This window comes from Ammodytes marinus, assembly GCF_949987685.1.
Source record: "Ammodytes marinus genome assembly, chromosome: 6".
Taxonomy (NCBI): Eukaryota; Metazoa; Chordata; class Actinopteri; order Uranoscopiformes; family Ammodytidae; genus Ammodytes; species Ammodytes marinus.
Genome location: NC_137235.1, coordinates 7545347 through 7686000, shown reverse-complemented (window position 1 = coordinate 7686000; position 140654 = coordinate 7545347). Strand labels below are relative to the sequence as shown.

The 140654-nt window shown below is 39.4% G+C and overlaps 8 protein-coding genes across 8 annotated transcripts; 4 read left to right on the top strand and 4 right to left on the bottom strand.

Moving 5' to 3' along the window:
• Positions 1 to 4228: 4228 nt before the first annotated feature.
• plrg1 (pleiotropic regulator 1) lies at positions 4229 to 9654 on the bottom strand. Its single transcript, XM_080030058.1, has 15 exons — positions 9512 to 9654; positions 9210 to 9316; positions 8530 to 8660; positions 8255 to 8308; positions 8066 to 8159; positions 7799 to 7889; positions 7614 to 7712; positions 7371 to 7463; positions 7010 to 7159; positions 6787 to 6888; positions 6092 to 6194; positions 5868 to 5976; positions 5337 to 5476; positions 4932 to 5125; positions 4229 to 4832 (listed from the first exon to the last, which is right to left on the bottom strand). The coding sequence occupies exons 1-15, from the start codon at positions 9518 to 9520 to the stop codon at positions 4773 to 4775; spliced, it is 1536 nt and encodes a 511-aa protein (XP_079886184.1). The 5' UTR covers positions 9521 to 9654; the 3' UTR covers positions 4229 to 4772.
• A 1990-nt stretch (positions 9655 to 11644) lies between these two features.
• fgg (fibrinogen gamma chain) lies at positions 11645 to 15122 on the bottom strand (the record flags this gene model as incomplete). Its single annotated transcript, XM_080028707.1, has 9 exons — positions 11645 to 11832; positions 12212 to 12489; positions 12630 to 12814; positions 12980 to 13113; positions 13499 to 13629; positions 14345 to 14429; positions 14605 to 14788; positions 14915 to 14962; positions 15060 to 15122. 9 exons carry the CDS (start codon positions 15120 to 15122, stop codon positions 11645 to 11647), a joined length of 1296 nt encoding a protein of 431 aa, XP_079884833.1.
• A 12787-nt stretch (positions 15123 to 27909) lies between these two features.
• On the top strand, positions 27910 to 29297 carry lrata (lecithin retinol acyltransferase a; the record flags this gene model as incomplete). Its single annotated transcript, XM_080030160.1, has 2 exons — positions 27910 to 28443; positions 29145 to 29297. 2 exons carry the CDS (start codon positions 27910 to 27912, stop codon positions 29295 to 29297), a joined length of 687 nt encoding a protein of 228 aa, XP_079886286.1.
• A 2153-nt stretch (positions 29298 to 31450) lies between these two features.
• On the top strand, positions 31451 to 32963 carry LOC307252328 (lecithin retinol acyltransferase; the record flags this gene model as incomplete). Its single annotated transcript, XM_080029971.1, has 2 exons — positions 31451 to 31948; positions 32808 to 32963. The coding sequence occupies 2 exons, from the start codon at positions 31451 to 31453 to the stop codon at positions 32961 to 32963; spliced, it is 654 nt and encodes a 217-aa protein (XP_079886097.1).
• A 12978-nt stretch (positions 32964 to 45941) lies between these two features.
• Positions 45942 to 47018, top strand: npy2r (neuropeptide Y receptor Y2; the record flags this gene model as incomplete). Its single annotated transcript, XM_080029902.1, has 1 exon — positions 45942 to 47018. The coding sequence occupies one exon, from the start codon at positions 45942 to 45944 to the stop codon at positions 47016 to 47018; it is 1077 nt and encodes a 358-aa protein (XP_079886028.1).
• A 7031-nt stretch (positions 47019 to 54049) lies between these two features.
• LOC307252318 (PDZ and LIM domain protein 3-like) lies at positions 54050 to 66139 on the bottom strand. The gene is made up of 7 exons (XM_080029955.1): positions 65968 to 66139; positions 59798 to 59949; positions 58727 to 58811; positions 58418 to 58605; positions 56925 to 57052; positions 55766 to 55877; positions 54050 to 54863 (listed from the first exon to the last, which is right to left on the bottom strand). Exons 1-7 carry the CDS (start codon positions 66058 to 66060, stop codon positions 54674 to 54676), a joined length of 948 nt encoding a protein of 315 aa, XP_079886081.1. The 5' UTR covers positions 66061 to 66139; the 3' UTR covers positions 54050 to 54673.
• Positions 66140 to 68978: 2839 nt separating this feature from the next.
• Positions 68979 to 119000, bottom strand: sorbs2a (sorbin and SH3 domain containing 2a). Its single transcript, XM_080029365.1, has 25 exons — positions 118896 to 119000; positions 111690 to 111876; positions 101057 to 101112; positions 97747 to 97773; positions 97482 to 97603; positions 95106 to 95513; positions 93266 to 93392; positions 92726 to 92901; positions 90587 to 90653; positions 89771 to 89821; positions 89342 to 89543; positions 88911 to 89025; positions 85563 to 85634; positions 83567 to 83623; positions 82713 to 82762; positions 81642 to 81808; positions 79493 to 81316; positions 78308 to 78387; positions 77921 to 78018; positions 77100 to 77214; positions 76845 to 76976; positions 76444 to 76638; positions 72241 to 72278; positions 71427 to 71533; positions 68979 to 70694 (listed from the first exon to the last, which is right to left on the bottom strand). The coding sequence occupies exons 3-25, from the start codon at positions 101064 to 101066 to the stop codon at positions 70633 to 70635; spliced, it is 4302 nt and encodes a 1433-aa protein (XP_079885491.1). The 5' UTR covers positions 101067 to 101112; positions 111690 to 111876; positions 118896 to 119000; the 3' UTR covers positions 68979 to 70632.
• A 14923-nt stretch (positions 119001 to 133923) lies between these two features.
• Positions 133924 to 139081, top strand: tlr3 (toll-like receptor 3). The gene is made up of 5 exons (XM_080029090.1): positions 133924 to 134184; positions 135078 to 135545; positions 136072 to 136266; positions 136433 to 138288; positions 138433 to 139081. Exons 2-5 carry the CDS (start codon positions 135090 to 135092, stop codon positions 138662 to 138664), a joined length of 2739 nt encoding a protein of 912 aa, XP_079885216.1. The 5' UTR covers positions 133924 to 134184; positions 135078 to 135089; the 3' UTR covers positions 138665 to 139081.
• The last annotated feature ends 1573 nt before the right edge of the window (positions 139082 to 140654 follow it).

The following is a 140654-nucleotide window of genomic DNA, read 5'->3' as shown; positions in this document are numbered from 1 at the left end:
TGAGTGAGTGAGTGTCCCTTTGTCTGGATCACTTTGTTCAGCAACTCCACACACTTTGAAACCAACATTGAAGCAGATTTCAGTGAAGAAGAAGGAAAACCATGCCATCTCACATCATGCTCTCCTACCAGTGGGACGACCAGGCTCTAGTGAAAAAGATCTACGACCGGCTCAAAGACGACGGCCTGCCAGTGTGGATGGATATCGAAGGAGGAGTGACGGGGAACATAAACGATGCGTGAGTACAGAGGAATGTGGTTACACCTCTGTGATGTGGCAAATAAATGATTCTGCTGAACGTCCAGGTTTTGAGGTTAGCAGTAGAATCAACAACTGAAACATTTAGGCACTTCTTGAGCTCCTTCGCCAGAGTCGGGGGGCGACACACCAGTTTGTTAACGCCTCCATACTGAGACAGACAGAGAGAGTTTTGTGGAACTGATAGGCTACATCAACTTTGTGGCAACTCATTTGGCAGTGGCTTAAATGTACCCGACATTCATTCACATTAAAAAGTTACGCACTATAGCTTTAAGGCTGTGTGTGTTTTCAGAATGGCTGCAGGTGTAGAGGAGGCTGTGGTGATTTGTCCGTTCATGACTCCGGCTTACCAGGCGTCTCGCAGCTGTAAGAAAGAGCTAAACTACGCAGACACCAGGGAGGTTGTCATGGTGCCCGTCATGGTGGCCAACAACTGGGAGGCCAGCGAGTGGCTGGGACTGATCACTGCAGGTCTGCTGTGGGTCGACTTCAGGTGAGGAGCAGGAGGCCTTTCAGAGAGGAAAAATAAAAGGTGACACTTTTTTGGTACCAATAGTGTGTTCCATCAGATAAAGGTGCACTCTGTACTTTTCAGTGTAAGATATATTCTCATAATTGAATAAACAGTTCCCCACAAGTGTATTGGGTCCCTGGAACACTGTTTGAAGTTAGAAAGCTACCTGAAAAGTTACTATTTCGTCCTGTTTTTTTTTTTTTTTTTTTTGTTTTACAGCAGAGGGGCCCACAATTTTGTTAACAAACATAATGGGCCGGTTTCACAGACAAGGCTTAAGCCTAGTCCGAGACTAAAATATCAGTTTGAGCTGGATTAATTCAAAGCTACTTGCACAGACTCAGTTTAAAATGGTCCTAGATTAAAGCTATTCTGGATTAAACAAAGCCAATTGCAAGACGGACGACTAGAGCTACTCTAGGTCTAAATTTGAGTTTAAATTAATCCTCCAAAGAGGCAGGTTTAAATTCAGCTTAGTGGTATTTGTGAGAGAGCATGGACTATTTGGAATATCTAAATGAAGACCAACTCCCACTGCAGAGGCCAGCCAGAAGAGTACTTGTGGATAGGTCTTATCCAAAACATATATTTGATGAACTTACATTTCGAGACCGCTTTTAGTATGTACAATGCACTGAAAATAACAATTTTGCTTGAGTTTATTAGATGGATGCATTTAAATTGAAGATGTATTTACCATAATAAAATGAGTGTCTAAAACAATTCTGTTTTCAAATGTGGTTGTTGTGATTTAAAATACTGACAAACATGAATAACAAAATGACAAAACACAACATGAACACCTTTTATTTTCTACTTATATCTTCACTGTGATTAGTAATCACAATTGTCTCAGTGTTGTATCTTGTTTGAATCATAGCTCTCTCTCTTCCAACTTCATGTCCAATTCCACCTGTAGAATTTTCATTTTCAAGTCATACTTCCTTCAGATATTGCATTTTCCATTTCCATGGAATTCTCAGGCTAACTTTCATGCACTTTTCATGCAACGTCATCTTTTTTGTCCTTTGTTGAAAGGTTGTGGCAAGCTCTTCTTTAAAGCGAGATTCGGGTTTTTCTACAGCAGGGGTCCCCAAACTTTTTTCACTGAGGGCCACATACAGAAAAATCTACGAAGGGCCGGGCCACTTTGCAAAAATAACACATTTATCAGGACATGTAGCTGCTCTGATGTTTAGTTTCATAGTGTCTTCGTAAATTGTAATCCTTCTTCACGGCAACACTTTCCTTGCACATTAAACAGACATCCCCCCTCTTGTTTATATGCCAATGATACACCCAGTGTTTTCTGCCTTTGCGTCCAATGTCCAGCAGGGTGAAAATAGTATCCAGCCGAGGTCCTGACCCTCCTAGGGGGGTCCGGGGGTGTGCCCCCCCGGGAGATTTTTAAAGTTTTTAAAGCGAAATGCATGAATTTGGTGCACTTTGAGAGGGAAATTAAGAGGCTAAATCTGAAGAATTTTGTATGAAAAAAATGGAGACACTGTGTCAGATGAATTAGAAGCTATTGGAGAAGGACACATAGATTTTCCATAATAATATTAATTTAAAATATAATATTATGCAGGGTCCTATGGGATGGGCTTGTTGCTCATTTTCTTTTATGGGACATATTTGTCTGTAATATAATGAGTGCATTTAAATTATTTAAAAGCGCCATATTACATTATATTTTTAAAATGTGCCACGGGCCAATTAATCAGTGTTTGACACCCCTGAACTAGTGGGTTAACTAAGAAATGCAAAAAAAAAAAAAAAAAAAAAATATTACATTATCTTTTTAAAATCGGCCGCGGGCCAATAAAAAGCGGGCCGCGGGCCGCATTTGTCCCGCGGGCCGTAGTTTAGGGACCCCTGTTCTACAGAGTCTATCAGTGCAGATATCATTAAATATAATGTCAAAATTATAAATGAGAAAGATGTGAAATACCGATAATATTGAAGATAACCTGAAGTTGGTTTATGTTCTCTCAGTAACATTTTCATTAGAATTGAATTTGTTGCAAATTGCGGTCCAACTATTTATTTGCTCAGTCCCAGCAGTATGGCTTTTAGATTCAATAACCGGATGGTTTTAAACAATTTTTTTTAAGAGATTCTTTTCAAATTCATTAAAGTTTCTCACAAGCAATGGTGTTTCTGCTCCACTCCGGGTTTTTATGATCGGCGTTGGAACAGCAGCATGTGCTCATGGGCAGGTGTTAACAATCAGGTTTAATTACCTTACTCCAGGACTTCATAATCTCAGATTATCCATGAAAGTGATTTAAACGTCCCAGTTTAACTAGTCCACATTAAGGCCTACTCCTGGCTTAATCTAGGCCCTGTCTGTGAAACCGGCCCTACATGTTTGGTTCCAGGTACCTCTAAATAATTTTGCTTTGATTTATGATGAGAAAATGAGTTACATTATAATAATTACATGTAGAGTAAATATGTTCTACTAACGGCAGCACTGTGCCGTTTCCTCTGAAACTGCATAGTGCACCTTGAAACAGTTGTGCTTAAACTTCAGTACATTTCAATCCGTGTTTAATTCTCACTGAAACATAATTCCAGAAGACTTGACAATGTCCCCTTTAGTTAAATCTTTTAAGAATATTTCACAACAATACATCTGGTTTGCAATTTATTAATGAAACGTCTTTATTTTTTATTTCTTAAATTCATGTGATTCATGAAATGGCATTTTAAATTTGTAAATTATAATCATTTCCATTGTTGATATTCAGTTTGAGTCTGGAATAGAGTATTCTACATCATGTACCAAACAACTTACATTTCAAAGAATGTCTTGGCCAAAATGACCCGTCATCTACTGTCCTCTGTGTTTTTTAGAAATGCAGACCATGAGGAGGATCACTTTGAGATGTGCCTCAGGTCTCTGGAGGAGGAGATCATGTTTAATGCCGGTCACCTCCTGGCAGTAGAAGAGCCATCAGCAGAGGAGGTGGATCAGCCACAGCCTACCAAACCCTGTCTGAAGAAGAAACCAGGACGAGGGTTTCGCCATGCTCTCTCTAAGCTCTACATCCAAGAGTCAGGTAGTTATCAATAATAAATAACTAACATGTTTTTTCCCCCCCTGGCGACTGAAAATAAAAAAGGCATTTCATTCATAGGGCAAGACAGTACGTATTGCCCTGTGAATAAATACCCTTTTGTTGAATAGCATTCTGAGACTTGTCATAATGGTTTACAAAGCAGACTTCTATTCAAAATATGTATTGCGTATGTCACGCATCCTCTTGTGCCGTGACTTGACTTCACAGGCAGAGGCACAGTGGAGCTCAGTGAGACACCTGGAGATCATTGTTACTGGGAGGAGATGAAAGGAAAAGGCTGCAAGTACTACAGGAACGTGGTCACCAACAGGTACCTCGGTAAGTACACAAATTCATCTCAACCAGCGAGTATGTGAAAAATGTGGTCTTTATTAAACAGAGCAAAATTAACTTCACACGGCAAGCCAGAGAAGAAAAATTACAAGGTTTGTTTTCATGTCTGTTCAACTTGCAAATCTGTCGAGTCAATGCAAAAAACTTTTTTTGTGGAGATTTGTTTTGTTGTCCTTCTACAGGGTTTGACCCAATAAGGAACCTGGTCCACTCTGAAGAAGAAGAATGTCCGTCTGTGTGTGAGCAGTGGCAGCTGCTGGTGGATCAGAGAGACCAGAGCCACCAGAGAGCTGTCTTCATCAGGAACAAAGAGGCCGGGAGCTTCCTGGCTATCCAACACGGCCAGCTTATTGGACTAGCATTGTGCAATGAAGACTGCAAATGGTTTTTAGAATGAAACGTGAAAACTGAATTTAATTTTAGGATTCTGGCGATGACACATTAGTCAACAAGAAGTTTGTCCGATGGGAAATGACGTATAAAGCAAAACTACATGGACGTATCTACAACAGGGTTTGAGTAGAAATCAAATTGTTACTGTGACAAAAGAAATAAGAAATAATAATAAAAAAATAACTTTAGAATCTTTTCCTCTTGAGGATTTCTGGTTTCCAGTTGATTGGATGGGTTTCTTCCGTCTGCGAGAATACAAAAAACAAAAAACTAATTATTGCTTTGCTGCCCTGGAATTTACATTCAAATCTAAAACTGACTTTAAATCTAATAGTGTAACTTACGGCGGTGTCGTCCTCTTTGTACACTTTAATGGTCTTGTCGGCCTCAGCAGTGATCAGTCTGCTCTCCGAGTGGTCGAACTTGCAGGCGAAGATCCCCGACTCGCTGTCCAGAGATCCAGGCTGCACAGCGGCATGAATCCGCTGGAAGTTGTAGCCCGTCCTCCAGTCCCACATGTGCATGGTTCCATTGTCGGCTACAGAGAAAAACAAACATGCGTATGATGAAAAATCACGATTTTAAGATCAATGCTTTTCTAATCCAATCCTCACCTTCATCAGTGAGTCAACATTCAACCAAAAAATAATAATGTATTTTTAAGAATGAAAAGTTGAACATTTTCTTTAGATAAAACCAGCAGTTTGTGGAATCAGTGAGAGAGAGAGAGTGTAGCTAGTTGTGAATACCTCCAGACACCAAAACGCCGTCAGAGTTAACAGCTAGAGTGTTGACGATGGCGTTGTGGCCTGACAGGTTCTGGATGAAGTTTCCATCTGGGAACATCCACTGTTTCATGTTATCAGCAGAACCGGAGGCAAACGTGTATCTGGAAAACACAGGAAATAAAATGTTATGGCATTTTACAAGCTCTTTATCTATTTTCATAATGGTTCATTGATGTATTTTAATCCCATGAGTTAAACATTTTACTGTTCCTAATAACTAAACATAGCTTATTTATTAAATTATTGATTAATTTCCCAAATATACTTTGTCTTAAAAAACTAAAAAAGTCCATCGCAAGTTTACACAGACCCAGAAAAAGAACAATTTGAAACTCTATATGTATCTAATTGAATATGAAACCGTCGAGAAATACAATAAATCTCAGCTACAGCTCAGAAGTTTTACTTAACTAATGTGAATCAAACTTTTGGAAACCATAATCTGACTGATTGAAACAGATAAAGTGGTGTAAGGTAACTGGGGGAACTTACTGTCTGGGGTGCAGCACAACAGATCGGACAGACTTCTTGTGGTTGGTGAGTGTTGCTCTGGTTTTTCCAGCGATCAAATCCCACAGCCTGATGGTTGAGTCGTGGCTGCCTGTGAGAAGGTAAATAGTTGTCAGCTTAGATTAATAGTTTAAGATACCAACCAATCGGCCACAACTTTAACATGTAATGATTATTCAGAAAAGCAATTTTGGAAAAGTATTTACCGGTGATGATTTGTGGTTCTGCAGCCTGACATTTCACTGTGGCCACGGTGTTGGTGTGTCCGGTCAGTGTGTGAACGTTGGCTTTTGACCGGATGTCCCAAACCTGCATGAGCACAGTAGATATCAATTAGTTTAATTCATGAATCCTTCAGAGGCCTCAGAATTTACACATCACATTCAACCATGGGACCCCTATGGATGGACTGTCCCTTTAAAAACACAGCAGTTTATTTTTAGGTGGGAGGCATTTATGTTATTTGGACTTTAAACAACATAAAACTACAACCATAACGAGTGAAAGCAATGCACTCTCTTTGATTCAGGCCAGAATTTATAAATAATCTTCATTATTTAACTACTTAGGCCTGTGTAGGTGTAAGATGACGGATGCAGACATCTGATAGCTAGAGTTATTTATGCTAGGAAACCATAACACAAGACAAAGAGCTGACTGCAAACCACACGGTATGTTTAGTAAGCTGACCGATCTTTTTCTAATCCATGTGACTATAGCTTACCTACTTTAGTTTGCTTTTAATAATGCAGAGGAAATGTAAATGAATAAAACCATAAAAAAGCATGACTGGTGAAAGTGAAGAGGCGAGGTCATTCTTTAAACATGAACTGAACCTGTGAAGTGAAATCAGGTCCTTCCATTGTTATGATAGCAAACATGATGAAGTATATGAGCTTACCCTCGCTGAGGCGTCTCTGCTGCACGTCACTAGCACGTCGATAGTCGGGTGCAGGTCTATATCATACACAGCACTAAGATGTCCGTGGTAGTGCCTGATGACCTAATACACAGATGGACATAGTTAAGAGAATTCATACCACAAACCAAATGAAATGTCTTTTAATGACCCTTTAAGACTTGGGTAAGGTTTTCTAAGCATCTGTCTCTTCAAGATGTCGTACCTTGTTGTACTCCAGATCCCAACACTTGACCTGCTTGTCTTCTCCACAGGAGAAAAGGTAGGGACTGCGCGTGCTGACGGCCACACCACGCACTGTGCTGATGTGACCAGTCAGGGAGAGTTTTAACTTCCCACTGGCCAGGTCCCAGATCTGCCAAAACAAATTCACATGATGAGCATCTATTAGGTGCAGGAGTTTGAGTTCACAAACTGTTTAAAACTCAAGTTCCCCTCCCCTTCAAAATATACATGTTTTGGAGCTGGAAATTGATACAGAAAATCACAAAAATAAATATCACAATATATGTCCATACATTTTTTAGCACCTCCCTAGAAGTTATTGTAACATTCAGCTTACTGACCTTTATGGTTCGATCAGCAGACCCAGTGACAAACCACTGATTCCCCGGCTCCACAGCGATGGACCTCACCCAGCCAAGATGACCACTGATGACCTATCAGATAAAAAAAATCAGTTAAAAATAACACAGGCAAACGCATCCCAGGAGCAGCCATACATTTGGCACCAGTGTTTCAAAGACATGAACATGAAAAGGAACATAGCACTTCAACCGAAAACATGTAAGTAAGTCATTTGTAATTACCCGAAACAGTTTCCATGGTGGATGCCACTGGGGTTTGGGCATGGTTGGTCCTTTCCTCATGAGGGCAGACGTTCTGGTGCCTCCTCCCTCCAAGAGCGACTAAAATAAAGACAGTCATGATCAGCTCTGCAGAAGCTCAAACAGGATATGACATCAAGTTAATGTGGAAGTAGTGTGCTACCTACCACCGCGCTGGATGGAGGGTGAGATCTCTCTGCTCCTCCTGCGTGGCGATGGATGTCCCCGACACTGGCTGAGGTGCGGCTCGCGTCCTGCCTATAATTAAACAAAAATGTCAGTTTTTTTCATATCATAATGACTATTTTTTCTCAATTACAACAATACTTGTTTTTGCCATAGCACTTTAGTCGCATTACATCGATTAATTTACTACTATGTACAAGAACTTACTCAACTTACACACAGTGGACGACAAAATAATAATGGTTTACCTGGCTTGTGAAGGTGGCAAAGCCAGTGCCATTGAGTGGATTCCTCCCTCGCTTGGATTCCTGTGCATCTTTGTGTCAGCAGTCAAAGACACCCCTATTGAATGGAAATGAATATGAACACTAGAATTATTGGGCTTTGAAACAATAACAAGCGTGTGGCTTGCTTAAAATTCAACGCATAGTATTTACCAGGTCCAGAGGGATAAGCATGTGTCCCGGTGATCAGATAATCTGGGTCATCACCTGAAACATTTTGAAATAAAACAAATAAATAAATAATTAAAATTAACGTGTTTAAGAGCAGCAATGTCCCGGGAAACAACAAAATGAGCCCAAAGAAATTGCAAAATATGTTTAAATACTGGGCTTTACGGGAGGCATGAAAATAACATTTCTGCCTGGATATTCCGTTAATAGCCTATTATCATACTGAAGGTAATGTGCAGCTTTGGGCTCATGCTCACCTGGCTGTGTGTAGCTCTGCATGGAGCCAGGGAGCTGTGACACCCTGTGGTCTTTCCCTTCCTTCAGGACAGGCATGTGTAAAACTTGACCATACTCCACTTTCAGTTTTACACCCATCTTCATCTTGTGGCTAAAAAAATAAATAGGAGATAATGATGCAATTATAATATTTTTCTAGATAATGTGACCACTCATCATCATCAGTATGATTTTCGCCATGTTATTATTTTACTGGACAAAATATTCGTCTTGCCTGTATAATGCATAACAATACACAGCAATGGTTGCACATAATTAGGTTATTCAACTAGGAGTGGGCTATATGGATGAAATCGTCACTCATGGTAGATTTAACTTTATATCTGATCAATCAATTTGTTTTTCTGTATTTTGTTTGTTAATCCAGTGAATCAAATGCCAAACAAATTCATCAAACAGCCGACTCTTGATATATTTGTAGAGATAAAGATTTGCAGGAAATAATGTATCATAATCATGGAAACAAAGATACAAACAACTGCTGCACACATGAATAGTCAGCCCAGTCACACCGGTAAACAAATTGTCATTTTGACCCCATTTTAACATTTGAGAATGCTTCAATTTATTTGTACCGGCAAAGGGAGTAAAGTTCAAACAGTTTTGCATCATGTAATAATGTAAATGCCACCAGAATTACCATTCGTCGTCCTGTGTGATAGATTTCGCCTGGTCGGACACAAACATATCGTGCGTCCTTTTGAGAGATCTGAAGACCAGAGTGTGGACTGAGTGCTTCTGGACATCCTGCATGAAAAACATTGGTTGTCTTAAATAATACTATATTTAACCAGTTCAAAGACACAATAACTTATACATTACTCAGAACCATGAAGACAAGGAATCGTATCGAAAACGTGACGCGGTCCAGCAATTAGCCGGGGTCCGACGTGTGGCGGCTCCTGAGCGGGAGGTAAGAAAAAGCTTTAAACTTTGGCTTACCTCAGTCATTGTGATGGTGTACACGTGGCTAGAACACCAAAACTGAAGGGACCTCTTTGATTTTAATGACTTTAGCTCGTTCGCACTTAAAAATATATATCAAAAACCCAACAACATGACCAGCACGACGACGAACCATAGACGACTACACGCCCTGGAAGTAAACAATACAAGCAGCAGCTGCGGGTTTGTCAGCGCCACCTACCGGTCTGGAGGTGTTATGCTGCAATCACATGCTCCTCGGATAGTTCGACTTCCCCAGTTGTCAGGTTGTTCAATTCAAAGTGCTATAAGCAATGGATTGCAGTGAGCACAGGCCGACATTTGTTTTTTCTCATGTCTTGTGTAGGCTACAAGGTTGTTAAGACAAATCTCATTAAACACATAAGATGACACTTTAAGAGATTTAGGAGGTAATTGGGGCAGCTGTTTGTTGGGTTTTGCACAATAATATCCTAAATTGCCATACAAATTCATCTGTCATTTGGCACCAGTGCCATCTACAACAAACCAGATGGATATTGGACTCTTATGTGCTTATTGAGGTGAGTGAGTGTGTGATGATGCATGGGGACAAGCACAGTACACAATGCAAAATAAACATGGCAATGGGAACTGATAAGAACTCAGCCACAGTTACTCACTAATGTTGTTCTGGGGTCAGCCCCTTAAAATAAGTGTGGTTCATAAACACTGCTGCTTGAAAGTATGTGACCCTCTTGAGCCTTTTGGAATTGTATTTAGTTCAACCATTATTATTTCATTTTGATCAATACCAGCGTTTTTTATATGAAATAACAGGTGTGTGTTTATCAATTCAACATTTTTGTTTTTCCGGAAATCAATTGTGTAGTCAAAAGACTAAAATAAAACTAATTATATGCCAACTTTTATATGTGCAAAAGTTAGTGAACCCTGAGCTGCATTGCTTAAATCGAGCAGCTAAACACAAGCAGGTGGGACAAATTGAGTAATGAAATGGACCAATGTAATGAGAGATATTTAGGGAATAAATTTGGCGGCACTAGATAAAACAGAGATCACACCAGCTCACTTTAGGCTCACCAAAGTGAACTACAGGTCAAAGGAAAGAAAATCTCAGAGGACCTCAGGAAGAAAGTTGTGATGTTGCACATTTGTCTGGGGACAGCTATAAATTGTTTTTGAACAAGTTTGAGCTCCATGCATCGGTCCACCATGAGGCCAATCATCTACAGCTTTAAGGGTGACTGAACATCTGCCTATGTGGACTTCCTTCAAAAAATATCCACAAGTACCACAGGAAAAGTTATTTTTCAGTTAAAAGCCAACCCAAACACAACATCTAAAGATTTGCAGACCATTTGCCACCACCATTCTTCACTTGGGAGAAAGTTATTTTGGTGGTCGGCAGTGTTGCATTTTCGCCCAAACATGGCGATTTTGGTTATGACGGAACAGTTAAATTTTGGACTAATCTATCCACAGAATAGACTTCCAGAGGACTTCAGGTATTTCCAGGTGCTTTCTGGTAAAGTTGTGATGGGCTTTTTTTTTTTTTTTTTTTTTAGAGCAGAGGCTTCTTCAGCAACATTCTTTTTTTAAACTTGGGGGTTGATTATATTTTACAGCATGAGAAAATGAAGCAGACAAAGTATTTACTTTTAAGATGTATTTATTTCAAGGCTGTTGTATTGCATTACATGCAAGTGTGCATTTCTGCTCAAGTTGTTTTAAATAAAATAAAACATTTAAATGGTTTTCAGTCAATTCAGATGCATATTTGATATTCTTGTTGCAATGTTCTTTAGTCTCATCTCCACATTGTTATACCATACAGCTGCTTTCCATATGGACTTTGTGTGCCCAGCCATTTAATCCAAACTGTCCAATGAAGTACTGACAAACTATATGTGATTAAGAAAATACATTTTATTCAGTGCTCAAAGCAACACAGATTATCAAGAGGCAAATGTGAACATCAGTGTTGCTGGGTGGTTTCAGCAACAACAACAAAAAGAAAAGAAAAAAGAAGCACACATTGCAAAGTTAGTCATTTTACCACGGAGGCATGTTCATTAACTGGTCTAGGTGCTTTGTGCTGAACGCCTTGACAGCAGCCTCAAGGGACCACAATTACATAAATGTACTTTTTTAAGCATCTCCAAGTCCGCCAAACTGTTTGACCCCGGCCTGCTGTCCACCGCCTGCTGTGATGCGGCTGAGGGGAATGAGCTTCATGGTGGTCTCCTTCAGGGAGTACCAGCGGTTATGCCATGTCACCCAAATAATGCCGTTGTCAAAGCCAAATTCACCTGCATCCTTTTCTGTGTACCTGCCACCTGGAGAAGGAGAGCACAGACAGTTCAGAGTGGCCCCTTAATGATTTAAACAACATGTGTGCTTTGATAAAAGTGTTGTGTTTGTGCTGGCCTTAAATGTGTCAAATAAAGGTGGATTCAGCGATTGTGCAGAATGCTTGTTGTCAAAATCCATTCTTTTATAAATCAGTGAATATCTACGTTAGGCCCCTTTGTTTACTTACCCATTTAGAGAGCCAAGGCTGTGGTTAAACACACAGTACAGACCGATAGTGGATCATGAGAAGATATTCACTTATTTTGACAAAAAGTGATTTGAGAACAAGTATTCTCTAGAATTGCTGACTTCACCTTTAAACACCAATCAATTGCTTTTGCTCTGGGTTGGAACTGGTCTTACCTGTGTAGTATTTGCCGTTCAAATGTGCAGCATGGCATCTGTTCATCCACCAGCCAGAGCCATCCTGCCGTGCACAGTTGCCGTCATACTTGTCGTTGTCCTTGTCGAAGGTGCTGAACTGCATGCCGTTGTGAGACGTGTAGAACTTGTCGCTGGGATCGTCACCAAAGTCATAGCCATCAAAAGCATCTCCAGCATCACCGCCAAAGTAGTAGCCGTACGTCATACGGTAACTGTCGATCTCAGGCCCAACTCTGAACATGGTGTAGTCGGCATACCTGGAGAAAGGAGGCCACAGGGAGGATCAGTGTTAGCTTCTGGAAACCTCATCATAAAGGTCATATTTGCCTGGCCAGTGTGTCCCTTTGCTCCCCTCTTACACAATCTGTTATCAATGCCTGTGTCTGTGTGTACTTACTTTGTGTTGCCTTCCCAGTCAACCAGCTCTATCCTCAGCACAGTTGGGATGGTTGTACCGGTAGACAGCAGATGGATCTTCTCGTTACCGAGCCAGAACTCAGTGGTGTCATCTGGGGAAAGATAACCAAAGCCATTCTTGTACTGGGTCCAGTCCTTGTGGAAGTCCACACTGCCGTCGCGTCTCTGTAGACAAAAAAAGAAGGGATCAGTGTCAAAATGTAGGCCTTTTAATGCAAAGTATAGACAAGCATTTTCTTCTGATAATTAAGTACTACAAAAATAATGAATAGGTATCAATGTGACAGCAGTATGAAGCCATTTTTCATGGATAGTTTGTGTGAGGCGTACCCTCTGTATAACTGTGAAGCCGCGTCCAAAGCTGTCAATCTCACAGTAGACCAGGAACTGTTCGGGGGCTTTGGCAGGCTTCACATAGTAAAGACCACTGACGGTCACACCTTTGTTTGCAATATCCTGGCAGTCTGATGAAAATATGTAAGAATATACATTATTATAAATGTCATAATAAAACTTAAAGACTTATCTGTTTCATTCCCGACTTTGTGAGCTGTTTATTATAAATCTAAACCAAAATTCTAACAGTTTTATATGACACATTTTCCTGTGTTGTTTGGACGTATATTTCGAGTGATTATGTCCATATTTCTTGTAATTGTATAGTTTAGAAATCTATTTTGTATGGTCACAGCTAGAAATAGGTTTACTCTGTAGTGATGTCCCATATTGATTTTAGTAGTTAACTAAACAACACCATACAAGGACACATGTTGTGCAGATGATTCAGGATTGAGAAACCTTGTGAAATGGGAATGACCTGAGGTTGAATCAATCGATTTTTTTTTTTACCTGTTCCTGTGGTGGGCTGGATCTCAACTGAGTCTTTGCAGGGCTCGGTGCACTTCTGCTGCAGCTGAACGGAGAGTGTTTTCAAATCGGTCATTCTCCTCTCGTTGCTTGCAACTATATTCTGAAGCTCACTGGAACAGATGGAAACAAATATGAGTTTAATTACTATTACATGCAAAGTAATTTGATCAAGTTTCTTACACAGTGATTATGAAGTTCAAAACTATTAAGTGAAAAACATCAGAAAAAATTGAGTGGGTGGAATATTGACCCATGACATGTGTTCAGTCCTCACTGCGTGGGAGAGTTACACTGGTGTGCATTGACCTGAAGGTGTGGGCGGTTGGGCGGTTGAGAGAAGTAAAACATAAATATCTAAAGTATCAAAGTTAAAAGTACTCAGTGGCTTTAGTTTGATATACTCTTACATTATAGTATATGCATACTTATTAATACTAATGCCATCATGGGAAAGAAACACTCTCTGGCAAAACTGCTATGGTTTTGATTTGATACATTGAACATGTTTTGATTAATCCAAAAAAACGCATCGCGTTTATAACATATTTATATATTGTGGATAAAACATTCTGAAAATTAGTAAGCACAGCTGTGGAATGAATATATTTTGTATAATGTAAAAGTAGTATTGCTGTTATTGAAAGTTTATGAATGGATAGCCCCTAGAGATGAGCCATCTCTTTAAGACAAAGCATAAAGTAACATGTGAAAGAAATAGTTAGTAAAGAGTAGTTAAGAGCAGTTCTTGAGAAGAATGTAGCTTGGTTACTTTGGTGTGAAGGTTTCATGTCAAATGGCATAATTTCAGTGCTTAGGTTAACTTACAAAATTTGCTGTTCCTGTGCGATAATGGTCTTTTCAAATCGCTGAATATCATCACGCATGTTTGATGACCTTTTGATGTTTGGGTCTGAAATACAAAGTCAAAACATTCACCACATTTTAGTAATACATCAAAAGTATTGGCAACTGTTTGAGTCAAGCAAAGTCAAATGAGGTAGTTCAAAGAACACTTTTAAAAAACGGCACATGCTGCAGAGGAATTTCAAGTAGGTAAATAACAGATTTTATTGAGTGTGTGGTACCTTGTGTGGATTTTTGAGCTGAAATAGTAGAATCTTGCATGTGTTGAATTGTTGCTTCGGCTCCGTTGGTCAAATTTGCAACTGCATCAAGTATGTCTTGCATATTGTCCAAATCATTGGTCACCCTTGACATATACGTACTCATATAATCACTTACTCCACATGTAGTAGGACAGTATTTTCCCTGTATACAGAAGGCAAGTCAAAGAAAAAACATTGATGATAGTGTGTTCAAAAACATATACATATACAGTATAATGCACACAGCAAAAACATATACATTTTTTATTTTTTTTTATTGCAAACTTACGAAGCCGTCATTTCTTTGGCATGTGTCGTAGCCGTCTCCTCTGGTTTGCTACACACACAAAGAAAAAAGACAAAACATTCTTAGATTCTCGAGCTCATAATAAACTGTGTTTGTGAAAAAAACAAGCTTAAATTCAGTGACTTACAGCTGATGAGAAGGAGAAAAGTAATAGGAGTCCTCCTGCGATTGAAAGAAGCGATGGAGCCATGTTGCTGGGTCCACCAGTTGTGGTCTTGTCTTCCTGGAGAATGAGTAGCTGCTGGACTCTGTGGGATATTTATCCGATCAAGGTCCTCAGTTCTGTGTTTGATAAGGGGGTTCATATGCAAACATCCCTTTGCCTGTGCTGGGACAAAGCTATGACTCAAATGTCCAACATTATTGGTCATGTCCCAGATTTGACGGGCCAGAAATGGAATGCTTTGGTCTATTAGAACACAGCTGTGTGTATGCCGGTAAAGATGACAACGCAAATTCAATAGAATGATGACATAGCTTTTTATGTCAAGTGAGCAATGGCATTTTTTATTATGTAACTTGGACTTGGTCGGTCAAACTGAGATTGTCCCAGTTAAGAACTATGATTGGACTACAGTTTATTTATTTATTCTTACTCATCAAATGCTTATAAAAAATAAAAAAACAACGACTGCATGAGACATTGCTTCAATACAACAGAGAAGTGCAATTACAAATGGATGAACAAATTGTTTGTGAAACAAGAACATAACATGTCCTTGGAAAATACTTATTTCAAATTGGGCAGCGGGTTTCAGTCAGTTCACATTAAGTCAATAATGTTAGTTAGACTTAGTTAGTCACATATTATGCTAAATGCACTTTTTAAATGTGTTCTAACATATCCATGGGTCCACGGTGTGCCTAGAGACTGCCAAAATATTTAAAAAAATAACAATCTCTCCTTTTCTCACTCTCCCCCTTTCTGAAAAACCCACCCCTCCCCCCCAATATACTCCAGTCATAATTCTCGCCAACTATTACGTAATAGTCGGCACAGCCACATCCCCATATTTTCTTTATATGTCCATGCTTCCCCCCCACATTAGTAACCAGAAACGTCCACTGTGCAGTAGTCTATGATAATCCCACCCCCCCATTTCTTATTGGTCCACGGCCCCGAAATCCGATGGAAAATTTTCCGAGCGACAGCCATGTTGTTTTCACCGCTAAGCGACAAGATGCCCGTAGTACAGCCTGAATGTTACATACACCAACACAGAATGCTTTTTAACATGACAAAGGATGGGAAGATATTCCTGTAGAAATCAAACTTTGAAGCTACTGTTTTCACTGGTTTTAATCATGTCAGGTCATGTCAAACTGTTCAAAGTATGGCTTAGCTCCGGGTAAACACTGTGTTCGCAGTCATGCAGTGTCTCTCTAGTATCGCGAGAGCACGGCAGAGACGGTGGGAGAGCCCCATGGACATATAAAGAAAGCCCGGCATAGAGGTGGGAGGGGCCAGCCAGATCACAGGCTGCAGACACAAATATAGGTCATCCTGAGACCAAAGGACAATCAGGGTATAGAGGCTTGCTACAATAAATGATCTGAAAGGGTTTTTCAGCAAACATCTAAAAAAATAAGTATTAGGGACTATTTAGACCATATAAAATTGACAGCAAAGTGCATAATATGGGAGCTTTAAATATAAGAAGCTCGTTTCAGCTAGAAAGCAAAACAAAATGGAAAAACCTTGAGAAAAATAAAAACCAAACAATATTTGTGGTAAATTCAAATTATGATGAAGTCACATTGTAAGGCAATATAATGAGATTTTTGGTGGACATTTAGTTTTTGTGTTATTATTTTGATATGGAGAGTCGAAATTTTAAGAATGTAAGCAAACTCAAATTTAAACACACTACCGCAATGTTTTTAATTTAGTAGCAGTAGGCTACTTTCCCCCCACCAAACCAAATGACGGATTTCGACACAGGAGTTTCTGATTTCCCACCAAGAGTCAACGTTTTAAACATGATGACCAAGGTCTCCTTATCATAAATAGTAGGTATTTGAAGCCAAACCATGTTTCACAAACCTTAACCAAGTTGCCAATTTGACTTACACAGTCAGAACTTTCTCTCACTTTTTCAGATGGTCTCATAGTTTCAAATAAAGTTATCTATAACATCCCATAACCATGCTTTTTTCCCCTCTGCAGTGAAAATTGGCTTCCATTTGAATACATGATTCCAAATCAGGGTTTGAGTCATGTAATTTCAAGATAATCATAGCAGCAGTACACACTGTTGAGATGGAAACCAGTTATGGAGTAAACACTAAACAGGCAACAACACCTACATAGGTTGCAGTTATGTTGATGGTGCTGACTTGGCTGCACTGGCAGGTATAACCACTAGTGGGAGTGGGACCACAATAAACCTAGAAAAATCTAGCTCACACTCAAATTCAAAAAGACCCTATAATATAGCATCCAGAACACATATATGTAGTTCTGGTGAAGAGAAACATACACGTATGGGAAATAAAGTTGTATAATACAAAAACACAACAAACAACAACAACACTGTTGCCATAACATTTTATTTGCGATCTGTGAGACAAGGCATATTTTGACAAATGTCCCCAAGAAATTAAATTTGACTAACAACAACACTAACCTTTAATTGATGGACTGCTTTTATGATTTAATACATTTGTGTAGATGTGTATCTGTTTATTTGTGTATCTGCTTTAATCTAAATATAACACCTTTAATAAGATGTTCTTCATGGAAAGTTCACACGTTTTATTTCACAACAACTGGAAAGCTATAGTGCGTAACTTTTTCAGATAAATGTATGTCATTGCCAACAAGTTGACGCAAAGTTGATTAAGCCTATCAGTTCCACAAAACTCTCTGTATTGCTCAGTATTGCAGTGTTTAAAAACTGGTGTTGCCCCCGGATACTGGCGCAGGAGCTCAGGAAAATCCTAAGAAGCACCCAAAAGATTTTTCATGTTGTTGATTCTACTGCTAAGAAAAAACATGGATGTACAGCAGAAGGTATAAAATCACCAAGGTACCTTACCTCATGTAGATGCGCTGACAGTGTTGTTGTTATTCCTCAAAATTCCTCATGGGGACAACAGAAGTTACGCTCTATAGCTTCAATCATTTGCTTCCTCCTGTCTGCAGGAAAATCAATTTCAACATGTTTTTCTCTGAGAAAACAAAGCAGGATTCTCATAGGATTAAATTGCAAGAAGCCTCTAACAAATCATATAAGAAAATCATGCTGTAAATTAATTATTAATGACTTCTTATTCAAACCCCAAACATGCCAGACAAGAGAGGTGGGCTAATGGGCAAATGGAGGCACACGTACATGCAGCTGCTTAGCACTCCACAAATCGATAGGCAGTGCACTGAATTTCGTTGTATGACTCATGCAATGACAATAAAGGAATCTATATTTAATCTTTAATTGTGCCTTAATGATATGCACTTTACCAGTTGAGCTACTGGGGTTCCCCCTACATACATATACATTGATAAAACATTAAGTCACATGCAATCCATCTAGAATAATTTAATTTGGAATGTTATGCTTGACGTTTTTATAAAAACACCCTCTAAATAAATCTGAAGGAAATTTACGTTCTACGATGCAAGTAAAAAAGAAAAAAATCATGAAAACACATTTATTATGGGCATTTTGTACTGCTTTCATCCCTAAAAATTAATAAAGGATTCAGTATTTTTCCTACATTAAAGGTGAAGTAAGCGATTTATTTATGTTAATATAAGTGTTAAATCGCTCTTTATTCATACAGTGATCCCTTATATAGTGTGCGCGTTTCATAAAGCCGATCTCTCAGTCACTCGCTCTGCATGTAATCAGCAAATAAACTTTTCGGGGATCCCACTACTGATAACCAATCAGAAGAGAGAACGCTACAAACCGGCACCCGTCTCACTGCTGGTGCACGTGCAGAGCGACAGATGGGTGAAAGTGTATGCACCTACAATGGCGGAGCAGGTAAACGTCCTTCCCAATGTCTGTTTTGATGGTTTTTATCATGTTTTATCACACTTATGGATCTGAAATTATGCTAGATAACTTGCTGCTTGAAGACCGCACTGCATTAATGTGGTGACCTGGGGACGAGGGAGGGGACTGCTAACTGCAGTCACTGACAGGAAGTTAGTTAACTGACCATTCCGCTAACTGAACCTTTAATTTAATTGGAAATAATGATGAATTATTCAGGCTGTGGCCCTGAATAATCAATCATTCAATGTCAGGCAAAGAAAAAAAAAGTCACAGTCATGCATGATTTGAAGGACAACAAGTGATGAAATCTAAGCACATAATTGTCAGGAACCTGGCTGCAACGAATTAAGAAAGAACAAGAGTATGATGAAATTTAGATCAGAAATTCACTCTGGCGCTGTATTCCTGGTGGTCATCACTGTACTGTGGATGATTTTACTCAAAGAGAGACAGAAATTGCTCATACGCATTGCCCATTATGGTATGTTGGTATGTCGATGTAAATGTTATGGCATTCACATACAGTATATTATTTCACATTATTTCACGTCACCTCCTGTCATGAACAATAAAAAGGAAATACATCACCTTCGACACAGATGAGTTTTAAGGCCTCTTTTCTATCCCACATTAGCACCGCAAATGTTTCTCTTCTGTTGTGTTTCTTTTCTTTTTTGACTGAGGAATGTTTGCAGTCATTTTCATACCGTCCAAGGACATATCAATTCAATATTTTTTGGACTGTGCAGTTGGTGATAATGGTTCTACGGTGTGCTCCGGTCAAACACGCCTCTTTTTATTACATCAAAACAAACTGTGCTGATACATGTGGCAGAATAAAGCTTAATAGCGCTTCATGTGTTGACATTAGATGATAAATCTTACCTTAACTACCCCTGTGTGACCCGGTTTTTATTATGTGGGGGGAAAAAAACAGGCCCTGGACAAATACGAAGCCTCGCTGACCTGAGAATGAACTGCCAGGCCCGCGAACCTAAACAGTGCTGAACTTTTGCTGAACTGGCCTCTTTCTGTCAAAGCACCAGATGGAAAGTGTCTCTTTCTTCCTTTAAGTGCCATGAAGACATGCGCTCTCTGTCTGAACACAGTGTCAGGTAAGTGTGTCATGTGGTAAGTGTCATGTTAAGATATGCTTTGGTGTTTTCAGACACTGATGCCAAGTTGACATTCTCACATTGTTTGTTCGTTTTCAAGAGGCAAATAAACAAGATTTCTTTTTTGAGTGTGGCAGCTGCAATTCCCAAATGTTTACCCTGTCAATCCAACCATAGTTCTAAGGTGGTGAATTATTATTTTTAAAGAAAACAACGGAAATACATCCATCAGTGATCCAACATTAAAGCTATAGTGCGTAACTTTTCATATTAAATGAATGACGCTTACATTAAAGCCATCACCAAATGAGTAGACACAAAATTGATCAAGCCTATCAGCTCCACAAAACTCTCTCTGTATTTTTTAGTATAGCAGCAGTTGTTAAGAAAAAAACATGGACGTACAGCAGAAAGTATGAGACCCATGCACAATCACCAAAGGCATACGTACCTTGTGTACATTTGTTGACAGTGTTGCTGTAATTATTCAGAATTACTCATGGGGGCAACAGAAATGACGCACTATAGCTTTAAGTTTCAAGGCTAAAAAACAACACAAGTCAAAGGTGGTGTGACCAGGCATTAAACTTAAAGACCCTTGTAAGGGTTCCCCTATGGCCCCAACTATAAGCCTGGTGCCATTTGACCACAGTGTAAATCTCCCCAAGACAGGGGGCAAAGGTTTGTTATAATGCTGCCTCTGGGTTCAACTGGTGGTCACAGACGGTAAGTCGACTCAGCTGAACGTGGTTTTGAATGAAACATGCAGCCGTGTTGACTCTCCAATGTCTACACGCCATGAAATACTTTATTAGGTATGCCATCTTACAAAAAAAACATTTTATAGGATGCTGAAGTTTTTAATGGTTATGTTGATAAGCTAATAAGCTGACCTGGATAGGCTTCTATTTATATTAGCACTGCCATATAGATTTATTGTACTTGCTTTTTACAGCCAGTTGGCAGTGGGTTCACTCGGTCATGGAGCTGCGCAGCAAGACAAATGTGGCCCATATATTTCCTGTTTCTACTAGTATATCTGGTATAGGGCGTATGTAGAGTAACAGTGTAATGTTGGCCATTTATAACTATGATAGATTGATATAGTAGCTATCCTGCCTTGTGTCTCTTGGTCAAACAATGATAAAATAAAGATAAAGATATCAGGTCAAACTACATCAGTTGTTACCTTGAGAATTCCAATGTTTTACAGCTGTTTAAGGTGATTACTTACAATTGATTAGCACAAGGGATTTCCATAATTTTTTTATTGCTTTCAAGGATTTTTAATTTTTTTAAACTGTGGCCACTGTATGAAGGCTTACTTAGGAGTCAGGCAAAAGTATATTTAAGTACTGGAAACAAGAACAATCTTTAAGTAATTAAAGGGAAAGTTAAGTATTTTGGAAGTGGGGATTGTATCAGGTACTAGTTAGTCTGTTACCTTATGGAGATAGTGGTCAATGCAGTCATTTCAATGAGATTGGGAGAGACATTGCTGTAGCAGAAGTCAGCCTTGTACTGTTGCAGAGGGGGCCAACCAAAAAACAATGTTTCGCCTTATACATATATGCTTACCTAAATAAATATATGTCAGTGATTCTTGAGAAGTGGGACAAAACAGGGTGCAATGTTGAAAAAATACAAACCCTATGTTTAGTATCCAACATATACTAAGCTACTGAGCTAAGGTTTGACACAAACTCCCAGCTGTTGTCCTTTTTATCAAAATGGGCGTTTTACCTTGCCATTAAAAGGGCTTTTTAGCTTGCCTTTCCTTATTTTCTGTCAACACCGTCAGACACCAAAAAACACAAACTAATTTTCCCTCAATTAATGCTAGACCCATGAGATGTATAGTGATCACAAATATTCACCAAAACTGATAGAGGCCACGAAAAATATTTTCAAAATGTAAATGAATATAATATTTTTTGATTTCTGACGGTGTTGACATATTTAAATATGTCAACAAGGTCAGATATAAAAAAAAAAAGTTTCTTAAACAGAACAAATATAGTTTTTCTAGTAGCAGTTTGTGTTGTCTGTTGATGATAGGTGCTAGTATGAACTACTTCAGGAAAATAAAATGATCGAAACATTTCAAAAAACTTCTTCAGAAATTGTAAGTCGGTGTTGACGTATCATGGTTGTGACGCAGGACTTTCAAGATTTGTAACTACAACACTTATCAGAGCCTGTCTGACTCTTATGTACTCTGCAGAGGTAGATTGTGACAAGAGGTCCTTCAAAGTGACAGCTGCCCCTTATTTTGGCTGATTTTCTTACATTTTAATGGATTGTCTGACGGTGGTGACAAAAAGTGTCCCACCACTTTGAAACCATATGAAACATGAATGTGTTGAAGAAAAACTGTTTTTATTGATATGAGCGATTATTTAGTGTTGCATTTGATGAAAAAAGCACCTTTTAATCATTAAAGTACATTTTTAATAGGTTTTATTGCATATGAAAGATTGAAACCTTCTCTGAGGACACACTGTTTTGGACGTTGTGAGAAGATAACAAGTGTCATATATTTGACATAATAATGATAAAATTAAATTTAAGGGGATAATTGTGCTCCAGACATTCTATTCTTAATCCCTAATAACATCTACAATTTTAAATATTTTTATTATTAAAGATAACAGCAGTTACATATGGAAGACGGCCTTATGTCCCGGTGTTCAAGAATCACTGATATACGCTCAATTATACACTAGATTTAGGATTTTTTCACTGCTGGTTTGCAGACTGATACGTTGCACTGCACTGGCAAGAGTTGGCGTAGTAATACAAGGTCAAACTACGTTCAAACTATGGTCAAAACTGTTTTAGGGCTGGCTCCCTCTGCAAGAGTATAATGCTGACTTCTGCTACGGTGACGTCTCCCAAAACTTTTTAAAATTACTGCACTGACCGCCAATTCCATAAGGTAATATACTTACTATGCATAAGTACCTCATACAACACCACTTCAAAAATACTGAACTATCCTTTTAATTTGACTATTTACATTTTGTGAAACTTTATTTTTTACTCAACTATGTGATTTTTTTTACACTAGGGGAGAGTGGCCTAAGTTGTGCATTTTGGAAGTTGTTCCACCCCTTGTTTCTAGAAAACCGTGGAAGAAATTGGAAATGTGACCACATATTTAAGAAGAGCCATCCATTGGACTCATCCTGTAAAGAAGGGAGACACAAGGAATAAGATATAAGCACATTTAAGCTCAAAAAACTGTGTTTTGCCTTTCAAAGTAAAATTTCCATGATCAAGGTTTTTTGATTATTGTGTCTGAACAATTATAGACAAGTTTGAAAACATTTGACACATGTTTTAGTGCTTTGGTATGCTACATTTTGAGTCTATACAGTTAGCACGATGTCAGCCCTAAACTGCTGCATCATGCTTATTATCCAAAATTCTGGGGATGGGGTGATTTGTGCCAAAGGGCCTGGGTGAGTTATAAGTAAGTAAGTAAGTAAAATGTATTTATAAAAGCACATTTATGACAGTTTGCACTGTCCAAAGTGCTGTACATAGTGCATTCAGTAGGTAAACAATGAAGGTAAAATAACAATAACCAAAATAAAAGACGTAAAGCCCATACATCCACATAAACACAGATAGTAGTGCAGAGGTAAGATAGTTAATGGGGAGGAAACACCAGGGTGTACATATGGGTTTTGAGCCTTGATTTAAAGGCAGAAATGTAGGGGAATCACATTTGTCAGGTGGCAGTTGGTTCCACAAGCACAGAGCAACTAGTGCAAAGTACATTTCTGAGAGTTGTGCCAGTGGCATGGCTGTATACGCTGGTCACCAAAAGAAAGTGATTGTCTACAGTAGCTCAGAAGAGAGTGACATCTCAATTCCACTTAACGACACCACTGATGAGAGTTCAGATGGCCAGAAAGATGATGATGGTGACTTTGTCATTGTGAGCTTTGCAGGTAAAACCATTAGATCTGCTAGGCCTTGTTTAAGAAAATTGTCCTTCAATCTTTGTCAACTATTTACTTTAAATAAACCTTAAATAAGTAATTGTCTAATGGATTTGTCTTGCTTTACAGTTTATGAGATATATAGCAATGGCACAATTCACCCCATGGTATTCTCTCCAACCGCACAACTTACACCACACCGGGGGCAAGTTGTGCATCAAGACAACTTTTTTTCCGAAAGCTATATTTCTTCAACAGTTTATTCCAGATCCAAAGTTTGTATTGCCAGGGATGCACAACACCCTGAAATATATGTACATATTTGAGTTGGAGACTTTACTGTCAAGGCCTCACTTTAAAGTCACTTTGAGTGAAAAGTTGCACAACTTAGGCCACTCTCCCCTACTTTCTGACAGCTGAAGTTACTACTGTATTTAGTTTTTTTGCATTAAAGTTTTCATTTAAATCATTATGAGCATATTATGGTGGTGAGTTGTTATAGGTTAAATTACACAACATAGGGGAGAACGGGGGAGTGCGAAGCATCGGGTAATGTGAGACACCCCCTGTATCTAGGCAATGGAACACATTTTTGGTCATGTGAGATATATGTTATCAAGCCCCTCTCATTTCCACTTGGCCATTAAAGAGATGACCTCATGGTGATGTTGTTAGCATGTTTTTTTCCCAAAAAATTCTTTAGGTAACAAGGAGACTAGTTTGAATAAGACAAAAGACAATGTGGGCTGGAGGTGGGGGTTGATGGTTGAAGGGGTGTCAGCAAGGGCATGGTTTGGCACGTATGTATGTCGGGAGAGTGACCTTTAACATCAATAGAATCTAAGTAATATGTCTTTATTCAATGAATGATCCCAATAAAACAAATGCAGAAAAATATTAATCAAAGACTCAAAAGATGGAAAATGACAGCTGGGTTTAGTCCTGTGTTCTGAGTCTCAGGCTGTTCTAGTTGGTTCTGATTGTTCTTTGCTCTGACCCCCAGACACTAGCTGGCACTAAGGGTCCTGTGTTCTGACCCTCAGACTGTGTTTTAATCTTACTGGTTCTATCATTTGAATGTTAATTATTGAATATGAATTATATGTTGTATTTGATCAGAGTTACTTTCAAGTGTTTAGAAATTTTTTTTGCTTAATTGACCAAACCCCATGATTCTGTTACTAGTCCGACATTAGTTTGGTTTTCCAGCTAGCTGTCAGGATTCTAACTGTTACAACATGTGTTGTTATGGTAGTTTCAGAGTGGAAAAAGTAAGTGGATCAGTTTACCCCCTTGTTTTCTCTGGTCTGTCTCAGTTTACCCCACAGCTGGGGTAAAGTGAGACACAAGACAAGTTTTTTTAAAAACAATCATATTTTCACTGCCCATTGTCTTGAATAAATTCTGCTAATGCCCATTTCTAGGAAACATCCTGAATTAATGGGAAATGTGTAAATTTGACTGATAAATCATTTTAGCTCACTTTGAGGGAAGCAAATGTAAAAAATGTCTCACATTACCCCGTTCTCCCCTACAGTAGGTAAAGTACTGCATTGACAAACAGTGATAAGATAGTTGGCTGAGTTTGTTTAGTAGTCATTGATAGTTTAGTGCTGTATTTTGTATTAATCACTCATCCTCAAAAGTAGGTTAAGAATATTTTGGAGGCTAAAATTGTGGCTTCTCATAGTCGGAAAAAGAAGCTGGCCTCTAAAATACCAGAAATAATTTATCCGTCTTGCAAGGATTTTACACATCTAGGTCAGCAAATTAACTGTAACAAATGACACAAGGTATTTTCTAGGTTTAAAGATGAGCGTGTAATTGAAGCCTTCAGGATTAGGGTAATCTGGTCAAAAATGTATTTTTTATCTCATCATATGGTTCATGTGAGAAGTTGCAGAACCATCCAGCAAAGACCTTTTTTTTCCCAGCACTGATCCTGGAACCACAGTGGTGCCAGACGGATTATCCACTGTGACACGGCAATGTCCAGCACACACCAACTCCTCCTCTGCAAGTCATTGTGTGGTGGTTATATTATCTTATAAGGCAAATTAGAAAGTGGTTTCAAATCACAAAAAATGGATAAACAAAAGTTGAAAAATACACAGCAAAAAAAGATCAGTTTGACAAACTACAAAACGTGTCCTTAGTAATGTTTTTTCTTTTTGAAAACATCTTTAAATTGTTTGGAATACAATCTCTTGTTTAAACATTGTAGCCTACATAAGTAAATGTACTAAGTTACTATCCTCTGATGTAAAACGTTTACATCAGAGGATAGTAACTTAGTACATTTACTTATGTAGGCTACAATGTTTACATATTTTTCCTTTTAATGCTCATTTGTACTTCTGCTCCATTACATTTAATTTAAAGTGGTGGTGATGAGAGATGTGAGACTGAATCAAAACAACAACACTCCAATCCAGAAGCAATCAACCTAAAGATGCTCAAACACTCCATAGGACAGAGGAAGGCAATTGTAGAATTGGGTGATAATTCTCAGTGCAACTACAAATTACAACTTTTATATTAAAAGTAGCAATTGTTGAGATAAAAATACATTCTGATCGGTGGAGCTTTAAACTACACTCAACAAAAATATAAACGCAACACTTTTGTTTTTGCTCCCATTTTTCATGAGATGGACTTAAAGATCTAAAATTAATTCCAGATACACAATTGTACCATTTCTCTCAAACATTGTTCACAAATCTGTCTAAATGTGTGATGGTGAGCACTTCTGCTTTGCTGAGATAATCCATCCCACCTCACAGGTGTGCCACATCAAGATGCTGATCTGACATCATGATTAGTGCACAGGTGTACCTTAGACTGTCCACAATAAAAGGCCACCCTGAAATGTGCAGTTTTGTCTCACAGCAAAATGCCACAGATGCCACAAGCATTGAGGGAGCGTGCAATTGGCATGCTAACAGCAGGAATGTCAACCAGATCTGTTGCTCGTGCATTGAATGTTCATTTCTCCACCATAAGCCGTCTCCAGCAACTTCGCACAGCCATTGAAGAGGAGTGGACCAACATTCCACAGGCCACAATTGACAATCTGATAAACTCTATGCGAAGAAGATGTGTTGCACTGCATGAGGCAAATGGTGGTCACACCAGATACTGACTGGTTCTGAGTCCCCAGACCCCCAATAAAGCAAAAAAATGCACATTTCAGAGTGGCCTTTTATTGTGGACAGTCTAAGGTACACCTGTGCACTAATCATGATGTCAGATCAGCGTCTTGATGTGGCACACCTGTGAGGTGGGATGGATTATCTCAGCAAAGCAGAAGTGCTCACTATCACAGATTTGTGAACAATGTTTGAGAGAAATGGTACAATTGTGTATCTGGAATGAATTTTAGATCTTTAAGTCCATCTCATGAAAAATGGGAGCAAAAACAAAAGTGTTGCGTTTATATTTTTGTTGCGTGTAGTTTAACAGTGATTTTGTGGTTTTGTGAAAGAGATTCTTAGTGTGCCTGCCTTTTTTGTTTTCTGCCCAATTTTAAATTAGAGGACCACAAGTGAGAAATTTACTTTATATTTTATTCTTCTAATTTATGTTTACAACACTTTGAATGGCACTAGGGCTACTACATACAATGAGTGTTCCTTGCCTTAATCCCTTCTCAATGGCCTTTTATACAGTTAATTCTTCTCTTGGCTGCAGCTCATGTGAACCAAACACACGTGTTCAGTGGAAAGCTGTGGTCTGCAGGCCAGAAAAACAAGGGAAGATGCTGAGGAGGTCACTGAAGGAGTATGCGCACGTGCACAAGGACATGCGTGGCCAATCGTGAGCTTTCTTTCCTCCCCGTGTGCCAGCGAGGATAAAAAGCACATTTCACTCGAGCACGTTCAGTCGTTTTCCCCCTGAAAACTTTCACGATGCTGCAGCTGTTGACTTTCCTGGTGAAGAAGCTTTCTCTTTTCTCCCAATTTAAACTGTTTAAGTTCCGCTGGTCGGACTGTGCGGACCGGCAGCGCCACACTCAGCGCGCGCCTCCACCGTCCATCCGCAGAGGAGACCTGCTGGAGGTCCCCAGAACCCTCTTCACCCACTGCGGGATTTATTTAGGTGACAATAAAGTCGCTCACATGATCCCTGACATCCTCCCCGTGTTTACCAACGACCAGAAGCTCATCAGTTCAGTCGTTTCAAACAAGAGACTTATCCTCGGCTGCATCTACAAGTGTGCCACGGTGCGCGTAGACACATTGGAGGACTTTGCATATGGCTCCAGAATACTGGTAAACCGTATGGATAAGACGATGAAGAATCAAGCATTGCCCAATGAAGATGTCGCAAAGAGAGCTGAAAAACTCATCGGAACAACTCCGTACAGTCTGCTGTGGAATAACTGTGAACACTTGGTGACATATTGCAGATACGGGTCTGCAGCGAGCAGGCAAACAGAGAAGGTACGGTCCCTATCATTTATCTTTGCATGAGGGCAGAATAACATTTCTTTATCAATAAGTTTCGTCCAGGTTATTAATCATGTAAATGGTCTAATTATTGTAAGGCTCTATTGATTTAGCCTGGTGGAATAGGTAATTACAATACAGGTTAAATCAATACTGAGCCACTGATGATGTGTTTATATATCCTCATGAAATATTTAAAGTTTGTTTGTTATAAATTTAATCATATTAAGATTAACTGTTAGGAGGTGCTTATGGCCCCCATTCATCCTCTCCCTCACCCCAGACTTGGTACTTTGTATTTGTGCCCTGTCACCTCCAGTTAGACACAGAGTTCACGCAGACACTTTAGGAATATTCAACATGTGAGCATATTATATATTAAAAATAAGGTATTTAAAGTAGATTTTACGTTTGATGTGTTATAACCAAAAGCCCTGATAACCATAGAACCCTTAACATGCAGGGCACTGCTAGTTCATATTGTATTCAAGTGATGCACATTCCCCATCAAGCATGCAAATCAGATTACTTTAAGAGTTCGGGGTCCAACCCGGCTTTGCCCATTTGGTATTCTAGCTTTAAATTTTTTGATTTTAAATATGTGACAGTTGATTCGAAATTGTCTGTAGCTCTGGTATAAAAAGTCTGCTAAGCACAACGTGTAAAATAAATAACCACATTTTCTTTCTTTGTAGTTCTGCGAGTTCTTGAAATTAATCATCAGAGACCAGCGAAGCGTGTTTGTCACAAGCCTTTTTGGATTTATCTCCATCATCTTATTCGGCATGGCACCGTCAACTACATTACCCACAATCCTTATTCCCTTTACTCTGTGGATGGCTGGTTAAAGTAGGTCAGCACAATAGGACCTGCAACTGAACTTTCATTCTGGGATGACTGACTGGAAACTTCCTCACAACTGTGCTTTCATGTCACACGATGCCAACCTTACATTCCTCTTACTTTGTAGACAGTGCTTATCAGATAATTGTGGGGAAAATACATTCATTTCTTGATATAGAGATGTTGTTATTGATTTACCTCTGCTAACACTTGTATCTCCACAAAAGTGAATATACTGTCTACAACAATATCTTATTGTATGTTTGTATTTTTATAGAAGTGTCCATAATATAATATTGTAAATATGACAAATGTTCAATAAATATATTTTTACCTGTGTGCCTTGTGAGTGTGTCTCTCCATACGTCTCCAACCACACGCCTGTGAAAGCAGTCTTAAATTAGCCTTAATATATCATCAATGATATAGTCAGTCACTATACACGTTATTAACTTAAGACCCCTTAAACAATGTGTTACACTAGGGGAGAACGGGGTAATTTGTCACACGGGTTGGTTGTCACAATCGTTATATCTCGGAACCAGAAGGCGCTGTCTGTGAAATTTTGGTATGTAAATATCCAGAATTGGGATCAGAGGTCATCTACATAGTCTTCCTTGGAGTTAGACTGCTGAATTTGAGGTGACTGTTTGTGTTTTTCATGTCAAATTGAAAATATTTAGCTCCTCAGTATTTTTCTTCTAGGCTTTTACACAATGGGTTTATAACAAAACACTTGTTACCCATACAAAGTGTGAAGGGTAAACTATAGTTTAGATTGTGTTTAGCAAGCTAATTAGTTGTCAGATGGTTGTTGGCCTTGATGCTAGCAATAAATTCAAGTTGGGGTTGGTCGTCACATTTTTTGGGGGGTTGGTTGTCACATGTTATCTCAAGGCTGCAGCCAGAAAAGGAACCCAATAACGAAAGAAATTGTCAAGCTGTATCCTCACTGACACCCCAGAGAAGGAAAGAATAGAGCAGGAAAAGGCAGCTAGCATGCAAAAGAAAAAAGGGCAACAAAATCAAAACAACCCAGTGCATCCCAAACTAGACCAGCTGCCAAGGCTACAGTAAGTTATGTAGGCCTATTTGTCAACTTGACAATGCAATTAAACTTTCAAATTGAGTTCTACTTTCTTGCCTTCTTTTTAAGATTATTCCCATTAAGATAACATTGTGACAAACAACCCCATAGTGTCACAATGTGTAAGGGTGTCTTTGATGATTAGTTTCTTCTTTATTACAATAAGATAGAAAAAGTGAGGGGTACACATTTCAAGCCAACACCTTAAGCTTCAATTTAATGTAGGAATGACTATTGAAAGATGTTTAGGTGATGAGCAATTCTCACTAGAGTAAAAATAGTGCCTACTTACCCCGTTCTCCCCTATAGCACACAGATTTTTCATAAACTGTGATCATTTGCACATTCCTGCATCACTGCCCATTCTGCAAAATCTAAATCTAAAAAAAAAACTTATAACTTCACATCATATTTTTTAATGTCATTTTTACATTCAATACTTTTATTTTAATGATATATTTCCTAATGAGAAATTCCAGTTCATACAACACTACAGTAATTATACAGTACAAGGAATTTCTGAGCAAACATGTCAAAATCTAAAACAATCCAATTAAGGCAGTGTCATCCAACCAACTCCCCAATCTTTTCATATTGGCTCTAATACTGAACCTGTGAACATATATGCGTTTTACCATATATTATTGTGATGGATGTATCTTTTCTGACATTGCATTTGACATGACATGTTCATAACTATGTTCCAATGTTTGTACATTAAGTATCCAAGAAAGTGCTGAATAATGATGACAGCGAAATCTACAATAAAAAACTGAAAACAAAGGCTGTTTCTTTGGGTATGATGGCTCAATATCAGTAACCTTTTAAATTAGGATTTGACTGGTTTCCAAGAACACTTTCTTAATAAGGGTCCTTGACCTTAATTCACCAGGACCGAGGCCTGAGTTTCAAAATCCAACCACACAGCAGAGTGATTAGTGAAAGCTCCTTTATTTATTTTCAAAACGCTCTGAAATGTTGACCAATATCTAATCCTGCTAACCACTCTGGTCCCTCCCTATCCCAACACAAATAAAATGGGTGTCAAGCGTTTTGTCACACACTGCCATCATGTTTCTTTTCCAACTCCTCAACTTATTCTTTGTGGGATCTGAAAAGAAGAAGGAGGAAAAAGAGGACTCCAGATATGACTTGTCCCTTTTCAAGCGCGGTGATTTACTAGAAGTCCCCAGGACATTGTTCACACATTTCGGTATCTACTTGGGTGACAATCGTGTGGCTCATCTCATTCCTGACATCCTGCCAGCCATCTCCAAAAACAAATCTGCGATTGCCAACATGGTGACAAATAACCGCCTACTACTGGGAGTGATCACTAAGGTGGCCAGTGTCAGAGTGGATTCTGTGGTAGACTTTGCGTTTGGCTCAGAGATTCTGGTCAACCCCATGGACAAGGTTTGCAGTCAGCCTCCTCTGGACGGGGACGAAGTGGCCAGGAGGGCAGAGAAACTCCTGGGCTCGGTAACCTACAGCTTACTGTGGTACAACTGTGAACACTACGTCATGTACTGCAGATATGGCATGGCCATCAGCTACCAGACATACCAGGTAAAGTGTGTGGCCTCTTTTCAGTGGCATACTTTCAATTATGTGTGTCCATAAAGTTTGAGAAAATATTTTCTCCTACCCAATGTAAGTGAGTAAAATCCACTAGATTCATTTAAAAGTTTAATCAAACCTAATATAAGTTTTCCATAGTCTGTTTTACAGTTCCAAAGTTAGTCTTTTTTGCAATGTTTTCTCTTATTCCCCCAATGTTGCTTTTTTTGTTGCATTGTGTTGGAGGAGGGATGCTTAAAGAGGAATTATTGTGCTAAAACTACTGCAAGTTTGGAAGATTGTTTACAGGCTAAGTCAGACTGCTGAAGCCTCCTATCAGCCTCAGATTTAAATTTAAATAAATTTTGTATTGAACAAGGACTGTATATTATTTCCCCACATCTTACATTGCTTTTGAAGGAGTGAATCCATCCTTTAATATCAGATCAATTAAAGTAAATGTGTTGTGTTTCTATTTTTGCATCCTGGAGATTAATGCATGACAACGATCATATGCTTTTACCATATGATCTGTTCCTTTGCACGTGTGGAAGTTTTGCAAAGCATGGCTTTAGTGAGAAACAAACACTTGCCTGTGTCATTCAGTGTAAGGTGTTGCTAATCTGAGAGTATAATGCTGGAATTCAGATTGACTGACATTTGGTCACATGAGAGGATATTTTCACAGTTTGCTTCACTCTACTGCAGTGTCAATGAACGTCAGTTATTCATGAGGCGAGTAGCTCCATCTAGTGTTACTTTTGGCCTAAATGACTGCCTTTCTGGAGATAAGAAGGATGATTGCGGTGCTGTTTTCTGATTTGCTAAGCCTCAAATGACTGTATGATTTTCACACTCTTTCTTGCAGTTTTGCACAGCAGTACGGAAGATTGTTTGCAGCCGGCTGAGCTCCTATTTGACTGCCGTGTGTGGTGTAGGAGCCATGCTGTTTCTGGGCTGTGTGACACCGATGACAGTTTTACTGACCCTTCTCCTCTCATTCACCATCTGGATGGCAGCCTGACGGCCTCGTGACAAAGACTAATTCAACACACTGGAAACTGAAATGAAGACTTATGGTTTAGTTGTGTGACAAAAGACATTGGAAAACAAATGTCTGTACTTACCTTTTGTATGTGCTTTGGACAATTTAAGATTTTTTTCATATATATATATATATAAACTGGTGTTCTATTTTTCTTTACCTTGATTATTTGCTCCTTATAACTCTGCTAATAATTCTGCTGTTTTAAACCTTTATCTAAGCGATCAAACTACTGGAGACTGAGATAGAGCTAAACAGAGATATTTGGACCTGTGGATACATGATGGCGTGCAGGTGGATGTTTTATTTTAGGAATATCACCGTGCTGTGACTAAGAGGTTGGCTTGGACAAAGTGCAATACATTTCTGATCAATGGAATACGGTATCATTTTGAATGTTATATAATGAAACAAGTCAGTCCATATTAAAGATGAATTTCTACCTGCCTCCAGTTGTGTTTCTTCTAAGAAACAACTTATACTTTTAGCTACCATCAAGGTACATTTTATACATTCTTCAGATAATGCCAGTTGAAAAAAATACACTAAAAGGGCTGTAAGGGACTGTACTGTGAAATACAGGCTTTCGTCTAAGAATTTAAAGCAAGCAAGTTTAATAGTTTTAACAGATTAATGGAATACAGGAGAAACCTAATGGAGAGCAAGAAATATTTTAAGAAAAAATAACAACTTGAATTTCTGGAATCTGAGGAATCAGAGATGTGAATTATTAAGCCTGCTTTTGTCCACTGGGGAAAACACTTCAAATGATTTCCTGCCTCAGGGGAGACACTAAGTGTTGAGTGACGAGGAATATTAGTTAAATAAAAAAACAATAAATCTTGATTATAGTTTGATACTGGTGGATATTTGTGTGCCTACAACACTGTTGAGTTCATGTACGTCCTTAAAAGGGATGAAATGGTTTTCAAACTGTTGAAAATAAACACTTAATATTCCTTTATATCTTAGTCAGACAGCACATAACCGGAGCAACAACTGAAGCCAGATAGTGTGGAGCTGGTAAGGGGAATTTGGAGCATGTGTGGAGGTGGGGAATGGCAGGTTCTGTAATGACAGGAGATTAGATAAACTGACAGACTGGCAACAAAGTAAATTGTGCAAAGTGATAGGAATTGGTTGTTGCCATGAGATCCTGTAACTGAGTCCATAATGGATCTCACTTTGTAGACTCCTCGATTCTTGGATATGGTGTCAAGAAGAGATTAAACAAAAAATGTAGACTTTTTGTTGGACTGACCCCTTAGTGCATTACATAATGTTAGACCACACACACTTACTATAACCCAAACCCTATAATACACCTCTGTGACCTTTTGTGTCTTGTTTATCCGCTCAAAGCGAAACACATTATTCCTGCCAACAGTCTTACAATATGCCACTGATCAACAGTTGGTGGCGAATACAAGAAGAGGAAGCCACCTAACTGATTTAAACATTGATTGCAAATGTTTAATAATGAAGATCTTTCAGTTTATGTTTGGCCTAAATGATTTGTTTTAAAGAGGACCTATGATACTTTTCGACTTTTATGACCTATAAACATTGTTGTAATGATTTATAGTCATGAAGCGGAGAAGCTCAAAGCAGTGTGTGGAGCAGACTGCTGTGCTCGCTAGGGTGAGAGGAAGAGTGTCCCGAAAATCTACATGGTTTTTTGTGATGTGATTCGTGTCAGGTTGCTCTATAGCAGTTTTTAACAAGAAATTAAGACCAGAAAAGTAGAATAATAGGAGATCTTTAACAAATACAGTAATCTTCGCATAGTTCCTTTAAAAACCTGCCAGATGTGACTTAATAAAATGATCAGTGATGTTCAGAAATGTCACTATGTTGGGTATTTCTAATGCAATATTGAATTATAATTGTACTCAAATATGTACGGAAGCCGAAACGACCATGCTTGCAATACTTTTAAATTGTTGATATCTCAAGATCACAAGTAATCTTTTAACTTGAGAATACAAAGCTCAACGACAATCAGCTCGTTATCACAAAAGGTTGTGGCCTCTTATTCATTATTTTGTGATATTGAACAAACAAAGCTCATTTTGGCCTGATAACGAGAAAACAAAAGGTCGCTCCATAATCATCTTGTTTTCTTGAGATAAGGTAACAGCATTAGACAATAATTGCAATTACGGCCGTTCTTGGCTTCCGTAAATACAAGCCTGTCAGTAATGATACAATCTCATGACCTACCTGCCTTATAATTAAACATAATGTCAAGACAAAAACACATAACTTTAACTGTAACTGAAGTCACATCTGACACACATTTCGCCTTAGTCATGTTCGAATCTCTTGCACTCAAATAACGACGGCATTAAACAGAATAGCCTTGCCCTTAGCTCAGATGAATCAAACTGATGCTGGAATGTTATTCTATCCAACTATAAACCTGCTGGACGTCCAGGATAGTAAGATGTAAAAGTCACTAGGCTCAAACTGTATAAATGTTTCTGTGCCACAGGTAAAACCCTGTGTTAATAAATGATCATTTCCCTAGCATTATTGTATTGTATTGATTTCAGAGAAGCTGATTTCAGACAGGCAGAAGCTCCACAATGTTATATTATCTGGAGTGCAGGTGCACAGCCCCTGCTGAGATGAAAGAGTAACTGAATTTTGTCACGTCCTTAATTGACGCCTTTGAGTTTTTCGCCTGGATACCACAAACACAATTTATTTTTCATATCTATATTCCCTCAGTGGATTCCTGTTTTTAGCTGCAAATATGCGAAACATGAATCACGTGGCACTGTTAAAAATCAAGTTTCCTCTTCATGTAAGAATAGTATAGAGTGAGTCTTTACAGAGAGCACAAACAAACAGTCTCTAGGATTAAGTAGGAATTGTTTTAAGCATAAACATGGTTACAATAGGCATCATTCATAGAGGTCTTTACGGGGGCAACAGGCATAATTGATTGATTGATTTATTTTTTATGTTGTTTGACAGATATTCTATCCTTAAACAGTTGGTACTTTCTTGACTCTGCTGTTTCACCACAGCAGTTTGTCAGCATTTGCTTAGGTTGAAGAGGTGTTTCCCCAGAACCACAGCCTTAAGGGTGATATTACAGTCCAAACATTCCAACCTCTGGTTCCCACACCATTACAAGACTGCTAGTTGCTCTATGGAATTTAAGCTCAGATAGTTCAAACAAAGCAAATCTTTACCTTAGAATCTTTTAATCTTAATCTGATTTAAAGGTGCAGTCAGCGATTCTGGAGCAGGTCATGATGTAAAAATTGTTTTGGGGTCAAAATCAGTCAGTATCTCCTCATGATCCACTACTTGTCATACTCTGTGCGCTATAAAAAACAATCTGATTTACCATACAGATACAATTCTAATTGTAATATATTGGACACTGCAGCAGAAAACAAAGGTAAAGCAGCATATAAAGGAGATAGCACTGGCTGGGAGAAAGCAGTCGTCCTGGTTGCCTGGCGTGTGAAAGGGAAGGACATTGTGTTAATGTTCATTGCATGAACATTTGCCACAACCTTGACTGAAGTTGTTTAATCTTTGTATTCTCTAGAGACTCTGATAATACAGTTAAAGATAGAAGAGAACAGACATAGCGAGGCTTCCTTTAAGTGAAACCTGCAAAGCCATATAAAGAGAAACAACTTTACATTTTTAACTTCATCTACAGCAAAAAGACTATCCCTGCGTTCCAAATCGCATACTCTTTCTTTTTTCTATTCCACACACTACATTTGACCATAAAGAAAATCTAGTTAGCATGCAGTAGGCATACAATTGGGACATACAGTACTTTGACCTATTTATTTCATCATAACATTGCGCCTTGATCTTGCCTTCATATCCGTCGCATCCCTGGTTGTTTTCATACGGAGGCTCCGTCGATTTGACGTCACGTCCGGTGCGCACTGGATTGTGGGTCAGAATTGCCCAAATAGCATGCTGTTGTTTTCAACACAAATCTCGGCCGGATGTAGTAGTCATCTGGGTATTTTTAAGCATACTAAATCTGACAAAAAATAATTGGGACATCCTAAATCTTTTCTCTACCACACTAAATAGCAGAAAGTATGGGTATTGGAAAGCAAGGAATGTCACCTGTTTGAGTCTGGCTATACCGTATATAGGATGTGCAGAGACAGTGGCAGACACAACCCTAACCCTAACCCTAAACCAGGAATACTCCTTCAGGTATTACGCTTCAGTCACTTTTGATTGATTACATTTATTTCAGACATTTCAAAATTTACAAAACAAAATGAAAAGCATAAACAAAAATAAACAAATAACATATTGAATTGATATGCCTGAAAAGGAGTAGGAAGAAGTATAACTTATTTAATCCTACCCCTTTTCCACAGCTCAATAATTCATATTTATATTAGCTTCCTGTGTTCCTTATAATCTCTTTTACAAATCTATACAATTTGTTATACTATATTTGATATTTGATATTTTATATATGATATTTACAATCCATACAAATATACAACTCCATATAGCTATATCCATTATTTACCGTTGTCGGTCGGCAAAATAGAACATTCCACTTACTTGCTAATGAAAGATTTGAGTGCCGTCTTCCAAATCGTTAAGGGTCGAGGCCAAAGCAGTCTCAAACTCACACAACATATCCGCAGCCATATTTGATGTTTACTATCACGGCTTCGACGTCACATGCACGTCACTGTCGTCATCCGGTTACGTCCTCCCCAGAGCACCATATAAAGGGCTCTGGCGCGCCCATATTAGATAGAACCAATTGAAACCACCAGCCAGATTTCTGGCTTTCTTGATAAAGCTTCAACGGAGCGTGTCCAGACCAACACGCGCAGCAAATTTAATTTGCCAGCGCCTAGTGGCAGGTCTGGGAATGCCAGGCTACCCACCACCACAATTTGAGAAAAAACTACCTCTCTTAGCATTTCAGGCTAATCTTCAGTTATCAGCATCACATGGTTTCATATGTTGGTAATTCATCAACACGTATGATAGAAGTTTTTCTACGTGAATACATTTGCTTTGGCACAATAGTTGATTAAGTTGACAGCAAGAAAATTTACTTTTACATGCAAAATACCTATTTTGGTGAAAAAAACATGCTTACCACAGCACCATGAGGTCCTTTCTTTCAGGTCCAAGGGGAAATGAGAGGGGCTTGAAAACATATATCTCACATGACCACAAATGTTTTCCGTTGCCTAGATACAGGGGGTGGCTCACATTACCCGATACCTCAGATTCCCCCGCTCTCCCCTATATAAATACAAATATTCATACAATATGATGCACCGTATTTACCCTTTAAATATATATATACAATATATATATATATATATACAATTTTTTACATTTATTTTTTATTATTACTATTTTAATTTTAATTTTTAATTTTTTTTTTGTATACTTTCCTTCTTAAATCTCTCACTTCAGATATCTCTTGAGCATGACGCTACTTAGATCGAGGACATCAGTAATCAATCACTACTATGAGCTGTCATGTTCGGTTACCGGCTCACTGTGTGTTGTTGCTTAGTGCAGGACGTGAGTTAAGACAGTGATGGTTGTTAATCTCCTCTAAATAGGAAAAAGTTAACAAAAAAATGGGGAACTACATTTGGATTCATTTACATTAATCGAAAGAAAAGGCAACACAACAGCATTGCCTTTTCTTTGTAAATTAGATAAAAATAAGTGTTAAATTCATATGGATAGAGATATATAAGACGAGTGATTTGACAGCTCTAATGTTATAAACGTATACATTGAAGATGCCCTAATCAATAAATAATGGATCAAATTACTTTTTTGTATAGGAAAACTATCCCAACTATTGATATGAACCAGCAGACTATTATCACTGAACTGTTTACAGTGCAAATCTTTACTGTTTTGATTTACTGTTAACCCTCTCATTAACTCTGGTTTTATCCCGTCCGGCAGGCAACAACAGATGGACAAAGTTAGCAGCTAGCTGTTTAACACAATGGAGCTTTTAACATCTTAAGAGCCAGATATTTGTCAAAGGAGTTGAGAGTAACACAGAGCCTAAAGAAGAGTAAATATGAGCCTAATTTCATCAAGTGGGCGGAAACACGACTCCAACTTCTTTTGTTGCCTAGTCAGCTGATTCTGATGCTTGTACCCCCCAAAAAAGGAAATCAATTCAAGTTAAAGGACTTTTAAAGGCTGCCAGTGGATTGGTTTATCCCATTTACTACACTTCACATACATTTGACCTCACAGCTATTGCAAGCCACGCTGGTCTACTTTAGACTTTATCATTCCCGGCATCTATTGGTTTTCATTCATGTCTCTATGAAAATACAGCTCCAGAAAAAAATTAAGAGACCAGTCTGGATTTTTCTTAGATCTTCATCTCTACATAACTTATTGAAAATGCTCTTAATGATAAATAACATGTTGGAATTATTTGGTAGAAATGTTGTCAGTAGTTTATATTATAAACCCAAAATGTTCATTCTACTCAAACATATGCCTTTATATACTGTAGTAAAACGAGAGACACTGAACATTTGGAGTGGCTTCTTAATTTTTTCCAGAGCTGTATATCTTATCTGACACAGTGACAAACAAGGCAACATTAAAGTCACAATAATGTGGTGATTGAACACATCGTAGTTAAAGAGATAGACCTTTAATCTGACTGCTGTTTCTATTATGACAACAGAGGAATCTTTAGCTGACATTCACATTAAAACAAGGTCATCATTCACACCCCACCTCCCCCTCTTAAAATCATAGTGGGACCTCTTAACCTCTCCATCTTTTCAGGGTTCCCTGGTTTTCCTCAATAGTTCACCATCTGTGTCATTGCACCATGGACGAAGGCGCTCTTTTACCAAGGACGCTGCTTCAAAGTAACTCAATTTCCAATGCCCACATGGTGTTTTTGTTTATAAAATCTGTAGTCAAATAATGAGCCTTAATTTAAGTGTTACAATCAATGGGTCACCTACGTAGCGCTTGACTTTAAATGGTCAATAGACCGTGATATGAAATGTTGAGGGCCGGGTTGCTTCAAGTAATGATGATGCAGATTGTGGGTTGAGTGAAGTCAATAAAGCTTCACCACCTCTGGGGAATTGACCGTGAGATTGACATATTCAATTTAATCTGAATGATATTGATGTCATCACTGAATTAATTTCTGTAAAAAAATTAAAATAAAATTCAAGTCAATTTTACTCAAATTAAATGTCAATACCATACATTATCACTGTTAACTATAATTGCCTCCTACCATTAAAGGGCACGCTTAATTCAGTGGCCAGAGGTGTTTTTATGAATCTCTGTGCTAGCATGGACTCAAGCCAGCGCTATACGAGTATCACTTTTCACTGACAAAGAAACAAAGCATGCAGTGCATGCTGGTGTGTCTATTCCTTTGTGCGCCGGTCAAATTCTTGTTTTAAATAAGGTGTTTGCAAATGATCAATTTATTAGGCTCCTTTTAATTTATTTTCTATAATCAGTCATCCAACCAATCCTTGATCCTCTACTCTTTGGTTTACCGCAATAAAACCATGAGCTGGTAAGTCTGCTGAAGAACACTCAGCTTTATGTGAATCACATCTATTTAATAGATATTTCATTATTATTATTGGTTATAAGATAAGACAAGAACAACTGTATTGTCTATCACAAGTGACAGAAATTCGTTTTTTGGCAGGCAGGCTCAAATGTCATGACATGAAAATAAATAAAAGACAGGAAAAGTGCAAACACATGGAAAAATACAAACAGTGCAAAATGCAAAACAGTGCCAAATATAGAATGAGTGGAGTGAGATATGTTGCATTTGCGTGACTGTTGTGTGTTGTGATGGCAGTAGGGATGAACATTTTTGATTTGAAATATTTTTCTATGTGACATCAAAGCTGGTTTTCTGTCCCTGTATGTTAATGAGTGATAGGTGAACATAAATGCTCCATTAACACTATGCATTAGATCATTCTGCATTTGGCACCAACATGCGGAAACAAACCTTTTTCTATTTCAACACGCGCAGGCAGAGAGACACCCTCTCTCCCGGTTTGAGGGTGTTGGTCATCAGGAAAGGACGCTCAGCCCGCATCATCTGTTGCTCTCCAGAGTCTCGTTGGGCAGGTGAGGTGCACTCCATCGTGCAGAACTGGCTGCTGTGCGCACTGGCCAATGTCTCGCGCCTCGCAGTAGCGCGCCACGCCGTATCGCCAAGAGGAAGATTTCTTCGTTGGTGTTGGAACAATTTATAAATATATATATATTTGGTGGTTATCTGGATTTCAAAGGAGCGAGAAGAAGCATGTCCAAAAGCATCACTAAACTTAACTCGAGGCAGAAACAATAAGAGGAATCTTAGACTTCACTCTGCAGATTAAGGTGAGTGGATCTTAATCTCAGTAAAAAGAAAAAGAAAATGCCAGTTGCTTCTCCAATAAATTGCTCTGATACAGATACATTTCCGGTGTGGTCAAAATGAGCTGTTGCTGCTTTTTTGTCTTGTATATTAAATCTTCTGACCTTTATCAAGTTTATCCAATTTTAGTTTTCTGTTGTAGCCTATATGAATGATTATCACCAACTGCCACTAGACTCGGAGGCAACTGCATTTTAAATTTAAATGTCACTTTTACGGATTCATGAAATACCATAAAGATAACAAGGGTATTGGACTGCCCCATGGCTTGCGTAAAGGTCAATTCGACAATTGTTCAGGCATCGTACATTTAAGATTTTCAGTCCAGCGGTTTAGCAGGTTGTCAGTCATATTCACTGACTTTGCAAGTCTCATAGATATCATACTACTTGCTGTAGTTTGGTCTGGCTTTGCGATACTACATAGATATTAATGTCGAGCAGATGAGTCAAGTTACATCAGGGATTGCCGGAGTAGTATCATTCAATGGGAATATTGTAATGTAGCTGTGCTTCATACCTTAAATGTCAAAGTCTATCTCTTTAAGGGAAAATCCTAAAAAAAATTAAAATAGCATTAAGAATGTAATTGATAATACTCTGTTGAGGGATTGACAGAATAAACTCATATGTATTTTGTTTTAGTTTTATTTGAAGGTAACTATGGATCAGAAAATGCGTGCTATGGATCAGAAAAAGAGTGTAAAAGCCTTTGCATTTTACTATAAGTGAAACAGCTCCGGGATCAGTCTCCTCCTTAGGACAACATCTGCAGTGTGTCTCTCTGACATGGAGCTCGTTTTAAGCAGACTTGTCAAATTTAACAATAAGAGATGTGGCTTTTGTCCATTATGGTTTATGGTGCTTTCGGCGCTAAAACAACTTAATATTTTTCAATACACCCATCTCTTCTTATTAGGTCTGTACAAGTGCTTTCAGCATGCATTTCATAATCATTGATGATCTGCCTCTGCAACGCAGGGGAGATATTAAATAGGCGCCAATGCAATCTTAGTTGAAATACAATTATTTGAAAGTTCCTCAACATCTACACACATATGTTGGAAACATAACTTTTACAGTGTCACTGTTTTCTGAAGGCACAATGTACTTCTATTGAAGGGAATGCTTTTCATATTCTCCGAAAGAAAATAAACATATGTCAGTGATTCTTGAGAAGTGGGACAAAACAGGGTGCTATGTTGAAAAAATACAAACCCTATGTTTTGGCAAATTAAATTTCATGTATGTTTCCAACATATACTAAGCTTCTGAGCTACACTTTGATACAACCTCCCAGCTTATATCCTTTTTACCTTGCCATTCCTTATTTTGTGTCAACACCGTCAGACACCAAAAACATAAATTAATTTTCCCTCAATTTATGCTAGACCCATGAGAAGAATTGTGATCACAAGTATTCGCCAAGACTGACAGAGGCTAAACAAATATTTTCAAAATGTATATGACTATAGATATTTTATATCAATGTTCCTCTATGTTCTTCAGTTGAACTGTGTAATAAAATGTTTACTTTAAAATTAATAGCAATCAAGATGTGTTTCAAATTTCAAAACACATTCTCATGTTAGGTGACTGGTTAGATTTTCACATATGACCAACCATTCCTCAACAACTATGAAATATCATTATGTATTGTTATCATAATAATATAAATCTGATGACACATATCTGACGGGGTTGACAAGTATATCTTATGAATTGGACATGTCGGACGGTGGTGACAAAAACCCAGATAACCATCAAATACGTTGAATAATCAATAACAGTGATTTTGTAACCTCATATTATTGGTTGAGCGTTTATTCAAGATTCACATTACAGTCTTTCAATCAGACTTGCTCTAAAAGACTCAGACCAAATCGCCTCATTTTGTATATCATCCTGTACTTTTTTAAGAATCATCCATGACAAAAGAAGATTGTTGAAGATTTTCCATAAATTTTAATTTTTTTCATTCATTTTCCTTAATTTAACCTCGAAAGATCAATTGAGGGGTGACCCTCTTTTACAATGATGTCGAGTTAAATACAGTATTATAAAAACTAAACCCCATATTTCTGTATTTAATATAATTATAATAACTTGAAAACCACCCAAATATGATGCCTTCACATTGAATGTCAACTCCGTCATTGGCCTGTCATCACTGTCAGACCCGAAATCTGACGGAGTTGACATCTGACGGTGTTGACATATTTAACGTTTCTTAAACAAAACAAATCGAATTAATCTAGTTAGCCATTGTTTTTTTCTGTTGATGATTGGTGCTAGTATGAACTACTTCAGGAATATAAAATTATCAAAACATTTCAAATAACTTCTTCAGAAATTGTAAGTCGGTGTTGACATATCATGGTTGTGACGCATGACTTTCAAGATTTGGAATGTAAAACATTCTAAAACTACAACATTTATCAGAGCCTGTCTGACTCTAATGTACTCTGCAGAGGTAGAATGTGACAAGAGGTCCTTCATAGTGACAGCTGCCACTTATTTTGGCTGATTTCCTTACATTTTAATGGATTGTCTGACGGTGGTGACAAAAAGTGTCCCACCACTTTGAAACCATATAACATATGAAGGTGTTCAAGAAAAACAGTTTTTATTGATATGAGAGATTATTTAGTGTTGCTTGTGATGAAAAAAACACTTTTTAATCATTAAAGTACATTTTTAATAGGTTTTATTGCATATGAAAGATTGAAATCTTCTCTGTGGACACACTGTTTTGGACATTGTGAGAAGATAACAAGTGATAAAATTAAATTTAAGGGGATAATTGTGCTCCAGGCATTCTATTCTTAATCCCTAATAACATTTACAATTTCAAATATTTAATTTTTTTAAGATGAAAGCAGTTACATGGAAGACGGCCTTTTGTTCCGGTTCTCAAGAATCACTGATGTTTGATCATTTTTGAGAACATTCTTTGCCAGGTTGCTTGCAAACTAATAAAAAAGAGAGAACACATTAATAAATAATGTCTGGGTCACAACATGTAAAGGAAAAGACAACATTCAGGTTCCTGGTGAAACAATTATAAAGGACTATAATGCAGTAAGGCTCTCAGGCATTCTGGATTGAGGCACAATATTTATTCTCCTGGATTTTTCAAAACTTTCTGCACATTCAAACATATCACATGTTTTGTTTTTTTAGGAATCATGACGCAGCACCAGTGTTAGCTATTCATGACACTTTACATTGGAAATGAAATGCCAAGCCACCATTGGAAACGAAAGGGGTGGGCTATCAGCAGCTAGCTAACGTTAGCTATTCGGCTATATTGTAATTTAAAGCAAAAGTTAGAAACCATATAATTTTGGCATTAATCCTTAAACACTTGACACAATCAATCATCAATATTATCATGCTATTTAGCCACTTTGATTGGCCTATTTACAGCCCTCAGAAAACTGACAGCTCTTCTTAGATGCAAGTTCATCAATTCATGGTTTAAAATCCTGAGCTTTGGAACTTTCAGCAGACATTCCTAGCTGTAAGCCACGTAAGTTTCCTAACAGTTGGGAGCGTATGCAACGTGCGGATATGGCACAGGCTCCATGAAGAATGAAAAAAAATAAAAAATAAAATAAATAGTTAATCAGAATTGATTCAAATCGGCCGAATTGATTCGCGGGCCACATCTGGCATGCAGGCCATGAGTTTGACACATGTGCTTTAAATGGTCAATAGACCGTGATATGAAATGTTGAGGGCCAGGTTGCTTCAAGTAATGATGATGCAGATTGTGGGTTGAGTGAAGTCAATAAAGCTTCACCACCTCTGGGGAATTGGCCGTGAGATTGACATATTCAATTTAATCTGGACCAGAATTATATTGATGTCATCACTGAATTAATTTCTGTAAAAAAAAAATTCAAAAAAGTCAATTTTACTCAAATTAAATGTCAATACCATAAATTATCACTGTTAACTATAATTGCCTCCTACCATTAAAGGGCACGCTTAATTCAGTGGCCAGAGACGTTTGTATGAATCTCTGTGCTAGCATGGACTCATGAAAACTCCAAAACACTTTTTAATCATTAAAGTACATTTTTAATAGGTTTTATTGCATATGAAAGATTTAAATCCTCTCTGTGGACGCACTGTTTTGGACGTTGTGAGAAGATAACAAGTGTCATATATTTGACATAATAATGATAAAATTAGATTTAAGGGGATAATTGTGCTCCATACATTCTATTCTTAATCCCTAATAACATCTACAATTTTAAATATTTAAATGTTTTAAGATAACAGCAGTTACATATGGAAGACGGCCTTTTGTTCCGGTTCTCAAGAATCACTGATGTTTGATAATTTTTGAGAACATTCTTTGCCAGGTTGCTTGCAAACTAATAAAAAAGAGAGAAAACATTAATAAATAATGTCTGGGTCACAACATGTACAGTATTTATTTTGCTAAAACTGAATGTTGATCTTTTCACAGAGTGAATTATGGGGACTGTCATCATGGCGAATCAATCAAACATGACTCAAGTGGAAGATTCACAACTTCAACTGAAATCTTCCAACTGCTGCACGACAACAGGCCCGATAAACGACGAGAGCCTTATGAGGCTGGACGACAGCACCAAGCTGGTGGGAGTTCGGGTTGTCCTAATCCTCGCTTACAGCACAATCATATTGTTCGGAGTCATCGGGAACTCCTTGGTGATATACGTTGTCTGGAGGTTTAAAAAGCTACGGTCTGTTACCAATTTCTTTATCATAAATTTGGCCGTGGCTGACCTGCTAGTGAATACACTTTGTCTACCTTTCACCCTGGTCTACACTCTGTACGGTGAGTGGAAGTTTGGCCAGGTCTTGTGCTTCATGCTGCCCTTCGCTCAGGGCATGGCGGTGCACGTGTCCACCATCACTTTGAATGTGATCGCCCTGGACCGCCACAGGAGCATCGTCTACCACATGGAGACCAAGATGTCCAAAGACATGTGTGCAGTGATCATTGCCATTACATGGGCCATTAGCGCGCTATTGGCCAGCCCGCTCGCCATCTTCAGGGAGTACGGGACGTTTGACCTTTCTCCGGACGAGTCCATTCAAGTGTGTATGGAGATGTGGCCCGGGAGCAGCATGAACGGGACTATCTACAGCATAACGCAGCTTGTGTTTCAATACTTTTTACCTCTGGTGGTCACCTCCGTGGCCTACATCCGCGTGAGGAATAAGCTGAAGAATCACATGACTGTGCGAAATGACTGGCACCAGCACAGGAAGAAGACCACCAAGATGCTGCTGACCATGGTGGTGGTGTTTGCCGTCAGCTGGCTCCCGTTCCACGCGTTCCAGTTGGCCGCGGACATCGACAGCACCGTGTTGGAAATGAAAGACTTCAAGCTGCTTTTTACCCTCTTCCATATTCTGGCCATGTGCTCGACATTTGTCAATCCCATCCTGTACGGGTGGATGAACAACAACTTCAGGACGGCCTTTTTGTCTGTGTTTTACCATCCATTCAGGTCGAGGTCAGCACGCTCCAAAGGCAAAGGGTCGCACAAAGTTGAAGACGGAGTTTTCATAGATTCCAAATCAACAAATGTCTAAGGCCCTGTTCTCACGGCAACACGAAACGGTGCAAACGCGGAAAAATTCCCGCGGTTGCACTATATCATGTACATGAAAACAGCAAACGCAGGCATGAAACCGCATGTTTTTGAGATCACGTCCCAGGGAGGATTTTTTGGAAAACACAACGGTTTTGGTTTCGTGTGAACACCGAAACCATTTCCCCTGGTAACGCTGACGTCACGGCTCCACTTCACGTATGCATAGTCTATAACATTTGCTGTCAATACCCACACGCGAGTTATAAAGTTAGAAGACAACATAACGTGCAGGGCTTAAATAGGCCTATAACACTCGCCAATTTAGTCTGTAGTCTATTAGTAAGTTATTGATACCATGCACCCGCCACTTTGTCTGGGGAAAGATTTGTGCTCTGCCGCTTTTTCTAGCAAAATAAACTTGTGTACACGGCTCTCTCTACATTAAAAAACACTATCCATAGTTCAGCGTGCAGCGGTTAAGTTACTGTTCAACAAAAGGAGCATTAAGGCTACGGCTTCACAGTAAAAGCATTTCACTGGCTAAACATTAACAGCATTTCACCGGACAAACGTGAGTTGACTTTTATTTTGAAGTATGCCTAACAGGAAAAGTAGCCGCTCACAAAGCCCCTTCACTATCAGCATGTCTTCTGTTTTCACGAGTTCAATGCGGTGAAATAAGAGGACAGAAAGCTTGTCATTTACAATACTTATAACCCCAAGCTTACACCAACCGCTTTATGAACGTTAGTGGCATTAATTTTCGGTTTCAGTAAGGTTTTATGCATCAAATTGTACCGGAAAAGCTATCTACTACTACCTTGTACCGCCAACTGCTGGCCTGGCATGCTTACTACATCGATTTCGTCCCGTTTCCTCTGAAAACGTGCACGGGTGAAGATGTCAGATAAATTGTGTCTGAACGGGGTTTTTTTAAAAACCAAAAACGGGAAAACTGTCACGTTTTCACCGTGAGAACAGGGCCTAAGTTGCACATTCAAAGAAGGTTAATTGATAATCATTTGGGGAAATGAGAAGTCTGTGTTTTGTTTTTTTGACTTCTCAAGACAGGGAATTATGAAAATTATGTTTGGGTTGGAAGAAAAAAAGGGTTTGAACTTTTAAGTGGCTACGAGGAACTTTCAGGTTGTGTTAATTCTAAAGGCCCCTTTGGACAAATTGTAGTGTTTTTTACAATGCCAGCTGTTGTTCCTGGATGAGCGTATACCCATGACAAATGCATAAAGAAAAACTATATAAAAATAGCGTTCTTTGCACTGATTGTCTCGTTTGCTGTTACATGTAATTTATGATCATCAGAGGAGAAACATTAGACTGTTTCGAAAATATTTAAAAGTTCCTTGTAGCTACTTTAAAGTTACTTAAATACCATTTCAAATTCTGCAACAAAGTTGGGTCATACTACCTCTCATTCCAATCAATGCATTTGTGCATAAACGTCTACGGAGATTTCTCTTGTTGATGTGTTTGGATTGTGTTCAGATTTTCTTCTCTTCTTCTCTTATAACAACTGCGGCAAGCTATCAAGCATTATTAATTTCAGTTTATGTCTGGCCCACAGCAGTTAAGGATACATTCAAATGGCGAAAAACATTATGCAGAACCTGGAAATAAAGTATATATCGCACTCCCCAGGTGAATTCTGGGATCCCTATCACATCCTAGGTGAATGATTGTGTACAGTAGGATTCAAGAGAGGAAAATATCGCTATTGAATCTTGCACAGACAATACCATCCCCATGGCAACTTTATACATGACGCATACTGCGGTATGAACATTAACAGGCCTTGACATCAGTAGAGAACAAAATGGCAATGACTACAAGCCTATTACCTTGATCATAGAATGCATTTCATGTGTCCCTTTGCAAACCATTGAATGACCTCTAAAAGGGTTTCACAAATTTCTGACCTCACTGCATTCTACAAGTGTCAGCATTGTGTGGCTCATACTGCTGAAAACCGTGGTTCAATTACACAACCAAAATATATTTAATGCCATTTGTGACATAAACAATGTTACAAACAACTGTATCCCAACATACTAGCACCCTCTATACACTGATTTTATAGTTAGATATTCCTCTAATCCTTATTCTAGTATCTAGGGAGACGAAAAAATAAATAAAAAATATAGGGGAGAACGGGGTAATCTGAGCCACTTTTTACATTTGCTCCCCTCTAAGCAAGCTAAAATGATTTATCACTAAAATGTACACATTTCCCATTAATTCAGGATGTTTCCTAGAAATGGGCATTAGCAGATTTTTTTCAAGACAAAGGGCAGTGAAAATATGATTGTTTTAAAAAAAGTTGTCATGTGGCTCACTTTACCCCAGCTGTGGGGTAAACTGAGACAGACCAGAAAAATCAAGGGGGTAAAGTGAACCACTTACTTTTTCCACTCTGAAACACATATTGTAACAGTTACAATCCTGAAAGCTAGCCACATATTCCAGAACTAATGTCAGACTAGTAAAATAATGATGGGGTTTGGTCAATTAAGCAAAGCAAATTGTCTAAACACTTGAAAGTAACTCTGAACAAAATCAAATACAACATATAATATAATATATAATTCAAAAGGTTTTAATAAGATTCAAATGAAAGACAGAACCAGTTCGATTAAAACACAGTCTGGGGGTCAGAACACAGGACCCTTAGAGCCAGCTTGTGTCTGGGGGTCAAAGCATAGGAAAATCAGAACCAGCGAGAACAGCCTGGGACTCAGAACACAGGAGAAGAATCCCAACTGGAGTATAACATCAGCCTGTCATACTCTACAACTAGGCCTACTCTACATTCCAGCCCTGAAGGTTACAGGGAAGGATGAGAAGGTGCTCTTTCCGTGTGGTTGCCCCAGGTCGTCTTCCTGGTGTATTTCCTTGGCACGATGGCTTTTCTACAATGTGTATGACATTAAAATAAAACATATGTCATGTAATATTACATTAAAATATGTTGAAGACTAAACTTAACGTGTGCCTCATGGTGGGGGAAAGTGAGACAGTGCCTCACTTTCCCCCACAGCATTTGGCTCACTTTCCCCCACCACCACAATTTGAGAAAAAACTACCTCTCTTAGCATTTCAGGCTAATCTTTAGCTAATATCATCACATGGTTTTTACATGTTGGTAGTTCATCAACACGTATGATAGAAGTTTTTCTACGTGAATACATTTGCTTTGGCACAACAGTTGATTAAGTTGACGGCAAGAAAATTTACTTTTACATGCAAAATACCTATTTTGGTGAAAAAAACATGCTTACCACAGCACCAATATATATATATATATATATATATATATATATATATATATATATATATATATATATATGGAGAGAGAGAGAGAGAGAGAGAGAGAGAGAGAGAGAGAGAGAGAGAGAGAGAGAGAGAGAAGAGAGAGAGAGAGCTTTCCAAGATTACATTTAATAATTACTTGGTGACTTTCTGGCAAGGGAATCAGCCTTTGTAGTAATTTGATTTCTTAAAATGAGCCCATTCAAACCATTGGTGCACTTTTGAAGTTTAAACAAGAGCCAATGTCCAACATTTCTCTGCTATAAATAAACTCACAGCAATGCGGATTTATGAGACTTTTTCTGCTCCAGCCAAGATTAATATTAAAAGCTGTGTTTTGATAGTGTTGTACATTCCTCATCTCTAGGTGTCTCTGTTCTATACATGATTATGGTATCATGTATATAACATGATTTTTTTTATTTTATTTTTACATGAGATATATCTGTTACATGTTTTTTTTATGTTTGAGTATTAAGTATTTTATTTTGTACCCATGTTTTTGCTGCTTTTTTTTTTACATCTCTTAACTGTAAAATTAAGTAATAACTGGAGCTTTTGTAGATATTTCGAAACATGAATGTGTAATCAATGTTAAAGAAACTTCAATGCCTTATCAAATGTAATGTAAGTGAAAATATTCTGTTGTTAACAATCAGGAATTTATTAGATTTATCAAAGGATGCAAACACTTTATTTAATGTATCAATGGTGCATTAGGGTTAAGACTAACCTCGTAAAATTGTTTTCATATTTAATAAATGTTGAATATTTGTATTTGTATGTATGTATAGTTTCACCTGTGGGGTGTTTGTTAGTGACGGCACCATATTGTGCATGCGCCTAACCTTTAATGCTAATTGTGTGAGTAATTCAAATAAATAAATAAATAATTGGTATGCTAGCAAATGAACTAACTAAACTGAACTTAAAATAAGTAGCGAAACCAGTGTATTTATTATATCTTTGTGTGCATTACAACAACGTAGCTTTGATACATTACTGCCTTTTTATGGGATAACATAATGCTTACTATTGCTAAAACAAGCAGAAAATGAATCAATTACGTCATTTATTGAGCAAAAATATAAAACATTAATTTGTTTCTGAGGACAAAATAATGTGGCCTGCTATGTTTTTTTTTTCAGCCAAAATATTCAGTGAAGCAGAACCAGATTAATTGAACAATCCCCTCGATTACTCTTTGAAGCCACCTGATGAATGTTCTAAACTGGCAATGCTGCAGTGTTGTGTGATATTTCTTTTTTCAGTGGAACACAGCCTTGATACTAAAATGTTTCTCCATGGACATAACACAATGTACCTGAAATATACAGATGGAAAAAAAAATATCTAGGGTGCACTATGCAGTTACAGAGGAGGGGGATTTGTTTACCGTTGCAGAGCCTGCAGTTAGTTTACAAAACATACTATCTCTACATGCAATTCTTAGTATTGAATAGTTCTATCATCATAAATCAAAACAACATTATATTGAGGCACCTGGAACCAAATGTAAGACTAAAATATGTTAAAAGAATATACTTTAGAAAATGTTCACTTCTCTGACACACCCAAAGTTACATAGTGTACCTTTAAGTACATGTGAATGCATACAGTACAAATAATTCCCCTACATTTAAGTTTATGTCAACATTGGCGTTTGTTGGAGTCTTTGTTAAATGAGTCCCATAAGGATGCAGATGTTTGCATTGAGCAGTGGGAAACTGAAACGGGCTTTCCTATAAGACAGACGAGAGGCGTTCCTCCCCCTCCCGACCTGGGATTGTTTGCGGCAAGCGTCCTAATTGCTCCTATTTTCTTTTACAGTGATTACACCGGTGCTCAGGTTTTGAAGAGCCCTTCCTGTTGACAATGTCCCCACTGATTTACTTTGTGTGTACGTGAGGAGCCAGGGGACTGGGGCATTAGCTGTACATCTCCATTTTTAGTCAGCTATTCACTGTGTATTCAGCACTAAATCAATAATTGTTTCTTGAACTGTCTGCTGTTATTGAGTACATAGAGTTCCTTCAGGATGAGCATACTCACTAATCAAGTAAAATGAACAATAGCTTTGATACTAATTAAATTCCTCCCGGTTTTCTGACGGTCTTTCCCTTCGGCTTTTATAAACCAAAGCACTTACATCACTCTCCAGGTCTGTCTCCTGGCTTTCTATCCATATGTTTTAAAATGGCTTTTTGTCAGTGGACCGAGTATTGAATTTGTCAATTAATTGTATTTCTATTGTGAGATAATTAGGTGGAGTCGGCGGTGAAACACAGCAGGACTGACAGCATATTGATCAGAGATGATTCATTTAAAGTATGGAGTCATTTTTGGTTTTAGTGGCAAATGGCGTTCTCCAGTCAATTTAAGAGTGATGGATGTCGCTGTACATAGTATTTATATGGGTATACTAATGCTGAAAACATTATTCATATTACAGTAATACATATTTAAATTAGCCCAACACTGCCAGACATTTGTGGCCTTTAGCTTTTCAAATTTAAATGTTATATTTCATATGATTGTAATTTTGGAACTTTTGGGCTAAACTACCACCACCAAATAAAATAAAATGTGAAAACAGTATATCTGGTACAAACTGAAGGCACATTCTGACATCAAAACATACACAACTTACTTAGTGTGACTTCTTTGTTTGTGTTTGTTTGTGATGGTCAAAGAGATAAAACAAATAATAATAAAAAAAGGGTACTCCAGCTCCCCCTGCTGTCTTTCCAGGATCCTACTACATCAGCAGTCAATTCTCAACATACAGTTTGTTCAGAGGAATGAATTATAGATGTTAGCCTATTAATGCCACGGATGAGCCTGAAGATTACAATAAACAATGTATTTGTATGCATCTTACCATGCAGTATGGTCAATGGAAAGTTTAAGGGGTTTATAAACCAATAGAAGGCTAATGTTTTTCTGTCCATGATTGTTTGGACACTTTATTGAGGATTGTTGTATACTGACTCCGATGTTTTTTTTTTAAATGTGTCTTATTTTTATTTTTATTGTTGAACCATAACATTAAATTAAATTAAATGGTTTTGTGGATCATCTACTTTATTTTTTAGCCCAACAAAGTGGAACCTGTAATTGCATATGGACTGGAATTTAAAATGTTATAAATGAAAAAACAAAACTGGCACGTAATGATAGAGCCATTGGCCACTTTACACTTTTTTATTTGAACGTATTATCTAATGGTGATTACAGCAAGCCAACAACTCTTTAAAAAATTGACAATATTTACACTGTTTGTATCGTTTATTGGATTTCGCTTGATGTTATTTCAAAGCAATCCAAACGAAGCAGAACAAGGGAAAAAAATCATCTCTGATGTAGATGGGCCGCTTAAAAAAAACTGCCCTTTACTTACAGCTACAGGATCAATAGTGGTGTAGGCTATTACATCACCCTGTATTCGCCTTTGTCTCTTTGTTGTTCCAATTCTCAGACACTTGTGGCTCTGATCTATCAGTTTGCTGTGGTTACATACATCATAGTGGGCTGACGGCCAGTTCTGATGTCTTTTTCCTTAAAAAGAACAGATGATGATGACCAGGCTATGAATATATAACCACAAACACCAGATGTACCCACATGTGCTATCTCTCCTAGTAAGCAATTTTGACTTTCAGTAATGGTTGGCTTATAATGATAATATTTTATTGTCTACAATGTGGGTCTGGATTGTTTTAAAAGCAAAACAGATATATAGTGTTTGTGGATTTGTCAAATAGTAGCCCCCACAGTTAAATCAATAAACGATTGTCTTATTTTAACTTGAAACACAGCTTTGTTGGATGGATGTTAGATTTCCTGGTGGACAGATCCCAGTGTGTCCGATATTTGCAGCACTTCCACTGGACCAACTCACGGCCGGGCTGTGTCCTGTTCTCTTCATAGGTTTTTGATGCCAAATTGCATGCATGTCATTATTGTCAAGACTTCACAAACAGATGCCATCTCAAAGTACGAACAGAGGTCTTTATTTCAAAAAACATCAAACTGTTAGAAACTGGCTAGATGAAAGTGAGATGTTTCATCATCAATGCGGAAATTCATTATTTATTCTTTATGTAATTATCATAAATAATAGTTAATGTTACCACAAAGAGAGGTAAGTTAGAGTTTGAAACATCACACTGTTAACGTTCAAAGAGAAAAGCGGGTTCCTATTGAAATGTAACTGCACATACACAGTTAAAGTTCAGGTGAACAAATGAAACAGATGTAGGATTTGGAAGCTTTGGACTGTTGGTGTCTGTATGCATGTCTGAGTGTCTGTGCTGGTAAGAGCAGAATCTAGGCAGAAGTGAAAGTTGTGATGAGGTCGTGTCCCTCTGGTGGTCTCGTTCTAGCCCGAGCGTGGGTCTCACAGTACAGCTGCCCCTCCACAAAGAAAAAGCCCTGCTGTTTGAGGTTGACGTCACAGTCGGAGCACACAAAGCAGCCTGGGTGACGGTATTTGTCCCGCGCTTTCACCACTGTCCCGCTGTAGCACCAAAGAGGGAGAGGGAGATGTCAGAATAGAGTTTGTGTGGAAAGTGCACTATGTTGTTAGGTATATGCACGACTTTCAACTTGCTTGACTATCAACTAAGTTTGTGAATGTAAGGAATGGACAACATATTAGAAACGCCCATTTCCCTTTTAAGTAGAAACCTAACAGTATTTTGGTAAAGTACTGCGAGGAACTTTCAGTTTTTGTTGATTCTAGCAAGTAGTAGTGTTGTTACAACACAAGCGCCTCCTGTCCTAAAGATCTTTGCTAGCAAGGTTCCGGCGGCGTGCACATTTGTTTCGGAAGTGAGTGAAAGAGAGACTGAAGGATTCTTTGCGATGAGGTTATGTATTTATATGTCACTATGTAAGATTGATAATGGTAATATGACGATGAGTAGGCAAAGTTAACTTTGATTTAGCACCGTTTAGGAAACACAGGCATTTCCGGTCTGACTTCCATAAATCATTTCAACTGATTTTGCGAGGATTTGGACTCGACCGATAGGCATTAATAGTAACTTTATAAGAATAGCATTCTTTTCACTGATGGTTCTGTTTGCTTTTACAAAAATTAGACCGTGTCTTTAACATTTAAAAGTTCCTTGTAGTCACTACCTCATATGTACAAAAGGTATGTGAGCAATATAAAATCTTAGACGTGCCCCAATAAATACTACTTTATGAATCTAACACAGTAACCTTCAGCTCATATGGGCTACAGCATGTTCAGACAAAGGGCTGGTTAATCGTTTCCATACAAGCTATAGAATGTGGGTTGGCTGTAGTGGACTGTATTCTTCCTGTCATTTTCTCCACCCTTTGTTTGCATTGATTCATGGAGGTTCTGAATGCGAATCACAGATGATTTTCATGTTTTCTATTTTTACTCACACAATCCCATTCCCACACTTGTCGCAGAGGGGCAGTTTCTGCAGGTTTCCTGTGGGCGGAGTGGGTCTGGTGGTGGGGGCTTTCACTGCTCTGGTCACAATGGGACGAGTACCTGGCCGCATGGAAGAGAAAGCACTCAACAAGCTATGTACTCCCATACAGGAAGGCAGCACATATACTGTATATACAAAACAACAGACTCAACAGGTGTGGGTCACGCTCACTGAAAACCTCTTGAATTCTAAATGATACTTTACTGATGGGTCATAATCATAATTCCTCCATCCAGAACACATTCTAATAAAAGAAACACATGGAGAAGTGCTTTTGTAGGGATGTATTGTGTAGTCTTCTTTAGTATAATAAGGGGAACACATGAATTGTTTGGCTCAATGACATATTTTCTAACAGGGGGTATGTTATGAAACTGTTTCGTCATGCCGTGTAAAAGTATATTTTACTATGACATAAGTAATTAAAATATAACTCTGTATAGTATTTATTTGTCTATAGCATAATATAATAAATACAATTGACTAGTAGCTGATCAAATAAGCAATGTGGCTCAGTAAGTGCAGCTGTAGTGTAGGCGTTTTGGCAGGTTGTTTGTAGGGTTGTTGGTTCGATGCTCCTCCTGAGCACATATCAGCCTTTGGGAATGACACTGAACCCCAGAATCGTTCCAGGTGTGTGTACGTGAGAATAAAAATACAAGTCACTTTGATGGAAACAGTTTGCCTTTAGATAACTCTAATAGAGACATGGCATTGCGTAGTGTCAAAAATATTACTCAAAGTGCTCCAAAAGTCAGCTAATGTGCTTTATCAGCTACTGTATGGTTGTGGTTTATTCTGATTTACAACATCTTGATCAATCTTGATGTTTTTTTTCCCAAACAAGATTTTCTTTGTTTCTTTTTTCCTTTCTTCATGCAGAACCACATTACTCTTAGGAGAAACCTGATTAGGAAGTACATTTCCAAGGCCTTTGCGTGTCTCTTTACAGGGAGGCAGTTCGTCTTTTTGCCTGTCAGTAAAAGTATAAATATTTCTCTTTGCCGGTAATCCTTTCAACCTGTAAAATGTCCTTGTGTTGTAGTGTGTGTATGTATGTGTGCGTGTGCATGTGTGGAGGGGGGGATCTGTGAAGAAGAGCTCACCATCGCTGTCAATAGAGTCCTGAAGGGCTTTAAAGGAGCCAGACTGCCGAGGCTCTTGGGGCTCCTCCTGGTCTTTCTGTAACATCTGGTACACGTCAGAGTCCTCGATTTTCATCAAAGTCTTGGGACTGAGCAACGCATTCAGACGCACACAAACATAAAGCACAATACCTGTTCAGCATACACTTCGGCACTTCTATCTATAACACAGCACTGCTTAGGTCTCTAGTTGGCCAAATCAACAAATCAATTTAATAGGGATTATTTCACACTACAGGCAGAAATGTTGCACTGTAATCTTAACTGCATTGCACTGAGTTTTTTATTTTATTTAAGCTTGCGGTTACCGAGTGAAGCAGATCAATTGAGAACAAGCAGCTGGAGATTATAGAGTTACAGCACGGACGAGCCAGCGGCCTTAAAAGGAGAAAAAGGGTTGGATGCTAAATGTGTGATGAGTAAGAAAATTCATGAGCATAAACCACATTTTACAGCATAGTGATTCTACAACATGCACTTTTTTCACGCAAACTGTAATTATCTTTTCACAGTCCCGGTGTGTTTTGTATAACTTTGATCTAGTATGCTGGTCATTGTGGTTATGAATACGTTACCATAAGAGACATCTGTACTTTTCCATGTACAGATGACTAGAAGTGATGCTAAGCACAGTGTTTCAGCTGACATGACTTAGGTACAAAGTGATGTATGTCTTATTCAGAAGTTGTGGTTAAGCCGTGGAAAGATGAATTCCCGTGGGCTGTGGTAATATATTCTCAGTGTGACACACCATATATCAGGTAGCCTAATGAAATCCACATGAGTGTATACAGAGGAAAGCCTATTGCTAACATACTGTAGCTGTGGCTGTATTACGTGGCTCAGCTGACACCTTCAAACAAGACAAACAGACTGAGTGGTTGGGTGATTCTGGATGTGATACAAGCACAGCACAGGTGGACTGCAGTAAATGTAACAACAAACTCTACTGCTACATGTAGCCCTCTCAGGCTGTAATAATCAATACACACCAGGAAACACAACTTGGATCCATATAAATGGACAATTTGCTATTATTAGATCCTTACCACTAGTGGGGGCCAGAGGAATGGTTATTTATGTTGAAACAATTCAGCTCAGTTTTGTTTCCCAGAGCTTTTGATTGAAAAAAGTACGGAAGTCCAGAAGGGCCCAACTTGCAATAATTTGTTTAATGTTGCCATCTTTTGATCTTGTGGAAATAAAGCTTGTTTCCTCAAGCGTTAGGTTGTGTGATAATCAACTTGTTACAAAAGAGAGACCAGCAGAGACCATTGCACTTTTTAAATTACAAACGGACATAAACATCTGTTGAGCCATATTGCTATCAATAGCTGGATTAATGGCATAATCAGTGTACTAACGGCACACATGCTGTTAGTTGTTGTATGGTGCAAGGTCCTGAAATAACCTGAGAGCCAAGTCTAAGCAGTAAACTGAGTGAGAAGCATCACCTGTCAGGCTTCTGGGGAACCAGGCCTCTCATCTGGCCCTGCATGGCGTCCTGGATGTTTCCTGAGGAGTAGAGGCCTATGGGAGTGTTGTAGGCTGTACTGACCACCTGGTGACTGTCATCGATGTTTGCTGCCGCAATAAACGGTGCAGCTTTTCGGTTGTGCCCAGTGCCAATGGGTTTATATTCCTGTAGGGAGAAGAAGGAGGCAAGGTCACTGTTAGACCATTGTGAGATAATGTTGTGACGCTAAATAGTTACCATAACATGTTATTGAACGTGATTGAACTTCTCACACACTCCTACAAACCTGCTGTTCTGCTTCCAGGTTGATTTTAAATGGGTGAGCTGCACCATCCTGCACAACCCGCGGGGACCACAGTCTTGATTCATTCCTGGACATTTAAAACAGATCCTGTTCAGAAGGTCAGCACTGATGAGCTCAGTGTTGAATGATTACCTTTGTAAGCCTGTGTGAGTGTGTATGAGTTGACTATTATCCCGACCTATAAAACATCAAAAATGTTGACCCTTTCCTTTCATAGGAAAGGGTCATTTCTATTTGGATTTGAGTGCAAAAATAAACAAAGTAGGTCTGCATTTGCTGGTGGATACTATTTTCATATTATAAAGCCATCAACAAAAGAAAGGTTAGAATATGCTCTCAGCCGTAACATATTAAAATTCAGATGGTAAAGATCTCTTTCTTTAGTTTTTTTTTACTAACATCTGTTCGGCTGATGTCAGTACATCGTGAATCATTTCCACCGAAGGATAATCATCTTTTATTTACTTATACTTTAGAACACAATAGTATTGAGATTAATATGTACTTTACATTGCTTAGCAGTGGTTTTCCTCTGAATTAACTTTACCATATGTCTGGTTCATCACGCCTCCAACAAAAGGATATATACCGTACATAAAACCTTCACACACACAAAATAAGGGCTTTGATGACAATGTATACTCAACCAGTGACTTGGGTTTGCACATAGATGGTGCTTTGCTTCAAGGGGGTCACAGGCCGAAAATGCTTTGACCCACTACTCTAAAGTACCATTAAAGTGAATTTGTCCCCCTTCCATAATAGTTCATCATTAACTATTATGGAAGGGGGACAAATTCACACACACATGGGTTTGGGACAACTGGATTCAGTAAAAGCAACAACAGTACAATATGATATCCAACCACAGCAATGGCCGTCATTTTGAATGGAATCACAGCTGTCTGACACAGAAATTCGAACAAAATTAGCTTCACAAACACAGTAATTATTGCAAGGCTTCTGTATTAAATTTCATTATACTGTGAGGCTGTTACTTTTACTGGGGTCCACCACCTGTTTGTGCTCATGCTATTTGTTTCTGCAAATGACCTTTCAACAGTTAGACAGAGCCTATGGGTGGACTCCTTTATCTTGTTCTGGGCTTCACAGTGCAGCATGTCTGCGGACGTGGCTCCCTCAATGGCCAGGACCATGTCACCGGCACACAAATTGGCCGCGGCTGCCTTACTGCCTGGAGTGATCTGGAAGGGAGGAGAAGAGGGAATACACAATGTAAAGACTGTGGCCTGGAGAAACATAATGAGTGCACATGCTCCCATAGAAAGCTATACACATGAATGATCAGTGCTCAACCTCTTCTGGGAAATTTCAGACTGAAATGAATGCTGCACACCATCATTATCAAACATTACATATCATGCACACAAAGATATTACAGGCTATACGGACTATAGTCCTGTATTAAGCTATATTTGAATCATCCCAAAGTGAATCTTATGTAAATACATTTTTTGTCATGTTTTGTGAAACTATCTAATTTTCTGACGTCTCCGACAAAAGCAATTATTTGGCAGTTTCATATTTTTTCATTTTGTTTGTACAAGACTTCCAGCAACAATGACAGAAATAGTTATAAATAGCTACTTATTATTTCGTGTCAAAGCTGCATTTGGTTACTCCAAACACATTGTAACTGCACAACATTCGGTCTGTGTTCAAAAACCTCTGTAAATTTGACTGGTTTCCAGAAATCTTTTTGACTTAAAACTAGACGATTACATACAGTCATATGAAAAAGTTTGGGAACCCCTCTCAGCCGGCATTATAATTGACTCTGCTTTCACAAAAAAAATATAAAAGTGGTATGTCTTTAATTTACCAGAAATAGCTAAGTACTGGGATGTTTTCCAAACAAAGATTTTTTGAAAAGCAGTATTTGGTTGTATGAAATAAAATAAAATGTGAAAAACTGGCTGTGCAAAAATATGGGTACCCTTGTGGTTTTGTTGATTTGAATGCCTGTAACAGCATGTAAAACTGATGAATTTAAACACAAAGTTGGTTGGATTATGTTGTTAAGCCTTGAACCTCATAGAAATGTCTGTTTAATCATGAGAAAATGTATTTTAGGTGCCTAAATGCAAGTTGCACTTCTCTTTGACTCTCTGCTGAAGTGAGACAGAAAGGGATCATCAAAACTGCTCCCAAAAGATCTTAAAAACAAAGATTATTCATTATCATGGTTTAGGGGAAGGCTACAAGAAGCTTTCCCAAAGGTTTCAATTGTCAATTTCTACTGTAAGGAACGTTGTCAGGGAATGGAAGGACACAGGCACAGTGGCAGTTAAATCCAGGTCTAGCAGACCAAGAAAAGTACAAGAGCGGCATATGCGGCGGATTGTGAGAATGGTTGCACACAACCCAAAGATCACCTCCAAAGACCTGCAAGAACATCTGGCTGCAGATTGTGTATCTGTACATGGTTCAACAAATCAGTGCAATTTGCACCAAAACATCTGTATGGCCAGGTGATGAGAAGGAAGCCCTTTCTGTGCCCACGCCACAGATACAGTTGCATGGAGTATGCAAAAGCTCATTTAGACAAGCCAGATTCATATTGGAAGAAAATGCTTTGGACTGATGAGACAAAAATTAAGTTGTTTGGTCTTTATAAAAAGCAGATGTTTTGGTGCAAATTGCGCTGAATTGTTGAACGATGTACAGATACACAATCTGCAGCCAGATGTTCTTGCAGGTCTTTGGAGGTGATCTGTGGGTTGTGTGCAACCATTCTCACAATCCTCCACCTATGCCGCTCCTGTTTTTTTCTTGGTCTGCCATGCCTGGGTTTAACTGCCACTGTGCCTGTGTCCTTCCATTTCCTAAAAACGTTCCCTACAGTCGAAATTGACAATTGAAACCTTTGGGAAAGCTTCTTGTAGCCTTCCCCTAAACCATGACAATGAACAATCTTTGTTTTTCAGATCTTTTGGGAGCTGTTTTGATGATCCCATTCTGTCTCACTTCAGCAGAGAGTCAAAGAGAAGTGCAACTTGCATTTAGGCACCTAAAATACATTTTCTCATGATTAAACAGACCTTTCTATGAGGTTCAAGGCTTAACAACATAATCCAACCAACTTTGTGTTTAAATTCATCAGTTTTACATGCTGTTACAGGCATTAAAATCAACAAAACCACAAGGGTACCCATATTTTTGCACAGCCAATTTTTCACATTTTATTTTATTTCATACAACCAAATACTGCTTTTCAAAAAATCTTTGTTTGGAAAACATCCCAGTACTTAGCTGTTCCTGGTAAATTAAAGACATACCACTTTTATATTTTTTTTTGTGAAAGCAGAGTCAATTATAATGCCGGCTGAGAGGGGTTCCCAAACTTTTTCATATGACTGTATGTAGAGGGCTGCTGTCACAGGATTATATCTAAAACATCTAGGATCGCTGATTTAACTTAGACCAATCTAGTCTTAAATTGCATGACTGTGTCAAAAACAGAATGAAGATTTAATGAATTTAAGTTAATAAATAATTTCTATAATTTCCTAGAAGGAGCCCAGTTCTAATTTATTCTTTCATGTGTTGATGATTCAGTTTACAGGGTTTCTTCTACCCTATGTGACAGAAGAAGGGAATTTACTTTTCATTGAATTTGCAGTTATTTCACATCAGAACGAATCCCTGAGCAATGCCTTAAAAAAAAATCTTGCCTTCCCTGTCTGTCTCTCTATAAATCCTGTTCCAACATAACTGTCCAGTACAGTTGGGGGCAGCCTTGTGAAAAAGGTTTGGTCTGCGCTCCATCACTGACACTTCATCTCATAATTCAAAACTCAGCTGCGAGGCCTCTTGTTCATGTTCCTGCGTTGGGATTGCAGATTTATATGATCTTTTTCCCCCCCACCTGTTCTAGATACCCCAGCAATAAAACAAAAAACATACAGACTCCACTGAGAAGGCCAGCTATTCAGTCAAACTCAAAACAGAAAAGATTCAGACCATTCATGACCTAAATCTAAAAATAAATGTTTTACCACATGCAATCTGCAAAACAACCTAACCCTTACTGCTCTCTGAGATGCATTAAAGAGGGTTGCCTTCACAGAAAGACATTGCCTTGGTCGGTTGGTATGCGTGTGTGTAAACTGACTGTCCCTTGTCGTTAAGATAAAGTAAACATGCACTGATTTTCACAAACAGACAGCATCCAGATGGAATATGTATTCTCTTGGCCAGGAAGTGATCAAGATTAATAAGAATTCCCAGAAAGCCATCAGGGTCACGGAGGATACTTCAGGGGGCAGCTTCAAACCAAACCGACAGTTCCCACTTATACAGTATGACCAGCGCTCAACCATATTGCATTACGAGACATAGGCAATGATGTTATGCTCAAACTTGAATTAGGTCATCTGCCTATAAATAACTAGAGATGACAGGGCTGAGGGGATGTCTCATGCTGCCAAACAGGGAGCATTAATTTACTGTTGAGCATTTGTTGAACCGTTCCTGCTGCTGCCTGACTGAATGTTTTACCGCTCGGCCGTCTGTTACTGGAATCTGTGCACAACTCAACTATGCTTTATTCTTTTGTTTCCCCTGCAGCCTGGTTGTCTTGTCAAACATTTGTCTTTGTTTAATCTTTCCATACAGTGTCTCCTTATTTGCTGCTTCTTTTAGCCTTTTTCTGGCTACATGTTGTCCTCCTTTTTCTCCTTCAGCTGATCTGTAAACAGGAAACTAAAGAAGGAACAAGTTTTGTCTTTTTTTTTTAATCCAAAAAAGGAAACTTAACTCTTCTATATTCTTACCCTGTGAGTACTGTTCCTGGATGCTCGAGCATTTTTTTTGTAGGTGAGAAAATCCAATATTAGAATGAATAAAGTGAGGGATCGTGAAGGATAAAAAAGACAAGAAAAGAATGACAAAGCTAAAAGGAGAGACTTACGTTACACAAAAACACAATTTCAAAATAATGTTAATGTTTCTCTGTATTAACTGGAAGTGTTCATAGGGAACCATGTGTTGATATAGTGTTTACAGTCTGTTTCGCTGCCTTCAAGAGGCCAGATTGGTTAATGCAAGTAAAAAATTGGGAAAATCCCAAGGGAAGGATAAAAAGAGAATAGTCTAAATTTATGCAGCAGAAGCTATACTCTGACTTAGTCGTATACGTTAGGATCAAGCTCCAACAATGAAGGGTCATAAACATTCTATCATTAAACTCAGTTAGATTGGATCAATTAGACCCATCCCGATAAACGAATATGTAGTGTAAATGCCTATAGGCTAAGATAACCCTGATGACAGAATCAGGGTTGTTTTCTCAGACCTGAAAAAGCCCATCCAGAACCACAGGGGACATGTTCACAGCTGGTTCCACAGGCTCAGTAGTTCTCTCCCCCCAGTGACATGAGGCTCAACTAAGTAAACTTATCTTAATGTGTAAATCCAGCACACTGGCCCTTTAAGGCCGCTGAAGAGAGAAAGATGACAACCATTTGTGTTTACTTTCCACAAGCAGCTGGGAACACCGTCGGGGACTCGGGGTAGTAAATAGGAGGATGTTCCTGACCAAAAATGGCATTGGAGGGAGACACTTGTGTTTAAATCAAGCCTGAGGGTTCACAGTCCCTTTGATTTGTCTGTGAATGTATCGAAGACGTGTTTTAACCGCTGTGTCAGAGATCTTTTCTTTAATGAGCTGCTCTCTTACAAGTGCATTTTAACACATGGGTTCTTGTGTTTCGTTTAACCTCCTCCGATTCCTCTCCCCTTTCCCTGTCTTCTTCGTCCACCCAAGTTTTCTCTCATCGCTGTCCTCATGTTGACCACCGAGTGTCCTCCAACACAACAGGTGTGAGGTTTGTGGACGTAGGCAGTGGTTAGGAGACCTAACTATATGCTTTTAGTCAGTGGTTCCCGAGGTCTTTCCCCTAAATATAGATGACCTCACCAGAGCAGGATTACTGGATGGCCCTCACATCTGATCCTGTGTGACACCAGGGATATACACAGCAGCACACAAAGGCCCAATGTTGATGAAGACCATTTATAGTCAGAATATTTACTTTATATGAAGCGATGTTAATAAAAAAAAAGAAGATATATTTACTCTAAATAATTCAGATTGATATTTCAATCTAACTTTGGCCAACCGAAAGTGACAGAATGTCTCGCCCAACATTTTGAAAAATTCCATTAGAGATGGACTAAATAAAATCAAGATTCTGGTCACGTGATCCAAGTGTTTGGCTGTACTTTGTCTAAACAGGAAATACCATATTAGCTCCAGGAAATCATCCTTTTCATCAACAGATAAAGATAAATTATAATCCTCCCATCTGAGTTAGAAGCTATGACTTTCTCTTTTTAAACAAGACCCTTTCTAAAAATAAACTTAGAATCTTTAATGTGGTTCCTTTCTTATTAATAAATTATAGTTGACACACATATTATCTGTCATCCCTCAGTTATACGATGATAAGCTGCATGACGCGGAGTGTCCTCACTATAGCTTTTGAACAGCTGCAGCGTTTTTAACAGATGCACTTACAGCAACATGCTGATCTTCTCTGATCTCTGACACATTCATTCTTATGTGTTGACCCTGCTATCAGTATGAAGGTCCTGAATATTGGGAGGGGCTTGGACCAAGTTTGTCCAAATACTGTATGAATAGGATTCTACATCTGATAGATTTTTTTCTTACACATTTATTTATCAAATTTTAGTCAGAATTGATTAACATGATCTGCAGGACGGTTTAGCAATACTATCCTCACTGTGCTCCTAAATTCTTCAGCCTGAAATCCACTCAATGAGACATGCGTATGTGTGTGTGTGTGTGTGTGTGTGTGTGTTTGTGTGCATATGTCACAGTACAATGTAAGCTTCTATTTGTATCTAAGCCTCTTGCATTTACTGGAGCACAGGTGCGAGCCCCATACCACACAGACGTCACTCCAGACAGACTCTTTCTAGAATGAACCCTTCCCTGGAAACACCATATTGACGCTATAAGACAAACACTGACTGCTCTGGATTGAACCCAGCGGGGGATTACACATTAAAGTTTACATTTCAGACATTTGACTTATGTTACAGCAGTATAACCCTTGATAATCAAGTGTAAAGAAGGTAAACACTTTCAAAAAGGGTTTTGATCAGCTAACTGATTCCTTTAACACTTTCCTTTTGTTCTCAAAAGAGACATCCTGACTCACTCACTCACTCACCCTGGAGATGGTCAGGGGCTGATTGAAGTCCTTTCCTCCTGCCAGGCGAAACCCCCAGGGGGCCGGACCGTCCAGCACGACATTGAGTGGCATGACCCTTTATCGTCTCTCCCCCCTTGCTGTATAGATAACAACAACGGCACACACACACAGTAAACTGCACACTGCGGGGAACTAGAGTTAAAGAGCACGGGAATATCAAAGTGATGGAGAATTTGAAGCCAGTGGGCGGGTGCAGGGGGAGGAGAATGGACCCCCCTCTCACCCCCCCAGAATGAAGTAATTGGTCAGATTTTGGAAACATGTTCTAGCAGCACTTGCTCGTCAGTTTGCCTATTTCTGTCGAGCACTTTTCTTTCATATCTCCTTTCTTTCTTCAGTGCTTCTCCCTCCAAATAGAAAGGAAATATTTTGTCATTTAAAATGTAGCTGATATTATAGACCCCAGTCCTCCTACTGAAATCCAGTGTTTTGGCTTTACAGTCTGACATTACCTACATGGACACTTGCAGACAGAGTGGGGATGTTAACCAGTCCCAGTCCCCCCCCCCCCCCCCCCCCCCGATGTCTCCTCATCCCTCAGCAGCCCACAGTCTGGCTGGCCTCCTCTCGCTCTGGTTGACGGGTCTTGCTGCTCCTGTCCTTATTTGGTGTGGAGGCACAGCTCCACTTGGAGGCCCTAGAGGTCCAACAGGCACATTCCAGCCACTATTGATCTGGATGGGACCCAGGACTCTCACCCCTGAGCTTGCTAGCGGTCCAGTTCAACACAACATCTCTATATTTTTGTGTGTATATCAGAAAAATGGGCTTGTTTTGAAATGATCCAGCCAGCTGTGAGATATTTTCTCTCTGGTTGCCACATGCCCTTCATGTCTGCATTATATCCAATAGGGCCAAGAAAAACACACCAAAGGTTTTACTAGAGAACTCTCACAACAAACTGGGAGAAAGGCTTGTTTGTCTAAGTCATCACTGATGGGCTTTTTGCTGAGAGGGCATGTTTCCATCTTGTAAATAAACAAAAGTAGCACTGGAAAGAGTTGAGCAAATCAAGAATACTAAAAAAGCCTCAGCTGCTTAGAGCATAGAAAATCTCCTTGCAAGCATTCTAAAGTGAACAAGATTAATGGTTTGTTTCTGCAGTCCCCATGACAGTGTAACTCTCTGACAAATAAGGAAAGTTGATGGTGAACTATTGTGCACTGAGTTCCCTATTCTCTGTCATTAATTCACACTTGTAACAAAAGCAAGCTGAATAAAAGAAAACTGGTCTTAATACATGGACAAGGTTCTGTAAATGGGTAAATAAACAAAATGGCTCTGACCACCATATCTAGCAACAATGCTATCGATAAAGGCCAATCGCTATGAAAATACAGGAAGCATTTGTTTTTTAGCAGTACTTTAGCAATCGTGACAAAAAGCCTGGCAATATTTAAATAGGTGTTCAAGCCAAATATTTATCAAAGCCAGTGTAAAAGCCGATCAGTAGCTTAGCCCATGTTGATAGGATTGTTTTTAGGTATGTGGGTTGGTCAGAGCCCCTTTGTTTACATACCCATTTACAGAGCCTAGGCTGCGTATTAATACCAGAGTTTTTTCTCCAGCGCACAAGGGGGAGATAATGTATAGACTGATTTTGACAACAAGCTTTCTCCAGAATAGCTGAATCAACCTTTAAAGACCCTCTCTGGTTAAAAGAGTATATCACATGCAACCGTCCTCAAGGATGATGTCAAAGGGTACCGACACAGCCTGGAGTGCACTTGTATATCACTGCAACAAAGTAAAAAAGAAAGAAATCAGTGCTGTGCTGCTTACAAAATTGCACAACCTTTCAAGAAATAAACTATATGTATCTATTACCCTTTTCAGCAGGAAGCAATTGGCCCAGAGCTGAGATCAGAAGGAATCATAAATTACTGAAAGGTGGACAAATTAACTTTTTGTTTTGGGCTTGTTTTGTAGACACTAAGAAAAATACATATCACTGAGCTGTTGTCAAGTTGATACTTCATAAAGGAGTCTTTTCATAAGAAACACCATGTGTCTCTATAGAGTTTTCATTGTAATCAAGCTGTTTTGTTTACAATCAACTTACTCACCAAAAGCATTGTGCATTTACAATTTCATGAAACATTTGCAAAGTATTTTTTTACGTTTTTTAAATACCTTCTCTTGAATGGCAACTTGCTGCCATTTACTGCACGTTAACGCCACCAGCTGTCAATATGTGAAATAAGGACAGAGTATGTTCATCACGTCTCCTTCGTGCTTGTAGGAAAATTGTAAAAAAGATGGTCAAGAACTATGCTGTGCACCCTTCAACACCATACATGAGTTTTCCCTTTCTGTCCTCAACAAACATAGTTGAATTTTCTGTTCAGCTGAAATGAAAAGGTAATTAGAAAATCTCATCTACCAGCTGGATTTTATTAGCAATTCAGCCCCATAAAACCGTCCAACAAATGCTAAGATATTGTAGAAATACTTAAGTCCAAGAATGTGCATTGAATTTGATATTAACATGAATAACATATAAAATGTACATTTCCATTACACGTATAACCATATCAGGGGTCAACTTCATGTCTTTAGTCCAAATCTGTTTTCAATGTTGTATCAAAGGCAGACTAGAGGTTAACTGTTGGTTTCAACGCTATTTGTGATCATGTCCTTCGCACACTCTCAAACACTTTCGTGACATTTGCTAGACTATATATTCATAAATTTTTTTTTGCATCACAGAAGAGGTTTACATATACATGGCTATTAAATTAGTGAGTTGGGTTTAAGGCAGCAATCACCAACTCCACTCACTCTACCTACAGAAACGTCAGTGTAAATACATCACTGGCTCTTAAAACAACAAATAACAGGAGAAAAAAGGCCTACATGCCTGGCTACAGTAATAACTTTGAACAAGTGTAGATTAGCACCACTGATGAAGAACATGAAGAAAGAAAGAGAGAAAAACCAAATGTGATGGTGGGTGAGAAAAAGCTGATTTTATAAAGCAAGTGGATGTTGGCCATTTTACAACTCCCATACAAAAGGCTTACAAAAATACCACAGACACACACACACAAAGTGTTCTCACACCAGCTGAAATAGTGGGTAACAGAAAGTGATGCATGATGCGTGAATAAACAAAATATATCTTAAGGTGCTTTAACAATTGTTTTGTCATCAGTGTCCATCCTATGTGAAACACGTAAAATGAGAAAAAAAAACAGGAAAAGACAAAACAGAAATCATATTCACTGAGCATGACAAGATAAGATGGAAATAGTCAATCATTCCTTATAGTATATATAACTACATGAAACAGTGACCAACTCACTCACAACAGGGTTAAAAGATGCCACCTAACTGGAGAAACTACAGTTGCATTACTGAAGTTTTTGATAAAATGTAATTTCATCCTGCCTCATCTGACTTAAATAATTCAACATAAAACATCATGACACCTGGCAAAATAATAGCCCATGACATATTGGGTTATTTGTCAATCAGCACATACCTTGATACTTTACTTAATAAAATAACATCCTTTAAATGCGGGTTTGCTGCTGTCGAAATATCTTTAAAAAAAGCAAAGTGTGTCTAAAGCGGTCTTATGACACGGTTTGACCAGCACTTCTTCTAATAAATATAATACCTAAAAGGTTGGTAACCTTTTTGCATACACTTTTCAAACATAACCAATGCGCTCTAAAGGCCCATTCATATTAACCTCGTGTGTAAAATCTGAAGTGAAATTTGATATAAAACAAACACAAAATTGTTTTAAAGGTTCATTAAAGTGCATCAATCCTAGTGTTTGGATTAAAAACCAACAAGTGTGTGTATATATATAGATCTAATGTGTTAGTTTTTGACAGCAAGTACAGTGCCAATTATTTTCCCCACTTTCTCATTTGAAATAATTGCTTAAGTGTGATTAATAATAGTGTTTCAAGACAAATATATCCCCAAATTCTTATCCACCAATCAATACCTTGGGTAACACATAACATTGATACATGCACAATCTTTCCCACATGTAAAATCCTTTTACCTGAAATCTCAGCTGCATGGCTGCAATCCTTTCAACACAGTTCGTATACAACAGACCTGCTGAAAGAACACTGTTTTTACAACACTTTCTCCACTGAATGTCTTTGGGGACATTTGTAATTGAACACTGAAATTAAAACGTAAAATGAAGTGTTTTTAAAATGTGAGATATTGCTGAAAAAGAAAAAAGGTGATTGTGGTGACCTTACTGCCATTTAACAGAAAGAACAAACTTGCTGCGGTGCTCTGTTTTCTATCATCGAGTGTTTGCAAAGTTTCTGCGATATCCGTTCCATAGCTGTCAAAAGTTGAAGGTCACTGACTTGAGCACAAAGTTTGGGTTCTTCTCCATGATAGAAAAATAAGGATAAAAAGATAAGATAAAAAAAAAAATCATTATTCTGTAGAAGTCTTCCATTAAAGATGGCTAGTTAGAGCTTAGTGTTCTTTCTGTGTGAAGCCACAAATACACGCAAACACATAAATGTGTGTTGGGTCTTGGGGGACCAGCGTGGGGGATTGGTGTCCTGCGGATGCTGTGCAGAGGGCGATGAAGGTGTCACAAAAAGGGGCGGGGCCAGAGGGGAGAGTCCGGAATCATCATTATAGCTGCTTCACGTAGTTTCCCGGGAAGGTTCCAAACAACTTGTTCCTTCGAGAAGTCCCTTTAAAAACAAAGAGCGGTAAAATGAAAGCGTCAGTCCTAGAGAGTGGAACTTGGCAGTAGAAGTAGCTAATTCAAAAATTCAGCTCACGGCTGTCTGGAAATCAGCCAAACCTGGAGATAAAACTCACATGAAACATCTTTAGGGGTCAAAGTTTTTCGTGAAAGAACGTAAAGATTATAATGGCAAACAGCTTCTCAGGGCCATCAGAAGTCAACTGTGCTCAGCTCTGCAGCATCATCTTGACTGTATTAAAACAACAGTCACATAAGTATGTGTTGGGATCACAGTGCCATCAAATTATTTCAGTATGTTCATTTTTTTAGAAGTATCTGAACACATTGCAAAACAGACTATCATACGTGTATAGACACAGTTACACAGTCTACATACTTTTTTTTGCATGAATACAACTTTGTGGAATAACTCAGATCATGTTTTGTATTTCATTATACAGAGAGGTGCTGCTATTATTTTGTCCACCTAATGAACAGAAACACCTTTCTGTATAATGCAGTAACAACACAACAAACTACATCCTCCAAGATATTAAAAAATAACTTAGAGGAGACACTGAACCCAAATGATTTTCTTTCCTGCTCTCTGTTGTCCTCCCTAATTATATTTAAGTCCATCACTTCTACAACTCTTGCTTTTCCAAACTAACAAAATAAGGACATATCAACTAAAACACTTTTACAAAAAAATCAACCCTGTTTTCCCTCCTCTTACCGACAAACCAGCCATCATCACACTTCTCCATTACGTCCACAATGTCGCCCTCCTTCAGCTCCAACTCGTCCTCATTGCGAGGCATGTAGTTGTACACGGACTGGTACCTGTGTTAGAAAAGCTGATGGTGAATTGACACCTCACTGACCTCAGTAATGTTGCTTTTTCTGTTACAGTATGTGTACAATGATCACCTTCTCTGTGTTGTAGTTTTTTTACGTATTTTACAGTGTTTAAAGCTACAGTGCATAACCTTTTCAAATAAATCAAAGTCTGTTACATTCAAGACGTTGCCAAGTGAGTTGACACAAAGTAGATTAAGCTAATGAGCGCCGCAAAACTCTATTTCTCAGTATGGCAATATTTACAAACAGTTGTTGTCCAGCAACATTGGCGCGCAGGAGCTCAGACGGACAGGAAATGATGCGTATGACGTCACGACTGAGAAACAATAACCGCAGCGTTACACTTTGGAGACAAAGAGGACTGCCACAACAGGTGAAGGCATGGCTGCAAAGCCCAAGCACCCACAAAGTGTTTCAGTTTTGATTCTACAGCTAAGAAACAGCCTGGATGCAGAGCAGAATATACAATCCAACAGTGTTGTTCTACTTACTCAGTATCCGTTATGGGGCGACATAGGTTGTGCACTATAGCTTTAAACGTTATACCAATAAGGCTTCAACAAGTATTTATTGATTACAATAACTGCAGTCATATTATATCTGTTGATAAGCTAACATTTTAGCATGAAAACACATAGCATTTTCCTGGATAACAGCTTATCAGTAGAGTAATAACAAACATGACTTACGGGTCTCCTCCGCCCTGGAGTGCATCCTGTACTAATCGCTGTGACAAAGACAGAAACACACGGACAGACAAAAGTCAAAATGGGGTATAAGTTAGGCTTTTGTTTATGGGTTCAGGAGGTTGAATTGAAAGTTTTAGTCAGGAATAATTTATGGTTTAATGCCCAGAGTTTTGACCAATTCCTTTGAAACAAACATGAATAGAATAACCAACTAAACACCTAGGCCCAAATCTAGTGATTGAGCAGAAAAACTAAAAATTTTCAATTTCTGAAAAGTAAATTACACTGTATTTGAAAAACTGCGTACTTTGGTATGCATGCTTAAGAATAAGTGGTTTTGGCTATTTCTAAAGATTTCCTTCCTACACAGAGACAAGAGAACAAAGAGCATGGTTGAATGAAGACATGCCCCCTACCCTTCGACCTCTAACGGAGGACAGGTATGACCTCTTGGACAAGATGGGGCTACGAGGAGGTTTACCACCAACAACTGGATCCTGCTTAACAGGCAGAAAGACCATACAACACACTGATAATCTTTAACAATGAACCAGCCAGCAGACTTCACTATGAGCTCAACACACAAGCACCAAGTCTAATAACATGCTGTGAAATATCAACATGCCCATGACAGTTTAACTCCTTTTAAACACACCGCTGCAAAACAAACAGAATGAAACACACACTCATTCCAGATTATGCCTGCTCTCCAATAATCATTACCATAGTACAGGCATGATAAATCATGAAGGTGTAAAACATGATGTAGTAAATTCAACTATATCGGCAATGATTTCCATATCTATTAATCTCTTGACACATTTTGATTAACAGTTTAGTCCATTGAAATAAAGGTCCAAAAATAGTGAACTGTAGAGCCAATGTAATTACATTAACATTTACAGTCCAAAATCTATAGATTGTCAATGATATAAACATATTATTACACGGAACTGACACATGCTGTGTTCTGATTGATCAACCACAGCATTCTACAGTCCGTTATTTCTCGACGATGTGCGCTGTGAAGGATAACTCACCGTTACTATGGGCCTACGGACATTGTTCTGATCAATCACGCTATCAATCTGCTGATAGACGTCTACAAACAGTTACGTATTCAAAAATTACACTGCTTCAAAAAACAACGCAATACTTTTTCAACATGACTTTGAATGTATGTCGAGAGTCTGAGAAGACTCCAGTCAAGACGAAGTGAGTAAGTTTGGCCAGAGTTACATAGTCCTGCTATGGAGCCATAAGCAACAAAAGTATTTGTAAATCATCAAAACCAAACTTAAAACAATATTTTGTTTTATTTTAGTTAGTAGCCGTGTAATAAGCAGGATTAATGTATAGCGAAATGCGTTTGTGCTGGTTCACCTTGTCGGCACCATTCACTATACATGATCCTTTACGTAAAGCATCAAATAGTACATTTCTTGCATCAAAGACATATGACGATTAATCATATTTTAAAATGTTGCTTTTAAAACACATCAACTGCAGTCTCAAGCTTTACTAAGGTCAACAACACAAACGTTAGAGAAGGGTATTATTGGATGAGTTGTTGTCATATTCCTTGGCACCACAAACATGATCTAAGTCAAGGCCATCATCTCCACATTACGGCTTTACCTTGACCTTGGGAGACCTACGTCCTGGATGGGGCAGAGTGGGGGGAGAGCGTGGCAGGGCGAGGGGAGGCGAGGCGGGTTTAGGGGGAGAGAATACAGGCGGGGGGACGGGCGACGACACCGACTCGGGACAGGACGTGGGCGGATGAGGATGACAGAGAGAGCTTGAGACAGCGCTCTGTGTAGGAACCTCCGGCGAGGGTTGGGAGGGGTGGAGGGGAGTGGGGGAGGGATGGAGGGGAGGGGGGGAGGGGGGCGGAGAGTGGAAGACTGGAGGTGGTGGTGATGTCATGAGGCGATGAAGCGACGGGGGCCGAGGCGAGGCAGGGGGAGAGGGAGGGAGGGTGGGACGATGCTGAGGCCGGGAGACAGACGAAGAAGAAATAGTGAAAGGAGTGGAAGAAGAAGGAGTAGAATAAGTAATAGAAGAAGAAGGAGTATAAAAGGTAGAAGAAGAAGAAGAAGAAGAAAGAGTAGAAGGGGGCGGTAACGAGGGCACGGCTTCTGGTATGGAGGGTGAAGGTGAGGGCAGGCCGAGGTGAGGAAGCTGTGTCGTAGTGGAAGGACAGACATCAGCCTATGGAAGGTATTGACAAACACATCAACGCTGAAGCTGAAGCTGAAGCTGAATCTGAATCAAAGAACCTATATGCTGAGGAAGTTCAATACTCCTTTAATAGTATACTTCACGGAGCCCTGGGAGAGACGTGGAGGGAAATATTGGAAGATTAAAACAATAAAATAAATCATCAACCATTTTTTTGGAGTTCTTCTAAGAAAACTTTAGCATGATCTTTAAAATATTCAGCTTGTGTCCTACCAATTTCAACAATAAAAAGTGATCAGACCACATTGCTTAACCTTGTTAGGAAAAAACTAGATGCTGGCAAAAACTGCATGCTGTAAACTGGTGATATTGTAAGTTAAGATTGCAGGACTCAGAACCTGGAGCAGCTAAATGGATTTTCAACCATCATTAATATGATACATTACACTCATGCTTCAAGTTTCTTGATTATTCAGTTGTTTGGTTATAAACAGGAACATATTGCTTCGCTGTAAATTCCCATCCCAAGTGGCAAGGTGAGAAAAGTAGATTAACCATGGGGTCAAACCCAAAAGTCATTCCTAAAATTTGAATTATTTCCCTCCATCTCCTTTCAAGGTTGTGTTATTTTCCAAAACTCAACAGCTCACACCATGCTCTACCTGTGGACTGAGTCTCTCAATAAAACCTGCAGCATCCTCCTCTGTGTCCTCTATAGTTTCATCCTCTTCCTGGATGAACAACTCAGTAAATCCCCATTCTTTTAGCGATGGTGATCTCTGAGACTCCACTGGTGTCTCACTTTCTGACTGCCCTCCCAAAGTGATGGAAAGTGGCTCCATCGTCACAGGCTTGTGAAACTGCACCTCTAAGCGAACGCTGCCTGCCGAGTCACTGGCTGGAGTGACCGCTGCCGTTTTCACTGACGGCTCTTCTGTCTTTATTTCAAATAATCTCTGTGATTCATGTGTTAGTGTCGCTGGTGGAACGTCTACCAGAGCCAACCGTGAATGTTCAGCATCGTCTTTACTGCCACAATCATCAAGAATCATTGACAACAGCTCGTCATAAGGGTCTTTTACTCGCAGCTCAATTTCAGGGCTTTTGGTGCGAACATTTAACTGGTGATGACACAGAAGAACCTGTGTGGGTGAGTGTATTGGCTCTGGCACTATGCAGGACAAAACCTTGGGCTTAGAAACGTGTAACATTTGGCCTAATTCTTTGCCTATGTTGTATTGCGCTAAAGAGTCGGACAGTGGAGAGGTAAATGAAGAATGAAGAAGAGGGGGGAGAGAAGGAGGAGGTGGAGGAAGTTGGGAAAAAGGCAGGGAAGCTGGGGCGTGACCTGAACTATGTCTCCCTTCTTTAATAGGAGGAGTTCTGGAAAACATCCGTGGTGGTAAACCGAAGCCTCTTTGTGACGGTGCAGGTGAGTGTGCTTTAGGCTCCTGGGCCTTCAGGAAAGGTGCCAGGTCAGTGGGTAGAGGGGGCGGTGTGGGGGGCACTGGGACGGCTGTGAGGAAGCAAGGTGGAGTGGAATCTGGTTGGTCCATTGTGAGGGACAGCCACTCGTCGGTGATAGATTGCAGGTCAGGACTTCTCAGTGGGGGGAGAGGGAAGGGGAGGTCATGAGCAGTGGAGGATGGAGGTAGATGGTAGAAAGGCTCCATGAGGGTAAAGTGAAAAGGAAGGGACAGTGTAATTTATACAACTGGTACAGAGGAGTTAACACCTAAACACAGCTTTAAAGCTGTATTCATTATTCATATAAAAATATCCAAACAAACCATTTTAATGAACTGGAGCTAGTTTACATTGTGAGGATATTACGTGTGTGTTGGCATTTGTGATGTTGGTTAAATGAAATGAAAATGAAAAGCACCAAATTATAATTCAATTAAGATATAAAGCAGATCCAAGCACTATCTTGTTTGAGCTATTATCATCTATTTTGTAACTCGTATCGTATTGGTTTATTATATTTGGTTGAGAAAAATGCTGCGGTGATTCCCCTACCTTGACAGGTGTGGAACTTGGTGTCCTGTTGCCAGGGTAACCATGTGGGTCTATGTGTTGGGCGGAGATTTTGGATGGAGAGCGCTTGATGATGTCAATGTATGACACAGGAAAGATGCCCTGTTTCGTTGTGCCTGGGATCTTCCCCTCGTACCAGTTCTGGTCCACCTGCCTTATCACGTTCACTCTCTCACCCTACACACACAGACACACAATATGCACACAATATTCTAACTGCAGTATAGCACTGTTGTAATGGATGGAACTTTTTGATAACTTGTCTCACCAAAATGTGTCCAGTAGACATATTTAAAGTTCCTCACGAAAAGCAGTGTTTCAACCCACATACATTATTACATTGCTCTAGCTTTCCATTGACACACATACAACAAACAGGCTACCTTTCTGAGCGACAGCTCCACGTTAGTATCAGCATTGAAGTTGTAGCGAGCTACAGCCTCTCCGATCTCTCTGACATGTGCTGGCGGAGGAGGACGAGTCGGCTGCTGCTGCTTCTCTGAGGACGGCATCTTCTGTTAATGTGTGAATGTGTGTTGAGAGAGGGAGAGACATTAGATAAGACACAGTACATATGACAGAAAAGAAAATACTGCACTTCTACAGGTCTCATATACAGTTATCAGCTGCAGACTTACTTCTACATATGACATGGGGAATATCCCAACCCGTCCGCGGTGCTCTCCTTCGTACCAGTTGTTGTCTATTTGCCGGATGATGTTCACCGCATCGCCCTTCTTAAATGTCAGCTCCCTGCAACACATTTATGTCACTAAAGTGCCGGCACACAGACTCATCCTATACAGCTAATTTCAGTTATCGGTTATAGAACATTAGCCACTGAAGCAGGATGGAATGAGATCAAGATTTCAGTAGTAATCAGCTTTATTCATGCATTACAAGGCTTGTAAGAGCCCACAATATAACAACTACCCAAAATGTAATTAACATGTAAGTAACAACTTATCTCATTTGGGGTCAGTCATTACATTATGGAGCAAGCAAAATATTTTTTGGGGGGGGCTTTTACATTGAAGTATCACCGCTTAAATCCATAAATCACTAATGTAATTATTAAACTATTAGGATAATTTGTTTTTGCGTGCTTCATAATGTTACTATATCAGACCCAAAATGTAATACATTTTTACATTATGGGCAAAAAGTAATTACGTTTTGGGCTCAGCATTTTGTTACATTATCGACCAGTTATAACATTTTCAGATCGTAGTTAGATTTTGTGCTCTTACAAGGCTGTATTAAATAAATCAGTTAAAGCCATCCAGATGTGACAATGAAGTTGTCTGCGAAAGCAAAAGAAACTTGATGCAAGAGGTGCTTAAGAATCTGATATCGAAACAATGAATGCAATGAGTAGAGATGCGTTGCGTTGCAGTTAGCATTTCATGCTTTAAAGCTCGGCGTCCTTGTGCTTGCACTGGTCATTTACTGTACTCACTTTGCGGATTGTGCCTTAAAATCATAAATGGCTCTTGCAGGCTGTTTCTGATGGAGGAGAGAGAACAGAATAAGTTGTGTCATCTGTTTATGGGAGACCTAGGAGATGAGAGTGAGAGAAAGAAAGCCGGCAAGCATTACCAGGCAAAACCTAAAATATATCTTTCTGTGAGAAAAATAAACAAAACTGTGCTGTGGTACTGTGAAGCTGAAGACATATACAGATTGGCCTGAGGTTCAATCTGATATATTTTAATAGTGCCAACCAATTGTCACACATTGTTTAAGTGTGCCTTAGGTGCAAGATTAAAAAAAAAAAAGAAAAAAGAAAAAGCATTCATTATTAGTACTACTGAAATGCACTTTGGTGTAAGTTTGAATGTTGTACCTCTCTGTCCGGAGTAGGTCTTCTACTCTGAGAGGTGTGGCGTCCATCCATGGTAGAATAATTTCTGGAAACATCCTGGTCTGTGATTAGCAGAGACACATGAAAAAGGTCAAGGGAGTAGCCAGACTAATCCCAATCATGTCACATGCATGCTCCAAGTACAAAAACATGCTTTGGGAAAGTACTGAATGAATGGTACAGTGATGACGCCATTCCAACAGGTGAATGTGTGTTTTATTTCCATTTTATAGGAAAACAAGGATATTGTGATTTCCAAAATATGACACATGCAATCAAAAAAAGAAGCTAAAACACAAAATGAAACAAGGGGGAACACAGCCCAAAATATCAAATCATTTACAAACAAACATGAACACATAAGAAAATTACTTGAGGAAAGAATGACTGTGGGATAATAATACAAGTGCATCTGGAAAACAGATAAGCAATACAACCAAAACAATAATCAAATAAATGAATACAAGAAACAAATACATTAGTTAGTCCAACCAGAATAAAATACTGTAAATTCTCAAATATTTCTTTACCTTAATGTTTTGTGTACCATTTATCTTATTTTAGTACAGTTAGAAGCCTCCCTGTTTCCATCACGACAACAACAAACCATTTCTTGCATACCGTTATGTTGCTCTGATTTTCCATTTCTAACAGATATATTTTACTCCCTCACTATACAGTATAATTCCAATCCCCTGACTTTACCATTGTTTTGGTCAGTATCAAGTTAAGTGTTAAATCACACAGTACGGCAGACTCAAGGTATGCAATGTTTCAAAAATAAAAGTATTCCAGCATTTTAAAAATCCTCCCATTTCACTGGCAGATCTTTAATGTGATGAATCAGCAGGATACACTTAGTTCCACTGACATTAGCTTAACACAAAGCTAAATAATTTCCATTATTTTCATATTGGGTTTGATTTGAGAATTTACAGTAAATGCTCTAATGTCATATAAATATATTTAAATAGGACAATGATGTATCGGTTGGCATAGGGCAACTACACAAAACATAGATGTAAATGAATGTGAATTTGTATTTTGAGCATGAATGAATAAAATAATGTGTATGTTGATGTAGAAAAAACAATGTGTAGATATGACTGGCTACATGACAAAGTAGTCACATGCATAGCTAAAGTGTGATATGTGTATTATCTCCACCTGAATAACAGAGACCATTTCCATTGCCCTGCTCTTCTCCATATTCATTATTGTTTGAGGTGTCTGAGAGGCGTCCATAACAGGCACTGATTGGTGACTGTAGCCGTGGTGACTGTAACCGTGGTGTTGGGGGATCCACTCTGTATGAGGCATACTCAGTGGGGCTCCCATCAGGGTAGAAAGATGCAGAGGAGTGACCACCGTGGCCCCCATACAAACAGCCCCTCCTCCCACGCAATGAGGAACTTCGTTCAGGCACATTCGGGAGCAGTTCAGCCAGTATTCTCTTCAGGATGCTTTCATCAGGTGCCCTAGTTCCTCTGTGGCCTCTTTCTGCTTGAATGTGCTCATATATGTCTCTTAAAGCGGCATCTAGTGCTTCATAAATGGCCTGTTTGGACTTGGGTCTGCTACCTCTATCTCCGCTGCTTCTTCTAGAGGTAGGCGGTGAGCCCTTTTTCCTGCGGAAAGGCACTGGGCTGACCAGGAAGGCCAGCTTGGACATGGCCTGCTGGGACTGTGAGCTCTGAATTTGGGCATGGCTGCTGCGGCTCGGCTTTGAAGGTCTCTGGGGTTCCTGGCGTGCTTGTTCTCGCTCATGGCGAAGCATGGTGGTGAGACGGGTATAAGAGGCGGGGCAGCGGCCTTTGCAGGTGCTGATGAGGTGGCGGTGTTGGAAACCCTGGCTCTGGCCAACACTCTGGTGACCAGGGTGATGGTGGTGGTGATGACGGACGTGGTGATGGTGGGCGGAAGAGCCATACAAGCTTTCAGAGGAGGTTAGTGAGCAGTGGTCAATATCACTTTCACTGCAAAATGAGGAGCCCTCCACCTGGATGAAGTCACTGAGGTCAGATGCAATAGCATCCTGTTCACTGTCAGAGTAGTCTGCATTGGCCTGTGGGCCTTGGGGAACAGGGGGAGCAGGAAAGGACCTCCCAATGCTGGGCTCCGGTCCAACCCGAGGCTGGCCCTCAGGTGGGCTACGAGGTCGATGCATGTGATCTATGGTGTGAGGTACTGTTCCACTGTTACCATTGTTGTCTTCCTCTAGTAAAGATTCTATGGAAAAACGGCGTTTGGGAAAGCTGGGTGTGAAAACACCACCACTGCTGGCTCGAGATGACGAACCACCGGGGGTAGTAGTGCCTGAAGGCACCTCATTGTCACCCAAGTTGGGCATGGATTTGGACTTCTTAATAAGGCGTTCATATTCAGTGATGCGGTTTGGCACCATATCACGGTGAACCTCCATGCCCCATGAGGGTGTCCAAGGAGCGAGGCGATGCCTATGCATGTGAGGTTGGCCCTCTAGCTCCAGGATGCGAGCACGGACCGAGCGGATGACCTCAGATGGGATGAGCTGAGCTCGGTCAATTTGGTGCATCTTACGATAGAGCTTGAGAAAGCCTGGTGAATCGTGGGCCCGTCGCCGGTGGAGACGAGGCAATGAGCGAGTGGAGGCCGATCCAGTCGAGCCTGACGGATTCCCTTCACAAACCAGTGACCCAGCACTTTCTGAGCGGATGGCATTGCGCCCCCCTGAGCCAGAATGCCCGTCATTGAGCAAGTCATCACAGCTGCGTGACTTGAGTTTGCCAGGGCGGGGCGCTACCTCCTCCACATTGCTCCATGTCCCAGAGTCCTGATGTTTTGTCTGCCAACTTTCCTTACAATAGACAGACTGCTTGGAGGAGGAGCTGCCTTCCTGGCTGCCATCCTCATGGCAAGGGATGGAGTCAGAGGAGTCAGGGGTCAGATAGGCTCGCTGATAAGGACCTGGGGAGGTCAAACTGTTTGAATACATGTTGCATGCGTCCCCACCTTTCAGATGTCCAATAAAGAGCAGCGTGGTGAAAGAGAAAAAGGAGGAAAGTATGTTAAGCAGTAATACCCAAGGTGGAAAGGATGGGTAGAGCAAGTAGAATTAGTAGAGAAAAAAAGGGAGAAAAAAGATGATTTCCTTGAAACTTCCACAAATACCAATCAAGGAAATTGACCAACCATTTGACATTGACAGACAAACGAGAAGAAATCTTTTTCTGGGGATGCGAGAAAGTACAGCACACACAAACGACAGTCGGGGCAAACTAACGGAAAATATCATTACGATAAGACACACAAGGAGAGTGTCTGTATATGTGTGTACCTTTGGCTCTGGAGGGTGAGGATGGTGAGGAACGAATGACAGATTTCTTTAGGCTGCTGCTTGGTCTGTAGGCATCCACTGGTTTAGGGGAAGTTGCAGCTCTGCTCTGAGACGGAGCATTCGCTTGAGGCTCCGACTTCCTTCTCTTCCTGTAGTCGCTGGCAGCACTGAAACGTAGTCAGACATAAAAGACAACTGCTTTCTGCACACTAAACACTTGTGAACACAGTTTACAGAAGGTTATTACATTTGGACTATGAATGTAATGTGAGAACTTTGAAGATTATACTGTATGTATAATATTCTCATGGCATCTGTACTTACAAACTCTGTTTCGATATATAAAATATAATATAGTAGTATTAAGGGAAGAGTGTTTAATAGCACTAATCACCTCAATAAACTACATGAACAAATTATAAAACATTGTTGATAAACAATATTTTTTCTTAGATTAAAGGTTGATATGTATCCAAGAACATCCTATTAAAAATAAGGCTGTTATATCTTAGTGTCTAAAAATATTATTTATATAATTTATATTATGTCTTAGTGTCAACATAGTAAACATGACTTCTTTTTCAAAATGTTAAAGAAAACAAACAATGGGTTTTCTATTCAGGACCTACATACTCAATGTCACTAACATGAATTACATGGCCTATTCATCACATCCCATTTCTGCCCTTCCTTTTCAGAGAGGAGAAAGCGACTGAATAAAGAGGCCATTGGTGAAAGGGAGTAGGACAAGGGGAGGAAGGAGGGGGGTGGAGGAATCACAGGAGGTGAAGGGCAGAATCAATAGGATTGCTGAGTTAATTTATTCTTGTGAAGCTAGTGGGAGGGAGATGCAAAGCGCCCTGCCTTTAGTGACAAATGCAAATAAAAAGACTAACTCTAATCCTTGTAAATCATCATTTATAGCAGACATAGAGGCTCTTGGTGCAAAAGGCGAGCAAGGAAGAGCAGTTTTGATGCTGTGCTGAATCACAACAAGGACCAGTGGTTTCTAGAGGATGGGGGAGAGAGAAGGGGGTGGTGCACAAGGAAATAATAGAAACAAGAGATTACCTCGCAGGTCTCTCGGGCGGCTTGTCAGCAGGAGCGATGTGAAGGGATGTCTGAAATAGGGCAGACAACAAAAGAGAAAAGTGAGCTCCGCAAGAACAAAGACTCGAGGTAGAGCAGCTCACAATGCACAGCCTGCATGCGGTTGTTGCTGTGCCACACTCAAAAGGCTCCCCCAGCGTAAGGTGCGACGGATGCTGGTTCCACATAGCACACCTGCCAGAGAAGAGGTCTACCGGCGTTACGGTGAATATTCCTTTTCCGCTCTCTCACGGGCTGCTCAGGAGGATGATGACAAAGGTGATACAGCACAGGATGTTATGAGCCGAGCAGCTCAAGGGGCAAATGTTTACCCTGCAAAATCTGGCCTGGATCGGCTGGAATGGGTCTTTGTGGCGAATTTTTTTTGGTACACTTACAAGGAAAAGCTAACCGTCAAATACAATCACACCATAATGTAGGAAACATAAAAAAGATTTCCAGTTAACTAGATTTTGAGCCAAAAAAAAAACCTACATCATAATTTTTTCTATGGAGAAAGAGGTACGCAGTGAAATAATAAATGTGCGGTGCAAACAGAAAACCAGCAGCTTTTTATACAATACAAAGCAAAGCAAATTGTTTAACATATAGTTGTGAAATGCTCTTCATCCGTCTTCACAAAGAAACATCATACTCATGTTTTTGTGGATGGCTGACATGTTGACATGAGATCAAACTGAATTTGTACTGCATTACATAACACTCATTTTAGGCAATAATATCTTTTTCTCAACAATACAGATTTTCATTCCTAAAATTGATTATAAATCGTGAGATTAACAACACTACTGGAACACTCATGAATGTGAGATTACCTCAATGCGCTGGCGAGCCGAGATGTCTGGATTATAATCCAGTCGTTTTTTAGGAGGCTTGAGCCCAAAGCAGGAGCAGTGAGCAGGAGGAGGAGGAGGAGGAGGATGAGGAAGAAGGTGAAAATGAGGTGAAGGAGGAGAAGCAGTGGTGACATCATGGGGAGAAACCAAAAAAACATGTGGAGAGAGTGACACCCGTTAGAGAATCTGAGTACCCAGAGATGGACTAGGTCACAAATGTTGCAAAAGTGCTTTGCATCTACAATGCACATGTGCACACACTCAATACACACTAACACGCTGTTTCTGACAAACATATACCTATATACGTTCATATGCACATTCTGGTGTCATCTATTGATGCGTTTTTTCCAATGCAAATCTCAAAATAGCAATATTCAAACTACAGTATGTCATTACTAAAACAAACTAGGCCAACTACATCAACCATGATTCCACACACACACACACACACACACACACACACACACACACACAATAAAATGTGCCCATGTACCACACACACATGCAGAATGTGAGAGCAAGCTGTGAAGCAGAAAGCCGAGTGAAGCATAAGCTGCAGTGTCGTGTTTGTTTTAGTCTCAAATGCTGTGATTTAGTGCTGTTTTGCAAGTGCAGATAAACTATAGTTCACTCACATGGAAAAAACATCTTGAGACAACTCAATAAACACTCAAAACACTGGACTTACTGTGAGATTCTGTCCCAGTTGGACCAGTCAGTGCATATAGGAAAACCACTATCTACACTCTACAGGCTCATTCAGTGAGGTGAAACATTCAAAATATTTCAGGTAGAAATCTCAATACACGGCCCAACATGACTCTGGGAAGCCATGTTAGCTCGAGATGTGACATTTTCACCTGAACATTTTGAATAAGCCCAAAAGATGATCACCTGATGTCATGCTCTGGCATTGGCAGAGGCATGTCCTGTGACACTTTGTCAATCAGTCAGGTTGGGGTAATTTGGTCCCAGATCTGTGGCTAGAATCAATCTCTGCCCTGAGCCACTAGGACGTAATTACCTCCTACAGCCAACAGATGGCACTAAATCATTTAGCTTAAAGATAAGAAGAGTGTTCCAGAATATAAAAAAATACTCGCAAAATGAATAAAGGCTAATAAATGGCTGAATAATTGATACATCTAGCATGTGAAAGAGGTTAAATAAACTACACAGACTCAGAATGTTATTCCTCATTATTTTCATTAGGTAACTAATGTATTGAATATACAGGTGCATCTCAAATTTTGAATATCATGGAAAAGTTTATTCAAAAAGTGAAACTTTCATAAATCTAGTTTATTACACAAACCAAAATATGTCAGTTCTTTATTTTGTTTAAATTTTGATGAATACGGCTATACAACTCATGGAATAAAAAAATGATATTACCTTAAATCAAAAAAAGGATAAATTATACAGAAATGTCGACCATCTGAAATGTATGTCTATTCTACATTAATTTTACTTTTTGTAATGCATCTTTATAAATTTGTCACTTTTTGATAAAATTACGGAAAACATTTTTACTATTCATTGAAATTCAAATGTTTGAGATGCACCTATATATCAATAAAACTATTGGTTGTTCTGTGCAGTTTGACAAAGTCAAGTCATCCATGTGCCTATGGAGCACATTGCCTTTGATCATATATTCCTGCTTATGTTTCAGAAAGATGCAATAATGAACCAACATAAATACAAATTTAAATGATAATAATTGGTGTGTGGACATGTCAGTGCCTGCTAGCCACCAGACCAAAGAACCCAGCAACGCATAGACATGACAGCCTGTCACAGAGGTGAGGGGAGGGGGGGTCACAGCACCCACAAGTACCACATGCCCAAACAACTAGCCCCACCCAATTCTATTGGTGGATACAATTTTTTTTAATGGGTGGGGTGGAGAAAGTGGGTGTATGCCTATGGCACAGTTGTGGTTGTAGGAGTAGCTACGGCCCTGACTTACCGGCCGCCCAAACTCCAGTTCGGAAAAGAACTTATACCAAGGCTCGTTCTCTAAATCTATGTCATCATAGTTCTGGGAAATCATGACAGTGACAGAGAGAAGAAGAAAGAAGAAAGGAAGTGTGGAAAGAAGTCACACACAAAGAGAGACATGGACCTCATGGTTAGGAATGGGCAAAGGTGGGCACAGGGAGATGGGCACAGGATGAAGATCAAGACTGGCTCATTGGGATGAAAGCAGTGATGCATTTACTATTGATCAAAAAAATATGTTTTCTTAACTACTTTAACTGGTTTGAAAGTTATTCTTAAACTTTAGGGAATCCAAACAATTTTTTAGGCAGAGTACAACAGTACATATCATCAGACAGTAATTAAACTTGAATACACTAAATAATCAAATTTGCACAGGCAGACAATTTCAACACCTATAAACTTTCGAATTGATTTTCATTTAAGGGAGAGTTCAGTAATTTTTAAGTAGTAAGTTACCTACTTTTACCTTATGAAGATGGCTATCAGCGAAGTCATTTAAATAAGTTTGAGGGAAACGTAGCCAAAGCAGAAGTCAGCATTATACTGTTGCAGATGCCGCTATGTATATCAATGCTTACCTAAAAACTAAATATCCATTCAATTTGTACGCTAAATTTAGGATTTTTTCACTGCTGATTTGCAGACTGATAAGCTGCACTGCACCAGCAGACAGCCTTTTATTTTTGCACTTTTTTCAAGTGTAGTTCGGCCATGTTGGTGCAGTGCAGTGTATCAGTCCGCAAATCAGTAGTAAAAGGCCCCCTCTGCAACAGTACAATGCTGACTTCTGCTACAGCGACATCTCCCTTATACCCCTTAAAATGACTGCGCTACCTGCCATCTCCATAAGGTAACGGACTTAATATGCATAAACACCTTTAAATTAATATCCATAACATTTAACAGGGCGGTGAATTCCCATGTCACTGCTTTATTCTAAGCCGTAGCACAAGTGACAGATAATGAAAATCAGCATGTTACTTTTCTAAGTGCAATCTAACACGTAACCTCATTATTCACAGCTCTGTGTAGGCTCAGTGTACAGAATACTAAATACGGTATGAGAGTGGCAGACAAAGGTAACATTCTCAACGCATCAATAAATTACTTTTCAGGAGTAGAGTGTGTTTTGAAAACAAATGAGGGGTTATTCACATGGGTGTACAGTACGTTTCACTTCTACATTGGCATGAGCAATATGGTATCCCACTGATGCTCATTTAATTGTCAAAAATGGTCTTGATTGAAATCGTGAAATCCCTTATAGCTGTTAGCATGACACTATTACATAATATGGTTTTTGAGCTGTTGTGTGCTTTTATCAATTACTTAGAGAAGGAAGGACAGTGCTATAAACTGGTGAACTGCAGTTTTGTCCTTACGTCTCATATTTCAAAATAAGAAATGACTGTCCTTTTTCTTTTTAATCCTAGCTATGGCCCTTTTTATTGTCTTGTGTCTCTTTTATATCCTGCTAATGCCTCTAATGTCTATAGCAAAACACTGTGAATTGCTTTGTTGTGGGAAGACCTTTTGCAAATTACCTTCCATCACACAAAGTTATTCCAATCAGCACCAATCATGTCTAATTATGTATAATAGAGATGTGTCTTTCACACTACGACTTGTCAGCTGCCATCCAGTAGTGGCTTAGCGTTTGCATAATGTTATTGACTGAAACAATACTGTATATTCTATAAATATTGTTGCATGCATTGCATGTAAATGATGGACAAATTACATTAAGGAAGCAAACGTTTATATTTGCAGATTATAACAACCAGCTTTGCCTTTGTATCACACAAAGAGAGAGATATTTTCACATTAAATCAACCAATAATAAATGTGTCAGTTGGGATGTAAGTATCTACATGCAACAAGCTACACAGGGACAGCTGAGCCAAAACAATGGTTACCGCTGTGCAGCAAGTTAATCATCGACTCTTTTTTTCTGCTCAATTTAAACTCCCATGAACAGCTTTCTCTTTTGGGTTCCATTAATATACTTAAGCATGCATTGCAGTCAAGAGGCTTATTTATTTTCATAAATGATTACTGTTATTTTAACTGTATAGATGATGTGCCTGTTTACTACTCTGCCTGCTCTTTCCAACCCTATTCCCACATGGAGCTGGATTTTTCTCGCCAAATGAAACACTGCCAGGAGGTGTTTTGTATGTGTTATGGAGCAACGTCTCTCTTGCTAATAAGAGAATTCGGCTTCAAGAAAAATTAGTCACACTTTGAAAGAGTGAGGCCTGGAGCGAAGACTGCCAATCATGCATGTACTGTAGGCATAAACAGAAAATAAAAAAAATCGAAAAAAACAAGAGTGCTAGAAAAATATTTTATGACTCATTATAGAATCAATAGACACTTGACCACCATTGTTTTTGGTTGCCATGTCTTACCTTAAAGAGTGGAGAATTTTTTAGGAACAGTCAACATTATATATAAGAGTTTCAGACAGCAGATTAACCAGTGCCGGCTCCTCTCTACTCTCTACAGCTTTCTTCTTTTATTGCCTTATCAGGAGCTGACTGATGCATTTTTTGTCCTTGAGAGAGCTCTCTGCTCTGGAGTCCTTGAATTAACCATCTGCAAAAACCAGCACAAAAGTCTTTTCCCACAGAACTGATGTCTGATCTATAACGGTTTGTCCATTATCTCAGATACCTCATGTCCTGATCATTCTCTCTACTGTCTGCAACCTACACAGTGCACAGTAAGGTCAGTACAATCACTCGAGGATGCAGCACTGGAAACCTTCGCTTTTAAACACCCACACTGTGTCTGGCTGAAAGAAATTCAAGCAAGAGCCCATGATATGAAAATATATCAACCACATAGTAATGTCCACAAAGACTAGTAAGTAAGAAACTCAATGTGTTTGTATCTCTCTTGTCAGTTTCACCATCCAGATGTTTTTTGGACTGTAGCTCCATTTCTGCAATCTTATTTCATGTAATTTAGCTTAAAAGTTTAGTTGTTTAACAATTTAGAAATGGACCTTCTGTTTAGCATCACAATGAACTCCAAAAATAGTCACATAAATCCTTTCACTGTCACAATAAGAGAAATATTCCCTTAAAGACGCTGGTGTAAAGCCAGTTAAGGAAGCAAGCATTACATCTTCTAAGTGTTGTAAAGAAAAAGACTTTACAGCTTAAGCTGGTTTCCACATTGACATGTTAATCAGCATGAAGGAAGGCAGTAATGTAAAGATGGCTACCAACGTTTCAGTGGATTTTTTTAAGGAGAATGTCAAAGTTCATTATTATCAAATACAAATAAGCTTTCTTAATATACTCACTGGTCTATTGTGCGACAAAATAGAGGACTTCCCAGGCTCATATTCAAAAATACTCTTGGGCTCTGCACGGTATTTCCGTGTGTCCACTTTCCTGTTGGGCGGCCCCCATTCGTTCCTAGTGCAAGAAAATAGACACGTTTCTTAAAAGACATCCTGACACTACAGTAGTTAATTATACAGCCTTACTTTTAGAACATGTTTGATTAATATAATTCAAGGTGGCTCAAAAGAAGTCATGTGAGCAAAAAGAGTTAAAGCAATAAATACACGACTATTATAGGAATGAATCCATCCCATTTGTTAGGTCACTTACATGACAGGACTCGGTTTCAATTTGGTTTTGATAGCTTTCACAATACTGATATTAATGCAAGGATTCTATGACAAATGATATGTAATAAACCAAAGAGATAAGACAAAGCTCCTCTTACGGATCATATGAGTCCTTTTCACTGTCTCTGGCCCTCAGTTGGAGGAGAGAGGGCATGGGTGGAGGTGGTGGGGGAACAGGGGACGGCTCTCGAGGGGCCACATGCCCACCGTTGTCCGAAGGGCTTTTGGCGAGCGGCCTGTATGTGTGTGTGCGGGGAGCAGGGTGGGACATGGTAGCGCTCTGTGACATGCTGTAGTCATCTGTTGAGGACAGAGGAAAAATCAGAGTGAGAAGAAATGAGGCAGAGCATAATTTTTTGTTTTAGTTTTATTAAAAAAGAAAAGAAAAACGGCCATACATATATTGTTGGGGGGTGGAGGGGTGGGGGGTGAGGCAGATCACGCCAGACAGGAGGAGACAAGTGGGTTGGGAAGAAATTACCTATTGAATGTCACACTATTTTTATTAACCGTACAAAGTCTCTCACCATTGTTTATGAAAGCATATGTTGCATTGTACGTGTCGGAGTAGTCATCATCTGTAGAACAAAGGAACAAAGACTGATTGGAGTAAAAGCACAAACATATTAAGTGGTACTGAGGGTACAAGCTTGCAGTTTCTTCTCTGGTGGATAACAGCAGACAGTTACAAAGTAATTTCAAAGCAGCATAAACTACTTCCTCTCTGTTCATTCGTAAGGCTCAGCATGTTTCAAACTATTGTTTTTCCAAGATGTTGGGTTAAAGTATAGGCCGACAGCACCTCACAGAAGCAGTGTAACCATGAGTATTTCATTCTAGCTGATGCTAAGCTGCCGTTTTCTGCCTTTCTTTGAAAATATGTGAATATTCATAGTGATATGAACTCATATGAACTCCTTTTTAGGCACACACAATCTAGAAAAAAAACAGTGTGTTTGTGTGTGTGTTTTGAGTGTGCACTGCGGCAGAAGAAGCCTGAGCAGTTATGAACAAACAAGCCTTGTACTGACTGTGTGATTCTGTCAAGCAGCAGAATTAGAGCAGATTTCCCAGGACAGCTCTGTGTCTATTAGAGGTTTCTCCCAATTCCTGCTCCTCTGCAGACTCTTCTAATGAGTTCTGGCTCTGAGGTTCTTTGAGTCTTTTGGTTTAATTCGCTAACATTCAGAGACGCATAAAGATACACACACACATACACACACAATTGTAAACGCAGTATGCATGAATGACCAATTCTGTTGAAAATGTCTGATCATCAAATCACATAACAAAAAAATAGTAAGAACATTTCTGCTGTTCAGTGAGATTCAGTACAGACTTACCTGCTTTGTGGACCTTGTGGATCTGTTTGAACATAGTTTTGTACCAATCCTTAGGCCTATCCACCGTCTGTGGAGAGAGAAATAACCATGAAGCTTTATGTGCCGTGAAATGCAACATAAAATGGATAGTTAGAAAGCAGCAAGGGTTCCTTCAGTTTTATAGGACATTACTGAGTGGTGAATAAAACACATTCTCAGCCTTCTTTTCGAGATCAATATTTCACTCACAGAAAGTTAACTTCAACTGAGAGACTTGAATAAATTAATTATACAGTCACTGTATTCACAGACAATTTCCACACCAGGTTTTTATTAAATGTCGATAAATTAGCAGCTTTCAGGGCAACATCGTGGTAGTATGTGGATTTGGTTTTCAGTTGGCAAAAACTGTGTTTACATTTCCATAGAATATGTCTCAGGTCTAATGTATTTGTTTCATCCTCCTGATCAAACAACACAAGTTAGGGTGGTGTATGTGAAGGCCATTGTACACAGTACTTCAAAAGCACTCCATATCATCTAGATGACCTTCTCTTTTGAAAGATCCAATCAAACCTGATGAATTTTAATACATCGTAATTAAACCTCATGTACACATGCAGTTTTGCTTGCAAACAGGTCATTACAGATGATCAAGACTGAAAGAAAGTTCCCAGTGACTAAGCGAAAAAAGTATTGTTGTAATCAATCAATGCAATCAATATATTATCTTTATTGAATGAGTACATGTTTAACAAAATATTAGAGTGTTGAAACAATACTAGTGTGTATGGTTGTACAGTTGATATGTCAGCTTTTCAACCTATTCAGAATTAAAGTTGCCACAATATCCAGTCATTTTGCCATATAATAACTTGATAAACATCTATGACCGTTTGTTGTGTGTGAGAGAGTTTGTGCTACTGCATACTTCAGAAATCAATTTCCGCAGGTTTGGTTTTCGACAGAAGCCACATTGTTTCAAAACCAAAGTGGGAGCTCCTGGTGCTCTGTCTGGAAAATCCAGGAGAAACCCCTGGTATGTGTGTCTTTGTGTGTACAGTATAGATCTAACAACCACTTCAAAAAAGAGCTATCAAATGGCAGAGACTTAATCCTCTCTTTATTCAGTAACACCAAACACTGTGTCTGGACTCTGGTCAGAGACGAGGGCGCTTGGCTCCACAGTGAAGTATTGTGTGTGACTGAGCATGTAGCACTGGCACAGCTAAGAGACGGACCAATTACCACTTCACTCTCCACGGTTACCAAATTAAGTGCCCGCAAAAATGTTTGTCTGCACTGCAAGGAGCATCTGTTTTTCTTCTATTCTGCTTTTTCTTTTATTTTCACCTTTTCTCTTTGCTTTTATTGCCCGCCTCTCATTCTTCCTGTAACTTTCTATTACTCGTGCATTCTACAGTTCAACATATCAGCCACTAAATGCTGCTGTTTACTAAATGGATCATTCAGTTAAAGGTGGAGTCACCGATTGTAGAGAATGCTTTGTGTCAAAATCACTTTGTCAAAATCAGTGACTATCTCCTCACGATCCGCTACCTGTACGTACTGTATGTGTGCTGAAAAAAAATTCAGTATCAATACACAGCCTATACTCTGTAAACAGAGATGTCGCTAGCTACGGTGGCCCTTAGTTTACATACCAGTTTACAAAGCCTAAGCTGTGTATTAACACCATATATTCTTCAGCCCATACACAGTACGGACAGATACTGGATCATGAGGAGATTCACTGATTTTGACAAAGTGATTTTGACATCAAGCAATCTCCAGAATCGCTGACTGCACCTTTAATAGAGGAAAGCTTTAACAGAGATAACACACATACAACCACTTTGAAAAGTAAGCAATGAGGATCTTGCATTACTAAAGCAAAGACCTTCAGTAAGCTGAGCAAAGTCTGAGCTCATCCATATAACTAGCACACAGAGGCAAAGTAAAATAAATACTGATAGGTAGCGGGAGCGACAGAAAAGGGCTTTTAATATCGGGTCAAAAGCTGCCGACAGCTGAAAGTTATCACCTCTCGTGAGCCTGATCGCATATCAAGAAGACAGAAATAGTTCAGACACTCCTGTGCAAAACTTAAGTGCCTAACTGAGTCAGTTTGTGTTTAGCGCTGTGTACGATAGACCTCACCGTGCGGATAGCAATAGGAATGCCAGACTCGTCCACAGGGCCGATTCCTTCATAATGAGGAGCTTTGATGACAGACACCCTTTTCTCTTCTTCTGAGAAGCGGGCGATGGGCACAGTGCTGCTGACGCTGGTGCGTCCCGACAGCACAGACTCTCTTGTAAATGACTCACTGCCCTCTGAAAAAGATGGAGGAAGAGGAGAAGAACACTGTCATTTTTAACTACTATTAAAAAAATAAAAAATAAAATCAACAGTAAATCATTTGAACGTTGACTGCTCTATGGTATGTTTTAAGATTTAAAAGGTGGATTCTGGAGATCGCTTGTAGGCAAAATCACTTTTAGATGAGAATCTCCTCACGATCCGCTACCTGACCGAATGTGTGTGCGCTAAAAAAATATCTGGTGTTAATACACAGCCAAGGCTCACAAAGGGGGCCCACCGTAGCTAGCAACATGCCTGTTTACAGTATCAGTACATTGTTATTACGCCTCGTGGTGTCCTCGGCCCGAATAAAGGGACAAAAGATGCGCGACTCACCAGAACTCCTGCTCTGCCTGTGGAGCCCAGTGTGGAATGAGGTGGGGGGAGGAGGGTACGATGGGGGGGAGAGGGGCCTCTGTGGATGGCTGCTACTTCCATTCATTGCGTGAGAGAGGACCTGGCCCTAGGAGTGAGCCACAAGCCAAAAACAAAGATAATTAGTCACTTCCAATCAGCAATTACAGCAAATGTACAAATGTTATTGGGTGTAAATGTCAAACAGGATTAGCAAAGGAAGAGAATGATTAGTTTAAGAAATCCATTAGTCATCAGATTGCTATAGAAATGAATTAAGAGGCTAAAGGAACTTGTGCCAAATATTGGGGCTAGTGTGATTCAAAGGAAATGCTGAATCTGAAGTGACAATGTTATAACAGTTAGTTACATCGAAACAGACAGAAGAGATTAAAACAGTGATAGTAAACAAACACTTTCAGATTGACATACATTACATCATAAATTAGTTGTTACATAAAAATAGACACGATACAGATACAATGGGAGGCTCTTCTGGAGAACACTTTCCCATTCAACATGACAAAAGAACATATGATTTCGACTACCATCTAATCTGCCAACGCAGCAACTGAAGTGATCAATTCACATTAAATCAACACACAACACTCTCTTGACAGTATTTAGCACATGTCTCCACAGCTGTGTTTTTCAGCTGTCTGTCTCGCGTATTTAAGACGGAAGCGATACCTTCTATTTTAAACAATCCAGCTACACTTGCCGCATAGAGTCTAATTACATCTGTTTTACAAATGTAACTAAAGTGATTCTGTGGTAGGAGCTCTGCGAAAACATGGCTGACCTACAAGCAACACTGTGTCTGAAAGCATCCCTGAAAGCATCAAATTCCTTGTTGGTGTAAAACCCTTCCTAGCAATAAATCTTTTTCTGATTCTGATTCTGTGCAGATTACTTTGAAGCTGGCCATTATAACTTAGTTATAGATCTTTGAATGACTGATCAAATTTCAAATTCTGTTCATTGTTTCAAAAGTCTGGCGTTGCTATTGTGAATTGATATTTTCTTGGTTAGAGAAACAACCGAGATAATTAGCACCTTTGTAGGTGGGACTAAGGTTCGAAATGGCATCTGTGGAAGAACAACCCCATGCAGTGAAGATATTTCTCACATAATTGCAATGGTGGAAGATGCAAGATGCAAGAGTTTTAAAATCAACAGTGACAATGCAAAGTAACTTTGATTGAAGCACATATAGATCCAATTGCTTGGCTAACGAGAAGCCAGTGTCAGACTAAATAATGTACTCTGTACCAAATGTCAATTTAATCTACTTATTAACCTTGTTCCAACTGGCAAGACAAGGTGCAAAAGAAAATGGATCTCCTTACATCTGCTGACATAAGACATTCATTTTGTATGTTAAAATATGAAACCCTCCCACTGGAAAACTGCAGTCTTTCAAGATGCCAATTACCTGCAGCCAACAGCTTCCAACATCACCCTCCTACAAATCCTTTAACAAAATATTCGTCTCATCATGAATTATTCATAGAAACCGTACTTTAGGAGAGGAATGTAATTATATTGGATGGCAAAAGAAAAAGGAATAATAGAGAGAAACAGAGAAAAGCACATGTTGCTAGAGTTCTAATGAGTACAGACACATCAGCAAAAGACAGGACCATAGTGGGATAATCCGACAGGTAGGTTGTAGTTGATGGTTAGTGAAAGGTAAAGATCGGTAGAAATAACATTTTACGAAGATTTGCTTCAGCCATCCAAATGGATTGGGGAAAGTTAGGGAACCATTTTGCCTTTGGTAATGATGTGTGTTACAGCAGTGACTTGTTGGGATAATTACGTTAGTGACAGTGGCTGCTGCAGCAGAGGTTGTTAGCACATCGTCAGGGCCTGCAGTGGATGTGTAGGTGGAGACATGGCTGAGGGTGGGTGATGGCGTAGGTGAGGCGCCAGGTGTATCCAGGCTACAGATCTGCAGCTCATCCAGCGGACCCACTGTGGACGAGGAGTAGTGGCTGAGAGCGGACACCGTCACGGGGGAAGCCGAGGGTGACGCATAGCCAACGATGCTCGTGCCTCCGCCGACCGTGGTAAGGCTAGGCCCCCTGAATGCACCAGCTCTGCTAGGAACGTACGGAGTGGGCGATAGAGCCTTGTGCATTAGGCTTATAGCCAGGTAGTCGAGTGAGTCTGAGCTGTGGCAACGGTAGGGGCAGTGCCGTGCTGTGTGGTCGGGGGAGGGAGGCCCCTGGTGTTGAGAGGGAGAGGGAGTTGATTGGAAAAAGAGGAAAGGAGGAGACTGCTTAGTGATAGCACTCATTAATAGCCACGTTGTCACAAAAGGATTTGTGGAAGGAACGCGTGAGCTTAACAGAAGGTGAGATGATTTGTGTCAGGAGGCTGCAGCATCATCATCTTCTGAAACATGTTTAATGCTGTGAATGAAGAGGTTCTGTTAGTTCTCTGTAGAAGGCAGCAAATACAAGGAGGTAACATCGGTAGAAAATAACTGAAACAGTTGGTTATCACACATAGGGTTTAAGTTCACACATGTAGAACCACAATTAGTTTGGTTGGTTGAGACTAACAAAATAAAGGGCAACACACACAAGCCAAATACGATGTATTGTATTCTTTTGGGGACTTTGTAGCTACGCTTATCTCAATACCTCTGTTTGTGTGTTGTGTCTAATGTGTGCTATGGCAGTCAAATGATGTTACGTAGCCTGTGTGTTACCCTTTAATCACTCTAGATGTCACCAAGACAAAAACCCAGGGATGTGGTATTACCATAACATTAGAATGGACAGCATTATTGCTCTTGTTAGTTGTATTGTTACAGTATGTAGTCAGTCATGTACCAACAGTTCTGCAGGAGAAGGTCTTGGTGGAACTGCAGGAGGAGCCTGTGGTATCTCCACCTGGGATGGAGCTGGACGTGGGTTTTGATTTGGAGATTGATCTGGGACCTTGAGTTCCACTGTGTTGTTTGAAGATTGAGGCTCACAATGTTTTGGATTCTCGGAGTGGACAGAAACCGATGCTGGCTGTGTCAGGGGCTGAGACAGGGTAGGATCCTTTTGTGAAGGTGGGGAAGTGGGAGGAGGGGAACCAATGGTCTTGCTCTTAGGTTGGGGGTCAGAGTAAGAGGTGAAGTGAGCTGGGGGGTCAGGGATGGTGACAGGTGTAAATGTGAGGGAAGACACCTTTCGTTCCTGGGCCTGTATAGCGGTGGTTGATGCACTACTGTTGTTAATATCGTTTGGGACGGTGGACTCGTGTGCCTGTTGGACTATGCTTGAACTGGTCTCTGAGTGGGAGTAAGAAGACATGCTACTCATAGTGTAGGACTCTTTTAATGTTGCTTTCTCATTCTGAGTGAAGGTTAGCATTCCAGGGCTAAAATCATTAGCCAGGGCAACAAGGGAGCTGTAGTCTAGTAGTGGATTAGTGCCAGTGGGCGCTAAGTGGAAACTCTCTCTCCTGGGGGGTGGCAATGGAACGTGATCCATATCCTTATTGGTAAATTAGAATTAAACAGCCAAGAGAAGTTCAAGCCACAACAATAAAAAAAATCATCAGTGCAAAGCTTGATACAAATCATCATCAGGTTTTTCCAAATACCAGTACATACTTCATACTTCACATAGTTCATAGAGTGTGGCCCTGTTTAACATTTCCATAATTAGGATGGTTTATAGTGTCATTAAGAATACGATTTTCCACATAGACTTTTATAAGCAACACATGTTTTTCTTAAAGCTATAGTGCGTGCCTTAATCATATAAATGCATTACGGTAACATTCAAGCCATCGCCAAACGAGTCGACTAAAAAGTTGAAAAGTTTTAAACTTATTAGCTCCACAAATTTCTGTCTGTATTTCTTAGTATGGCAGCATTTACAAACTGGTGTCAAACTGGTGACAAACTGGTGTCAACCCCTGACCCCCAGGGTCAGGGGTTGACAAAATCCCAAGCGCACAAGAAATGTTTCAGTTGTACATTCTACCGCTAACAAAAAACATGGACGTACAACAGAATAAATAAAATCCCATGCGCGATCACCGAAGGCTTACCTCATGTAGATGCGGTGACATTGTTGTAGTAATTACTCAAAATTCCTCATGGGGGCAACAGAAGTTACGCACTATAGCTTTAAAACTCAAAATAGCACAAAAAAATACATCCGTCTGTATGGTGTGTGAGACAATTTACCTGTGATGGTGACCTTTTGTCCTGTAGGTTGGGTCTGACACTGCGGAAACCTTTGGCAGCAAGAGAGCTGCTGTTGTCTCCATTCTTAAGGCCATCTGTTACACTGTGTGACCGCCAAGAATCTGTAGATAACGTCAATTGTGTTAACATCGCACACTGCACTGTGTTGATTACAATTTCTGGTCTCCTGAGGAGTGTTTCATAGATTATTTTGTCATGTGCAATATTGCCATGATTTCCCACTTTAATTCTTACTGAGACTTACCCAAGTCTGATGAGTGAGAATCACTCCCTGGAGAAGAGAGAAGACACAGCAATAAGTGACATGACTGAATATTACATCAGTCACCCTTGAAACAAATGTCCTCACTACTGCAGAGAATTATAGCGAGCTAAAGTAGTGTGAGAATGTTTAGTGTGACAAAAGAAGACTTGATGATGAGGTTAAGGGAGTAGACAAAGAGCAGGTGCTTTACTTATCCAAATGTGATACAAAACATCACCTGCTGTTCTAACATTTTAGAACTCACTAGAACTATCAAATGTGTGCTCGGTCTCGTGATCTTGTGAACAACTACTACTGCTTCAAACTACTAAAGATTATTCTCCTTTAGTTTACAGCCCCCACATTTTCCTCCAGGTAATGTATCTTTCCTGTCAACTAAAAGAAAAAAGAAAACTACACAAAATCACAGGGCAAACAAACAATTGAGATGTTGGTGCCAAACACATTACAGATTTCAAACATCACATGGTTGGTGTGAGGTTTAAATACTTGTATGCTTGCCTGAGTCTGCTTCCTTAAATCTGTACAATGTAGGTGGCGAGTGAAAATGTAGCATGAGATGCGAGCCACAATACCCACATTCATGGTAAATGTATACGGTTGTTAAATAAAACAGAATTATCCTTCAACCAAAGTGCTTTAACACTCATCTCAACCGAACATTTTTTAATATGCCGCTCTAAACTGATCCCAAATTGCTGGTTCTGTTAACTACGTCATAGTGGAGAGGGTTTACTCCACAGCACACACACCACTCTGAATTGGCTCCTTAGCCTCCATTCTCTAGTCTACAGTGTTGGAATGATAGCCGAGGGGGCTTTCTGTATTTCTCGTTAACAGCATTGCAGATTTTGGAGGGTTGAATCCAAGTTTAATAATATGCTGAACAGCAATAGTCCCTGCCAAGGCTTAGGGTCCCTCAGAAGTCTGCATGTCTCTTTCATAATGATGCTAGTGGCTACACATATGATGCTACAGTCCCCTGAAGGGTTGTTTGATCAGTCCTGCCATGCTCCTTAACCTTCTTTACTTGACAACAGATTTTCACACACACCACCCTACTATTGTTAAAAGGAAGCTGACAGTGCTAGAATGCAAACATGAGTGCAGCTGTTAACCTGGTTGCTGTCATTGTTCAGGCGCTAACACCGCTCAATAAGCAGAGAAGAGAAATAACCAGCTGGGGATGACATAATGTAGCTTCTGGAAGCAGAGCATGTACCTAAGGTTCAGCTCTTCTCCCTGCTACATAAAAAAAAACAATTCAACTCATCTTAACTTGACCTCTAATTCCAGATAACATGTGGCAAGACATAGGCTAGAATTTTAGGATTACGGGGCTTAACCATACAGCAGATCTCATTTAAGTTTGATTACATGAAACTGAAACACTAATTAAGTAGAACGTTGCCATTTATGTCAACAAACAAGTCCGCCCAAGAACATTTGTCCATGTTCTCCAAGAGCTCAGGGTCAAGGCAGCTGTGCCATGGCTAACCAATCAATGCTGACAGAAGAGAACCAGTTATAGTAAAATACTGAGCTGGGAAAAACAGTGAATACAAAACGTAGACAACAGGAAGAGCAGATTGAACTACCCATTCAAAGGGAGATATGACATGCAGCAGTGTGAGAGTATGACATATGACTGAGAGCTATCCAATGGAAGGAGGTGAACATCAACAACAGGTATGTACAGAATGAATGATGGCCAATTTAACGAGCAAAATCAAGCCCACAAACACGATAAGACACAGACAAAGATAGATCAAAAGGAAATAAAAGAATAAGGAAATAAAATAATCATCACACAATGAAATAATTAGAAAAAATAGCACGCTGCAGCACACACATTGCTTAAGCATACTTAGGCAGCTTCAGCCCATTTAAAAGTAGTTCAAATATGCTCAAGCCATATCAGGTTGATGATGAAAAAATAAAAAAAATAAGCCACTTTTAAAGACTTACCTTGCTGCTTTCAGTTTAGTCCAGTCAGTACCCGAAGTGGCCTGCATTTCTAGCTTTGTGTGCAACTCTTATAATTCAGACGATTGTTAATTTGTAGTGTGTTTGTGAGTGTTAGTACCTGGGCCTAGATTTGGTGTGCTCTGGACCCTCTTCATGGGAGAGAGTATGAGTGACAAACCCACACTTTTGCGAGCGCATCCTCCGCTATCTGAGAAATCATAGCCAGGCAGGGTGATGATCATAGAAGCAGCAGAGCACATGCACATGCACGTACAAATAGACATCAATACACACACAACCACACACAAAAATGCGTCCAGCCATAAACGTAATGCAAATAAGTGGAAGCAAAGCACATGCATTTAAAGAGCCCGATTTTTACTGCACAAGCTCATAAAATGCAACAAAGCTGTTGTACGGCTAAATTATACAACCTGATTGTAAAGTTTGAAGATTTTGTGTTGAATTAACTAGCCTAACCATTTTCAGTCGGATAAAAGGACACACTAATATTCTTAACAAATGCTTCCCCACACATTTTTTTCATCATTCAAGTACCTGGCACTTTCTGATTCTGTAACAAATCAGTTCTTAACAAATTAAGCTATATAGGACAATACAGGAAATATTTAAGATGTGAGTCAAACATGTTTTGTTTCTCCTTTAAATTACTTTTGTGTTTGTGTCTAATATTGGTAGTGTCTTTGGTGGTCTTTCAACATGTGACGAAGCTATTTTTGTTTCCAAGATGAGTTAAGTTACCACTGGCAGCCACACTGTGTGGGGTTGTGCAGTGTGTGTAGAAGGCTCAAAGACAAATTACTCAATCATTGATTCTCAGGCTGAAATATACACTTCAGTTTGGGATGACTGCCAACTTTAGGACAGAGCTTTGGATATGAAGTGGAGGAGGACTACATCAGTGTGATTTAAATCAAAGGGCTTACGATACTTATTAAAGTTTTTGGTCACAATAAATCAGGCAGAGAATGGACCAACACCGAAGTGGTGAAACATGGTCAGGGTTAGAATTATAGACTCATGTCTGTGGTATGAGGAAATGACCCATAGCACATAGCATTAAAATAACTAGGTGGTCTGAGATGTGAAAATTTAGGCTATACATTTATCATTGTAAAACATCCAATTCAGTTTGATGATGAGTTAGTCTATACTGAGAGAAATACAAGAGAAATTGCAAAAATGTAAATGTAACTATTCAACTGTGCCAAACAAAAATAATATGTCATGGGACATGGACAGAATGGATAATTCCCCAATAATCCTATTCAGTAAATGGGTTGTGAGTGTACTTGTTTACCTGTATTCATATTGAAGGGCACTTCTTACTGATCTACTGCAGGGGGACACACTTTCCTGGAAAACAAAACACAAAGTATTTCAAATAAATATACATTTTCAACAATGAATGTGGTCTTGAACAGCCGTTTTACCCTGTAAAACAGAAAGAACAAAAGGATCTTCCTGAAACTAAACCAATAAATAATTGAGTTGTTGCAATTATAAGAGGCATTCTAATATTTCATTAAAATCTCAAATATAAGCAAACATTTGGGAAATATGCCATTTCCTGCTGCCCACTAGATCAGATGGGCATTCCTTACTTTGATTCAAATCACACTACTTAGAGAGATAAGATCTCTTTGGCAGGAAAGTTTGGAGAGATTAATGATGCATACGAGTGGGAATGCTGTATGCTGACATACTGCAAGGACTGCAAGTCAGCTCGATTTTTAACTGCTTTCACACCATTTTTACCAATCTTGGGATGGGCTGAAGTGTGGACCTTTGTCGAAATGAAATGTGACAAACCAATCGATAATCTGAATCTGACTATAACATTCACAATTCCAGAAGACATTAGCATGGTCCCTAGACGTCAGATTGATTCGCAACTCAAGGTGTGCCCAGCCTCTTTCCCAAAGTGTGCCGGGAAAAGTCACTAGCCACCAATGGATACAAGGATAACATGATGTGGATATGAATGACAAAGAGATACTGATTCTAAATGATTTATAAGAGACAAAAAAAACATGGATATCTGACATGATCTGACACTTATCTTAATCTGTGCTTCATTTTTTAATAATGATTTTAAATCATGATCTCAATAGAAATGTACTTCAACTGTCTTAGATTGACTGCAGCTAACAAGTATATAAGCTGCAAAAGAGTTATAATAATATCTTAGCTGTGGAAGGTTAGCTGTAAATAGCAGGACTACCAGCTCAGTCCCTTTAACACATTCAGTTCTATATCACTTACAGTACAAAAAAGTCAAAGTTAAATCAACACATACTGAATGACATGTTCAAAAAGACGTGTAAGCCAAAGCCTAAACCCATGGAATCCAAATGTGGGAACATAACTTCTCCCAGCTGACGGAGAGACTTGATGACCGAAAGCAAATACTTCACGACACATAGATGAAACATAAATAACTTAAATGGCACTGATAAATGATACATAATGCTATGTTTACTTAACTGTAGCCATTAGTAATGCCTGTCTGTTGCTATATCGAGACCTTTTCCTGGAACTGTAGTAGCGGTAGTGTGCATGATTGAAATGAATCAGGGCAAACTTCAAAAGACGCAGCACAGACTGTTGCATTGCTGTGTGAATGCATGCACATGTGTGTCATCAAGGGACTTGGTGTGAATGACAGATACTACAAATGACAGCATGCAGTGGCTGCAGCGAGGATCATACATGTCTGGTATGTGACACACACATCTTCCCTTATCCGCATGTAGATACTGTTGTGAAGTTTTGGGAATGCAATGCAGAGTAGGTGTTCTTTAAATGTTAGTGTAGATGGCGTCATAACTGTTTGTTTACTATTCTGTGTCTCAACACACTGTGAACATAATAGCATTTGGACAAGATTTATTTTACTAGTTGAGGTTGGGTGATATTAAAGCATGATACACTCATATGTATATGCATTTGTGTGTGACATCCCCTAGACACAAATGATGTAATACTTTAGTTTACAAATTTGTGCTTTAACTGCTATTCACCCTTTTTAACATGTGTTACAGCTCTGGACATGAGCACACTGACAATGCAAATGCATTACTAGACATTTGCTTCAGTCCTATAGCAATTCAGGGTCTCGCTGCACATTGACAAGGAAACTGCTGATAATTAATTGGAGCTATTTGTGGGAATAGTATGCAACCGTATTCTGACATGAATGTGCAAACTGCTTTAGCATTGGGCTCTAGTGAGAGGTGAATGGCTGATATTTTACAGGCTTTTGAGAAGATCAACACCCAGACTTCTATATACGTTTTATTCAAATCTGTCTAATCACCCCAATTGCTGAGTGGAACTTGCCATAAATTGGGTTGTAGGGTTTTGTTTTACCAAAGCAGGGACAATAGCAACCCAAAGGTATTACTGACGGAGTTAGTTACAGAGTGGGTGTCCTTGACACACATACAGTAAAAATGCCTTTGGAACCCTTTCTCTCCAGAAAACCCCAAAATACTGAATAACACTTTTAGGGCATTCCTATAATCTTTGCAAGTGCTCTTCAGCAACAAGTAACTTGTAAGTACTGAAAAAAACCCACATAAATAACTACTTTGTTGCCACCATGTGAGTGTTTCCAAGCACAGTTAATGCAAGTGAGGAGGAAGCACTATTACTTTTGGGACGACATCAAGCCATGAGACGTGGGATACTTCATTCCCTCTCAAGACCTTATCCTCACCCTCATACAGTATGCCCTCGTAAATCTATCTCAGAGAAACACACACACGCACTGGGGTAAATCATGGGTCTGGCGTCGCAGCCAGCCGGCGTCCAAATGATGGTCAGATTATAAACAGGATCATGTTTCCTGGGGACAGATCTGCGGCGACACAGCAGCTGTGGCCATGGTGTAATGTTATGGCTGGACACTTGAAGAAAACCCACCAGGCTCTGCACCTCTGACTATCTGAACAGAATCAGATAGACCTGTTGAAGCTTTTATATACAAAAAGTGCAGCACTTGCTCAAGCCGTGGTATAGATCATTAAGAGATAAAATGTTTCCATCAAAATTAAGTGAGTGCTTCTCCAAATGGTAATCCTAAATGAAATTCATGAGTGGGAATACATGTTGACAGATCAAACACTTGTTATAATTTCTAGTAATAAATAAACTGAAATGTTAATGAACAGCATTACAGTAGGTTGAATTGAACTCTACATTGTATATCTATACTAAAAGAAAACTAAATCTGCAAAATAAAAGGATTAAAGCGAGAGTACACAATTTCCTAAAAGTTGTTTTCAGTTCCTGTCCTAGTTTTGCTGGCCAAAGCATTTGGTGTGTCAAGTTTTTTTTGAGTTATTTTATTTTCTTACTTTGCCGTGGTTTATTCGCCAACTGTAATTTGGGCATTGTTGGGCCACTCTGGAGACTAGTGTGTATATAATTACTGAGTGTAATAGCTGTGGGACTGCAAATGCACAAGTCAGAGCTATAAGCCGCAGAAAGCAGTGATGTCCAACACCACAAGCCCATCAACTCTCATTAGACGGTTCAGTGACCCACTGGGACTCATTGGGTTCCTATCAGTGGAGTAATAGGGTTTGAGCTTTGAATCCTTTTGAAACATAACACACCCAAGTTACTTTGGTAGGAAGCTGATCCTCCTTTCTCGCTTTAAAATTGATTTGAACTCATCACCTGAAACTATTTCTATTAGGCCATGTTCTTCCTCTTGATGAAATGGACACCAGAGGAGTTTTGATATTGTTGACATATATGGGATTTTCCATGAGTAATCTGTCATTGTTGTCCCATTAAAATAAATTATGAAAAATGTGTGTGGGCTACAAAAGAAGAAGTTGAAGCCGTGAAGTCATGAACCACCATCATTGTCCTTAGCCTACGAACAAAATAACAATTAAAATACAAAAAAGATGTCCTGATAACAATAACATGAATAATAATGTAAACATGTCACCAAGATAGTATGATGGAAACAGAAAAGAAAGGAAAGAAAAACACAAACATGTCCCCGAACAGCCCTCACTGAGATGCCATTACTCTTTGGCAGCCTGCCTTTGTATAGACAAAACAAGAGTCTAAAAACAAATATGTCTCCATCGTCTCATGAGAAACATTATAAAAAAAAAATTCAAACATAAAATAAGTAACAATAATTGGATTGCATGAGTTATACACAACTTTTTCCAATGTTGTTCTTAAGGTTCATGGCTACGGCTTATAGTTGATGTTGTTTTCAAGCTCATCAAACCAGCCAGTCTCACCCTGCAGATCAGCAGAATGTCGCTGGTAGAGAAGAGGCACGAACCACTGGAATTTTTTTTGCAGCTGCATAGTTACTGCCCACTGCCTTGTTTTAAAAAGGTCCATGTTTCTCATTTGGGCAACAAGTGCGACGATAGGTTTGATAAGTGAACTATTGAAAAACCAATCTGTTAAGTGTCTCTAGTTTATCGATTTGTAGGAGCAACAAAAGAAAAAAGCTTTATGCCTCCTTGTTTCACCGTCCACAAGCCCCTGAAGTTGCTTCATGTCTGCCATACTAAAACAAGTTGCAAACAGTAAAGTGCTTTTCAGAATAGACAACAAGGTCTTATTCATGAATGAATTCCTTCTTCATAGCTCACTTACAGATCTTCTTCCATTCATACTAGCGGTATTCACTTTACGAATTAAAACAAAATATGTGAATGACTGTATGGATAATTAAATTGAAAATAAATAATATAATTTAAACCACTTGTCTCAACTAATGGGATTAATCATAACTTTCAGAATAAAAAGTGTATTGTTATTTTTATCTTATTTATTTAATTTCAGAATTGAATTAAAATATCCTATTATGTATGTGTGTGCGCATGTGTGAAGACCGCAGGAGAGAGTGAACAGTCGTTGGAGATAAGCCGACTACGGCCTCAGGGGTCTTGACCCTGGAGTGGTCACTCAGACTGAGATATACTCACAGGATGTTAACAGATTAAGCTCCTAAGCAAATCTATTTAAGGACCAATCCAAATAGTAATCAGAAAGACATTTATATGTTATGTTAAGGTGTTGTATTAACAAAGCATAAACAGCTGTTGAAAGCCTAATAGATAACTTTTTTTCAGAAATATTATTGGACACTCAAGGTGCAATATTCTGTTTAAGTTAAAGGTGCCCTATGTTACTTTCTGTCTACAAACATATTTTAATCTGATGTGTGGTTCCAGGTGCCTCTAAATAATTTTGTTTTGACTTATGATGATAAAATTCATTCAAAACAAAGAATTACGTGTTGAGAGTATCTGTTTTGTAAACTCAATTAACCTTCATTAACCCAATATGTATTATCTGCAGTGATGCTCTGGAGTAAACATTAGTTCTTCAATTTCATTCTCATCAAAACTCAACAGTCAAATCCTATAACTAATCTCACTATAGGAATTAGCGGGAACACATCCATGTTTAACAAGGCAACAGCATGATTTCCCTGGAGATCAAACATAAATCTCAGTTCAGACACAGGCAGCCTGAAACCCAACTGACAGGAAGGGTCACCCGTCCAAAAAAGGCAGAATTTAGAATTGCTTCATTCCTTCATTTCTGAATGGGAGCCAAGTTATTTTAGTGGTGCATTTTTGTGGTCAAAATGTGGAGAGTTCAAGGTTGTGGTTAAGGGAAAAGGGAATGGCCTGGGAATCAAAATACAAGTCTGGCTTATCCGTTGTGCTTCATAGACTCTGTATTTTAGAGCTATATTCATGTTAGACATCAGCCACACATTCAAACAGTATATAATTAAATGCTGTAGTACAATACAGGATAAGGACAAAAGTAATATCATGGATTTACCAGTTCAAATTTTCAACAGTAAACAAAAGTAAATAACATTCACATGCTAAGGCTTCTTCATTGTATAATTGAAATCATCAAACACTGACACTCATGATGCAAACAGCAAATAATGCTTCAAGTTCCAACAAGCAAGATAAACTCCAATTTCCGTAAACCTGAAAAGACAACTTGTGATTTTTTTGTCTCCAATTCCCAAACCTTCTTTCTGGAGTTTACAAAATAATATTGCCTTGATAGACAACCAACCACCAATTATAGCATAGCTTTATAGTACAGAGGAACTATCCATGTTGATGATGCACTAATAAGTAACGAGACCATATGTTTTTAAGGCCGTAGTTAATTATATTAGGGCTAGGTTTGGTACTGGATACTAGCTAGGCACTTCCAATCGATTTGAGAATGTGACATTCAGCTCATATCCACATTAAGGTTTGCTGGAGGACAATGCACAACACAGAGGCATGTGTCAAAATCCTTCTCACTTTAATGACTGATCTTAGCTACAGTGTTGAAATCCTATAATGCACACATCCCAATGATTAGCCTATTATTAAGTTAGCTTTTTCCTGGGCTGCTGGTGTTTAGGCATACTGCTATGGTTGCATACGTTTTTTTAAGTATCTTTGTGGCATTTGTATTTAGAACAGCCAAAATCCTTCAGCACTAAACAGGCTAGGCTACACCCTCCAGCCAGACAAAAAATTACTGACAATTCAACCAAACCATGGCTTGAATCAAAATAAACACTATACATTTAGGGGCTTCAAATAATTACGAAAACAGTTTAAAAACATCTTCTCCGATAGCTAACTGCAAAACTGATGGTTCCACTCATATGCATTTTCATGCATAGAAATGTTTTAAACATCTCTTTCACACAAATACAAAGCTGCTTGTTGTTGTGTGCAGGCCATTTTTTATAAGAAATATTTGATCAGCACCATGTCACTGTTCTACCAGCACATTACTGCCACTAGTTGAACAACAACCACTTCTAACAAAGTCTCTGTTATCAGGCTTGTTTGTTCAACCTTGCCACTCATTAGCAGACCCCCCTTCTGGCTGTATGAATGGATAAGGGAGGTCAAAACACCGACCCTGCTTGCCCACTCACTGCCAATACTGAAAACAACAGAGGCCCGTGTGTTCTGCAGATTGCATCACAACCCCACTAACGAGCAGAGCCATTGGCCTGAGAGCACTAATGCAATTATGTAACACAAGCCCCGGGACTGTGAGCCGCGTAGATGGGGGAAGAAGAATGAATTGGATGTGACAATTTGTGGGTTTATTATCTCACCATTACTACACAGATCTATAGATGCACTCACTGCATATACTGATGTTCACAGAGAGGCAGCCAAGATAAAGAAAAATGGAAAATAAATAAATAAAAAATCTAGAATAAACATAATTTTCACAATGTTGACATTCATGTATTATAAATCCTTTTTTAAAATTGGTTTTATGTAATATTCTAATTTTGGATTCCATGAGCTTTAAACCCTAATTGTCAAAATTAAATCAAAAGAAAGGCCTTACATATTTAACTTTGTGTAATGAATGTAAAATATATAAATGTGTCCCTTTTTGAATGGACTTTTCCATGACATGACATTACATTATTTTTTTTTTTTAATGCACCGGTACATCCCTAGTGAAATCAGAAAGAATCCGATATTAGCATGTAGTGTTATGTAAACTGTCTGGCTAAAGCTGTCTGGTTACACAGCATCACCAGTAAACAACACCTCTAGATCTGCCACTGTTTTATCTTCTCTTCTCAACGGTGCACTGAATACACTACATGCAGAGCTCTGACTGTAATACTGGCAACTGATTCCAAGACTACAGACCCCTAGGCTACAAACATAGAAAAACACAACAAGCTAATATGAGTTACAATGAAATGATAGGATGAGCAAATGGAGGGACCATGTTACATGATGCTCAACGCCACAGCAGTTTCAAAGCTGAAGCCTGAGCTTTTCCTGACTTGACATTTTGACTTAGTTTTATGGGTGGGCCCCAGTAAGGGGTTCAGCTTTTTCAAATGGTTGAGTGAAGGCGGAACAACTGTCGGACACCTCAGAATCTCAAACACTTTCAGTTTAAAATGTGATGTCTGAACTAAGATGCTGTCAGCTGAAGACGAACAAAACTAGTACATGCTACACTTCCATATGCCTGTGCAAAATAGTGAACAAGGGCTCATCAAAGCAACAAATGCTACAGGGATGTTCAGTTTTATGAGCACTTCCCCCTATTAAAAGCAGAAATATAATGGCAAGCAAATGCCACAATTACACCCTAATGCATGTGAGCACAGATGATCTAAGATGAATAGAAGCATTATGAAACTTTGCGGAAAATGACATTCCAATAAACATTTGTTAAGACTATATGCTATTCATTTTCCAAATCTAATGACGCAAGGGGTACACTAGAGCAAAACAGCTATCAGCTGTGGCTAAGATTACATCCCCCATACATAGTCTGGATTCCCCAGGTACCAGTGTTAAGTGTCCAGCTATAAGATAAGAGGCAGGGTTGCTATATATACTGCCATTAGACAGGACACTTTACCCTCTAAGGTGGTCCAGATCATTGGGGGAATATATCTGTAGAATATTTGTGTCCTCTTAGTGTTAGGGATGAATTTATATTATCATTTTACATTTTTAATTGCCAAAATTCACCACGTTGTTTAAATAAAACTTAAAAATCCCCCGTAAATACACAATAGGAAGACAGAGACAGAGAGGTGACCACTGACCTGTTTTAGTTATCATAGGTAGGTTAACGAGGAAGAAATATCGCCTCTTTTGCTGTACATAACACTAACTATTGTAAACCTTTTTTGACATGTGTGCTCAGCTGTAGATCTAAAACACTTCCAGACTATCCTGAACAGCCCTATTGATTTTGGCTGCTGTAATAATAGTATTTCCATGTTACTGAAAAAGTAGGATGATGTTAATCGTCAAGAACAACTAATGAGTATGAGGTATGATCTTACATCTCTTTAAAATGTGTATAAACACCAAGCATATGTATATTTTTAAATTAAAGAAATATTGGTTTTTGCATGCGAGACAGAGAAATAAATCTGTCTGTTTACTGAGAGTATCACACATACACATGAGACTGTAATTCAAGAGCCTTTTGTTTCCTCTTCTGTTCTGTAAAGGCAACTTTTTGAAAGTCATACATTGTACATAATCTTTTAAACAAATAGCCAATATCTGGAAGGAATGAGGAAGAGGAGGGTAAAACAAAAAATGTGGCAAGTAAACAAGAGAATTATGGTTTTCAAGATACCGAAAGTGATACAATAGTATTTTTGTATAGTCCTGATCATCTCCTTGATTTGGAGAACAAGTACCTCAAAACATTCTGTTCTTTATACTAGACATATCTAAATTAATGATCTTTGTTCAGAGTGGAATTATTTTGGTCCTTCTCGGATACGGTCAAGAAATTAAGCCAGTTCAACATAATGTGGCCTGTGTCTACTCGAAAAGTTGTAAAGCAGCACTGTAGACTCCTGTAAACAACTAGCCCTACAGTTCTAGTGGCACAGTAATGTCACACTTATCATGGAGAAATGGGCTGGCGTGTGATGTTTACAGGGACCAGACCAAGTGGCTCTCTGTATGTCAAGTATGGACGAAAGGAAACCAAGCAAGCCGGTGCTACGGCCGAGGCTGGGAACCACCCCTTACCTTGTACCCAAGGGGTCAAGTTGACATTCCACAACACCTCTGAGACTGGCCTAATGGAGGGATTGGTGCAGGGCTTTTGTTGAGTGGGAAATAAGAGACAATGAAAGAGTGTGTAACAGGAGATGGAAGTATGTAAAAGGGAGGGAGAGAGGGAAATAAGAATCTTGGGCAAAATGATGGGAAAGCAACAGGTACAGGGAAAGAGAACAGAAAGTTTGGGGGAATTCAATAAAAACTTTACTGCAAATTAGGTTTTTCAAAATAACATTTTTACTTTCTCCTTTCAATTAAAAAATCTTCGACATAACATTTATTTTTACTCAAGCCTTTATTAATTTTCTGGAATCTATGTATGCAACTTAAATCCATTAAACTTTAATTCAAATTATTTTCCGATGCTATTTCTGAGGTAACTGCGGGGGCAGCCACAGTTTTATTTCCCCTCCATTTCCCAAGTCCACTGTCACAAAAGACCAAAATTCTACTCGGTCTATAATTGCGGGTTTTGGCAGAACAGATAAATGCAATTCCCCTTGGATGTTATGGTTGTAAAATCTATTCAGATTTCTTCTAATTTGCATTCCATTTAAAGCATCAATGTGTTTACAGAAAGTAAATATGGAAACATCACAGATGAGCGGACAGCACTACATTTGTGTGTAACATGAAACATGACATTAAAGACCATTTTAAAAATGTAAATGTATGTTAGTAATACATAAAAGTGTTGAAATGTAACACAAATATATCAAAAGCTCGAATTCCAAAAATTAAGATGTTGCATATTTTTTGTGGGGTGAAAATGAACGAGTAAGGATGGAGGAATACAAGACGATATTGCAAATCATCACAAAATACACTGATGATCGTGTTTTTCCATTATTTGCTTAATAGTGAATCTGGATAGTCCTGAATATTTTCAAAAGTGACTTGAAAAAGTTTTCCCGCTTGCTAACATTCTGTCCTAAATTTGATTTTTCCTGATTTATTTTGAATTGCCACAGGGGAGGAGCTGCATCATTCCAGTCATTCCTAAATCTTAAACCTCTCTCCGTCACTGAAATTCGGTTTGACGAAAACATTTTTTTAACACTGTTTGATTGTTTTTTACTAACGAGTGAGTTCCCTATCAAAAACAATGTGTGGCTTATCTGTGTTGCAATACTTAATAAAAAATAAAAACATTTCAGATCATTATCATTATCCAGATAATATCGTGAAACGCAATTATTTTGGCCAACATAATTATGACAAGACATGTCCATATTATCCCATGTTTACATATGAAACACTACATTTTTACATTATTAAAATGCCACAGTGCAACAGTCCATTGAACAGAGAAAATGTAACTCTTACCGTCATAAAACCAAAAAGATGGGAGACTCGCTAAGAACAGTCAGGTAGAGGTGAGCTGTGAGGCCAAGTGCCTTTTCCGTCCTCTTTCTCTTATATTTGGATTTGTCTTTTCTTCCTCTTCCCTCTGCTTAGGATACGACGGTGCTCCTGGTTAAGCGTTATTCCCAGATCTTACCTCGTTAAATGCCTGGGAAGCACAGAGACAACAGAACGGGGAGAAAGTTAGAGTCAAAGAGAGGGAGTGACAGTGGACGAGAGTTCCCTGTTTGGGTGAAGCAGTGATCAGATACAGCTATTTTCAGACTCAGGCATGCTCGTCTATGAGACTGGAAAGTTACCCCCCAGTGTAGATGGGTGTGGGCTAAGTGACAGGGCCGACTATCTCTATTCTACCGCACACATACATGCATACCACACAATATGAACACTTGATGGACACACAGGCAGACTGCACTGTGCCTACACACAGTCACATACATTACAAAAACAACAACAAGCACACACTTTCATTGTATGCTGCAAAATGCATCAGGTAGGTAGCATCTCTGACGACTAGAGGAATGCATGTTTAAATGAGTAGGGTTAGGATGTCAGTGGGAGTGAGACGAGTGACAGAGAGCCGCCTGGGCTTTAATGTCACATAGGGGCCAATGTCGCCAGTGTGGGGCCATGTAAAGTAGACTTCCCTTCACCACATAGAAACAGACAGGAGTGTCAAATTGTTCTCACATGTGGTTTTCCTTCACTCACTGTCTCTGACACATTGATTGCCTGGGGTCGTTCAGAGAGAGAAGACACGGAGAAGAACACACGGACACGGCAACTCTCTCTCTCTCCTTTTATCACAAATAAACCATGTGCAGTCAGTGTCATATCAGGCTGTAAATATATACAGACTAATTATGTGTCCACTCACTTGTGTCATTAATAATCTTACTGCTGTGTAATCCATATGGGAAAGTATTTTTGGAAATGACCACACACATACACACACGGGCTGAATATACACAGCAGAGAGGTCAGCCAGAAGCACCTCTAGACCCCAGACTCCCTGCTATTCCCAGAACGGTGACGTAACGACTGCTATTAGCATCTCGTTTTTAGAGCCTGGATACCTAAAACCAACTAGGCAGCTACTGTGCAATATGCTATTTGGAAGACTTCCACCTCCTCCCTTCACACCCGTACACCACTATAAACAAAACGGGCACAAAAAAATCATCAACTAAATAAATGACTGAGTTGTAAAGCTCAGGAAGAGTTCAGCAGTCACTTCAAGGAAATCCATCGACTTGTGATAGTGCAGCTCTATTAGTGGAAGTGATAAAGCTGTTTGGTGAGTTACTTTACCCTGCACAAACACATAGCCAAACAGCTGGAATTCTAATTATAACATCACCAAAATATATACCGGCGCAAACCCATAATGTTGGGCAGCTGGGCGCAGTTTGCTCTTGTTTAGCGTTTATGTGAGTAAGCCCGCCGTCAAGGGGTAAACACTATAAAGTTTTCCCGGGCCCAGGATGGGGTGGCTGGCACAGCGAGATACTTGGAGAAAAAAAACAAAACAAACTTCTCTTACGCAAATAAAAGGAAAAGACGCAGACGTTGCTTTGCTTACTATTACTAAAGAAAAACTAACTCAACAAGGACATTCTCATCCAACTTCTGTGCTGGAGCAGGTAATGCAACATAATGAGTATTTTATCCACGCGGAGCTGCAAGAGAAGGGGTCGCGGATCCACGTCATTAACTTGATGTGCTGTGGTATTAATAGTTTAATCTAATGATTGTGGTATTAATATCACTATGAAGAAAATCTTGTCCCGGGCACGATGAAGACACGCAGCAGGCAGTAACGGGTCTCTTCCCAGGTGGGACGGTTTCAGGCAGCACCGTGCACTTTTAAGCTTTACCGTGGTGCCAAGACGATCAGCTAGGATTTGATGGTGATGATTGTTCTATAATCTGCTTCACATCCACACAGGTCGGCCGACACAGATCACAGGTGTATACGGTGACATTGTGTTTAATAAAGCAGCCCTTATTAAATAAACCTAAGCTCCACCATATGTTTTTTTCTTTTGTTTTGGAAATCCTATATAAGTACACACCCCACCTCCTGTAGATTTCCGCCATAATATGATACAATATCAACTCAATATCATTTTAAGCTGTGTTGAAGAGGATTTGGGCGACTTTAGTACACAACTTTCAGACGTGGCCATTGCTCCACTAAAACAGCCTGTTACAATTAGCGCAACCTTGTGTCAACTCTTTTGGTGATGGCTTGATTGTAACAGACATTCATTCATATCTTCATGTTATAGCTTTAAGCATAACAATCGACAAAAGGTAAAACGCTGTACTCAAAAACAAGCTGTCAACATGTTGGAAACCTTTAAATAAAAAATGGATGGACTCAGTTATCCTGGATCAACATGTGATGCGTTTGCTGTCATCCGCTTCCAATGATAAAGTGGTAATGTTAAAATCCCATCTACATTGGCACAGATGGCTGCAACAATGATACGTGGCATTCATGTAGGTATGTCCCCCAAACAGCACTGCCTCAGACCTTGGGGTTTCCACAGCCCACTAGAAGTGATTGTTGTGTCAGCAGACGTGATTAAACAGCAGCTGGCCCCCACAAATTACTGGTCACGTGCCAAGGATCACCAAGGTATGGCGAAAAGCTGACAACTGACAGGTGCTAATGATGTAACCTCTGGGCCTGAATCAGGGGAGTATCAAGAGACCAATAGAATACTGAGGGGCAAAATCCTACATGAGTTGAGTTCTTTGGAATTGTTATCCGTTTATTTCACAAATGATCCTGTATCGTAAGTAAGGCTTTATAAAAGCTGATGTCCACCACGATCTCCATCAATACCCCAACATACATCACCGAATATTTCTGTCGTTTGATGGATGTGACTTACAGTTCTGGATCACATCACTAATGCAATAAAACTAAAATGTCACTTTGATGAGCATGTCCCATCGAGTTCTGAATGAGAAGGAATGATTGACAAAAACAATTTCAACCAACATGACAGAGCAGCAGCTTAGGAATGTTCTAATTAAAGTACCAGAGCAAACTATTTTTATAGCGACTGACACACACTCACACACAGACACTTTGACCTATGAGCCACACCGGACTACAGTGGCCGCGTCGACATGGTCTCACCCGTACAGTTTCAACACCTAATTCATTATCAGCTTCTGCAAGGCCCTGCCATTCCCAGTTAAGTAAGTGGTGGGTTATAAAAAGCAGAAGAGTTGTGCATGTACACATTGGTAAGTGTCACTTACTGGAAAATACTTAAACCCGGGACCAGATCAAAAAGGGGAAAAAAAAATATTGTTCAACACAGGGGGTGCCAATGTGTTGTTGCTTTGGAAGGACAAAGGGAATATGAGCTATAGGAGATGAGCGTGTTTTGTGTTTAGTAAAATCCATGATGAGCTGGATATTACAGTAACAAAAATTGAGGAGCTGCATGTGCATTTGTTTTTGAAGGTGCTGCATTCTGCATGTTTCTCCTTTCACCGTGATATGCAAGCACCAGGCAGCAAGCACTTTGCAAAAGGCCATTGGTATTCTGGTAACTGTATCTTTTTCTGTGCGGTTTGGCATTTTGTCCACATGCAAACGTCACAACCGGACATTAAAACCAGTGTATTTTGAAATTTCCTGCCAAAGTAGAGATTTAGGAAAACTCAGTATTTCAAATTCTGACAACCTACCAGTGAGTAGTATTCCAGTCTTCCAGCACTTGATCTGCCTTAGCAGGACAGACTACTTCATTCCTCTGTGATGTGTTGCTAAACAGTTTATAGCAAGTGTCTATCCTTGTCTACATGGAGACTTTTTTAATTTGTCCATTTGCTGCATACACTTGTGACTGTTCCGAGGGTCACTGGAATAGATTAATAAAAATTCAAAGGATTCAAACAGAGTTTACATTTCAGAATAAAAATAAAAAAGGATCCTGATTCCTGGCTAGGAAGGATGGGTCAAAGTAAAGACACAGCAGCAAATGATTTGAGTCACATTAACATATGGGATTAAATGTGCATTTCTGAGTTGCACTGCACTGCATAATTTGAATATACTTCAATTAAATAAAAACCAAAGTGCACTTTATTTTTGAAAATATCCTCTCTTGAGTATCTTTTTCTTATTCTGATACATGGATTTCTCCACATATCCAGTATGCCAATGTGTCCACAAGTTCACACATTTGTTGCAGCCCATTGCGTTTTTGTCACATTGTGTTATTGCAATTATGAAGTTAGCAAAAAGCAATACAATTATTATAGTTGTTCAATTCTATTCTTATTAGGGCTGAACGATTTTTCAAATTTCAAAATGAAATCGTGATTCAAAACTATTGCAAATGCAATAAGCAAAGTGTGCACATTTGGATACAGTATGCTGTGCATCTGACTAATCATTTCAACTGTGGTAAACTGGTAAAATGTGGTCTTCCTTGTGTGACAGCCAGAAGTGGCATGAGGATACAGACTGTGTGTGTTTGTGTTTATATACGCCGCCAACACTTAACGTGTCAAACAGAAGTTTGAATAAACGATTGACCCAACATTTATGTTCCTGACAATTTAGTCTCGAAAAAAAAATCACACTGGAGATTTTTTTTTTTTTTTTTTTTTCTAAGATTATTTTTTGCCATTGTTGCTTTATTAGACAGGTTGGAGAGGCAGAGATGAAATTGGGCACAGAGGGGAATGACATGCAGAAAACGACCACGGGCCAGATTCGAACCCGTGGTCTGCTGCTTCTGAAACTACACTACCAGCCTTGGTAAAGCCCACTGAGGCAAATTGCTATTTGTGATATTGGGCTATATAAATACATTTGATTTGATTTGATTTGATTTGATACAGATGTGCACCAAAAGAATGTATTGGCCTGCCATGAAGTAGTCGACACAAGGCAAAACCACAGACCTATCAGCACTTGAAGAAGCTCCATAGGGAGCTATACGAGTGGTGTACTGCCAAAAAGTCAGGTGGAAGTAGTGACACTCTCACACAGTCCAGTAAACAAAACGACTTTGCAGTGTTTAATCCTGCTACTACTCCATATGAAAATGGGCTCACCAAGGCAACAAGAGGTAAAAGAATGCCTTAATGCATTACCTTTGCCATCACCAAAGATCACGTGCAATATCTGTCAGAAAAGATTTGCTTTCTACAGTGTGATGTTATAAGCTACTTTCACAGTAAACAAAAATAAACATAAAATGTCCTCATCATCACACAGCTCAGTCACTGAGAAAGCTCAGGGAGCAAGCATGTCCTGCAGCCGGCTAAGATTATCAGAGAGACTTAGAATTAGGCAAGCTTTTCACACACCACTTGAGCCATGACATCAGCCTCTCAAGAAGGGCAGAGAATGGAAGATGAAGGGGGGAAATGCAAAACGAGAAGATAGTTGGCACCTGACCATAGCAAGGACATTAACCAACAAATGAAAATTAAAGGTAGTGTGTCTGTGTGTGAGTGTGAGTGTGAGAGAGAGAGAGATAAAGAACGAGGGAAACATTAACCCTGTTACATTCTGTACTTTGAGGAGAAAATATATCACATTCTCCTTTTCCCTGATGGCCTGGCTTGACTTCTTCCTCTCACTTTCTCTACGTCGCTCACTCAAACATGCATGTACACACACACACATGGTCTCTAAGTAACTCTAAACTGACAGGTGCCTCTGAGTTAACAGAGACATACTTCCTGGTTCACTGGCCGTCAATCAAGTCAAAATGCCATGATCGCCCATTAAGTGTGTATATTTAAGCCTCTGTGAGAGGCTGTTTATTAGTGTAGAAGCACCTCGGGACCGATAGCAGCCAACTGTTGCTCGTCATATTAAATCCTGCTGTGTTGCTTCCGCTCCCCCAGACACAAGTATGCAGTCAATAGAAATACACAGAATACTGCATCAAAGATATCATCCATTAAAGTCTTCACACTAACACACACACACACACACACACACACACACAGGCCAGGTAGGCCACACTGGGAGTGGTATGAGGTTCCCGGAGAGATAATGTTACACTTTGTGCATCCCGGACACCTCCCCTCTCTCCCTGTTCACCCAGTATTCAAATGGCGCTTACAGATACAATCCATCGCTGCTTTCCGCATTACATCATCCCTTTATTCCCGTTAGAAGGTAGCACAAAAAAAAAACATTAGGTCACTATTCCTTAATGGTTTCTGTCAGATGTATGATATGACATAAGCTACACATAGATTAGTCTCAAGATATGATATAAAATGCACTGCTACAGAAGCAGTCAGAGCCCCAGGGTTTTAATCCAAGCCCTCTCAAAAACAGACTGGCTCTAATTTCAACCTTCAGTTGCAGGTGAATGGAACAAACACCCTGGTATCAATAATATGGGAATTATACACCAATATTGACTTCACAGTGCCCTGTGAGCATTCACTGGCCTTCATAATACCTACATCATTCATATTCATTAGTGTAGCAAATGTTTTAGTGGGTAAGCATTGGTATTATAAAATGAGTAACTCCACAAGGCAAAATAAAATAAAAACGAGTAATTTAATCTCATTTAGCAAGATAAACGTGCATGGTCTACACTACATAAAGCATACTTGTTAGGCCTATATGTTCTTTTTAGTTGTACACAAAATACTGAGTGCAACTGAGCAGCTAACAATAGAGATTATCCTAAGCATTTGGGATGTAGGTTAAACATGGGCATCTCAGTTCACCCACCAAGCAGACTGTCTGTTGTTGTACGTCTCTCCTGGGTTATTAGGTTAGTAGCCATACTGTTTAACAATATTAGTTTCCCACTGCTTAAAAGCGTGTGGTTTGAGTCATCATCCCAGCCCTTACCGCATCTTCCTCTAAACCACTGGAAACAGCCATCCGGTGCAAATCTCTTTGATAGCTACCTTACCGCATCCCGGATGAGCTGAGTCTGACACATTTTTCCTGGTCATGCATAAACTAAGGGGTCTTTGTTTTGCTTTTAACACACTTAGAAAATACAAAAAATCTCCTGTTTACTGCCTCTAACAGCACACATTTCAGCTGTGAGTCAGCTCCCTCGGCAGCTGCTAAACACGGCATGGAGGGAAACAAAAAAAAACTACTAACAACATTTCTGGAGTGTAGTGGCTACTGTGTGTACCTACCTTGAAAAGACTGCCTCTGTCGACTAATTCCACAAAATATCGTCAGGTAAATAATAGCCTGTTCCATGTCCTCACTCGAACACGCGCAGAATTATACACACACACGGCGAGCTTACAGCGGCTCCTCGGAAGCTAGTGCGGTGTCCGTGTGATGAAAACGTGCACCTGTTTTTCGACGCGCCTGGATGTTGCCTGTGTCGGTCAGCTAACTGAAAAGGCAAGTCCCTCTCCCAGGAGTCACCGGGGCTCGGGTAGCAATGCGGCGAAGCTGTCCTGCCCCCTTTCCCCTCGACACAAACCTCCAAGGAAGAGCCAGTCGGCTCATTAAGTTACCGACTACAAGCGCCAGTCGCACCACGGCCCCAGCAACACCAAGCCACCGGCGTCCGCCCTGAAATAGACTGAACCTGCCTCCTGTTTCGGTTTTTTAATTTTATTGAATGATGATGCTTTGGGTTGGTGCGCAAAATGGCCTCTGTTATTTTCATTCAGCAACAGTCTACCGCGAGCTTCTCATTGGGTCTTCGTGTAGCCATGGCAACCCCCGCGGTTCAATCAGTATCCATCAACTCACACACTGACTGCTCACTGCATCAGTAAAGTACAACGTTACCTCTACTATCTATGCTTTACCTTCCTATATCAATGTGCAGCAGCAAAACGAACAAGAGACGGAACCACTGGAAGTTTATGGAGGATACTGGATGTGTGTTAATGGTTAGAAGACCATGGTGATAATAATAATACAGTCAGGCTTAGTGAGCTAGGAATAAGCTGCAGCTGTGCCAATATTTGCATCCATGTGTTTCCTTGGCAGGATGTCATGTTGTCATCAAGCTGTTTCGAGGGAATTGCTGATCTATTAATGGCAAGTGAGTTTCTGGCTGGACCTCCTTATAGAATTAGGCTACTGGGCAATTTGAGATAGGCCTAGCCTAGGTGTGTTTTGAAGATATGGGTTACCAGTTCTATGGCTTGGAATTGGGAAAAAATAAACCTCGCCTAGCCTACATGTGCGTTATATGGGCCAAATGGTTCATAATCTTCATAACAGTAACAGCTAAACTTTAGAAGCGCAGGCTATTTCTGAATAGAGATTATCTGGAGGTAACAAGGTTAGCCTACATAATAAAGGATAGGCTATGGGTAAACAAGGCTACTATTAGACTAGGCTACTGTCAGATAGGCCTATGCCTAATAGACTAGCCTAGGCCTATAGCCTAAACTTAAATGTTCTTGTAGAATTAACTTTTAGGCTTTCCTTGGCATGTTTCGACTGCTAAACTTCCTGCAGTCTTTCTCAGAATCAAGCGTAGGCTTGTCTGATTTGATGAAGATAGGCCTATAGGCTGCCCCCATGTAGATTTTTCAGACAAAATGTGAGATAAGTGACTTATTCTTATTTGTCCCTGTTGTGAAATCAGGTCAGGACTACAAATTCTAGTAGCCAGTGGTGTGAGGGATTTTGGATAAATGAGTTTCTGCTGTTGGCTTCTACCAATCATTAATCCATGGTGCATAACTCTGATAGGTGTGTGGCACTGAAATACTATGGTTGTAACACACATTATAAATTAAAACAGCCATTTTCGCTGTAAGGTCTTAATTCTGCCGTATAGGCGTAGGCCTACTCCAGAAATTGAATGATGGCATTGTCAATTTTAGAGTTGCCCTGCCAAAAAATGTTATTTGTTTTTCATCTGTCTATTAAGGAAAGCAACTGAACCATGTCCTGATTTTTGATGGCTTAACGGGGAACTCTCCCCCCTCTGTGTCTGTCTCCCTCTTTCTCTCTCTCACACACACACACACACACACACACACCAAGTTGTTCAATTATTTACATACTACATGTTAGTCCTGGCTAGGTAGCCTATCCTGTGACCATGGCAGAAAACATACACATTTATCACACTGCTTTGCTTTTGAATGAAATCAAAATAAAATAACATGAGTATTCTGGGACCTGGTGTACTCAAGGAAGCAGATAAATAGATCTATCTTTGTCACTATTACAAATGCAAAGGGTCAGTGGAGTGCAACATCAGATACATAGATCTGCAGACCTGGATTGAGAAAGCTAAAGCAAAAGCCCCATTGCTCATCAATTCTTAAATAGGCCTACCTTACAATTTTAGCAATGTTTGGCAGCCTTTCATTACATATCTGCTTGACCAGCTCTAAGGATGTACACATTTATTTTTTAATTTTATTTTTTTCACTTGTATTTTGCTATGGATCCCAATAACTCCAAACTGTGCACACACACTTTTTCTTTTTTCTTTTTTGTTGTCATTGTTTGTTTTATTGTTATTATAATAATCATTGATTATTGATTTATTTTTGTCTGTTTGTCTTTGGGGATAAAAAAAAAATTGTTACATTTGTAAAATGATGTTTTGCAATATTGTGAAAAATCAATAAACAAAGTGGTAAAAAAAAAAGGCCTACCTTAGAGAGCTTTTAGAGATTTGCAATCATATACAAAGCAATGACCCTTACATCTTACAAATACAATCCCTTTTATAATAGCGTCAAATCTTTGTGTTCCCCTATTCAGCTCTATTACCAAGCTCAAATCTCTAGCATACTATAAACAGCAGCATAACTTGCACTGCTTTATGTAAATTTGATTTACATAAAGCAGCTTGATTACCGGGTTACTCTAATTATATTTCTAATTTATTGATTGATTTAGTGGTGAATATAACTGACCATGTTTTGCTGTTTAAGGCTGAAGATGATGAAACCTCTTACTGTGCTTAACATGTCATAAATAGATTCATTCATTTAATTTATGTTACAACAAATATCAACTTGAAAGATGGAAACTTTTTAAACAGCTAACACATGCATTTCTTCAGTCAATATTAGAGGTGGTCAAATTTAGACCGTTGACCTTTCTGAAGTGTCAACAAGACCACATCTATGAATGTGTGAGTGAGTGAGTGTGTGTGTGCGTGTGTGCGTCTCTGTGTGTATGTGTGTACATGTCTGTGTGGGTGTGTGCACGTACGCACGTGTTTGGTCTTTTATCACCATGCTCTTTTGTGCAGTATAGAGCCCTTAATGAATGTTACTGTTGTCAAGTGGTGCCTTTTTATAGACGGCATGTTATCCACAGACATGCTCTTAGCAATCCATTCTGACAGGGCATGGGGGGATGATGAGGATACATTGTGTCTGGTATGCAGTGGTCCATTGGTGATACAGGTGCAGACATACCAAGGGGTGGAGCCCAAGAAGTGACAACACATTGTAGACTATTGGTTTGCCTATGAGGTTGTCTGTCTGACAGAACAAAATACGGTTCTACTTCAATCAATGAAAAAGAAGTTGCTGGCATAATCCACTGTTGGTTTACCACAAACACATCATAATATTTTACACTTCAAGTCTATTTTCTTCCATTTTAAGCACACAACTACAGCTATTCGTACTGGGTTGCTATCACCAACATGCTAACATGCTCATTACAATACTAACATGCTTATGATTAGTGGGAAACATGTTTGCTATAGACTACTTCAAGTTTGCATGTGTGATTATGCTAACATTTGCCAATTATCACTACACATAAAGCGCAACGCGTGGCCAGTTGAATGTCATCTACTGCACAGGTATAGTCATAAACCAATCAATTAGAATTTGACCTGGAATTATATTTTGCTAAAATTAATCTTTTAGGGGGGACATAAATTACTTTTCTAAACCAAATGGCAATCTGTCCAGTGTTTGAGATTTAAATTTTTAAAACTATAGTAAAACTCAGTAGATCACCAAGGTCAGTAGGCTCCATTATAAACCCAGATCTAGATCTACATTGTCATCCAAGGAGCCATCATGGCCCTTCCTGACAATGTCACTACATTTATAGTCCTTGGAATTCCTTACCATCCCCCTCTGAGAGCCGAGAATGGGCTCTAAACAGAGGTGGTGGAGGTGCCACCAGCACTGAACCACATTCATCTAGCGAAAGCCCTGTGTTGACGTGAGTTGACAATCCCAAAGCCGGCTTTGAATACAAGATGTAGTGAATCTGACTACGTTCCAGAAACACTACATTAATATCCACACAAAGTATCTGGATTCAAACTAGACCTTCATCCACATCCAAATGTGTAATAATGCTTCCCATAATAGTATTTCCCTTTTAGGACAGCAACATGAACCTTATATTAGAGGGAGTGACATCATCAACTGTTTGTCATGTTTTTATGGCCTGCAGCTACATATCCTCCACATCATGTCTGCAATCATCTAATGGCCAAGTGGCCTAACATACCCTACCAGCACAGCCACATCTCTTAGAATAGCCCACAGTGAAGGAGAGCAGACTGGCAGATAGATCTTGTGAGAAAATAACTATTTTATCTTAGCAGTGGCACTGTCTCACCTCTTTCCACTGTTGCTTTCCAAAGAGATCCGCATTTGGAACTGCTGATACTGAGGTGCACTCGTCTGGCCAATGTTAAAGTAGCACGGTGGTGCTGAATGAGTGGATGGCATATGAGTGCATAAGGACATTGTCTGCAAATGACCTCATGCCACTTTGATTTACATTCCAGACTTGCTTTGATGTCTAAGAGCTGACCAGGTGAAATGTCTCAGTAAATCTGTGAGAGACGAGTGGGCTGTGGCTGAAGAAAGTGCAAGTCAGTTGAACCTTTGCCCTTTTTGTTTATTGCTGTGGGCTTGTATTTTTGTGTTAAAAATACCAATGTGTTTGTATTATAACTTTTCACTCTAATGTATTACTATTATGGTCCGATGTCCATTATACTTATAATTGATTGGCTGCAACAGTTTTAACAGGGTTAATCCTCACTGGCAATGATTGAGTGAAGGGAGCAAAATGAAGAATTCTGTCAACCAACCGTCATCACTAACCCAACACCTCACCATGGCCTCTGCCTTCCTACTGTGTCATATCAATCAAAATGACTCACCATTGCCAAGTGAAAATTCCAGTGCCACTCAAGGCTCTTCATTGTGTCTATACAAGCTGACACTGCAGTGTTATGACAGATTCGGGGGAGAAGCTGACAATACAGAACAGGGAATAATGGTAGAAGAGAGAAAATGAGAGATAAAAGAATAATAAATGTCACAGTGAATCACATAGTGGGACAGAGAAACAAGATAGGAGTCACAGGCCAACATTTAAGCTTACACAAGTTGACATAATCATTTGACTACCTGTCTAGACACGATTACTTCATGGGAATCCTCAGTTATTACCTGTGTCATCCTCAAATGTGACGACATGAATCTCACTTGTTACTCAAATCAACTGCTAAGATTGCAAAATGGAGACAGGCTCCAACCTTTCAAATCACAAAATAAATGATGTATTGAATCCCCGTAGTATGTTTAAATTATTCAATGTCTGAATATGTGTTGAACCTCTGAGCACTTGTTTTCTACAGGGCAAATAGGTCTGCTGGTAATCCAATGGTGATGTGGATTGTTCGAAATGGTGACAGCAGGAAAACATTGGTCTTGTGAAATATTGTTATACACATATTTCCCGGTATTGTTACATCTTACAAATACATAGACATATTTGTATGTACCTTACAGCCTCCACCTGATGTAGTTACCCTTAACTGTTTGATTGTCTAGGCTGCATTCATCAATATTTTTCGACAATGGATCCGATGAAATTGTGTAAAGAATAAATGGTTGCTATAGTGACAAAGTCATAGAGGATGACGACCAAACTGCACCGCTACTTCTTTTTTTTTTTGTTTTCTTCCCCCACATTTATTTCTCATGAATCTATTATTTCTTGTTCTCATTTCCAAAAGCTCCAATCCCACCTGGCCATTAGGTTTTCAGTTTTCACTTTGACTCTTTTTTTCAGGTTGTAAAGACAGTGCCAGTAACTTCACAATTAGTGACAGTATTTCATGTTCAGCATATCTGCCTAGCACAGTATGAAGCAGGTCTTGCTGCAGTCAGCAGCTGTCAAAATTTAGAGGCAGCTCCCACCAACAAAAGGCTGTATTTACACAATGAACAAACAAGTCAACTATGTAATTACAACAGCAGGACACTATTTCTTCCTCTGGCAATTTCCTGAAATGTGATGCTACCAACCGTGGTGATACTACTATTATTTAAACAGCAGGAGGCCCATGGGACTCAGATACGCCAATGCTGGTTATAACTATTTTGGGTGAAATAAGTCATTTTAAGTATCGTATTTACCAAACAAAGTGACATGCCTCAATTATCTTTTTAGATGCAAAATGTTGAGAATAAAAACCCTAATTACTATTGTCAGTATGATTCGCCATTCTCTCAATCATGGAGATCATTTTGGTAATTTCTCACAATTCTCTCTTTTTGACCACATTAGTTGCAATTGCAGTTAGGTCACTACTTTGGTGAAGACATATCTTCAAAAATAATTCATTAATAGACATCATATTTTGTATCCATGGTACCCAAAGGATGCATTTAAATAACTTTGGTCATGGGTGATCCAGTGATTGACTTTTTCTTTTCTTTTTTCACAAGTTTATAATCCATTATTAGTTGTAATATTAGTGCTAATGAGCAAAGCATGCTAACACCCTTAACTTGGATTGGTGTCCATGGCATATTGTCATGAGCATTTATCTCATAACGAGTCACAGCACTATATTCACTATACTTTATGTTTTAGTTATACTATGAATGTACGATAATCATGTTGCTTTCATGTATGCAGTGGAATCATTGTGATACCAGTGGTATCATACCACTACATCCAGTATGATCCATTTCTAGTCCACCCGGATGTATAATCTGCCTCTTGTAGCTTGCGACCAGACCTCCCTGATTTTCCTTATCAGGGCATGGAGTGAAGGCAGGGCAGCTTGTGTAACATACCTCTATCCCTCGTGTTTCTTCCGAACGCAATTACTGATAGACCGTCTCCCATGGAACACATTTCTAATATTACTCTGTAGCCTACCTACTTCATGCACCTCCAATACCCTTCACTGATGTCCGTAAGCAAGGCCACTCCTGTGTAGCTAAGTGAATTGATAAGTGTTTTTTTGGCGGATGAAACGTTGCATAGTTGGACTCTGATTTGTTGGCACTCAGAAGGCTCACTGAAAAAAGCAGGAGGGGAGATGAGACCAACATAGAAAAGACACAAGTATGCAAGAGTACATGCAGAGAACAATGAAAATAGACATGAGAGCAAGAGCATCCTAAAAGAGTGTGATGCCACACAATTAGTGGATATGCCAGCTGGCTTACAATCTGTATTCACGTCTTTGTTTTTTTTTAACCTTTCGGGTTTATGATATTCAGTGAAATACACATTCTCATCTTAGGAGAGGTGTGCTTGGGGATGATTTATAGATATTTCATATTTTTGAGAATGGGGATGCTATCGCTGAGCAATAAATTATTCTTGGTTTCAATTGTCAGACTTTTTAACTACATTAAATATATATCTGTTGTTTTTTCAAAGTAAAGTTCCTCACAACGTAACAAGAACACAAACTATACTCTCACAAATGTTGATGGATTTGAATCCACGTCTTTCTGACATGTTGTGTTGTGAATAAAATCTGAATTTAAACTTTTAGAATTACCAAAAGTTTTAGTAGTATTATGCGTTGGAATAAACGGTGCGCGTGTTGCTGTTCTTTAAGTGTGTCTGCCTCATAACTTTGTACCGTTAACATTTTGAAATGATCCTGACGATTAACTGTTAAATACTTGACTTTGAAAAGCATATTGTGTTTAGAAAGTACCCCAAGCATAATTCATCAATCAAGAATTCAGTCCAGTCCCGTAGCAACCGTCCCCCTCAGTTTATGGTCTATTGCCAATGATAATGTTTTAAGGCACCATTTAACAGGAGCCATAAATGAGCCTATAAAAGGTCACAATACATAAATTCTAATTGAACTTTCCTAGAAAGCCCCATAAAAAGCTGAAATAGGACCAAATTCAGATTTTACTGAAAGGTTCGGGACTTCCCTTGGACCCTCCATTCACTCTGTAGCCAGCTTTCACTCACAGCAAAACCAGCTAAAGACACCACCACCAAACGAACCAAGGCACAAACAACCATGCGGAAAAACATTGTGATCGATGTACTCTGCTGGATAACGGGCTTGTTAGTCTTGGAAAGAACACAGAAAGTACAGACAGATTTGGACTGGCGGTGTCTTTGATGTCATAATTGAAATGCTCAGGTGTTTGCAGTCCCAGCTGTTTTAGCAAGTAGATGGGAGTTTCAACTCGTTCCAAATCCAGCCAGTAGAGGGCATCATGGGGACCATCTCAAATGATCTACCCATAAGTTTCCCACGCTTTTTATATTGATACTTCTTATGAAGCACACCCCAGCATGAACTTAGAACAAGGCTAAAAGACAGTATGGACACGTTGCTGTTAAATAAATAGAGGACGTCCACACTTAAACTCAGTAACAGTAACATCGAAAAATAGCTTTGGCCCACCAGGTTTCTATCGTTAAGATACTCACCTGCACTGTCATTTATACTGTATATGCCTCTATAGGGTTGTCGCAATTTTATCAGTGGCTTACATAAGGGATATATACCTAGAACAAAAGAAGCCATGGTAGGAAATTTCCAGGCATAACAATTAACAATAAAGTATAACAGTTCCGTTCTATTCAAGATCCACGACGGTGTCAAATTGAGCGAGCAAACACGAAACTGAAGCAGCTAAATGGAATGCAGCCATCATCACTAATATTATTATATACACCTGTGCTTCTCTTACTTGACATGTCAAAAGGTGAATAAAGCACAACGGCACAGTTATTGTATTTTTGGTCAGCTCTTAGACCCATCTCTGCACACACCATGTTCACATACCAAGTAGTATTGTGATGTTCCATATCAGCAGCAGAGAAACCAGCTGGGGTTTGCTTATGCTGAGTTGGCAGATTCAACCACTATTATCAGATTGTCCCATTGTCTACTTGCGAATGAGCCTGTTAGTGCAAAGTATTTATATAAAAAAAGATCTGCTCCAGAATTCTGTCCTTGATTTATTGGAAAAGCTGTAAATCCCCTTCATAGATTTTCAGCTTTTTCTCAGGCTTGTAATTAAGTAATGGCTCGATTAATCCTTTCAAAACCTGCAGATCCAAAGGGGCGAGCTGGGACATTCATTAGGCAGCCAACAGGAGGAGATTAATACAAGCGCCACACATACAAGGCAATAGAAGTGGTCATGATTATGCACATCATTTATAAAATATTCTAAACTGGTGCCAATAGTTGTTCCAATTTAAACATTAAATACATAAATTGAATACACTACCTGTCTCTGAGTCTGTGTAAGTATATGTTATTTCAAGACCTTTATAGGCTGAAAAACGTGGTTACAGAATAATTTAACAGAAAATAATACTGTACTGTTTACTTACTTCCTCTATACATGAGATGAGCAGCAGAGAGAATTATTGTTAATGAATTTTGGCTGTTACAGTCATATACGTTACAGTAGCAAAGTGTTCTGCTGTCTTTTGGGCAAAAAAACAAACTTTCCAGCCTCCAGAATTTTTTATTTTTATTTTTTAGGATCAAGAATGTGATCCCTGAATGTCCCTCTTCCTTCTTTGGTAACAGCGCTGCTCTGCCACTTCAAAAGGGACGCTAAATCGCTAAATCAGTTTTGACCACATGACCCAGAAAAATATTTGTGTGTTTAGCCTGAGGGGAATTCACTTATTATAGGGGAGTGAAAAATGTCACACAAGTATTTATTCATCAATTGAAGCCTATTTATTTGCGTTTGCCTCACATATTTCTCCTTGGCTTTTGATATTCTACAAGAATAGGCTACATATCATGTGAGAACACGGTAAAAGTCAGCTGCTGTTAAAATCTTAAGTCTGAGCTATGTGCAACATCACACTCCTAAGTGGAGAAGATGACAAACAGTTAACGTAATATACTTAACTTTGAGGAATTATTCTAGTTAAGGTTTGAAGGGATGCCTTGCCTCTCAAACAAGCAAACTAAAAACTCCCTAAAAGCTTGTGGCATTTTAAATCACACCCCATCTGCTAACTATCCAACACTGACAGGCTGGGTTGTATGGGCTGCCAGATTGTTGTAGACAAAGCTTCCTTCCATGCACCCAGTCTGCTGTTTGAAAGGTGTAATCTCCCCACTGAAAAGGCCACTTGTCCCACAGCTATTAACACATTGCCGAAGCCTCACAGTGTCAAGTCTTCACACAAAACATCCACAAAACAAGGTGACTCTTTGTAAACTGCAGGCACAAAATTCACCAGATCCAACAACCAATGACCAAATGGACTTTTATTATTTTCCTTCAGTGTGTATTACCATGATGTAAGCCATGCGCAAATAAGTATTACAAAATGTATTTTATACCATCAATGACCTAAATGTAATGTGTTAACTTTTAGTGATGAGCCTATTGAGAATGGTCAACCTATTGTAGTTCCTCTCAGATCTACACAGCGATTTGGCCTGTTTCAGCTTGTAGTTTTGGTCAGAGTTTTGGTCTTGCTTAGCGTTTTCAACAGCATTATTTTGAGCCACAAATGAAAAAGCTCACCTTAACCCACAGTAGCATACACTACCTGCCCAGCACCAAATGATAGAACACACAGAAGTTAGCAGCTTAAGAGCCCGATAATTACGTTTTTGCTGAGGTGCCCTGCAGAGAGTTAACAGTAAAGTAGTAGAACCATGCTTGCTGATTCCAGTTCAGTATTGACATCCTGTCACCCCAGGGGACCACTCATAGTGAGAAGAGGCTCCAGTCAGCACTTAGTGAGCACTAGCCAGTGAGAGAAGCACGTACCATCAGCTAATGCTCTAAAAAATAAATAACAAAACGCAATGAAAATATTGATTATTTAACAACGCTTGCACCTGACAGCGTATTTTCTCACTGATGATAATCAAAGACATTTGATCATTTTCAGTGACATGGTGAATCAGTTTTTTTTCTCACATATTGGTTTCATAATGAAAGCTTCCACAATTATTTAGGTTGCCACATCTGTCAACATTGAATGACATTGACCGCTCATTGTCCTTTGACTAATACAGCTGTCATCCTCTGGGCAGTGCAATGACACATGGTGGAGCAAAGCATGTGATTTTGTGTCCTTAATAAAGAACAACATCTGATATAGAACAATAAGTTTAATACATCCATGTACTGTTCTGTATTCTCTCCAGCATGTGATTGATATCCAGATACACAAAAGTTGCAACGCTCCCCTCCCCTAAGGTGTAACAACCCCTCTGTTCTTTAACAAGCTGTGTGTCAGAGGCTGACACCAGTAGAACAGCAGGGCGTCTGACCTCCAAACATCATTGGTCAGCAAACTGGGGAGGGGGAGATATACTGCAGTGTCTTCTTTTTTTTTTTTTTTACTGCAGAGGGCACAGAGAACATGCTACATAGCTGCTGCCTGCCTGGCTAACCACTCCTTTTGTGTACACTACCCATTCCCCTTTTAAGATCTCATCCGAAATCTCTTCATCTCACATACCCTATTGTTGACTGTTTTGTCTTCACCAGCCCTGTGGGAAGATGAAACAAGAAATTGATCCCCCTCCTCTTCTTCAAATATCAGCAGTGCAAAGTCAAGCTAACATCAATAGTCCCTGGCTTTTGGGATTACTTGCTCTTGTTTTTGTTTCTCTCACTTCAGCTTTCACTTGTACAATATGTGCACATTACGTCAGGCAATGACAATGCACTGCTGTGGGGAGGAGTATAGAATTAACTTCATTAGCCACTTCATCAGATGGTAAAAAAACACAGATGAAACCCATAGGCTGGCACACAATATGAGACATCCAACACATCTGTACAATTCTGGTGAATTCCGCAGTGTATAGAGGATTTGAACACGTTGATAATGAACTTACTGTGTGAGAAAATGTACAGGATTACATAACATAGGTCAACATCCACCATGTACAGTATGCTGTAAGTGTATAGTACACTGTATACTATACAGTGTATAGTATACAGTACAGTATAATGCAGCAGCAGTGAAGAACCAAGAGGGCAAACTCACCTTTTTTGCTTCAAGGCCTTCCAACACTCCAGAGATTCAGTCTGCAAATGAGGGAGAGGAGATTTACACAAGCCGGTATGAGATGAAGTATGTGGCACACACACTCCCCATTGATGGAGCCACTCACTGCGCCCCCTCTCCCCAGTAGTTATCCCTTCTGCTTGAGTGCATTCAATCACACGTGCACATGACACGCACAAGCCATAACTCTCTCTCTCTCGGGCCAGAAGAGGCATGTACAGCAATGTCCGTCAACTCAGTCCCCAGTACAGTAGGGGTATTTCTCCTTACTTTTAATCCCTCACTCCAGTGCCAAGATGTTTCCCTTGGGGGAATCGGACGTGCACCTAATTCCTGTCAGCTTTCAAGTCTCAGTTTGCATCCATCCCCTTCCGAGCTGTTGACAGTGCACTTCATGATTAATACAGAATTAAAGCACTTATCTCCATGTTCCTTTTGCTCTTTGTTTAATGTATACCTGTGGTTCCTGCAGGAAAGCCCTGAATCTTACATTAACAACTTGACCACCAACACAGTGCTGACCATGCTAGCTCTCTCGGCTTTTTACAGGTCTTTGACAATCACACCATTGGCATAAAGCCCTTTAAGCTGCCTCGGGCTTAGCATCGTGCTAAACCAATCAGGTGGCCTGAGGTCTATCCCAGGAAGGACCTGCTCTATTAATCTGAAGGAAGGATAATAAACAAAAGAGAAGGGTTAGAAAGATGTTATAGGAGCTAAATGTATGTGTCTTTATAACTTTTTTTATTATTATGTTGATTTATATTGTAATAATGTATTTTGCTATACATAGAGTCACTAACATGAGGTGGAAAGGGAAAAAAGAATGGTTCTCTTATGAATACAATGTGTGTCTCTTTTAGCACCAGCAGCCAGTCAATTCTGCTTTGACATTGCTGCTGACTGCTGACCTTTCAAAATGGATTCTGCCATGATGTGGTTATCTTAAGACTTATCTCTGTTTGTCTCAGTAATGCAATTACTTGCAGCCTGGAACTCTAGAGATATACACTGTTAATTGAATTAGACTCACTCCAATGACTTGCAGTAGTGAAATTGCATTTTATTCAACATTCTTTTCTCTTTTTTTTGTGCAACAATGCACTCATTCTAATATACAATATTGAATCTGGGTGATGTTTCTCATAGTTTTTCAGTTATAGCAACTTGTTTGTACCTATACTGTTTTATTTTCTTGTCTTTTTATATCCAAAAACATAGAATATATTTTTTTTTTATCTCTCACAGTTGACACTCACCATTGTATGAACAATATGTATACAGTATGTTAGTGCCCTCTAGTGGTTATATCAAACTAAACCCTGTTAGTTTTCTCCCAGTCTCGCATAGCCAGACCAGACTTGAGCTAGTAGTAGTTTTCTGCAGTTTCACTTCTCTGGTGTTCTGAATGAAGACATGGCATGTTACAGAATGTAAAGTGATACAACTTTAAAGAAAAACTTTATCATATGACTAAACATATTTCTGTTTCCTCAACTTGACCCGAATGAGTTAGCCCACCTTGGCCTCTTATACACTTTTATTTAAAGGTGCTCAGAGAAACTTTCAGTTTGTGTTAATTATTGCACCCCCTTTGGACAAAAGCGGTAATGTATTTACAACGCCAGCTGTGTTTCCTGGATGAGCATACCCATCACAAAGGAAGACAAACTACTGTATATAAAAACAGCATTCTTTGCACTGATGGTCTCGTTATCTGTTACATGTTATTTATGATCATCAGAGGAAAAATTTGACTGTTTCAGAAATATTTAAAAGTTCCTCTAGCACCTTTGAAGTGACCCTCGAGACAGTGTTGGTACTAGGCAGTTGTTTGTATGTGTGCATCTGTGTCACCGTGTTAATGAAAAAAAAGTCTTCATGTATCAAAGCTCTACATGTTTTTCTAGAGCATGTTTAACAGGTTGATTCGTCATGTTGCTTACATATGGGCACTTCAAACACCAGCAGACACACCACTGCCAAAAATTGTGTGTTTTTTGTGTTTGTATTTCTGTGGTAGCACTTTGGTTCATGTGAAACGCTATTTCGTTCCCATAGGCTACTAGGGGAATGATTGATATTTAACTTGAACTAAAGTCTTGTTCTAGATTAATTCCTACTTCTGCATCCTTACTGTTGCAGAGATTGAGAACACCACATGCCTCAGGCGAGTGAATCTCTCACTTCCATATGCTGTAGGGGGGGAAAAAAGTGAAGCTACATTGAAGTTGAAGTTTTGGATTGGCAGTTGCTCTCAGAAAATGTTATTGGTAATACTTTGTTTGGGTGGTTGACTGTTCATTGTCAACGTCCTATATGACAATTATAACTGCAATATATGAATACACAAATGAATTATTTATTCATTTGTTAATAATATTAGTATTTTTTACCATTTATAAGCAGACTAATTTATATCATTTGAATTCATGGCAAAATAATATCTGTCAAAAACTTCAAAGGCTATGTGTCTTCCAGAGAAAGTGACATTATGGTCTGATGACATGTTCTTGTCAACTATGCCCACAGCAGAAAGCCAGAAGCCAGACTGATAAAACGTCATGTGTGAAGGACAGTCATGCTTTGTTTCCAGAATAGCATGGACCTACTGAAAAGTCAGCAATAATGGCTATGGAAATTTTTAAAAACAACAACAACAACAACAACAACAACAACAACAACAAAACAATATACTGTGCATGCATAGTGGCTATAGAATAACGCTACCTAAATCAACAGCCAAACAGCAGCGACTTTTCTTTTACGCCTCCACGAAATTGTCTTGCACGTCTACTCGTTAATATACGGTCGGTCACATACGGGCTGTGATTCACACAGTGCTGTTTACAACAAGCCGGATTTTTATGACTACTACAGCCATGTTTATAAACTGAAGTAGGCTATGTAATCACGCGCTACCAGTCTGGTTTACATGTCGTTCAAACTTTAATCCCAACACTTCTGTTACCCTCCTGCACGAAACAGTTAATTCTCCAATGGATCAAGACCAAGACACTGGTGGAGAACTGAAACCGGAGCAACCAGTTTCTCATTTCCTTATTTAGCCTACTTACTTTATTTCCATATTTCGTCAGATCAAACTGACACTCTTGTCTGCGTCCCTGAAGAACACAAATACTATGCTGCTGGAAGTGAATGCCTTCTGTGAGATCTAGATGCAACAGGTAGCAAAGGCAAAATCTGGTAAGAACTTTATATTTAAAGTTGCCTCACGGTGTGTGTCAGGTCACGTGAAACAGTTTATCATAAAGTGCTACTAGCAAATTGTACTAAAAGTATAGGCCTAGGTTACACCTCTGCACAGATATTTCTGTAGACAGCTTTTGAATGACGTATTATATGTCGCATCTTGAGATCGTAGCCTAAAGTATAGGACCTCGCTGCAGCAGTGCCGGGTTCGACCCTGTTCGTTCTCTGGCTGTCATCCAACTCCCTACCCCATTTTATATCTGTCTCTATCAAAATAAAGAATAAAGCATGGAAAAATGCCCCCAAAAATCTGTATTAAAGTGTCACAAATCATTATTATTTTAATATTAACAATCCATCAGAGAAGACTATCAACAAACTCAACTCACTTTCCTCAGTTTTATGAAGCATTTTAGCATCTTGTTGCTCTGTTTCTACTGATGTGTAAACAGGTAATATTGCTGACAAGTCTGTTTCCACTTAATGATACATTATTGGTCGACCAATATGGGATTTTAAGTGGCTGATGAAGACACAATGCAGACATTTTTAAATTAATAGTTTTCCCATTGATAAAATACAACTATTCAATTACAATTCTAAATGAGAAACACAATGCAACTTAAATGAAAATTTATTAAATTAATGTACACTGAAAAATATTTGGAAATAAGAAATGTGCATTGTATTTTTCACTTGGGCTTCCTTGGTGTTGGCTCTGTAAAGTATTACATTGTAAAGCATTGTAAATGCTATTAATCGGCAGACCGATTCCTTGGTCTACCTCTATGTCAGTGGTACTGTTGTTGTGCGGCCCCCCACAAATAATCAAATTACTCATATGATTTAAGGCTTATTAAATGTCACTCTGTCTCTCTTTTTGTAAGGTTTTTGAAAAGATGTGTGCCTCTCGTTCCCTTCTCCTCCTGGCGGTGGTCATCATGTGTTATTTTATGACGGGGCCGTATAATTGCGTGAGCTCCCAGAAGAAGACCACCTGCCATGTGCAAGACGGCAGAGCTGACTGCAGCCACCTCAGCCTCAGTGCCGTCCCCCCAAACCTTCCCAGGAACATCACAGGCCTGGATATGTCTCACAACAGGATGAAGGGGATTCCACCTGTGTCTGTAACCCCGTACCCACACCTCATCCACCTTGATGCCAGCTACAACAGTATCACCAAGCTGGACCAGGGTTTGTGCCAGACACTGCCTCTGTTGCAGACACTGAACATGGAACACAATCAAGTGCATTTGCTGAAGGAGGAGGATCTGAGCCACTGCACCAATCTAACACTGCTGAGTATGGCTAGCAATAAGCTAAAGCTACAAGGAGAGCCCTTCTCTGCACTACAGGTACATACAGTAGGACAATTCCACTGATGAGTTAGGGTGATATTGACGGAAACGAAACGAGGAAATGAAATAGAATTATAATTTTTAGAAGAAGAACAAAATCCCTAAAATGTAACCCATACCCATAGTATTTAAATACATTGTATCACTTACATTGATTCATGCATGACATATTGAAGTTCAGTTTATTAGTATGGCTCCATTTCAGACATTCCGTTGGAAGTACATCTAATCAATTGCTTTATCTTCTAATGCACTTCATTTTATATGCAAATGTAACTTTTTACCAAGCTTCATTTATCTGAAGGCTATGGTTTCTGGTTAATATACAGTTTTTTCCATACGAGCCACATTATCAGTTTGTAAAATGTTATTTACTATGAGAGATTCTTAAGATTAAGATTCTCTTAAACTGCTGTTCTGCATAATGAACACTTAAACTTTTCACAGATACATTTTTTTTTGATAGGCCTTTCATGCAATGAGTTAAATAACACTTGTTTTATTCTCTTTTCATTGCTGACAGAGCCTGAAATTTCTTGATGTTTCCATGAACAATCTGCGGTCAGCTAAACTCGGCTCTCACCCCCAGCTGCCTAGCTTGGTGAAGCTCAATCTGGCATTGAATGACTTCACCACTCTGAATAAAGACGACTTTTCCTACCTTAACCGTTCATCCTTTGTACAAGTCCTCAACCTGTCATCAGCGTCTCTGAAAACAGTAAGAAATTTACCTAGAAAAGGGAAATGAAAATGGTCAAACATTGGAACTGTAGAAAGTATAGTGTGTGGACCCAGGCCTTTGTGTAGCACCTTGTTTCAGTTGTCTGTTTTGTTTCCCTTTTTTTGTCTCACTGCAATAACTCTCTTTTTGTGTTTTGTTGCAGTTTGAGCCTGGTTGCTTTAAGCCCATCTCAGGCCTACACACACTGATCATGGATGGGAGCAATATGGGCACTCTAGTTATTTCCAAACTCTGCTCCCAGCTGTCAGGGACAGCCATTGATGCCCTCTCTCTGCGGAAGATGAAGCTGGTCACACTCACGAAGAAAGCCTTTATGGGGCTTAATGAAACAAATCTAACATCTCTGGACCTATCCGGTAATGAGATGGGTAAAATCGAAGAGGGCTCATTTCAGTGGCTGTCTAGACTTACGACTCTAATTTTGTCAGACAACAACCTCAAGCACCTGACCAAAGGCACATTTCAGGGACTTATAAGTTTGAAAAAACTCCAATTGACAAAAGCTCTGGTGAAGGGTCGTACATCCGCCACCCCGATTATTGATGATTTCTCCTTCCAGCCATTAGACGCCTTGGAAAGTTTGATTTTACAGAGGACTGCAGTTCGTGATCTCACAAAGCACACATTTACAGGCTTGACAAGTCTGAACTTACTTGATATGAGCTGGAGTAGTTATACCTCACTCAAAAACATCAACGACACAACCTTTGTCTCACTAGCAGGATCACCTCTCAGAAAGCTAAATCTGACAGGAACAGCTATAACACTGATTAAACCTGGAAGCTTCTCCAGTTTGAAAAACCTCACTACTCTTATTCTGGATTTCAACTTTATCAAGCAGACGCTCACTGGCAAAGAGTTTGAAGGCCTAAGCCAAGTTCAAGAAATTCACATGTCAAATAACCATCAGACAGTCGATCTGAGCTCCACGTCATTTGTTAGTGTGCCCAATCTTAGGGTCCTGACTTTGGGAAAGAGTCTTAAAGCCATGGCCTTGAACCTGGAACCCTCTCCATTCAGCCCCCTGTCTAACCTCACCTATCTGGATCTCAGCAACAACAACATTGCCAACCTCAGAAGGAGTATGTTGGAGGGGCTTGTGAATCTAAAGGTGCTGAAGCTCCAACACAATAACTTAGCCCGTCTCTGGAAGGATGCCAACCTAGGTGGGCCAGTGTTGTTTCTCAAAGGGGCACTGAGCTTGACAACCTTACAGATGGATAGTAACGGGCTGGATGAGATTCCAGCAGAGGCTCTGAGAGGGTTAAGTAACCTACATGAACTAAGTCTGGGGAACAATCTGCTCAATAATCTAAAAAGCTCAATTTTTGATGATCTCAACTCACTTCGGAAGTTATTTTTAGAGAAGAATCTGATCACAACTGTGAGGCCCGAAGTTTTTAAAATCCCCCTGAGCAACCTCAGCGTGCTTGTATTGGACAAGAATCCATTTGATTGCACATGTGAGAGCATCCTGTGGTTTGCCACATGGTTGAATATCACAAATATAACCAGCGTTTCAGGTCTCAGGGAGCAGTACAAGTGCAACACGCCACTAGTTTACTTCAACCGCTCCGTTATGGACTTTGACGCCCTCTCGTGCAAAGATATGACCCCGTTTCAGGCTCTTTATATAGCGAGCAGCACAGCCGTTATCATGCTGATGGTGACTGCATTTACCTTGCGCTTCCATGGCTGGAGGATTAAGTTTTATTGGAACATATTGATCAATCGCACGTTAGGATTAAGTGATGCCACAGTTGAAGAGGGAAGAGAATTTGAGTATGATGCTTACATCATTCATGCGGAGGAAGACAGCAGCTGGGTGGAGAAGAGGATGGTCCCCCTAGAGAACGAAAGGTGCAAGTTTTGTTTGGAGGATCGAGACTCAGTCATTGGCATGCAAAAACTTGAGTCAATTTTGGACAACATGAACAAGTCAAGAAAAATCTTGTTTGTGGTCACTGAAACTCTTCTCAGAGATCCCTGGTGTAGACGGTAAATCAAACACACATTGCTGGATTTACACATTACGTAGCTTATGAATAAGGTTAAATAAACATTAATGTTACTGAAAACCTTGTGAAGTGAGTTCTCAAAGTGTTCTCTCTTGTCTCTTTCCCCATGTCTTTCCTCATCCAGATTTCAAGCCCATCAAGCACTTCACCAGGTCATCGAAGCCAGCAGGGACTCTGTGGTACTGGTCTTCCTGCAGGACGTCCACGACTACAAGTTATCTCGCTCGCTCTTCCTCCGCCGAGGCATGTTGCGTCCCTGCTGCGTCTTGGACTGGCCTGTTCATAAAGAGAGGGTGCCAGCTTTTCACCAAAAGCTCCTAATAGCACTTGGCATGACCAATCGATTGCAAGACTGACTGTGTTCCCTGGGAAGTAATGGGAAATCCTCCTTGTAATAACAATTACCAACTTACGTTCAGTTCTTCCATGTTGCTTCCAGTCGCTGATTGTTTCACACTCTAGGTGAATAACATGCTTATTTATGTCCTGTATACTGTACAGCAACGTTGTAGTACCCACGACCTAACGTTAATAACGTCTCCGTCTGTACAGGTCTTATTGTATTTACATTTCATTGCAGCTCAAAAAACAAATCAAGAAAAAATCCAAAAAACAAAAGTATTCAGTATAGTTCAACTGAAATATTGTTCACTATTGTGCAACACAGGCCTACGCACTCATTATAGTGTCATTAGTGTGTCTGCTGTACTGAGAAAACAAACTAACTGATTTTTTCTGATGATATGTATTAAGTAAGTATTTGTACCCTTTCATGTAACCTAATATAGAATTGTCAGTCATCAATTAAATAACTATAACAAATCAAAAACGGTTCATTTCATGTATGGTCAGGGAGTAAAGCTCCTCCTCAGTTACATCAAATACTGTTTCACCAAGACACCTAGTGGTTGTAGTAAGACACTTCACCTTAACCTTTCTATGCGTCAAATACATACAGTATCTTCCACTGATGATCTGATCTGACCATGTGCACATTGTATTTATCAAAGGGACAACCATTTCAATGATTGGAGTGAGAAGCTTAAAGAGACAAGAGGTAGAAAATAAGTTAGCTATGAATGTGGTAATGAATTCAGTGAGGTTAAGGGGTAGTAACAACATTTAGACGTAAGATAGAAGATAGTAAGATAATATCTCAGTCTGGTTTTTTTAAGGATAATTAAAAAAATATATGTAAACCTACTTGAAAAAAAGGTTCCAGCAGGTCTTGGGGTTAGCTATGCTTGAATGGTGAGGGGCGTCACATGCAAGCCATGGCTTAGCAGATTGTTTTAGTGATTTGCATGTCCTCACAGTCATTTGTATTTTGAACTTGCACTGTTATTGTATTGTGGTCTAAATTTAATTGTGTATTTATTTAGTTTAAAGCGGCTACGAGTAACATTTAAATATCTTTTAAACAGCCTCATGTTTCCTCTCATAATCATAAATTACCTTTAACAGCAAACGAGACCATCAGTGCAAAGAAATACGTTTTTATATAGTTTTTATTACTGCGTTTGGTCTGGTCGCACACCCAGTCCGATTTTCGGTTCACGCGTGCATGTTCTATGGTCACATATCCGTATTGGTCGCAGATTTCAGTGTGGCGCTGGAACGCGATTTGAGAAGCCTATCCCTCCAGGTGAGGGAAGGGGAGCGGGAGCCTTGTTTGAGACAGTTATTTGTCGTCATAATGACTGATAACGGGGCTGAACCATTAAAGAAAAAAAAAGAAAATGCAATGAAGAAAAGCTAAAAGGGAGAGTGATAGGCGGGCGGGAGGGCGTTGCCAAGCAACGTATACACAATTTCACGGAGCGAACCTAGACTGCAGTGTTTACTCCTAAATGAATGAGCGGTAGCCTACTAAAACAAAGTTTACTTTGTCTCACCAGCATCATCAGATGACCATTATTCATCGGAAATAGTCATTATTTACAACAACATAAACACATTACCTCATCGTGATCCATACTAACTGCCGTCTCTCGTTCATTCGCTTTGTGTGAGGACACGGAATCTTTCAGCTCCGTGAGAGGTGACACTGCATCAACTCATTGCAATCAGGTGTGTGTGTAGCACTGACTGGCATTAGTTGATGCTGTGTCACTAACCACTCTCACGGAGCCGAAAAGAGTCCGGTGCCCTCACACTTTCAACACACGGACATGCACTATGTTGCTTCCTGATCATTTGAATCTCGCACGCCCGGCACAAGCTAGAAAACAGCTTCACGACAACTGGCGTCGTAAAAATACTACCGCTTTTGTCCAAAGGGGACGCCAACGTGCCATTTTACTCGTAGTGGCTTTAATCTCGGCTACATTGCAAATTAGGTAATGC

Bases quoted from the DNA above. Each gene is read 5' to 3' on its own strand.
- plrg1 (XM_080030058.1), bottom strand. The intron at 8,309-8,529 runs GTGAGCATGAGC...AAAATGTTTCAG, and splicing joins GCAGAGCTACACACAGCCAG to GTGATGACCCAGATTATCTG. The intron at 8,160-8,254 runs GTAAATACTATG...TCCATTCAATAG, and splicing joins TGCTTATCCCTCTGGACCTG to GGGTGTCTTTGACTGCTGAC.
- LOC307252318 (XM_080029955.1), bottom strand. From the start codon at position 66,060: ATGCCACTCAATGTCGTGCTGGACGGTCCGGCCCCCTGGGGGTTTCGC. The intron at 59,950-65,967 runs GTGAGTGAGTGA...CCTCCCTTCCAG, and splicing joins AGCCCCTGACCATCTCCAGG to ATCACTCCAGGCAGTAAGGC. The intron at 58,812-59,797 runs GTCATTTGCAGA...TTAAATGTCCAG, and splicing joins CTCTGTCTAACTGTTGAAAG to GAATGAATCAAGACTGTGGT.
- sorbs2a (XM_080029365.1), bottom strand. The intron at 95,514-97,481 runs GTAAATTGTCTC...TCTCAACACCAG, and splicing joins ACAAAAGGTCACCATCACAG to GGGCCTCCCTCCCCCGACCA. The intron at 85,635-88,910 runs GTGAGTATATTA...ATGATTTCCCAG, and splicing joins TTTTGTCGCACAATAGACCA to AACTATGATGACATAGATTT.
- tlr3 (XM_080029090.1), top strand. From the start codon at position 135,090: ATGTGTGCCTCTCGTTCCCTTCTCCTCCTGGCGGTGGTCATCATGTGT. The intron at 135,546-136,071 runs GTACATACAGTA...CATTGCTGACAG, and splicing joins AGCCCTTCTCTGCACTACAG to AGCCTGAAATTTCTTGATGT. The intron at 138,289-138,432 runs GTAAATCAAACA...TTCCTCATCCAG, and splicing joins AGAGATCCCTGGTGTAGACG to ATTTCAAGCCCATCAAGCAC.